The 138,334-nt window shown below is 39.8% G+C and overlaps 1 protein-coding gene across 1 annotated transcript; it reads left to right on the forward strand.

Moving 5' to 3' along the window:
• The first annotated feature begins 53,072 nt into the window (after nt 1–53,072).
• Nucleotides 53,073–121,622, forward strand: sertad2.L (SERTA domain containing 2 L homeolog). Its single transcript, XM_018262819.2, has 3 exons — nt 53,073–53,406; nt 105,252–105,372; nt 119,409–121,622. Exon 3 carries the CDS (start codon nt 119,413–119,415, stop codon nt 120,364–120,366), a length of 954 nt encoding a protein of 317 aa, XP_018118308.1. The 5' UTR covers nt 53,073–53,406; nt 105,252–105,372; nt 119,409–119,412; the 3' UTR covers nt 120,367–121,622.
• The last annotated feature ends 16,712 nt before the right edge of the window (nt 121,623–138,334 follow it).

A 138,334-nucleotide genomic window follows, 5' to 3' on the forward strand; every position in this document is an offset into this window, starting at 1 on the left:
ATCGAGTGTGTGAGTAGCTTTAGTGTGGGATGCCTCAAGGCTTTTTATTCAGCCCCCTGTTGTTTCTCCTGCACATTCTCTCATTGAGAAGTCTCATCCATTCGTTTAGCTTTAGCTATCAGATGTTTGCAATATTCCGATTTTTCTACCCCTTCGCTAATCCCGGGAATTCACATGCAGAGCTAATCTGTAATTGTCTCCTAGCTATCATTCCTGGACGAGTCAAAACCAAAGTCAAAGGGGCAGATTTACTTAAGGGCGAAGTGGCCATTGCTAGCGAAAATTCGCCGTAAATCCCATCTGCATGGAAATTGCCAATTTACTAACAGGCGTAGACGACTATTCACTAGCAAAAGAGACCGTCAATAGAGCAGTTATGCGCCCTATTGCCAGGTGCTTAGGTGAACAATCGTTACTCTGCAAATTCACTAAAGTGCGAATTTTACGCAATTTTACGCAATTTCGCCAGAGTTTCCTTCTCCAGATTATACCTGGCAAACTGATAAGATGAAGCTACATCCTCCTCAGTCTTATGTCAGTGACATCATATCCTGTATGCCGAAAATTTATTAAAACTATTTTCATATTTTTAAGCGGGATTGTCTTTAAAAGGACAATAGGATCTCTTTTGTATTTATTTTGCATCCTTGGACATTTTTAGCAAGTGGCCACTTCAAGCAATTTCCCCAACATCTCTAATAAAGACATATATATGACAGATATGTACCCGCCATATTCAAATTAAGACCTAACCACAAGTGTACTAATGAAGTTTCGCTAGGCAGAAACGAACGTTAGTGAAAGTTCACTATGAAATGCTTGTATTGGTGAATTAACACTAGCGAAACTTTGCCAATGTTCAGCTGCTGAGATGCAACTTCGCAATTTAGAAAAATTAGCGCAGTGGTAGCGAATATGCAAATTTACTTTTTGTCGTCAGTCTTTAACACATCTCCAATCCCGAAGGTCCTTTTGAGGATACAAAAAAATAAATACAATTAATTTAAGGTGTAGTTAAAAAAACTGCCCATTAATACATACTGTATACTTGCTATTAATTGTATTGCCCAATATAAAATCACAATCACAATAAAAACATTAAAAACAAACATTAGAATTGCCCCAAATATATACTCCTTGGCAAAAATTCCTGGATATAAAAGCCATAATCTCCCACGGTGTATTGCTTTTTATTTTTTTTTATGTTCTCCAGATAGTGACTGATGAGATATAATAAGTTTTAAAATACTGCAATTCACACACTAAGGGGGTTATTTATTAAACTTCGAATGCCAAACACCCGAAAAATCTGTGTTATTTTTCACTTTAAATTTTTTTATTATACCCTGAGGATGGAAAAAGTCAGAATCAGAAAAATCTGGTATCTCAGACCTGCGAGGTTGCATATAAGTCAATGAGAGAAGTCCCAAAGATGTCTTGATCTGCACTGGGTTTTGTGCAATAATCCGAAGATTTCATGGTTTTCGGGCAAAAATCAGCAAAATGTTATTGATTCGATTTGTTCACGATTTTTTGGGGTTTTTTCCCGGGAAAGTCTACTGATAAATAAGGGGAAAAAAACTGTGCGGATTTGGTCAGAGTCTATTTCAGAAAATTTTGAGATAAAGTCGGACTTTGATAAATGGGCCTCTAAGGACTTCTGCATTGAGAGTTTTTTAAGAGACTTTTATGAACTATGCTGCTGCTTTTAGTATGAAATAAGTGATGTTCCTATATATAAGCATTAACTATATATATATTAAGTATTCTGGCCGGCCAGTTTTTTTGTTTTTAATGTGATGAATTGTTTTTATATGGGGCAATAAAATTAATAGTGAGTATAAATCACATTATTATTTTCTTAACCCCCAAAGTCTTTCACTCCCCTCTTTGGAGCAAATTTACTAACCGCCAAAAATTCGGCAGCGATAGCTTCCCTCACATCGCAACACTTCAGCAGGCGAAAATTCACCAGGACAATGCTAATTCACTAAAATGCGAAGCTGCGTCCAGGGCGCGGAACGATGGCGAAGTTTCGCTAGCGTTAATTCGGAAAGCAAAGCGAAGTTGTGCTAGCGTTGGCTAATTTGCAGACGGCTGGGAGTTAAATTTCAATGGACGTATATATTGCAGGAAACACATTACATTACACAAGCCCCGGAAACCTTAATAAAATAAAGTTATATTGCCCTACACATGAGCCCAGTGTATAGTTTATGTGCCATATGTTAGGAAATGTAGGGGGGAAGCCGGGTACCCTAAAAAAATTTACGATCTTTTGCAGCCTATCACCCTGAAAAACGGAAAAGTCACCAGCGTTTTTTGGGGAATTCTTATCTACTCTATTGCACTACGAGTGGTCTGAGATGGCGAAGGTAAGTCTGGCGCAAGAGGTAACGTTCAGTAAAATCTGCATCTTAGTGAATTTGCATAGTTACGGCCATTCGCCAGAGCGAAAATTCGCCTGGCGTTAGAGTGTGAAGTAGCGCTAGATTCCATCTCCTTTGCTAGAGAATTTTTGCCAGCTTAAGTCACTTCGCCCTTTAGTAAATTTGCCCCTTTGTGTTTTGATATATTTCAGTATTTCTAGATATTCCTTTATTTCTCTCAAAGCCACTGTCTTTTCACACTATCCACGTTCACTGCTGTCTCTCCTACCTTAAACCTTGTTCTTTTATGGCACCTTAGCTCCTGGATTCTATCCATAAATGACTCCGTTAGGAACTCCCAGTCAAGCTCTTCAAAACCAAAGCCTTTCTCTTGGAGAACTGGCACATCATCTGAGACAGTTTTATACCTCAATGCCTCAAGCACTGGGAATGACAGCACTTATTGCACGCTGTCTGTATGTTACCCACCCACTTAACCTTTTGGGGTAGATTTATAAAGGTTGAAGTTCTCGAGGTTAAAAAAAACTTGAATTTTTCAAGTTTTTTTTAAAAACTCAGATTTTTCGAGATTTTTATACCCAGACAACTGGAAATAGCTCAAATACGAAAATACACCATCTAAAAACTGTTGAGGTCATGTAGAAGTCAATGACAGAGGTCCCTTGAACCATTTGAAGATGTCTGTAGCCTTCATGATGTTCAAGGTTCAACTGGAGCGATTCTATTTTCTTCTTCGCCGAAAACTCGATCCATTAGAGTTTTCGGGTTGTTAACCCTGAACTCACTGATTTGAGTTTTTTCCATAGTAGTTTTCTCTTAAAGGACCAGTAACATCAAAATAATTTTACAAAAAATTCGTTAGTATACAACGAAAAATAAACACCTTGACAAATTAAACTTGTAAATTGCAAAGCCTTTGTTTAGAAATAACTTACCGAAACTTCACTTCCTGTCCTCTTCAAAACAGGCGATACGGCGACCATCCATCCTGCAGTGCTCGACTTCTTCTCCCTGGCTATTCTAGTGACAGCTGTGAAGGAGGCTGCGGCTCCGCTCTCGAGTGCTGGCTGGTGGAGCAGGGTTTGTAGTGGGGTTCCCGATGTGCTCCGAGCCTGCCAGTGCCTGAGTGCACCTCACCTTCCCAGGCTAAAGACCACGATTTGTACTTTCGTGCTGCCTCACAATGAAGTCTGTGTTTTACAGTCGCTTCTTCATCCTCCTTCCTTGGGTCGGACGCGCAGCTCTCGTGAGACCCTGACCCAGTGATCCCAGCGCTAACCCGGGGCTGAACTCTGCCCCTCACAGGAGGAAGAACGAGACTGTGCTGCCCATGATCTATGCCATCACCCCCACCTACAGCCGCCCGGTGCATAAAGCAGAGCTCATCCGCCTGGCCAATACCTTCCGCCTGGTGCCGCGTTTACATTGGATTCTGGTGGAGGACTCTGTGCACCCGACCAGGCTGGTGAGCCACTTCTTGGCTGGGGCAGGAGTCAAAAGCAGTCACCTGTATGTGGTCTTTAGCAGAGGAGCAGTGCGGGAAGCAGGGCATCAGCAGCATCGGCAGCTCCCCATCCTTTTTTTCCACTGCCCACATCAAAGTCGGTCTTTTTGGGGAGCAGATGTAGGGCCCGCACAGAGTGCACAGAGTCCTCCACCAGAATCCAATGTAAACGCGGCTGTAGGTGGGGGTGATCGCATAGATCATGGGCAGCACAGTCTCGTTCTTCCTCCTGTGAGGGGCAGAGTTCAGCCCCGGGTTAGCGTTGGGACCACTGGGTCGGGGTCTCACGAGAGCTGCGCGTCCGACCCTCAGGTTCCAGTAGGGGTAATAGCGAGCGCTGGGGACTCTGCCTGAGCCCGGGGATCTCCTCATGTCACTGTCTATTATAATCACCACAATCAGCACCCAAGGAAGGAGGATGAAGAAGCGACTGTAAAACACAGACTTCATTGTGAGGCAGCACGAAAGTACAAATCGTGGTCTTTAGCCTGGGAAGGTGAGGTGCACTCAGGCACTGGCAGGCTCGGAGCACATCGGGAACCCCACTACAAACCCTGCTCCACCAGCCAGCACTCGAGAGCGGAGCCTCAGCCTCCTTCACAGCTGTCACTAGAATAGCCAGGGAGAAGATATCGAGCACTGCAGGATGGATGGTCGCCGTATTGCCTGTTTTGAAGAAGACAGGAAGTGAAGTTTCGGTAAGTTATTTCTAAACAAAGGCTTTGCAATTTACAAGTTTAATTTGTCAAGGTGTTTATTTTTAGTTGTATACTAACGAATTTTTTGTAAAAATTTTTTGATGTTACTGGTCCTTTAAATCAGAAACCATTCGAGTTGTGAGGTCCTTGAAGTTTTTTCGAGGTCTAAAAAAACTCTAAAATTCAACCTTTGATAAATAACCTATTATGGGGCAGATTCACTAAAAGGTAAAGTGGCCATCGCCATAAAGCTCATCCGCAGAGACATCGCCAATTCACTAACAGGCATAGAGAACAATTTGTTAGTGAATGAGACCATCGCTATCGTTTGTTCGCACCCTATTGCAAAACGACTTTTCGCAACCTAAGACCAGGCGAACTGATAAAATGAAGCTTCATCTTCCTCAATCTAATGTCAGTGACATTATATCTTGAAATGCATTAAAGTTGTAAAAAAACAATGTCGATTTTTCTTTTTTTAAAGCGGGATTGCCTTCAAAAGTCCAAACTATTAAAGATTTATGTGTGAACTATTTTTTACAACTAATTTGAGGGGCATGGCACATTTGTTTAAGGGTGGGCTCATGTCTAGGGCATTAGAGGATCTCTTCTGTCTTTATTATGGCTTATTGGACATGTGTTGAAAAAGTGGCCACTTCAAGCATTTGCAGCAACATTACTATTAAAGACGTCCATACGACTTTTAGGTACCCGCCCTATTCAAATTAACGTAAGCGCTAGAGTGCTAGTGAAGTTTTGCTAAGCAGAAATGAACGCTAACGAAAATTCGTTAGGAAAGGCTTGTTCAGCCTAAGTATCGCTAGTGTTCGGCTGCTGAGACGCAGTAACAAATTTGCGTCTGACGAAGTGGCACAGAGTATGGTGAAGCGGTCACTGGCGAAAATTCGCCCTTTAGTGAATTTGCCCCTATATGTCGTGTGTATATTTTATATGCTGTTTATATGTATTTCTCCCCCTGTCTGCTTTATTATTGTATTCTTTAAAGTGTACAGTGCTGCATATAAAAGTATCCCTAAAAAATATAATTGCACAGACAGAAATATATACAGACCAGTTACAGTCCAGTTTAAAAGGTTGAACTTAGTGGACATGTGTCTTTTCCACTAGGGATGTCGCGGACTGTTCGCCCGCGAACTAATTCGCGCGAACATCGGCTGTTCGCGTCCGCCGAATGTTCGCGAACGTCGCGCGACGTTCGCCAATTTGGGTTCGCCTTAGCTGGCGCTTATTTTTGACCTCTCACCCCAGACCAGCAGATACATGGCAGCCAATCAGGAAGCTCTCCCTCCTGGACCACCCCCACACCCCCTGGACCACTCCCCTTCCATATATAAACTGAAGCCCTGCAGCGTTTTTTCATTCTGCCTGTGTGTGCTTGGAAGAGCTAGTGTAGAGAGAGAGCTGTTTAGTGATTTGAGGGACAGTTGATGGCTAGTAATCTACTTGATACTGCTCTGTATTGTAGGGACAGAACTCTGCAGGGATTTGAGGGACATTTTAGGTTAGGTAGCTTTGCTGGCTAGTAATCTACCTTCTACTGCAGTGCTCTGTATGTAGCTGCTGTGGGCAGCTGTCCTGCTGCTGATCTCTCATCTGCTGACTGCTGCCTGTAACCCAATAGTCCTTGTAAGGACTGCTTTTATTTTCTTTTTTGTTTTTTTTACTTTGCTACTGTAAGAGCCCAGTGCTATTAGTCTAGCTGTGTTGGGGAGTGGGACTGGTGTGCTGCTCCTCCTAGTAGTTCACCACCACCAGCACCAACCAGAGTCAAAATTGTTACAAAGTATCTTATTTGCACCTGTTAGCTGTTCTGAGCTCTCTGCCAAAAGCTAATTAAGTTAGAAACTGTTTTTTTTCTGGCTGTTCAGTTCAGAGAAAAGAGGGACTGGTGTGCTGCTCCTCCTAGTAGTTCACCACTACCAGCACCAACCAGAGTCAAAATTGTTACAACTTATCTTATTTGCACCTGTTAGCTGTTCTGAGCTCTCTGCCAAAAGCTAATTAAGTTAGAAACTGTTTTTTTTCTGGCTGTTCAGTGCAGAGAAAAGAGGGACTTTCCAGTACAAAAGAGGGACAAGGGGTTGAGTGGTCAAAAGAGGGACAGTTGGGAGGTATGCAAGTGCCACCTAGCTGTGTGAGCTTTTTCACATTCTGTCATATAATAACAATAATAATTCCGTGTCCGTAAACATCACCTGAGTGATGTTTTTACAGCAGCAATAATATATTCCGTATCCACTACTGTATACGTTGCCCTTGCAGGCATTGTTTGCCCAGTCTTTAACCAAGTGCCACCTAGCTGTGTGAGCTTTTTCACATTCCGTGTCCAGAAACATCACCTGAGTGACGTAGTGTGATTTCTGCCCTTTACAGCACAAAACGCAGCGCTGTGTCAACAATGTATTTTTCAGATACATTTTTGCCCTTGACCCCCCTCTGGCATGCCACTGTCCAGGTCGTTGCACCCTTTAAACAACTTTAAAATCATTTTTCTGGCCAGAAATGTCTTTTCTAGCTTTTAAAATTCGCCTTCCCATTGAAGTCTATGGGGTTCGCGACGTTCGCGAACCGTTTGCATTTTTTCCGCCGTTCGCTACATCCCTATTTTCCACTTTTTCTATTATGTTACAGTTGACAAACAAGGAAAGAACACTGACTTGAGGGTTTTCATTCCAACAGTAGTAACAATGTTTTTCATTTGTGAATCCTTTGCTATGATAGACCTGCATATACTTCACAAAAGTGTATTTAATTCCTTCATTTAAAGGGGTTGTTCAACTATAAATGATCTTTTAGTATAACGTGGAGAGTGATAAACAATTTGCAATTGGTTTTCATTTTTTATTATTTATGATTTTTTAGTTATTTTGGTTTGTATTTCAGCTATCTGGTTACTACGGCCCAAGTTACCTTAGCCGCCATGCATTGATTTGAATAAGAGACTGGAATATGAATAGGAGAGGGTCTGAATAGAAAGATGAGCAATAAAAAGTAACAATAACAATACATTTGAAGCATTTGTTTTTAGATGGGGGCAGTGGCCCCCTTACGAAAGCAGGAAAAAGTCAGAAGAAGAAGAGAAATAATTCAAAAACTATTAAAAAAATAAAGAAAAAACCAAAGTCCATTTGAAAAGTTGCTCTATAAACTCACTAAACCAGCCTGACTGATGTGCTTAGAAATGAGTGGCTCAGTTACTTACCTGGTCCTAAGTGCAAAAAAATATAGAAATGCTTTCTACCCATAATTCAGAAATTTTCTCCAGAGTTGTAACTTGGTTGCCAACAAAGCTCTCTGTGACATGTGCTGCAACTTGCAGAAGTTTTAGAAATGAAGATACAAGCAGGGCTGCCATCAGGGGGGCACAGGTCGTACAACTCTACTGGGGGCCGGGCCTGAAGGGGGGCCCAGCTGTGCTACACTTTTCAAAAGAGCCAGGCCCCCCTTGACAGCGCCGTAACCATGCCACCCTTCTGAAGGCCTGAACCGCCGAAATGCTGAGGCGGCAAAAAGACCAGAAGTAACGAAAACAGACGAAATTGAAGTCTTGAAGCCACGAGTTCAATTCTACTTAACACCAATGTTTGTTTTTTTTATTTTTTTTAATCCCCTGGCCACCAATGTATTATTTTAATACTCTACAGGCCCCTGCCACCAATGTTTTTTTCACTGGGGCCCAGTTTTTTTTTAAATTTGTAAGGGGGGTCCTGGCATTAATATTTTTTTTTTAAAAAAAATATTTTCTGGGGCCCCAATTTTTTTAACTCCATTTGCTCTTTTACAAGTAAACCTTAGGGTACCCTTCTGATGTTGCAAGACAAGGAACATTCCCTATCTGGTCAAACCTGAGACCAGCCCTGCCAGTTTACCCTTTACTATGCTTAAATTCTCGCGGGAAACGTGTATAGGTATGGGATCCATTATCCGGAAATCCGTTATCCAGAAAGCTCCAGAAAGGTTGTCTCCCATAGACTCCATTTTATTTTTACATTTTTAAGGCATTAATTATACCTTAACTGGGATCAAGTATAAGGTACTGCTTTATTCTTACAGAGAAAAATGAAATAAATTTAAAAAAATGTGAATTATGTAAATTGGAGTCTATGGGAGATTGCCTTTGTGTTATTCTGGATAACAGGTTTTTCTATAGTGGATCCCAATTTGATGAACGAAAGTTTCACTACAAAAATGACACCCATAGTTATGGGTGAAAAAGATTGCACAACAAAAAAGATTTGATGCCCATTAGAGTTTAACGCATTTTTGCAAATTTTCGCCTTTTCATGAATTTTTGGTGAAACGGGTCAGATTCGTCCATCACTAGATCCCATATCTGTATTTACAAATCCTAGGTATGTGCAATTCTAATATATATCTCTAATGCTACATACACAGAGCAGCACACATTGTACAAATTTGTGTTCCATTTTGCAAAGTTTGTTGTATACAGTAACGGGCAGATTTACTAAGCTCAAGTGAATGTTCGAATTTCAAAAACTTCGAATTTCGAAGTAAATTTTTGAGTACTTCGACCATCGAATATGCTATATTCAACCATTTGACCTCGATTCGAAAGTTTCGAAGTAAAAAAAACGTTTGACTATCCGACCATTCGATAAGCGAAGTACTGTCTCTTCGACTTCATACTTCGCCAAATTAAAGCTACCGAAGTGCAATGTTAGCCTATGGGGACCTTCCACAGCACTTTTCTAAGTTTTTATTGGTCGAATAAAAATCCTTCGATAGTTCGCTAAAAATCGTTTGAATCGTTCGGTTCGAACGATTTAATCGTTCGACCGAACGATTTATATTCGACCGCAGGATTGCCAAATTTGTTGAAAATACTTTGAATTCGATATTTGAATTGAAGTTTTTAAATTGATGGTCGAATTTTGACGTTTTTTGAACTTCGAAAATCGACCCTTATTAAATCTGCCCCTTAATGTGATGCCCTGTCTTAAATGTATTGTGTGTATGTCAGATTGATCCTCAAATGCAAGATGAGCAATGCTTACCCAATGCACCTAGTTATTATTTAAAAGCCCAGTTTAATCTGATACAAACAAGTGTATTTAGGCATACTGCAGAGATATTTGTAGGCTTATATACCATATGCAAATATATACCCAAACAACGCTCAGATTTTCGACAGTATGACCTCTGGAAACATTACTTTTCAGGTGCTATTTGGAACTCGTATAATTTCCTATTTGTCTGCAGAAAAGTGAAAGCTTTACATGGCTCAGTCCGAGCTTATCAGATTACAAATTCCAGATATTTCTTTGCTGCCATATTTATTTTAAGAGCTATGATCTCATCATACTCTGGACATTGCAGTCTTCAGCAAGGCTACACATTCGATAGAGAAAGTTACAGAGAACACTGTAAGATCCTTTTTGCCCCAAATACTTACTTTGTTATACATGGTTTTTCTGGGAAAAGTCTGTGCATTCTAGAAGAAACGGAAATGTGTTACTGCCAGCGACAAAGCTATTAATACAATCATGCAATCACGTTAACCTGTGAATAAAGAATCTCCCAAAATGACATTATTATACAACACACCAGTTTATTGAATCAATACACCCCATATACAATCATATACAATCATCAGGATATTTTTTTTTGTTGTTGTCTGTTTAATGGTATGGGCGCTGGAAAATATAAGTAAATTTACGAAAAAAATTTTAGGGATTACAGGTATGGGATCTGTTATCTGGAACTCCGTTATCCAGAAAGCTCTGAATTACATGAAGACTCCATTTTATTTAAATAATCCTCATTTTTAAAAATTATTTTTTTTTTCTCTGTAATAATAAAACAGTACCTTGTACTTGAAACTAAGATACAATTAATCCTCATTAGAAGCAGAAATCATTCTATTGGATTTATGTAATGTTTAAATAGTTTTCTAGTAGAATTAAGGTGCGAACATCCACATTACGGAAAGATCCGTTATCCGGAAAACCCCAGGTCCCAAGCATTCTGGATATCAGGTCCTGTAACTGTACTAGTAATAGTAATAATAAAACAGTACCTTGTTCTTGATCCAAATGAAGATGAAGATCCAAATTATGGAAGGATCCCTTATCCGGAAAGCCCCAGGTCACAAGCATTCTTGATAACAGGTCCCGTACCTGTAATAGACTGTAACTCAAAGTGTTATGTCACCACCTGGCCGGTATTTTACCATCCTGCCCTGGTCTGTATAAATGAAACTTGATCCAATTGTTATTAATAGAGAAAATGCATAAAAATATAGGAAGGCTAGTATTTTTTCTATAAAAGGTAACAACCCTATTTGACACCCACCCACCAATACTCACCCTGTGTGCCATTTCCCTTTTGGATATGACTTTGAAACCGCTTCTACTTCAACCATTTTCTCTCACTTTTCCTATAGAACCTCCCATTCCAAATATCACAGAAATCAGTTCACCAGCTAAAACCTGGCAAAATCCTATTATTTCCTGTAGCAGGATGTGGAATGTCGGTTTGGCTAATGAAAAGAGTCATAAGCAGTTTAATATTGTAAGATAATATGGCCATAGTCATTTTAATGTCTTCACTTCCCTGAAAATGTTTGGCCATAAGGAATTTAATGTTGGTTTCCACTTTAGAACAATGTAATTTTTTTTATACATTTCTAGGGGGAAGGGGGTTGTTTGGATAGTAAGGATTGTTAACTATGGGGGGGGGGTTATTTATCAAAATCAGAAAAAAAATTTCCTCTTATTTAGCGATACATTTCCTGAGCTGGGAAAAACCACAATAAAATTGTGAAAAAAATTTGAATCATATGAATTTTCGGGTATGACAGCAGAAAACTCAAATTTTTTTTGAAAAAATCTTCGGATTATTGTACGAAACCCATCGCAGAACAGGATATTTTTGGGACTTCTCCCATTGACTTCTACATGAACTCGGAAGGTCAGAGTTGGAGTACTTTTTTACTTGGCTTTTAAATGAAAACTATACCCCCCAAACAATGTAAGTCTCTATTAAAAGATACTGAGTAAAACAGCTCATGTGTAAAACCCTGCTTCATGTAAATGAACCATTATCATAATAATATACTTTTTTAGTAGTATGTGCCATTGGGTAATCATAAATAGAAAACTGCCATTTTAAAAAATAAGGGCCGCCCCCTGGGATCGTAAGATTCACTGTGCACACATACAAACCACATGTAAGGTCACATGAGCCAATTAACAGACAGAGTTCTGCCTTTTGCTTCCTCACTTCTTCCTGTTACAGTTAGTGTTGTAGTATTTCTGGTCAGGTGATCTCTGAGGCAGCACAGATAGAGTCACGAAATGGTGGCTCAAGGCAAGAGATGTAAAAGGGCAATATTTATGTAAATATATATTCCAGTTTGGTAAGATTCTTTAATATGTCATTCAATTTGATATAAACTATCTGTTGCTTAAGTATTCATTTTGGGGGTATAGTTTTCCTTTAATAAATTCTAAGTTTTTTTTAACTAAAAATTTAGATCAATTTTTTTTGGCAAATAACACCCTTAGGGGGTTATGTATTAAAGGCACTACGTTTGCCCAGGAGCAGTAACCCATAGAAACCAATCAGAAGGCAGCATTTACTGGTTAAAAGCCAACATCTCATTGGTTGCTATGGATTATTGCGCCTGGGCAAATTTATTGCCTTTTATTACATATGGGGTTTAGTGTTTCAATGAGCAGAGAATTGCACAATTGAAATGCCATACATAACGCACTGTAGTTGCTACTGGTGCCAACGCGCTTGTTGTTCCCTGTATTTTTCATGAGGCTGAGTGCACAGCACTTGGCGGTGCAACAGTTAGTACCTTTGTACATAGATGCACATGCTAAATGTTGCACCATTACAATAACATACAAATGAATGTCCCATCTGTATAGCACCCAGTTTACTGCAGACACAAGTTGCACCTAATATGGGCCAATCGACTAACATGCGCAGTTTTCTTTGTCTCTGTTTTTGGATGCAGAAACTTATACTGTATTTCTAACCGTGCACTTTGATAAATGTGCCTCACTCTCTAATGGACTCAACTGGAATCTGCAAATGTTGAACACAAACAAGAAATCTGTTTGTGGTTTTGTTAAGAATAAATACTTGGCTACAACTTATCTAATGAATGGAAACTTTATACTGGAACTAGAATACTTTCTTACTCTTACAGGACCAACAATATAAAATTCTCTGTATCATCTATGTATTACGTAACTTAATTTAAATTTGTGGGGCACATTTACTAAGGGTCGAATATCGAGGGTTAATTAACCCCTAGAACAGGGATCCCCAACCTTTTGAACTCGTGAGCAACATTCAGAAGTAAAAGGAGTTGGGGAGCAACACTAGCATGAAAAAGGTTCTTGGGGTGCCAATAAGGGCTCTGATTGGCCATTTAGTAGCCCTTATGTGGATTGTCAACCTACATTGAGGCTTTGTTTGACAGTGCACCTGGTTTTTATACAACCAAAACTTGCCTCCAAGTCTGGAATTCAAAAATAAGCACCTGCTTTGAGGCCACTGAGAGCAACATCCAAAGGGTTGGAGAGCAACATGTTGCTCACGAGCTACTGGTTGGGGATCACTGCCCTAGAAAGCATATGGGGACCTTCCTCATAGGCTAACATTGGTGCTCGGTAGGTTTTAGGTGGTGAAGTAGGTGGTCGAAGTTTTTTTAAACAGACAGTACTTCGACTATCGAATGGTCCAATAGTCGATTTTTAGTTCGAATCGTTCGATTCGCAGCCTTATATTGTGACATTTCTATTCTATGTGTACTGTATATTGTGAGTGGGTCCCTAAGCTCAGTAAGTGACAGCAGCACAGAGCATGTGCAGTGAATCAGCAGAAAAGAAGATGGGGAGCTACTGGGGCATCTTTGGAGACACAGATCTTTACTGCTAAAGAGTTGTGGTTGCCTTGGGCTGGTAAAGGAGCCCAAAACATAATGTACAACATTTCTAGCTACTTCTTTAGTTAAGCCTGACTTCTCCTTTAAGGTAAGTTTCTGGTGTTATCTAGACTAGCCTAGTCTTGTCAGACCTATGTAGGGAATGTAAAGGAATTAACTGTTTCTACTGTGAGGAAGTATAACCTATTTGCTGTGTGGGTATTACCTTTTGGCCTAGGGGACTGTTCCCTAGTCTAGAAATGGTTCTGTCTCTTTAGTCTCCACCCGGTGCCATGGATGGATGTTCTACAAGGTTTGAGGCAAACAGCCTCAATAAGATGAAGTCATCAGTACCCTAGCATAGGCCTGATATCTTAAAGCAGGGATCCCCAACTTTGTTTACCCATGAGCCACATTCAAATGCAAAAAAGATTGCAGAGCAACACAAGCATGAAAAAAGTTCTTGGAGGTGATAATTATGGGCTACGATTAACTATTGGTAGTCCCTATGTGGAGTGTCAGCCTACAAGTCACTTGTACATCTGGTTTTTATACAGCCAAAACTTGCCTCCAAGCCTGGAATTCAAAAATAAGCATCTGCTTTGAGGCCACTGGGAGCAACATTGAAGGGGTTGGTGAGCTCATGAGCCACTGGTTGAAAATCACTGCCTTAAAGTAAGTGGGACGAGGGGACCCTGTGAATGAATTCAGCTTGTAAGAACAGCTTTGTGCTCCACCAAGGAGATTGTAGTGCAACACTCGTCAGACTGTAAAGAGTGGATCAGGGATTGAGAGTGAAATTCTTTGGAGGGCACATTCAGAAATCTGGTGGTGTGATAAATACTCATGTTGACTAGGTGATGTGACATGATGTGATTATTCTGCCATGAGCATTTTCTGTACAAAGAAGTTCTCTGGCACCCAAGATTATTTATAATACTTCAGTGAGGGCCCAGATTGTGTAGAGCAGTGCTGCTCTTGAGCACAGCTGGAAAGTAGGAACCCTGATATCTATAGTGATACACTTATTAATACATTTTTGGAGCCCACTGACATTTTAAAATTAACTTGTGCATTCACAAACTGACACTGCACTGAGTTGCATAGAGGTGGATCTGTTCACAGCATCCAATTTAGAGGAGGGGGCTGAAGCATTAACCTTGTGTTGGGTCACTTTATTGGCTTGCCTATTGTTACAAAACCCAAATCCTTCTCCATTAAAAATTGTTCCAACGTAGACCCATTTAACTGCTAGAATACATATTTAAAGACTATTTCAAATGGAAGAACATTGTTGAATATATATCCTGTAGGTAGTGTTACCTATAAGTGGTACGGGTCAAAGGTCTCTTGAGTTTCCACTCATCTTCTCACAGAAAGCTTTAATATTTGTCTGCCAAGATTTGGTTTCCATATATCCCTGCTAATTGGCAGATTTATTATTAACATGAGTATTAGATGTGATTAAAAGCACCTTTTACAATACACCAATCTCATATTTCAATGCCAGCTATCTTCTTAGTGAAACATCCTGGAACTCCAAGCACCTGCCTCCCATCTATATCAAAGCAATTGTGCACAGAGCAAATATTGCAAGACTTATAATTCATTGACCAGATACTGTATATTTCTAAAGCTGGCCACAGACGCAAAGATCCGATCGTACGAATCAATGTACGATTGGACTTTCCCATCTCCCGACCTGCCACTAACCATTCAGACAAAGTCTTACCATTCCGACAAAATAAAGTAGTAAAAGAACAGATCAGCCGATGTTCTGCCCCTGACAGCAATCGTACGATAGACAAAGCTAGTGACAGTCTCCCACTGAAAATCGTACGATCAGCAATACACGCAGAGATATTACCCGCAGCCGACAGAAATTTTCTAACCAGTCCGATCGACCAAACAAAAAATGTCGGGACTCTCCACACACGTTCCGAAAATCTTCCGAAACCTCGATTCGTACAATGAGATCTTTGCGTCTATGGCCAGCTTTAGGGATTACTTTGGTAGCCATTCTGAGCTTGAATATCCAAGTTTGCTTGTTTTGTGAGTGGGTTGATGGACACAGTTTCTCTCTCAGGTCCTCCTTGGTCTAGACTACTGGCACCCTTTACACTGGGTATCCTTGGATGACTCAGGTACTTGCCTAAGACACAGCAAAAAACCTATTACTTCAAAATGACATTGGTCTCCAGGTGAAGATGTAGTTGTAGGACTTCAGTGGTGTGGGTGCCTATCCATCAGTCTTCAAAGGTCCCCAAACAGCTTGCACAAATTGTCACAATATTTCATGGATTTGCACTAATACACCTGGCACAGTATTAGTTATGTCTGTAAATATCTTAGAAGGTTGTCAGTTCTACATCCTGCATAGGACCTGTAGACATATATCTGTGGCATCCCAACTGATTTTCTAGCACACTCATGCTCAAAACAACACTCATGATCTAACAATATGGGTTTTCAGTTCCATACCCTGGCTGCTTTCACAAGTCTCATCTGATATATAGCTGGGAAGGATGGGAGCTACAACAAGGAGCTGGTCACTGCTCCTGTATACCTATAACAAACAAGGGAAAGTTGTGCTCACCACTAATTTTTAAAACCATTAGGCGGGGGTGCAATGAGGCTGTGACCACAAAATTCACATAGACAAATACAAGAGTCGTCTGCACTCAACCCATTATCAATATATTTAAGACAGAGACATTTAAGACAGAGACATACTGCTACTGAAAAGTACCTTACCCTTTAAACAAAACAGGGATTGTTTGTCCATATATTGCAATATATTTAAACTGGCCAACTACGTCAGTCATCCCATATCTGGCCAGTCCTACACTCAAATTGCATCTGATTCATTAAGAATTCAATTGCTTCATTATACATTTTACAAAGTGACTAAGTTTTACCTGCAACTTACTTCAAAGTAAAACTCCCAAACTTGGTTGCCCTTTTATTAGCCACCAGTGGGATCACCTGACTATAGCTGGGAAGGTTGGGAGCTACAACATGGAGCTGGTCACTGCTCCTGTATAACTATAACAAACAAGGGAAAGTTGTGCTCACCACTACAGGATAGGACCTGTAGACATATATCTGTGACATCCCAGCTGATCTTCTAGCACACGCATGCTCAAAACAACACTCATGATCTAACAATATGGTTTTTCAGTTCCATACCGGGCCTAGCTGCTTTCACAAGTCTCATCTGTTCTTCTTGTGTGCATTGCTGTAATATCATGAGATAGATTAATTGACTGGTTGGTTGCCTTTGTGCCTTGCCTTCTCTTGCTTTATCTGCATTCTAGTTGCTGCGTTACCTCTATTTCACCTTTTACTTTAAAGAATGTGCAAAAGTTTATCTACAATATATTTCTTTCCTCTAAATGTCTCTTATCTTTCAATGCTTAGTTGTACTATCCATCTTTTTGCATTTTCTCATTCTGCGTAGACAACGAAAACAATATTGTCCCTTCTTTGTATTTACTGGGCTATTTTCTCTTCTGCTTACTTCTGTGCAAAACTCATTACTTTCTTCTGGAAAACCTGACATAGTTATTCTTCCTTCAAAGCTTCTCCTTATTCCCTTACAGCTGCATTTATTTATTATTCTTTTTCTTTATTACCTACATCTCTTGCAATTGCTGCACTTGCTTTTTTTTCATTGGAGGGATTTTTTTTTTAGAATGTTCTTGACAGCAGTTGTAAGTAAGAGGACAGTAGGCACAGCAGGTCAAGATGGAAACCACAGGGTTAGATCGCATTTAGTTTTATGGAAGACAAATATAAGGATAGGGTAAGCTAACTGTAGTACATTCAATGACCAACAACAATGTCTCACCAAAAGTAAACTGGACTGCAATTAAAAAGTAGATACTTTCTAGGGATGCACTGAATTCAGTATTTGGTTCATGAGTCGGCCAAGTCCAAGCACTATTTAATTTCCATTTTCTATTTTCCATTCCATTTCAGCCAACCCAAATGTGAACTCTATGGGGCAAATTCATTAAGCAGTGAAAATGCGCTAGCGATGCCTTCGCCACACTCCGCCGCACTTCGCCAGGTGTAGTTTCGCCAGTGCTATGCAAATTCAGGCAAGAAGGCAAGTCTGGCGCAAGAGTTAACGTTCATGAAAATCCGCAAGTTAGTGAATTAGCGTAGTTACGTCCCTTCGCCATAGCGCAACTTCGCCTGGTGTAAGGGTGCGAAGTAGTGCTAGAGTAGGTCCACTTCGCTAGCGAATTTACGCCAGCGCCCATTAGTAAATCGGCGAAGTAACAAAATGACGTCACACTGGCGAATTTGCACTAGCGTTAGCCACTTCGCGCTTTAGTGAATTTGCCCCTTAAACTCTTGTGACTTTAAAGCTCTGAAACAACTGATGTTTGGATTTGGTTCTTTTATTGTCCAAATTATTTGTGGATGACGTGGCATCCGGATAAATCCAAAAACAATGGATTCCTAACACTTTCAAAAATAGGGTCGGACTGGACCAGCGGGACACCGGGAAAAAACCTAGTGGGCCAGCTAGGCCCAGACCCCCTCCCCTGATCTGACGGGCCCCATTAAAAAACAATTTGCGACACCTCAGGCCCCCGTAGGTTTATAACCTGGCGGGCCCCCAATGTCCAATCAGGCCCTGTTCGGAGACATTAGGCATTAGAAAATAGTAATTTAATAGATTATCACTTGTGGGCCACTTTTCATGTTAGGGCTTGAACTCAGGCCGATAAAGATCAGTATTGATGAACAGTCAATGCCCATGTTCACGTAATGCAAACAACCTGCATCCCTTTATGTCATTACTTTTTAGCAAACAGAACTTGGAAAACAACAGGTAATTGAGGGACTAACAAAACCACTACAGTTAAATTTTTCATCACCTACACCATGAAGCAATTTTTAATATTGGCCAGGAATTCAGTATGAGTAGTTATACTTCATGGTTTAGGTCACTGCTTAGTTTATAACAAGGTTACAGATATAGAAAAATATTAGTGTATCCGTCATTCCGCCATACTTCTAAGAATATCTACTGTAGCTGCCATAGATAAAAAAAAGCCCAATACAGAAGTAGGAAAGCTGACTTCTAATGCAACTATTTCTTTAAATACAAAATGTATTAGATACATCTTTCAGGGGACTAAAATGGGCGCAGGTACCAGAGCAATGATTTTTTCTATGCTTGCTGGCTGCTCTATATATTCATGAAAAATGAACACCTTTATGTTAGGTCTTCAAATTTTATCATCCTAAAGTATACATGGTTTAATGGATCATTAAAGCCCAAATGATGCAATATGCCTTGAGGGTTGTGGCCAGCATTAAAGTACTGAGCATTCATTTTTTACCTTTGAAGCACTCTGTATATTAACATTCATTATTTATTAGAGTGGCTAATACACTTGTTAACACTTCACTGACAAGTGATTCTGCACTGAGTGATGCTTTTTCTGTCTTTTGGCTTGACTCATATCTCATGAATCTTCATTTGGGAATAGAAGTTATTAAAGGAGACATATTGTGTGAAAAACAAGAATGTGCCAGTCAGTGCATTATACTCTTAAAATAATAAAGAATGTACTTAAAATATATATAAAAAATATATATGTCTTTAAATATATAAGGAATGTACTTTGAAAATTTGTGTTTCAGGCTGTTTTAAAGAATTTTTTTGCAAAAACCCTACTAGTCCCATCGGTTGCACATCTTGCTTTCCTAGGCTGTGAAGGGGAGCTGCAGCCACTCAGCACACTGCTCTGTAGAATAGGAACCAATCAAAACCCAGGCCTTGATGGGGAACTGCAGACTATATTTGCCTGTGTGACTGTTGGGCTATCCCCTACTACTGTGCTTCTGGCAGGGACCGTCACAACCCCTTATTTGAAACAGGGACAGTGACTGTAGCCCAAAGTAAAACCAGTACCATATATTATTTAATATTGCCTACAATATTATGTGAGTTTTCACCAATTCTATTCTCCTTTAAGAACCACATTCTCCAAACCTTATTTATATAAGGTCAAATAGACCAATAATAAGACTATAGTAACTAATTCCTTATTTACCCTAGCAGCTATTGAATAGCAGAGGAAGTGACCTTTGTGAGATCCCCAGTGTCGGACTGGGATGCCAGAGGCCCAATAGAAAACCCAAGACCATGGGCCCACTTTACAAACTATTATTCCTCCTCTCCTTACTCAACCTCTTTTTTCTCCTAGGCTTTTATATCTACTAACTATATTCTTCCATTATTATGTAGTGTATTAGTATTTTTCCCATAAAGAAATAGGGAATGACCTTGAAATAGACTAAATGGTTAGAAGCAAGAGGCCCACTGACACCTGGGCCCACCGGGAGTTTTCCTGGTATCCCTGTTGGCCAGTGCGACACTGGAGATTCCCAATAAGGCTCCTACTCACATTGTGGGTTTTCTAGTTGGATAGTAGTTGGGCAGGCAGGAGGGTATTCTGCTGGTAATTGCAAGCTGTCTTTGCAGGCTATTTTGCACTTTAGTGGTTCATATTTTACTTTGCTGCTGATCTTGGATTTGCAAGAGTATGTACAAAGTGAGTAAGTCTTTTAAAACTTTGTAACTGGGGCTTCGGGATATGAAAGGTGCTGTAGTGATATCATTGGGTATCACCGCTGCTGTAGTGATATCATTGGTTATGATCAGTGCTGAATGATGTCACTGAAATGGGTGTAAAGTGGGTTCCTTGCTACACTTTTTTTTTTATATCAACCATTGTGGTAATTAACCAAGTGTGATGTAATAAAATATAGCACAAATAGAAGCTATGGCACATGATAAGAATGGTAGCAGGCAGCTAGACTATCATATAACAGCAATTCAGCCACACCTGACATACTTTTTTTGCTTTTGATGTTTGTATGTCCCTGTAGTGTCGAACTGGCCCGTCAGGACTCTGGGAGAAAACCAGGTGGGCCCCAGAGCTGTAGGGCTTGGGCACGTGGCCGAAAGGAGCAGCAGTCAAGTGCAAGAGGGGCCAGATTGGCCAGACAGAACTCATTGGTGGTGGCAACAGCATTACTCGGTGGTGGCGGCGTTGAAAGGGGGTGGGAAGGAGGTGCGCTGGAGGTGGGCCCCAGCTAACCCAGTCTGGCTCTGTGTCCCTTTAAACTAGTTCTGTTTTGTCTCTCTTGTGTTTCTCTTGTAGTGCCTAACTTAAGAGGTATTAAATCAAAGCTTTGGGAGAATATGCTACTACTATTCAAATCATGCCACAGCAATGTTAGCTTTCCTTGCATTTCCTTCCATTACACGAGGATCTGACGCAAGAATCTATGAATGATACACTCTGCTGTTAAAAAGACATTTCATGTCGGCTCAGCTGTGAGGGAATATTTCAGTCTCTTATAGCTGCAAGCATGTCAGAGAAGAAACCTGAGCCAGACCACATAATGCTCTGTTTAATCAAGGGTAGGCCACAGTATGGCCGGGATTATCAAATCCTAAATCAGAAGCAATCTCCATTACAGATCTAACCACGACCATCTCATAAAGGCAAGAGAATGCAGAACATGCTATGGTTACTATATTTCAGAAACATTGTGATACAGAAAATTGCATTGAAGGAAGATATTACACTTTGCAAGCTGATCAAGATTTATTTACAGCTTATTATAGGTTAGAGTAATAATATTAGATTGTAAAAATAGCATCAGTCATCAAATTATACCTATAAATATATATACAGTGTATATATATATATATATATATATATATATATATATATATATATATATATATATATATATACACACACACATATATATAAAGCGCTTTTATTGTATGTATTGTAACTTTTGGTTATTGGTACATAGCTTTAAAAGAGTGCAGCTTTCTTTATACAGGTATGGAACTTGTTATACAGCATGCACGGGACCTGGAGCATGCTGGCTAAGGGATTTTTCCATAATTTGTATCTCCATACCTTAAGACTATTTAAAAATTTAGATATTAAATAAACCACTAGGACTGTTTTGCATCCAGTAAAGATTAATTGTATCTTAGTTGGGATCAAGTACAAAGTACTGTTTTATTATTACAGAGAAAGAGGAAATCATTTTAAAAATGTGAGTTATTTGATCATAATTGTGTCTACGGGAAATGACCTTCCCGTAATTCAAAGCTTTCTGGATAATGGGTTTCTGGATGATGGATCCCATACCTGCAGAACCTTGTTCACTGTGGAGATAGTGAATCCTGTCTGGAAAAATGTAGGCAAAAGGGGATAGGCCTGCCAAGGCTGGGCAGGATCCTACAGTGCCTGAAAGCTCAACCAAGGAGGGTTTGGAGTTTGGATTTCCAGATTTGTATGTTCACACTATGGAGAGTGTTGAGAGCTGCAGTTCAGCAATGGATGTTGGGAGTGTTCACACTATAGACAGTGTTGGGAGCAAATCAGGGGCGTAACTACAGAGGAAGCAGACCCTGCGGCTGCAGGGGGCCCAGGAGGTACAGGGGGCCCCATGAGGCTCTCATTGATGAGCAATTTGAACATATATTGGTAAAACAGGACAAACACTGGATATGTTGGGGGCCCTAAAATTAATTTGCTGTGGGGCCCAGCAACATCTAGTTACGCCACTGGAGCAAATACCCGAAGGATTCAAGCCTTGTTATGTGCTCGACTGGGAGAGTCTGGAGCCTATAAAGAGATCGAAAGTCTAGTTAGTGGAACGGACCAGGTAGACGCAGAACTTTGCTGCAAAAAATCCTTTTATTGACACTACATGTTTCCAGCAGAAATGCCCTTTGTCAAGTGTGAAAGGGCATTTCTGCTCGAAACATGTAGTGTCAATAAAAGGATTTTTTGCAGCAAAGTTCTGCGTCTACCTGGTCTGTTACACTAACTAGACTTCCATTTGATTGCCAGTACCGAGGACGGGGTACAGGAACTGACCATAAAGGTTATAAAAATTGATGGGAGAAATACCACATCCAGTGGAAACAAGGAAGCCCCTATAAAGAGATTATCGCTGTGGATGCCTGTCAGCTCTGTGTGAGACTACCCATCTGTGTGACTCCTTTGGGTGAGTGTTACCGGAGGGAAGGGATAGGAAAGGATGAGGATCCAGCGATCTCCTGTTTTGGAGAAATTGGCTGTTTGTGTGCCTGCTACGTGGGAGCAAATACTTTCCATCGGGAAAGGTATTTGGCCAGGTAGCGCTACCTAGGACTGGTACTCTTTTGGGGACAAGGGATTGAGACTCTTGGGCTGCCAAAATGGAGTAGTGCGGGACTTTTTCTGGCAGGGAATTACCAGGACTGGACTGCTACAGGTTCCTAGGGTAGTGGTTTTTTATATTAATGTGAATGTAAAGTTTTACTTCCCCTTTAAATTTGCATAAAAGTTATATTTGTTATATAATAAAGTGTGTAATTGATTTGTTGTCCTAATGGGGCCACCGCAGGTGTATTCCCGGATCCCATTATGTGGAGGCACTGCCAGAGAAGCATTCCTAGTACCCTTTCATATTGCAAAGGGGACTCAGGACTCGAGTTGGTAAGCAGGTACGACCTTGGCACCAGGGGGGTTGGCCAAGTGGGGTTACACACCATTAAATTGCACATACATGAACTCCCGTGAGTGTTCCTTATCTTTCATGCTGATATTACTTTTTGGGGCAGCATGGGCTTTTTTGCCTTTTTTGGGGATGAGTGCTCTATATATATAAAGCCTTCAGAATGGACCCGCACTACAAAATCTGGTGTAGTGACAATCAATATTTTATTGGTTGTATTAAATTAAGCACAAGCACTTTATATTTATTGTCACAAGGTGTGAATTCTATATATAAGTGTTGATTGATTGGTGATTGAACTAAGTGGAAGAAGTTGGTTATTAAGCTAATTGATACACTGTCCATAGAAGTGAGGGTTAAATCTAACCTTTGAAGGAAATTCACAGTCACAAATAAGGTTCTTTTTCTCTTCTCTTCTCCTTTTTAAACACTCCAAAAAAATCTTGTGATCAAACAATTTTATTAAGCATCACTCGTGTATCCAACATTTCGGCCCACGTTGGGGCCTTTACAGAAACGTTGGATACATGAGTGATGCTCAATAAAATTGTTTGATCACAAGAATTTTTTGGAGTGCGGGTCCATTCTGAAGGCTTTATATTATATTTGACCACAGCACCCACTATTGATTTTTGAAGAAGAGTGTGGGTACTTTTAGAACAATAGGAGATCCTATAAAGGCATGGACAACTACTTTTATAGATTTCCTGCACACCGGGGGAAAAGGCTATTTACCTGATATGCTCTTTTAAAACCATTCTTGTGAGTAGTATTTTAATGAATAAAAATGTTTAAATGCTTTTATAATCGACACTATTGGTGCTCAGCATTTGTACTTTTGTTTACTTTTATAGGGCTGCTAAAGTGCAGGAACTCTTCAGTAAGTGCAGCATATAAAATCAAGCATTTCTAGCCTTATTCCTTATTTAGACTTCCTAGTTCTCCTTTACGAGAGTGAACTGAAAACTATGATCTTTTAATATTTTCTGTGTGAAAGAATTATGCCAGTCTATGTGGCCTTACAAAAACAGAAATTGCTTTCCTAAGGGTCAGTACTTTCGTTGTTTCAGAGTCTGTTTTTTATAACTGACTTCAAAAGGAGACAATACTGTTGACATTAGTACTTAAGTGTTTCATTATTTGAACATTTACAATGTTTTCTATTTTGTTAGAGAGCGCTAGACCATGGGTGGATTATCTGCTCTTGGTAAGTCATGCTCTATTATAGCAAATTTTAATATAAGATCCTCTTTTCTATTTCACATCTCCAGACAATAATTAAATTACAGGGATGGGATTCATTATCTGGAAACCATTATCCAGAAATTCTGAATTATGGGAAGCCCATCTCCCATAGGGGCAAATTTACTAAAGGGTGAAGTGAGTAACGTGGGCGAAAATTTGCCAACCTGACGTCATTTTGGTACTTTGCCGATTTACTAATGGTCGCCGGCGTAACTTCGCTAGCGAAGGAGATAGACTCTAGCCATACTTTGCTCCCTAATGCCTGGCAAATTTGTGCTCTGGCGAATTGACGTAATTACGCAAATTCAATAAGATGCAAATTTTACTGAACGTACCTCTAGCGTCAGACTTGCCTTCGCCAGCTCAGACCAGTAGATAGGAGTTCCAAAAAAAATAGTTGAAATTTTTTTTAAGTCCCAAATAACGCTGGCGTCTTTTCCTTTTTCAGGGTGATAGGCTGAAAAAGAGCCTAAATTTTGTTTGGGGTAACCGGCTTCCCCCCTACATTTCCTAACATATGGCACATAAACTATACACTGGGCTCATGTGTAGGGCAATATAACAACTTTATTTTATTTTATTACGTTTTTCCGGGCTTGTGTAGTGTAATGTATTTGCTGCAACATATACGTCCATTGAACTTGAACTTCCTGCTGTATGCAAATTAGTCAACGCTAGTGCAACTTCGCTTCGCTTGGCGCAGTAACGCTAGCGCAACTTTGCCAGTGTTTGGCGCCCTGGACGCAAATTCGGATTTAAGTGAATTAGCGTTGTCCTGGCGAATCTACGTATGGCGAAGTGTTGCACTGTGAGAGAAGCCGTCGCTGGCGAATTTTCGTAAGTTTGTGAATTTGCCCCATAGACTCCATTACAATAAAATAAATCACATTTTTAAGAATGATTTCCTTTTTATCTGTAATAATAAAACAGTACTTGGTCGCAATTAAGGTATCATTAATGTTTTTTGGAGGCAAAACAATCCTATTGAGTTTATTTAATCTTTAAATGATTGCTTAGTAGACTTAAGGTATTGAGATCCATATCAAAGAAAAATCCCTTATCCCAGCATTCTGGATAAGAGGTCCCATACTTGTACCATGTATATGCAATAGGAGCTGTATAATCCTGATACATTTTTAAAAATTTTAATATATTTTGTGTACACTAAGGATCATTATAAGAGCCCTAACAAATGTGTGAACCCGAAGCACTTGGGGACACTTCTGTATACCCAGGTTTGACTTTCTTTGCTCCTTGGACTAAAATAGTAAACCATATCTAGCTGGTTATGTATATGTAAGATTTTAAAATCTTTATGATTTACATGGCTTTTCTTGATGAGGGGTCTTTTAACAATAATATTATTATTTCGTAAGGTCAAGCAAGCATTCTACCATTTTCATTATGAATGGCTCCTTTCTCAACACAGTCTTTGAAGAATGCAACTTAAATCCTTATGCTTACAAAAGAGAGGGGCCTGATCAATGCACATTCCCTGTTCCCCTGTTTTAGTTCTATGTGCATGTATTTGCAAAAACAGGGTTTTTTAGTTACAAAATGATGATCATAAAATTGACAAGTTCCCCAAACCACATGAAGGTAACTAAAGTTTTGAAAATACACACATTCTTTCATAGATTCAATTACCTGTGAAACAAGGGACCAGGGAATGTGCTTAGTTCATTTGGCAAGATTAGTAGCACTTCCATTGTATTAAAATATATTTTATTTAGCCTTGGAGTGCTCCCACAATATAAAAGAGAGTTGTGACTATCAAATTATTCATACAGGTCTGGGATATGTTATCTGGAAACCTGATATTAGAGTCCTGCAGCGGGTTGGGACCCACGGGTTACCCACAAAATAAGCGTGTGGAATGAGGGGAGGATTTTCAGGTGTGGGTATACCCGCAGGTCTTCGGAGTTGTGGGTCTGCAGGCCGCGGGTCGGGTTGCGGGTCTCATCTAAATTTCTTATATTATGTAATATTGTCTATATTTTACTCCTTTTAAAGTTCTACAAAACTTGTTTCTGTCCCACCCACTTTTGATGATGTCACTTCCGTTTTGCAGCACCATTACATCCTGTTTGATGATTGTCGGCGGGTTGCGGGTCGGCTTGCGGATAAGGCAGTTGCGGGTCCAGGTTGGGTAGCGGATCAAAGTGGGTAAATATGCTGGTTACAGTTCAGACTGCGGGTTGCGGGGTCTTAGAAATTGGTTCCGTGCAGGACTCTGATAACCAGAAAGCTCTGAATTATGGAAATGCCATCTACAGTTACTCCATTTTACCAAAATAATCCAAATTTTAAAAATGATTCTTCTCTGTTATAATAAAACAGTACCTTGTACTTAATCCCAATTTAGATATAGTCAATCCTTATTGGAAAACAAGCCTATTGGGTTTATTTAATGTTTACATGATTTTCTAGTAGACCAAAGGTATGAAGATCCAAATTACAGAAAGATCCCTTATCCAGAAAACCCCAGGTCCCAAGCATTCTGGATAACAGGTTCCACACCTGAATCACATTAATATAAATATTGTGGTCACAGCCTCATTGCACCCCAGCTTAATGGTTTAAAAAAAAAAAGGTAATGGTAAAGGTAAATTTCCCTTTTTTGTTACAGTCCATACCTGAATCAAAGTTTCTTTTCGTCTAATCTGTTGGTGATCTAACATGTTGGTGGGGAAGATGATATATCTCGGGGTGCATTTCTTGGTGGCATTTAGTACTTGGTTTATTGAGGTAGGTGCAGGAAATGCACATATTTAACTACAGATGATTGGAAAAAATGCAACGGATTCTATATACAGATATGGGATTCGTTATCCGGAAACTCATTATCCGGAAAGCTCCAAATTACAGAAAGGCTTCTCCCATAGACCACATTTTATCAAATAATCCAAGTTTTAAAAAATTATTTCCTTTTTCTCTGTAATAATAAAACAGTAGCTTGTACTTGATCCCAACTAAGATATAATGAATCCTTATTGGAAGCAAAACCAGCCTATTGGGTTTATTTAATGTTTACATAATTTTCTAGTAGACTTGAGGTATGAAGATCCAAATTACAGAAAGATCCGCTATCCAGAAAACCCCAGGTCCAAAGCATTCTGGATAACAGGTCCCATACATGTACTATCTTGCATAGCCTTCTTTAAATCCTATATGCTTTCTAACACATACCTGCTCTGCTGTCATTCTGCTTGCATTATTTCTGTATTATTTACATTCTGTTTTTACAAAATCTCATCCATAACCTGCTTTCGTTGTTAAGGCATGAATCTAAATTGTTGCTCTTTAATTCTATAGATTTTCTCAGCAATGCTTGCTCTCACATGGCTGGAATTGCTCTCAATTTTTACACTATTTCTCACCCAAATGTAATCTTATACTACATGGTTTAGTATTTTGTCCTTTTCATACTCTCTCTCGCATATACCAGCTCACACTCTGCTGGTTTTGCTCTATAATTTACCTTTCATGCAACATTTTACCCATTCAACCCTCAGATCTACAGGGATTAGAACCCTTGTGGTTTGGTTATAGGTGGCCCTAGATGGGTAACTGCATTATAGGCTTGTAAGGGTTAAACAAGTGCTTAAAAGATGCTCAAAATAAAAGATGACCAGTCCTATAAAGCTCAGTACCAGGAGATGGAGATGTCCATGGGAAAGAAAAAAAAGAAGAGAACAAAACTGGATGTAGCATATTCAAAATATTATTCACAATTTTATCTCCACTTTGAATTTTATGTACATTTATCGCTTATAATACATACAGGGCTTCCTTTAGCCATTTTAATATCCCAGGTCAATCTTGAATCCTAAGGTCCTTGATATTAACAATCAGAAAACGGCACCTAGGAGGGTATTTACTAAAACACTACTTTTTCTCACTTTAATTTAAAAAAAAAAGAAATTTGACCAAACCGCCAAACCCGAATCCCCTTAATTTACCAATAATTCTTCTCAAAAAAGTTGGTGCCAAAAATTGTTGGAACTTTTTGGAATTGATGCCCTGAAAACTCGAATACCGAATGTTCACCATGACAACTTGAATTTATCGGACGGAAACTAGAGCAGATCACAATGTCAAAAGACAACTTCAGGGACACCTGCCATTGATTTCTACATGACCTCGACAGGTTTGAGATGGAGTATTTTTGGATTCAGACTTTTAGCAGCTTTGTGGTATAATAAATCACTAAAAATGTATGTTTTTGTTCCTTCGAAAAATTTGAGTTTTCCCCTTTAAATACTCAACCAGAAAAGATCCTATACCTGCACAACATTTATTATAGTATGATAAGATGCTGGGTGATATTTTATGGATACCAACTTAATAAGTATCACAAGACCCTCCACCGCCTTAATCAAAAGAGAGTGACCAAATGTATAAATCCGTGTGCTTAATTGGTAAATGCATGCTCGATACTGTGGTCTGCCAGAATGTTAAACTACCACTCCCACATCCCCTGATCACTGGCCTGGAATTCCATTGCCTGGTACTGTACATGTCACATTTGAATAAACATTTGTAAAAATATTGAGCGGTCTATCATTCTTTGCTGAGGTTTCATGTCCCATGGCATTTATTTGTGAGCCAAAGTAAACACCTTCATTTCAGTGGGGCGTTTTTTAAAAATGTTTTCCCTTTTGCCAAACAATTACGCAATTCCCCTAGGTGTTCACTTTATATTGGAGAGTAACCTTTGCAGTGAGGACGACAGCCCCCCAATAAACTGTGTGCTCTGGAGGTGCCACTGCTTCCATACTGTACATCAGGCTTGTGGCTTTTTAGGTGCCACATTTACCTGTGCTGCTTCATTGCTAAAAACCTGCTTCAACCTACAATGCTGGGGAACGTTTAATGTTACAGGTCTATCCGGCAGAAAATGTTCTAGACAAAATTTCTGTTTAGCCAATTGTCTCCGAAGCTAGTTGGATAACTGTCTTGAAACCCTTCAGTTTTGGGGCCAGGACTCTAAAATAAACAATAAGCAGGAGCGAGGCAGATGGGAATGCTGGGCTGGGGGGGCGAGGGAGGGAGAGAAGGACTGGCAGCACAGCTCAGAGAGAGAAAAGAGGCAGGGAAAACAAAAGGGTTGTGTGTAAAGAGGAGAAGTAAGAAAGTGTTACACAAGTGCCATAGATACAGCCACCCTGTGGCTCTCTAGCTGTTAGTAAGCTCCAGCTCCCAGCAATCACAGACAGCCAACAGCAGCTTCTAAAGGCAAAGTTCTTGGGCAAATTGCACATTTAAATGTAAATAACTACAGGCATCAGTCAGTTGCCTTGCAACATGCTGCACTTATTCTCCCAAGTGTACTTTGCTCCTTGCTGCGGTTTCAAGCTGCTTGCCATAAAATGTCCCCTTTGATTCTCTCCGAGGATCAGTCGTACAGGCTGATACATTAAAAAGCTTTAAAGGAGAAACAAACCCTAAAGTTAAAAAACCTCTACCCCCTCCCCTACATAGACTCCCCTCCCCCCAGCCCAGCTGCCCCCCCTCCCCCTGGGCAAATGCCCCATACTCTTTACTTACCCCTTCGTGCAGATTCTGTCCAGCGGAGTTCATGGATGCCATCTTCAACCGATTCGATAATCTTCGGAATGAGACGGTGCTTCAGCAAGTTTCGTGAGTTTCGGCGCATGTGCAGTTGTCACAAAACAGAAAATTGCTCCAGCTGTGCATGCGCTGCTCCATCGGTCTCATTCCGAAGAGAAGAAGATGGTGCCCATGAACTCCGCTGGACAGAATCTGCACGGAGGGGTAAGTAAAGAGTTAGGGGCATTTGCTCGGGGTAGCAGCTAGGCTGGGGGGGAGGAGGGAGGAGGGTCTATGTTGGGTAGGGGGTTAGGGTTTTTTTAACTTTAGGGTTTGTTTCTCCTTTAAGAAGGGGTTGGATGGCTTTTTAGCAAGTGAGGGAATATAGGGTTATGGAAGATAGCTCATAGTACAAGTTGATCCAGGGACTGGTCCGTTTGCCATCTTGGAGTCAGGAAGAAATTATTTCCCCCTCTGAGGCAAATTGGAGAGGCTTCAAATGGGGTTTTTGCCTTCCTCTGGATCAACTGGCAGGCAGATTATATATAGACTTAAAAGGTTGAACTTGATAGATGTGTGTCTTTTTTCAACCTAACTTACTATGTAACTATGTATATACCCTATATATATAGGCTGCTTTTGCTGGGAATGTTCGAACTGAGCTTGCTTGCTGCAGACTAATGCAGAAACTATGCAGGATGGGTGGTGCTTGCTTTCCAGCACTATATAACAGAGCGCTCAGTGTCCATCGCACATGTCCTGTGGATACATACTGTGCAGGGGCAGCATTTTCAATTGCTGTCAAATGTAATCATGCAACACAGCTTCTCAATACAACACATAATATAGTAGGCTTAGCGGTGAAGCTCCCATCCCATATCACTTCCCTCATAGGACCCAGCAGAGCAGCTATTTGACAGAGGCAAAGGGTAAAAGAAACGTATTTGGTCCCACAGATATATCGCTTTTCTAGGAAAAGTTGTAGGGCATTGTTATTCTCTGTTATGAAGGTAAGCGCAGTTTGTGAATGCAAATCAGAGTGATGGTATGTTTTTTTCCCTAGTTTAACACACAAAGCTGCAACAACAATAACTTTCTTGAATTTACAATTAGAAAAGTTGCAGTGATTTGTTTTTCCTCTGTGTTTTATGTGTTTTAATGGTGTGTGATTTGCACAACCCACTAAAAGAACCCTAAGATTATTAGAAGGTCCAGGTTGAAGGTAACTCCGGGGTTCTCTTGTATCCTTGTATACCTGGAGCAGGGTGTATTGGTGCTTTTTTTCAAGTTGTAAAGGAACATGTATGAAAACAATTACCTTTCTGAATAGCCTCAACCGATGCTCAATTTAGTGTTTATTTGTGCCCTTGGCCATTTGCACTTGCACTCATAAATGAGACGTAAGGTGGCCATACATGGTCAAATGAGTGGAACTCTGCCTGATTTGGTCACCCACATTCTGGTGGATTATACACAACACAAACAGTGTTGAACCCCAGCTGCAAAGCCCCTTCCAGCCCCAGAGCACGTACCTTTTTATTTCCACGAACGGGGCCTGGAGGGAGCTCCTTGTCTGACGGGGTTTAAAAATCTGTCCGATTGATATCTGGCCAATTAACAGAATAAAGGTGGCCTTCCACGGGCAGATTAAAGATGCCAATATCGGTCTTTTAGACTGATTCGGCAGCTTATCTGCCCATGTGTGGGGGCTCCCGACGGGTCCTGCCGATCTATATCAGGCCAAAAAATCGGCCAGATATCGATCGGTCAAGTTTGGGGTTTTTTTGTACGATCCAGGACTGCATCGGCTAGTTGATGTGGTCCTGCGTCCCAACGGAGTCAATACGTAGTATTGTAATCCGATCGTTTGGCCCCAGGCCTGAACGTTCGGATTCATACGATATTGCCCAGCCGTTAGTGGGCATATCGGGTTAAGATCCGCTCATTTGGCGACCCTGCCAAACGAGAGGATCTAATAATGTATGGCCACCTTAACATCAGTCAGGCAGACCCCTTGGTGGATCGCACACATGGCAGATAAGCTGCTGATTCCTTCTCAAGGGCCCAAATTGGCAACTTAAATCTGCCCATGTATGCCCAGTTTTAGAGAGTATAGAAAGGTGGCAAGATGATGTTAGTATGGCTTTATATACAAACTGTCAAACAAACATCCGCAAATGTTAATAAGCAGGCATTTTAGAGCTTAGTTCTCTATGGGGTTTATGTCAGGCCAAGAGGTTAGTAGTTGCTAGGTGTAATTGGCTAAAAATAGGATTCAATATGGGCAGAATACTTGAAACATCTCTCAAGTCAGCTTCATAAAGCAGCAGATAATATCTCTGTGTGGCATAGGCATAAACTAACAGCGAGTCAAAAACTGAGTGAAAGAAAGCGAAAATTAGAATATTGCTGGAAACACAATCCATAACAGAAAACATAGAAAAATTGTGTGTGGTGTAAGTAAACAGGGCAAAATAAAAAATATCACGACTTTTCTAGTTATAAAAACCTCGCTTCCATAATTGTTTCATCACAAAACCTTACTTGGCACCTGAGTTTAAACTTTCTCCAGAAGAGATCAGCATTATTAAAAGGATTTTTCACTCTTAAATAAACTTTTAGTATGATGTAGAGAGTGATATTGCAGTTGGCTTTCATTTTTTATTACTTGTGGGTTTAACGTTATTTAGCTTTTTATTCAGCAGCTCTCCAAGTTTCAGTTTCAGCAATCTGGTTCCTAGGGATCAGTGACCCCCATTCAGTGCCGGGCCAGGCCAGGCAGGCGCCCTAGGCAGCCTGTCTGTCCCCGGCGCCGGCTGAGAGCACGCAGGCGAATTGATGCTCGCGCACGCACATGCCCCTATTGGCGCTCGTGCGCGCATGCGCACAATGGAGCTCTCTTGTGCACGCAAACAGAACTAGCTCCTTCATGCGCACGAAAATGGACCGTGCGCATGCGCAGGAGCGCAATCTTTGAAGAAAATGGCAGCGGCAGTTGGGGAGAGAGGAGACTGGACATGGGGTAAGTGACAGAGAGGTACGTGCCTGGCGCCCCCCCAGCTTTGCGCCCTAGGCACGTGCCTACTCTGCCTACCCCTAGTTCCGGCCCTGCCCCCATTTAAAAGCTGGAGTTAGAACAGTGCTGTCCAACTGCACTCCTCCTTGTCTGGTCCCCCACATAAAAGTCGGCCTGCTGTGACTGCTTACATTGTGTAAGCTTTAAAAGGTATCAGTACAGCATTGTTTATAGCTCAAATTCAGACTCTAAAATCCTGCATTGTTCACACCTGTAACACCTCTATGGTGTTACACCTCAACTTCTAGGTTGTTTACAACCTAAAGCCCTGTACTGTTCACACCTCAGACCCAGACTGAAAGTGCCCATATTGTTCACCTGTTCACACCTGCTGGAGTGGCACCAACATTTTGTTACTGTATGTAGCACAGTATGAACTGTTCAGAGTGGTCCTGATAGGTTTCCCTATCTCCTGCTGTGCTCTGCCTTCCCTATGCTCCCTGTGTGTGCCATACTCTGCCTGCCCTATGCTCCCTGTGTGTGCCATACTTTGTATGCCCTATGCTCCCTGTGTGTGCCATACTCTGTATGCCCTATGCTCCCTGTGTGTGCAATACTGTGCCTGCCCTATGCTCGCTGTGTGCGTTATACTCTGCCTGTTCCATGCTCCTTCTGTGCCCTATGCTACTTGTGTGTGCCATACTCTCCATGCCCTAAGCAACCTATGGGACATGAGCCTGGTAGGTTTTGTTCTGGAGGTTTGTTAGCATTTGGAAATTGTTGTTAAGGACCCCTAAGGTGTTTAATTATGTGCTGTAGGGGGTGCTGTGCTATCCACAGAGGAGGAGGTATGTATGGTTTCCATTGTCCGTCTCCCATAGACTTTATTTTATCCAAATTTCCTTTTTCTCTGTAAGAATAAAACAGTACCTTGTATTTGATACAAACTAAGAAATAATTAATTCTCATTGGAAGCTAAATGAGACTATTGGGTTTAGTTAATGTTTACATGATTTTCTACTAAACTTAAGGCATGAAGATACAAATTACAGAAAGATCCGTTATCTAGCAAGCCCAAAGTCCCCAGCATTCTGGATAACAGATGACTATAATATGACTTAAATTTTTCACAAGAGTGATGAGCGATATCCCTGCAGTGAGCAGTGGTGTGCTACTACTATGAATGTGGATATGGTCTTAAAAGTTCTTGTGGTAACATGGGTGTGTTTTAAATTGGGTGTGGTTTAAAAGGGGGCATGGCCAACACTGACTTCCATTATCAGCCCTCCAACATGTAGGCCAGAAAAATGCCGACCTTAGGTACCACAGAAGTTGGACAGCATTGAGTTAGAAAAATATGGCAAATAATTCAAAAACAATAAAAAAAGAAAAATGAAGACCAATTGAAAAGTTGCTTAGAATTGGCCATTCTATAACATAATAAAAGTTAACTTAAAGGTGAAGCACCCCTTTGATGTTTGACTATATCCACAAACCCGTCCACCTCCCATGTCATTATGGATTCTCCATGTATCCAATATCTTTTATGTCATTCTCTCTTTCTTTCATCCCTCTGTCTACTCCTTCCAGTTCCCCATCTTTTTCCATTCAATCACTCTTCCAACTTTATCCTTCCTGCAATCCTCAGGGTCTAAACTTCTGTATTCCCAGTTTATTGTCTTTCCCTAATTCAAGATCTCCTCTTTAAGTTCATCCATGTTTCTTTCAGTTCATCTTCCATATCCCCCTACATTTACCCTCTACCTCTTCACTACTTTGCTCAATGTCTCCATGCTTTCTGCCAGTGTATCCATCTTTTGGTTTTACCATTTCATTTGTATGGGAATTGTAGAGAAGTTGAGGAATGTGTTTGGATCCTGCAGTCATAACATGTAGAGCATATGTTTTTGCTCCAATACTCTTTATACTCCACAAAAGTGGTACCCCAGCTTTTTGTGTATATCTTTTAAATTCTAACACAGCCAACTTGTAAGTTTGTTAATGACACAGAGCAGCTTGAAACTGTGAAGCAAATTTAATTGGCCTTTCTATGCTTTTACGCCAAAACTAATTGAGGCAGTCAGAAAATAAATTGGTCCTGCAGGGAATTAAAATATTGAATTATCTGTTTCCAAGGAAAAAAGATGTTTACACCATTTTTAGTGAAAAAAAGAAAATTTGCCAAGAAAACCCTTGGACCAAGATGCTTCTCGTTTGATACTGAATAGAGATGTCGCGAACTGTTCGCCGGCGAACTTGTTCGCGCGAACATCGGGTGTTCGCGCTCGCCGGAAGTTCGCGAACGTCGCGCGACGTTCGCCATTTTGGGTTCGCCATTGTTGGCGCTTTTTTTTGCCCTCTCACCCCAGACCAGCAGGTACATGGCAGCCAATCAGGAAGCTCTCCCCTGGACCACTCCCCTTCCCTATAAAAACCGAAGCCCTGCAGCGTTTTTTCACTCTGCCTGTGTGTGCTGAAGAGATAGTGTAGGGAGAGAGCTGCTGCCTGTTAGTGATTTCAGGGACAGTTGAAAGTTTGCTGGCTAGTAATCGTTTTGATACTGCTCTGTTATTGGAGGGACAGAAGTCTGCAGGGGTTTGAGGGACATTTAAGCTTAGGTAGCTTTGCTGGCTAGTAATCTACCTTCTACTGCAGTGCTCTGTATGTAGCTGCAGTGGGCAGCTGTCCTGCTTCTGATCTCATCTGCTGACTGCTGCAATAACAGTAGTCCTTGTAAGGACTGCTTTTATTTATTTTTTTGTTGTTTTACTACTACTACTACTACTACTACTATAAGAGCCCAGTGCTATTAGTCTAGCAGTGTTGGGGAGTGGGACTGGTGTGCTAATCTGCTGCTCCTAGTAGTTCAGCAGCACCAACTTTAATTTTTTTTTTTAATATTCATTTTTTTTTTATTTTACTTTTTTTATTTTACTACCGCTGTAGTAGTGTATAAGTTGACCTTTTAGGCATTATTTGCTCTGTAGGCATTATTTGCACACTGTTTTCTTCAACCCGCCATCGAGCTGTGTGACCTTGTTCACATTCTGTCTAAATATCCATAATATTACCGTCTCCAGAAAAAACACCGGAGTGACTTTTTTCAAGCAGCCATAATATATTTTACGTAATCCGTATCCACCGCTGTAGTAGTGTATACGTTGACCTTGTAGGCATTATTTGCACACTGTTTTCTTCAACCCGCCATCGAGCTGTGTGACCTTGTTCACATTCTGTCTAAATATCCATAATATTACCGTCTCCAGAAAAAACACCGGAGTGACTTTTTTCAAGCAGCCATAATATATTTTACGTAATCCGTATCCACCGCTGTAGTAGTGTATACGTTGACCTTGTAGGCATTGTTTGCCCAGTTTTTTTGGCCGCAGCCACTGAAGCACAGAGGCCAGAAAAAATATGCCATATAAATGCTGAAAATAGTAATTTTTTGCCATACGTTGACTCAACGTATATGGCAAAAAATGACTATTTTCAGCATTTATATGGCATATTTTTTCTGGCAACTGTGCTTCAGTGGCTGCGACCAAAAAAACTGGGCAAACAATGCCTACAAGGTCAACGTATGGCAAAAAATGACTATTTTCAGCATTTATATGGCATATTTTTTCTGGCAACTGTGCTTCAGTGGCTGCAACCAAAAAAACTGGGCAAACAATGTCTACAAGGTCAACGTATGGCGAAAAAATGACTATTTTCAGCATTTATATGGCATATTTTTTCTGGCAACTGTGCTTCAGTGGCTGCAACCAAAAAAACTGGGCAAACAATGTCTACAAGGTCAACGTATGGCGAAAAATGACTATTTTCAGCATTTATATGGCATATTTTTTCTGGCAACTGTGCTTCAGTGGCTGCGTCCAAAAAAACTGGGCAAACAATGCCTACAAGGTCAACGTATGGCAGTTGTTTAAAGAGAACAGTAGATTACTAGCCAGCAAAGCTACCTAAGCTAAAATGTCCCTCAAATCCCTGCAGACTTCTGTCCCTCCAATACAGAGCAGTATCAAGCAGATTACTAGCCAGCAAGCTTACTATCATCTGTCCCTGAAATCACTAACAGCTCTCCCCCTACACTATCTCTTCCAAGCACACACAGGCAGATTTTTCAGATACATTTTTGCCCTTGATCCCCCTCTGGCATGCCACTGTCCAGGTCGTTGCACCCTTTAAACAACTTTAAAATCATTTTTCTGGCCAGAAATGTCTTTTCTAGATGTTAAAGTTCGCCTTCCCATTGAAGTCTATGGGGTTCGCGAACCGTTCGCGAACCGCTCGCATTTTTGCGCAAGTTCGCGAATATGTTCGCGAACTTTTTTTCCGACATTCGCTACATCCCTAATACTGAATTGCCACAAAATGAGCAGTTTCTTAAAACACATTGGTGATAACAGTAAAAACTATACGAACGTCATTTGCAATTTTTACTATTAGTATTTTAATAAACACTTCCTAGAATTCACAAAAATATTTCCTTTGTTATTTTACATGCAATTTACGTATTATTCATGCCCATTTTTTCTTGTGTGAAAATGTTCATATATATGTTTTCCCATGGACACGGCAAATTTTTATATCAGTATTTTTGAAAATTTTGTAAAACTTATTAAAGTGTTCCATTTTGTGCTTACCTAGAGAAATATATACCAATGGTTAAGTCTCAGTGATGTAACTATAGAGGAATCAGACCTTGCTGAGGGGGGCAAGAAGTATAGGGGCCCAGTAGAGCACTGACTGATAAGCAGTTTTTTTATATATACGTATGAAAATGTATTATTCTTAAATTTTAAGGAGGTGGCACAAAAATTATATCACCCTCCGTGTTGACAACTTCTGTTCGCATCACTGGTGATTTTTCTCTACTATCCATACAAAAAAAAGCATTTTCTCAACAGTATGTTATCAACAGGTTAGGGCAGTGACACACAGAGCAATTTTTAGTGTTTAGCCACATGGGCATTTTGTAGCTGCTTGCACCAGGGACAAACCATTTGATATTTTCACTCCGTCCATAATAACGTCCTATCAAGAAAGTGGACAAAATGCATAATTCAATTTCAATCTTAAAAATCATGGGAATCGTCAAAAAGAGACAATTCTTGCTCGAATCAAATCTCATCAAATTTATGTTTTTTCTAATGTACAGGTATAGGATCCGTTAATCGGAAACCCGCTATCCAGGAAACTCTGAATTCTCGAAAGGCCGTCTCCCATACAGTCCATTATAATCAAATAATTCCGATTTTTAAAAATGATTTCCTTTTTCCTTGTAGTAATGAAAAAATACCTTGTACTTGATCCCTAGGAAGATATAATTAATCCTTATTGAAAGCAAACCCAATAATTGATGATTTAGTAGACTTAAGGAATGAAGATCCAAATTACAGAAAGATCCCTTATCTGGAAAACCCCAGGTCCCCAGCATTCTGGATAACAGGTCCCATACCTGTAATCAGGGCCGGGTCGCGCCGCACAGGCACCCAATGCAAGCCGGCGGACGCGGCGCCGGTTTAGGCCAAGTGCGCATGCGCAAGGTGGCGCTCGCGTAAGGTGGAGCTCGCGTGCGCATGCGCAAGAAAAGCGGTGGTTTTTCCTTCTTTTGCTCTTCTGCGCATGCGGAGAGAAATGTATTCACGCGCATGCGCAGGAGCTCAAGTATCCGTAAGAACCGCAAAGAGTCGGGCACTGGACTGGGGGTAGGCGACAGAAGAGGCGCGTGCCTGGCGCCCCCCCCAGCTTTGCGCCCTAGGCACGTGCCTACTCTGCCTACCCCTAGTTCCGGCCCTGCCTGTAATAATATCTATTAAGCGTATAACATTTTAAAAATGTGAATGTAAACATTCTAGGGATGCACAGAATCCACTATTTTGGATTCGGCTGAACCTCAGAATCCTTTACGAAAGATTCGGCCGAATACCGAACCGAATTTGCATGTGCAAATTAGGGGTGGAAAGGGGAAAACATTTTTTACTTTTAGTTACGCTAGCGTTACTGCGCCAAGTGAAGCAAAGTTGAGCTAGCGATGGGTAATTTGCATACGGCGGAAAGTTGAATGGATGTTTATGTTGCAGCAAATACACTACACAAGCCCAGGGAAACCTTAATAAAATAAAATAGAGTTGTTATAATGCCCTACACATGAGCCCAGTGTATAGTTTATGTGCCATATGGTAGGAAATGTATGGGGGAGCCCGGGTGCCCAAAAAAATTTTTATGGGCTTTTGCAGCCTATCACCCTGAAAAAACTGAAAGACGCCAGCGTTTTTTGGGACTTTTTCAACAAAAAATTGAAGAAGCCCTTATATGCTCCATTGCACTTCGCCTGGTCTGAGCTGGCAAAGGCAAGTCTGGCACAAGAGGTAACGTTCAGTAAAATCTGCATCTTAGTGAATTTGCAAAGTAACGCTCTTTCACCAGAGCGATACTTCGCCTGTCGTAACAGTTTGAAGTAGCGCTAGAGTCTATCTCCTTCGGTAGCGAAGTTACGCAGACGTCACGCTGGTGAATTTTCGCTAACGTTAGTCACTTCGAATTTTAGTAAATTTGCCCCATAGAATTCAACACAATTCTAACTTCAAGCACCTACAGTTAACTATTTCACACACTGATACAATTTTAGTACAAATTAATTCTAAAGTGTGAGTTTTTTTCATACTTTTCCTGTAATCAATACATCGTTCAATACATTTCCTAAATAGACAATGTTCTTATAAACATGTAGAAGTTTTAAACTATTTTCAGAATGTCAATTAAGTATTTATTGTTAACTCTATTTATTGTAAACTATGTCCATACTGTTTTTATGTTGGGAGCAGGCCTGGACTGCCAGTCGGTGGGTTCTGGCAAATGCCAGGGGGCTGCTAGAAAATGCCATAGAAAGTCACTATTGATCGGGCCTGTGGCAGCTGTTTGGGCCTCTGCAGGGTCGGGCTGGGCCAGTGGGACACCGGGAAAAAACCCAGTGGACTCCGCCTGGCCAAACCTGCTCCCCCGCTGGCCTGAAACTACCTGCGCTCCCTGGTCTATGGGGCATTGTGAAATTGTGGCTGACACGATTGGGCCCATGGAGTTGGTGGAGGGGGGTTGGGGGCCTGGGGGAGGTGTGTGTGCAGGCCCCTGTTGCTGCAGCCCCTGTGGGTCAGACACCCCCCCCCCCCCAGTCTGACACTGGTCCTTTCTGTATGTGAAATTCCAGAGCCCATTCATTTTAAAGGAACTGTTTAGTGTACAAATAAAAACTGGGTAAATAGATAGGCTGTGCAAAATAAAAAATGTATCTAATATAGTTAGTTAGGCAAAAATGTAATGTATAAAGGCTGGAGTGACTGGATGTCTAACATAATAGCCAGAACACTACTTCCTGCTTTGCAGCTCTTTTAATTTACACTGACTGGTTACCCGGCAGTAACCAATCACTGACTTTAGGGGAGTCACATGGGTCATATCTGTTGCTTTTGAATCTGAGCTGAATGCTGAGGATCAATTGCAAACTCACTGAACAGTTATGTCCCAAGTGGCCCCCCTTCAAGTCGCTGACTAACTCAAGAGTTAGAGAGCTGAAAAGCAGGAAGTAGTGTTCTGTTATGTTAGACATCCAGTCACTCCAGCCTTTATACATTACATTTTTGGCTAACTAACTTTATTAGAAACATTTTCTTATTTTGCACAGCCTATCTATTTACCCAGTTTTTATTTTCACACTGAACTGTTCCTTTGAATAACAAACTGGACCTGGTTGTCAGCGGTATGCTAAGAAAATCTGCAGTTTTTTACCATCCACTTTGAAATTTAAACTGCTCTCTAGGGCTTACTTTGTGTACCAACCACGCAGCAAGTGTGGAGTCAATATTGAAGGTGAAAAGGAGAGAAGAAAATAAGCAGAAATAGTTAAGAATAACCATAATAACATATCCTCCTGTATAATCTCTCTTTGGCCAGTGACCACAGATTTTCTATTGCAAGTTGAAGAAAGGCTGATTATTAAAAAAAATAAACACGTACTAGAAGCTACTAAAAATTGTAGCTATATATCTATGATATACTAAAAGGGAAGGTGAACTTCCCTTTTCAAAGACACTATATTGTAACCCCAGCCTAAAATTAGCAACGTGCTTCATTGTTACTTGTAATGCTGATTTGAAATTCAGTGCCTTATTGGATGACTATAACCATATCCGTGCTGCAAACTTGCCGAACCAGTTTTTACATTCTTTCTTAGACTCCAGTAGTGTGTGGCCCATTGATATCCCCACGGTTATCTCTATTCATTGGTCACAGGTCCGGACTGAGAATTAAAATAGGCCCTGGCATTTCAAGTACACAGAGGCCCAAACAGCTCCCACCAGCCCACTAAATACTGACTTTCTAATTTGGTCATACACCTGGGGCTATGTGGAGTCTAAGGGGGATAACAACTTTGATAAAATGACTCTCGGTCTGCATTTTACATTCTTCTCTGCATTAGAAATCAATTGTGTGTTATCACCCCGCAAATGGCAGAAAGTGAGTCTGAATAGCTTGGTAGATTGTAAGATTTTACTTGGGTATATACAGTGTAATATGGGGTAATATCTGATGATTAAATATCTTATTGCCTCAATGTGTTATCTGATTTCATAGCAGTAGAGTGCTAATATGGACTTACAGCATTGTTACCTTCAACAAAACAGGCTTCAAACATTTTTAGGAAATGAGGATGGGACAGAATGCTGACTTGGGTTCAAATAGCCAGAAATGAGCCAGGGTATTTGTCTGCTGTCTTTTTGAACAGAACAGGTAATATATTGGAATCCAAAAGCATAGAGATGCAAAATAAATGCAACGTGGCCTCCAATATTAACTATTTACTTGTACTGTAATATTTACTCACTGTTTACTTGTATAAATAAATAAATGGAGGAAAAGGAGCCACAACTATTTTTTATGATTAAGCTCAGTTTGCTGCACTTGTTTCAGTTTGTTGATGGGTTTCTCCATTGCTCTTTAAAGTTGGGCTAATTTACTAAGGGGCAGGTTTATCAAAGGTCGAGGTGAATTTTCGAATTGAAAAAATTTGAATTTCGAGCTATTTTTTGTGTACTTCGACTAGGGAATAGTCCAAATTCGATTCGAATTTGAAAAAAAAATAGAAAATTAAAATATTTATCATGTACTGTCTACTTCGACCATTCGCCATCTAAAACCTGCCGAATTGCTATTTTAGCCTATGGGGGACCTCCTAGAACCTATTTGGAGTCAATTGGTGGACTTTGAAAAATCGAATGCGCTATTACTACGATTCGTACGGTTCGAGTTTGGCTGAATACGGATGTATTGGATCAAAAACTGACCTATTCGGCCAAAAAAATAACTTCGACTTAATTTCGGTTGGTCTTTTTGAATTTCAAAGTTTTTCAAATTCAAAATTCGACCCTTGATAAATATGCCCCTAACAGATGACAAATTTATATATTTATAAACCAACGTGGTATTTAAAATTGGATGACCACTGCGCGCTGGTCTTATGGACACATCGCCTTATTTCCTCTTCAGATGGGATGAATAATGCTCCAAAAATAACACAGCAAATAAAGCTTCCTTCTATGAATAGTGGGCTTTATAATAATTCCAACAAACTGAGTATATGTGATTAAAGGCATAATAGAGAGCATAGACCGGGGTGCAAAACTAAAGAGCAAGGAGCATGTTTTATGCCCACAATGTACCTTACCCTTGTTCTCAGGTGCAAATCTGGTATTTGACTGGCAGGTGATTGGAACCTGGATATCCGTTTGGATGCCCCTAACCTGAACATCATTTAAAAGGTGCGTCTTTGGAGCCCCTGTGTTGAGCCCTGCATCCAGAGTATGGTGCGCTTAAGGCAGCAATATAGCCTTGTGCCAAATGGTTCATAAATGAGCCCTTGAAACCTTGTAATAGGAATATGTAATTACAAAGAAATTGCCAATCCCATTATCCACCCTGCAGTTTGCAGGACTGTATGGATTCACCTCCACACTCAATTTACTTTTTAGTAGTGTTTTTCTTTAGCTCTGAATACTTCTCGTGACCCTATAAAGGTCACGTGACAGCGGTAAAACCGAAACGCTCAGACTGTTGAGGAAGTGAGTCATGTCATGGTGAGTGCTCTCAATGCCTATAGAAGCAAACAATTAGACAATGGTTATTCACACAAATCACCAATAACCAGTTATTCACACAAATCACCAATAACCACAAAGCAGTTTGCTCTTCTGAATTGATTACACATATATTAGAAGGTAAGTGTGGAGAACAGATGTCAAAATTAGAATGGGAACTCTATGCCTGTATACAGCAGTGTCTGAAAGTTCCTGGGCATTAAAAAGAATGTATATACAGTATGAAAATATATTTATTTTTTAATGCACTTAGAATGCATTGGCACTGACGCCGCACTACATTCATATGGTATTATATTATCATTGGCTATATATTTTATGCATGTAAGAAAGTCTCCATTTGCATGTCACGAACTGTTTATGCTTTACACAAACCTCTAGGAACATATTTTGACACTTAGAATTTGAATCGTTCCAAACGAAGGAATAGCGGATTCGATCGAATTCGATTCAAAGTTTTTCCCAAAAAAAAGTCCACCAATTGACTCCACATAGGTTTTAGGAGGTCCCCCATAGGCTAAAACAGCAATTTGGCAGGTTTTAGATGCCGAATGGTCAAATTCGAATTTTTAAAGAGACAGTACATGATAAATTTCGATATTCAAATAGAATTTGGACTATTCCCTAGTCGAAGTACACAAAAAATAGCTTGAAATTTTAATTTTTTTCATTCGAAAATTCAACTCGACCTTTGATAAATCTGCCCCTTAATTAAATCCATGAAACAAGTAAACATGGAATTGTCAACTTTCTGTATGTAGCTGACCAATTAGTACAGATTTAATTTATGTGCAACAATGTAATAGTGTAAGTCGACGTTTCAGTCCTACACATAAATTAAGTCACGAGTGCTCCATGATCTTCATGCTGATACAGTATATATATATATATATATATATATATATATATATATATATATATATATATATATATATATATATATATATATATACAGAGTTCCTTTTTCTCTGTAATAATAAAACAGAACCTTGCAGTGTCGGACTGGGCTGGCGGGATGCTGGGAAAAAACCTGGTGGGCCCTCGCCGGCCAAGCACCCCGATCTACGCCCCCCAAATAAAGATTAATTGCTGCACCAGTGGCGCATGCACACACACGCCGTTGTGCGCCCAGACGTTCACGCAGGCGCGCACGGGGGGCCCGACCCGGTTGGCCCCCCTATGTCCAGTCCGACCCTGGTACCTTGTAATTGATCCCAAATAAGATATAATTGGAAGCAAACCCAGCCTGTTGGGTTTATTTAATGTTTACATGATTTTCTAATTGACAAGGTTCAAATGACAGAAAGATCCATTATCCGGAAAACCCCAGATGCCGAGCATTCTGGATAACAGGTCCCATACCTATACTATTCAGTGAAGGTATTTTATTAGTTTTTTTATTTTATGCCATGATACTTTTGCTGTCTTTACAAGAAGTATCTGTTGGACTAGGGGAGCAGCACTGATATTCCTGAATGATGTATGGTACCCAGTCATTATACTGCGTATATGTTCTCCCTTTGCCATGAATGCTGGTCTGGGGAATTTATTATAGAACTTGGAATTTGCTGCATTGAGCCAATGTTTCTATTCCAGCAGCACCTAAACGCATTGTTAAATTGAAGCTACTTCCTTATACAGGTATGAGACTTATTATCTTATATTATCTTATTTGCTTACTGCAGGAAATTGCGGGCAGCGCAAATGCACTTGCGAACGTAAATGAGCCCTGATATAAAACTAAGGAGCCTTTTTATCAACAATCTCATTGTCGTGGTTTTACTGGTTTTTGAAACCACAACTAAACTCACAAGCTCTAAAACGACGAATGTTGTGAGATTTATTAAAAAATCCGAATAAAAAAAATTCAAATGGAAAATTACACTGAACTCTGGGCTAAAAAATAAGAATGATTTGAAAACCTCTAAAAATTGTTTTTTCTGACAATTCCTAGCGAAAAAAAATATGAAAACCTCTAAAAGTCCGAATTGGTTTAGGACGGTCCAATAAGATCATCGCAGCTCCCACTGACTTCTATAGGACCTCGACAACTTTTACCTGGCGAAATTTTGTATTAGAGGTTCAAAGCCATCGATGGCGAATTTTCGCCGGTTAGTGAATTTGCCCCCATGACTTTTTCTTTTCAACTGGTGGTTGTTACGCTGACATTCCTATTCAATATATAGCCTAAGCATCAGAACATTCAGCCTCAAGATCAAAATATAAGGAATGCTCTAGCCTTGGTGCAGAACAGATGCTGGAACCCAATATTTATGATCCAGCATGAGGCCCTTTTCTGGGACTACACAGATTCTGGGAGTTATAGTTCAGTAATAACCAGTGGCTGCATGGTTGTTCTTTACATTCCCTTTACATGCAAGTGGAGCTCTACTTTAGCAGTCAAACCCCTTTAACTGTGGAATATGAGCCAGACTTTATCAGAATGATACATGTAACCACGGCAGAGCACTCCCACACAATTAGGCAATTTGCCCAATGTTTTCAGTCTTCCGTGTTTCTACATCTTGTCATATTTATGCACACAGTCCAAGCAACAGCCTGTCCTCTGCAGAAACCCCTGTCATTTTCATCACCCCCCTGCATGCAAATGGCATTCCTTGACATCAGCTTGCAATCATAGCGACAGTCCAAACCATTTGTAGTGTATCTGGGGGTCTGCAGAATTGCTATCTCACTTGCTATGCTGAATAGTGAGCTCTCAAACATCTTGCCTTGGCAGTGATACTATTTCTAAAGCCCCGGAGCTGTGCAATAGAGAAAGTGAAAAAGCACTTTTTAAGTCACTTTATTAATGCCATTGCCTGCAGTGAGGGCTTCTTTTATTTTATGACCGCTTCAAAGTCCAACTGAGTTCCCTGTACAAAGAGAGAATGTGAAAAACACCCGCTGCTATTGGTTTCAGAGCTGGGGATATGCAGTTTTGGGGAAGGCACTGTTCAGTTACTCCAACTTGTTGACCGGTCTCAAGTTGTTGAATAGCTCAAATACTTATCATATTTGTGGTTGCGCTCACAGTGGGCTAAGTCTGCTGTGCATTAAAAGGCAACTGGCTTTTGTCACTTTCTGCCTTTCCACTTACACTTCAGTGTACAAGAATATATCCCTGTATGCAGGTACAAAGCTATGTGCCTGTAACCCTTGACAGATACAATTTTGCACGTTACTTTGTAGATTTGTGCCTTTCTGAAGGGGAAAGAAAATTGTGAAATGATTAGCACACAAATAAATAGCACAGATACTACAGTAAAAGGTTAAACAAATAAACATTTTGCTTTGGTTGATGGCAAATATAGTTAATTCGTTTTGAAGGACCAATAACTGAAAATAAAACGATTCATTTGAACTGACTAAAGGTGGCCATACACGGGCCAATAAAAGCTGCCGACATACATAGTCGGCAGCTTATTGGCCAGTGTATGGGGCCCCCCGACGGGCTTCCCCGATCGAGATCTGGTCAGAAGTCGGAAGTCGGCCAGATCTCGATTGGATGGGACTAAAAATCCCGTCGGATCGCGGGCGCATCTGTTCGTTGATGCGGTCCCCCGATCCGACTGCCCGTAAAGCCACCGTTAGGATCCGATTTTTGGGCACTAGGGCCCACGATCGGATCAGCCCGATATTGCACACCTCAAGGTGGGCATATCGGGGAGAGATACGCTCGTTTCGCCAAACGTGCTGATCTCTCCGTGTTTGGCCACCTTTACTCTTTTTTCCTATCTAGTACATATTAGAGATGCACCGAATCCATGATTCGGTTCGGGATTCGGCCTTTTTCAGCAAGATTCGTCCAAATCCTTGTGCCTGGACGAATCAAATCCAAGCGAAGGGAAATCACGTGACTTTTTGTCACAAAACAAGGAATTAAAAAATTTGTTTTCCACTTTTTCCTTTCCTGGCCCTAATTTGCATATGAAAAAAAGTGTGTAGACATAATTTGCATATGCAAATTAGGATTCGGTTTGGTATTCGGCAGAATCTTTAGTAAGGATTTGGGGATTTGGCTGAAACCTAAATAGTGGATTCATCCAGTGGTTGCATCCCTAGTAGGAATGCACCAAATCCACTATTTTGGATTCAGCCGAACCCCCGAATTCTTCGTGAAAGATTTGGCCGATTATTGAACCTAATCTGAATCCTAATTTGCATATGCAAATTAAGGGTGGGAAGAGGACAGCGTTTTTTACTTCCTTGTATATGCAAATTCGGATTTGGTTTGGCCGGGCAGAAGGATTTGGCCGAAACTTTCTCCTGCTGAAAAAGGCAGAATCCTGGCTGAATCCATACAGAATCCTGGATTCGGTGCATCCCTAATCCCTAGTACATATAAACACAATTTTAAGTAGAAATTAGTGGGCAAACAATGGAGGTACTGTAGCATTCCCCGCAGACGCAGTTGAAGAGGGAGTCAGGATGATACCCATAAGGTTCTGGACAAAACCTATATTGTGAAACAAGATTGTCCTAGGTGTGTGGGGAGTGGGGTAGATAGGCAGGGGAAAATACAGGACTCATTGCTGGAGGAGCCAAGACAAGTGTTTAGACGTCTTTTATCCCTTGTTGAAAGAGAGCTCCTCCTTGCCTCCTATGCGTAATGGAGCCTTGGGCTAATGGCAGTCACTGCAGAAACGCCAGTTACTGCCTGATACTGATTCTGCCATCTGTCACCCAATTCAATTGCACCGGCAAACTATCACTACACACAAGGACTCATTTACAAAGTGCTAAAACGGATGCAAAACTGAGTGTGCACTGCAGAGTTCAGCCTGAGCGTGACCAATAATGCTTGATCCACAAGGATCACAGGAATAGTAGTCTGAACTGCACCCTGGCTGCACATGGCAGCACTAGAGTTTGAGGCATGCATTGAAATACACTGAATGTCAAATATGAACTAATAACAAAAAAGCATTTTATCTCATTAGATTTTACAGTATGTAGAATGAGGCTATGTAGCATCCTATAAAATGTCACACTGTTCTTGCATTGCAAGATTTTGTGGGGCAGACACATCTATCCAAAGCCTGACCTGTAGTTGTCTTCCCCATAGCCTGACATTGCTTGTGGGTGCTGGATTTGTGTAAAAAAAAACGAGACGCCGGCGCCGTTTCGCGAATTTTTCGGCGAAGTGAAACGGCGCAAATTCGCCCATCACTAATGTTTTCCCATGACAGTATCCCTTTTACACAAATCCAGCACCCACCGTTTTTTTTGATGCCGGCGCCCGTTTTTGAGGAAAAATGTTTTTTGACGCCGGCGAATTTTTGCCGCGAATTTTCGCGGGCGTTTCGCAAATTTATTCGCTGGCAGCGAATCGCGCAAATTCGGGCCTGGCGAATAAATTCGCCCATCACTAGAAAACATGTTTTTTTCAAAACGCATCAGTTAATAATGCTGCTCCAGCAGAATTCTGCACTGAAATCCAATTCTCAAAAGAGCAAACAGATTTTTTTATATTCAATTTTGAAATCTGTAATTTTCCCAGCTGCCCCAGTCATGTGACTTGTGCCTGCACTTTAGGATAGAACTACTTTCTGGCAGGCTGTTATTTCTCCTACTTAGGGCTAGTCCACACGGGGAGATAGCGACGCGTTTGCGGTCGCGGCGACAAAGCGCCGCGACAGTCGCCGCGACCGGCGCAGGCGACAGTTTTGTATGGGCGCCTATGTAAAAACGCCTGTGCTAACCACACGAGGCGATGCGCTTTTCAACAGTCGCCTGAAAAAGCCTGGCGAGGCATTTTCAGGCGACTGTTGAAAAGCGCATCGCCTCGTGTGGTTAGCACAGGCGTTTTTACATAGGCGCCCATACAAAACTGTCGCCTGCGCCGGTCGCGGCGACTGTCGCGGCGCTTTGTCGCCGCGACCGCAAACGCGTCGCTATCTCCCCGTGTGGAATAGCCCTTAATGTAACTGAATCAGTCTCAGTGGGACTTGGCTTTTACTTTTGAGTGCTGTTCTTAGATCTACCAGGGAGCTGTTATCTTGTGTTAGGGAGCTGTTATCTGGTTACCTTCCCATTGTTCTTTTGTTAGTCTGCTGGGGGAGAAAGGGAGGGGGTGATATCACTCAGTACAGCAGTTAAGAGTGATTGAAGTTTATCAGAGCACAAGTCACATGACTGGGGGCACCTGGGAAACTGACAATATGTCTAGTCCCATGTCAGATTTCAAAATTGAATATAAAAAAATCTGTTTGCTCTTTGGATTTCAGTGCATAATTCTGCTGGAGCAGCACTATTAACTGATGCATTTTGAAAAAAAACATGTTTTCCCATGACAGTATCCCTTTAAGTTGGCCATACACGTACAGATATTACCGTACAAAATGAATGGTGTATGGCAGGAGACAAGCCGACCAATAACTAGGGTTGCCACCTTTACTGAAAAATATTACCAGCCAGTGGGGGGCGGGCAACAAAAGGGGGCGGTCTGTGACACAAAAAAGGGGTGGAGCTATGTGACGTGCCGCAAAAGGAGTGGAGAAACATCGCAGCGATGTCCACAGCGCTGGAAAAAAGGTAAGTTCTGTTTGAATTGGGGGCAGGCCAGTGCTTTTTTTAAAGGGTATTACAAATTACCGGCAACTGCATTGCCGGTAAATTTGTAATACCGGCCCCGGCAGGTGTTTTACCGGCTAGGCCGGTAAAATACCGGCCGGGTGGCAACTCTACCAATAACATCAAAAGACTATTGGTCGGGTCATTGATCAGCTAATGCGAAACATTTTGACATCAGATGGGTGATACTGACGATACATGTATTACCACCCTAACACAGAGTAGGGTTTTACTGAAATTCTAGTATTAAAAAGGGGTAATTAGATTAGTATTAAAGGGGGTACCTTATGTTAATAAGGTGCTGCAATTTGCAATTAAATCTTAATTTGTTAGCCTTCTAGGTTTTGATTTGTTTTTGTTGACTTTAAACTGATTTTTGGTTACTAGGGCTTATTTCCCTTGTAAACAGACAGCAGACAGAAAGTCAGTATGTAAGATGAATACAAGAAGGGCTGAACAAGAAGATAAACAATACAAAATAAAACAAAACTATTATATCTTGATAATCAGTTTTTGGATGCCAAGATCTGTGATACTGACAACCATATAGTATTTTCAAAACAAAACTGACACCTTACTATGTCCCATTAAGATTTTCCTCTTGCTGATGCATAGTGACTATCTATGGCATCTTATAGCAGCCAACCTGGCAGTCCGGCCTGTCTTTATCTGTATAATTAACCACTAACTCCCCGTGTTTCAGAGCACAGGCAGCACAGAGAAATTGTCTTTTAATGCCATTATTGCACATACTTGCCTGATCTGAGAACAACCGAATTGAGTTTGTTTTTACTCTGTGAACATAGTTAAATGTAATAAAACATTGGACCATCTTCAAAAAACATGTTATATCTTCAATTGTCCAATGCTTTAAAATCACATGCATCCTGCAAAAAAACCAAATCATGGATGCCCAGCATTCCTAGTTGAGTTGGCTGTAAATTGCCAGTGTACTTATGTATAGTTCCAATTCCATCTGCTTTAGAGTGTGCCAAACTGTATGGCTGCCCCCTGAAAGGGGCCTGGACCAGTAGCTGAGGGTTCCCAGTCTAAAGGTATATCAGGGTGCAAAGAACGCCAATTTCTTCTTGTAGATATCATTGGGGGGCAGTTTTAAGGTCAGTAAGGTTGATATTTGGGGTGAGAATTTGCTGTCCCAAATATTCTTTGGGCTTCTGCTGAAGAGCTGATTCAGTACACAGATTCTTTGGAAAGCAGAGGGACTTTAAGTTCCAGAATCTATTCACTATGTGAATAGTACTGGTCCAGCAGACTTCTGCACTGAAATTCATTTTTCAAAAGAGCAAACAGATTTTTTATATTTAATTTTGAAATCTGGCATGGGGCTAGACATATTGTCAGTTTCCCAGGTGCCCCATGTCATGTAACTTGTGCTCTGATACACTTCCATCATCCTTTACTGCTTCACTGCAGGTTGGAGTGATATCACTCCCTCCCCCCCCCAGCAGCACAACAATGGGAAGGTAACCAGATAACAACTCCCTGCTACTTACAATAACAGCACTCAATACTACTCCTTTAGATATATTGAGTAGGAGAAACAACAGCCTGTCAGAAAGCAGTTCCATCCTAAAGTTCTGTCTCTTTCTGAAAGCACATGACCAGGCAAAATGACCTGAGATGGCTGTCTACACACCAATACTACAACTAAAAAAATATATACTTGTTGGTTCAGGAATTCAATTTTACATGGTAAAAGGGAATTATTCGCAGTGTAATTTAGAAATAAAAACGACACCATAAAAATCATGACAGAATCGCCCTAATATACACTATTTTTTACATTACGTTGTTCTCATACTGTCATTTTTTATGCATGCTGAGCACACAAAAAACAATTTTTTAATTTACTTTGCAGCTAAAAAACACAATGAAACATGAATGGAATAAAATGCAACTCTGAACATTCACAAGATGTGTAGGCACTATAAGTTGGCACATCCTGTGGGGGAAATACATTTTTATTGATAGGTGCCTTTTTAGTGGCCATACACATTGCTAACTAACCTGATGCCCTGAGCCGGACTATGTGGCCAAGGCACCCGCTCCACCTTCATGGCCCTGACCAACATGATACATTTATAGATGCAATTTTCATACATTCCATTTGACCGTGTCCATGGTTCAAAGATATCCATCTTGAACGTCTGCATGAATATTTACCAAAAATCGTAGAAAACATATTACCAGACATGACAGACAGCAGGACTGTACCTCACAGCCACCATACTATCCAGCAGCACATTGGCATTGATCACTTAAAAATGATATGTGTGATGCCTCCCTGCCGTTAGCATTATCTATTTCTTAGAGGGGTTGTTCTCCTTTCAATTGGTCTTCATTATTTCTTTTTTGTAGTTTTTAAGTTATTTGCCTTCTTCTTCTGACTCTTTCCAGCTTTCAAATGGGGGTCACTGACCCCATCAAAAGAAACAAATGCTTGGTAAGGCATCAAATGTTGTTATTACTAATTTTTATTACTCATTTTCTATTCAGGCCTCTCCTATTAATTTTCCAGAAAACCAGTTGTAAATTGTCTCAGAATATCACTCTCTACATCACACTAAAAGTTAACTCAAAGGTGAACAACCCCTTTAAAGCAGCTCAACTTGTCAACCTCTCCCTGTGTTGCTGAACTGCAACTACGATTCCCCCACCCACGACAATAAAAACGGCAGGTTTCACATAGGGTTGCCACCTGTTCTGTTTTGACCCGAACAGTTCGGTTTTTCGAAGGCCTGTTCGGGTCTGAACTTCAACCTTACGAACAGTAATCTGGCCAATACTGTACATGAAAAGCATTTAAATACTGAGATACTCACCGTTCTTATTATTACAGATCCAAAAAAATAAGCAAATCAATCAAAAATAAGAATGGTTTTTTTTTTCTAAATTAGCATTGCTTTATTTCAGAGCTTTCTGGATAACTGATTTCTGTATAAAAGGTCTCATACATGTCATTAAAGGATTGGGCAGAATATAGATAGAGATAGGGTTGCCACCTGTGTGGTTTTGAACTGGGCATCAACACTTTAAAACATTGTGGAAACGGGATAGAAATCCAGCCAGTTGCTTCTAAGTGATGCAATAACCTTTCCCTGGTGTCATAACATCAACTTTGACGTCATCATGCCTGTTCCTACGTCACTGCCTCACCCACAATGTTATCTGTCCTGCCCCCTGTTCAGGTTTAGCCATCAGCAAAGGTGGCATCCCTAGTTTCACTTCACATCCAGGGTGTATGTAGAGTAAACTATCTAACAATGGTCACACAATCCTCCCCCTAGGAGTACTTGAGAGACTGGTGGCCCTGTACAAATGATCCCCCTGCCACACTGTAGACACTTGGTGCGTGCCGTGAGCAGCTGCTCGGACCCTCCAGCGCTGTCTATGAGAGAGAGAGAGAGAGAGCAGGAAGGGGGAGGAGAGGGGGAAGGGAGAAAGCACTGAAGGAAAGAGGGAGGGAGGAAAGCGCTGCCATGGACAGGGGCGGAGCTTTGACGTTGAGCTACAGGGCTAGGAGCTTGCGAGAGCTTCTCGTCACGTCATTTGATTTCATGGCAAGTGCTGGGAGCACAGGCAGCCTCACAGTGGGGATTTTTTTTCTCTTCTCTCTCCCCACCTCCTTCATTGTATAATGCTTCTCCTTCCCGGCCAGGCACAGGCATTGGCTTAATCGCAGCAGCCGGACCGACATATGGAGCTGCTGCTGCTACACTAGGGGGAGGGGGATGCGTTAGACCTCAGGTGTAAGTGCATGGGGTAAGTTTTTTTTTTTTCTCTCTCTCTTGTCTTGTGTGTGTTTCCTCGTGTGTCCGGATACAAAGTCTTCTTGAGATGAATGGCAGGCTGACTGGTCCCTGGGCTGTCACTGCAGGAGAGGGAAAGTTCCTCTAGTCCATGCCCTGGCACCAGGGAACTGCCTGCTATTTGCACTGGGACCCAGGGCTTTATTATAGACAAGCTGCTTGTTCAGGGAACTTTCAAGTGTTGCCATATTAGCCTGACACTCTCTTCCTGGGCTCTTCATGGCAGTGTCAGGATGCTGGGATTTGTAGTTCATCTGGTGCCACTTGTGCTGTTAGACGTGAGTGTCAGCAGGTCTGTCGTGTGCGTGGGGGATTTAAACAACAACAAGGGTTTGTCACTGGGTTTGCTTCAAGTGACAGTCTTTGTACTCAACACAAGCCGCTGCCTGCATGCCCATGCCTCTTAGGGGCTCCCACACATATGCCAAAGGGGCACCCCGAGTTGCCCACAAATCGTTCCTGCAGGATTAAGCCTCTGTGACGGGCGCTGATGTCTAGTCTAGTCTAGTCGTTGCTTTCTCTTTTTCAGGCAGATGGAATGTGAAAGTTTCTTATCTATAACTTTGTGTGTGTAGTTGGCTCCTATAAACCCGTATAGGCTCCCAGGAAGGGTGTAAAGTATAGAAATCCATCTTATTTAAGATTCATCCTCCCATTCAAGTGTTTGCTGTTCTTATTCTCTATGTCCGCAAGGCTTTTCTGCTGCCAGTCACTCGATAGCCCAGCCACCCCGCAAAGGGCTTCTAAAGCCTTAAATGTCCTTGTCCATGAGCGCTCTAGTGTGTTACCTGAAGTCTGAGCGTTTGGACCCATTCTGCTGCCTCCCACGCAGAGGAAATTCCCTCACCCCGAGCAGTAAATGGAAGGAAAGCCCATACTGACTGGAGCCCTAGCACATGTTGGGAGATGCAGGGAGTAGGTATCTGTCGCTGGAGAGACAGATGGTCAGGAATCAACAATGTTTTCCTGGACCTTTGTCTCCAGAGAGTAGTCGTGTAGTCTTGGCTTGGCACCGTTACTGCAGCCCATTTACCCTTTCATAGGTCTTTGCCAAACACAAGATGCTGATGCTACATGAGTCAACTTTTTATTTTATTTTTTTTTTCATTTATTTTATCTGTGTGTATTGAACATTTATGTTTTTGCAGCTGTCGCATGATATTGCTGGAATTCTTATTATTATCATTGTTGTTATTTTGGCATACGAGCTGATGAGCTGCTGCTATTCTGTGTTTAACCTGCTTTGCACCAGATGGACTTGCAGTGGGATATAGGCCTTCCTGGCAGCAAAGAGGTTAAAAGCATACATTATTATTATATCATGCCATTATCTCGGTTTTATTTCATTCTAATTCTAATTTGGTATTTTTTATTGTAACTGACCTAAAGGTAAAGTTATTTATGTCCTTTGACTAGTTGGCAGTTAATAAATAAATATATCTATCTATCTATCTATCTATCTATATATATATATATATATATATATATATATATATATATATATATATATATATATATATATATATATATATATATATATATTCATTCAGTGGACTGATTGTGTTTTTTTCTGTTTACATTTGTCTGTTTCCATTTTACATCCATCAGCTACTAGCGCCTGACGCATTTCGAATCTGTTTCTATAAAAGAGTGGCATCTGAATTTATGATCCTTAGTATCCAGTCCTTTATTGCGCCTGAATGCAGCCTCATAGAGGAGTACAGCTGCTGTATTCAATTGTCTCTACCCAAATGACCTCCTCCCCCCCCCCCCCCACCTCGCCTGACCCACAGGCACCGAGAGGGGGGACTCTTTTATTGGCTGCTACTGTGAGTTGACGGGTAGACTTGAAAAGAGTTTGGGCTAGTAGAGAGCTAAGGATGGCGGATTCTGCATTCATGTAGATCCTCACAAGCGAAGGGGATTTGTGCATGCTGATACCTTATAAAAGATGAACGAAGAAATGAAGATACTTTTGAAGCTGCACAATCTTCTTCATAGGATATGATCCAGCAGCCTGAGATTTTAAGTTATTGAAAGAATAATGCACTTTCCCTCTAACACTGAACTCCCATCATATATAATTGTGCATGGTTGCACAGGAACCAGGGCTCCTCTGCTCTCTGAATTTTTCATAAGCACACTGCAATAACCAGTCACCTCTAGGTTAGAGGCAGTATACTACTGTGCAGTTTGTCTTATTAGAATATAGATTTCTTAACCGTGTGCTGGCCTATTGGGGGGGGGGGGTCTGAAACACCTCAGTCCAAAGGCTAATTAAGAGAGGTTTTGGGGGGTGGTGTTGTTTATATGCTGACCTGATGACTCCTGACTTATAGCAGATTGATTGCTATGACAGTGTTTTCATTTATAATTCATTTTTATTGGCAGAAGGGAGCCTGATCGTATGTTTTTATATATCTGTAACATTGTACTGGGAAAAAGGGGGCCTGACCAAATGCAAGACCTTTGAAGAACGATATAGCTTTTCAAAGTAATAGTGTTGCTTGATATCATTTAGACTGCTGTTGTAATATTGGAAACATTCTTTGACTTATAAAAAAATATTTGTGGGATCCATGTGCATAATATGCAAACAGACACCTGCTTTTTCCATTCAGCACTGGCATTTACTCCTTTTTTGAAATCTAGTAGCAAAACACCGCCCGATGATGTGGTTGAACTGTTATTAATCAAATAATTAATGCAACGCTTTCTGTAGACCTTTTTTATTGTGCGTGGATGCTACACAGGAGCTGTGTTACCAGTATATGGGGTTTGCAATAACTAAGGATGCACCGAATCCAGGATTCAGTTCTGGATTCGGCCGAATCCTTCTGCCTGGCCGAACCGAATCCTAATTGCATGTGCAAATTAGAGGTGGCGAGGGAAATTGTGTAACTTTTTGTCACAAAACAAGGAAGTAAAAAATGTTTCCCCTTCCCACCCCTAATTTGCATATGCAAATTAGAGTTCCGTATTCGGACGAATCTTTCACAAAGGATTCGGGGGTTCGGCCGAATCCAAAATAGTGGATTCGGTGCATCCCTAGCAATAACAGTAACAAAGTTTGCATTAGGTCGAACCTGTCTAAAGGCAACGCTCTGTTCTTATTTGTTGAAAACGTTTCCTAAATTACCCCATATCTGTTTTTTTTTTTTTGTTTTTTGTAAAAGTCCGAACTCGGAGGCTTTTGACAGATCAGTGAGTCATGAGTCAAGGTGAGAGAAGTTGATCGTATTCTCTGTGTAGTGTCCGTGTTTCTTATGATGGAAGAAGAGTATCGCTCACCTACAGCTGCTCTCATGTCTGCTCGTTTGACAAGGTCGTCCAAATTAATACATCTGGGCCAAATCTTTGATTAGGGATGGGCGAAATTTGACTCCTTTCCGCCGGCAAAAATTCATTAAAGTCTAAGGGGCGACCATTTTTTTTTTCTACCATTGGAGTCTATGGGCGTCATTTCCGCGGCAAAACTTGGTGAAAAAATTCAGTCATCCCTAATTATGATCCAAATGCTGGACTGCCTGCCGCGTAGGGGTCCTCTGGGACCCGGTGGGAGAAGACTGCATCTACTGCCCTCGTATTCCATGCCCTCTGGGATGTTCCAAGCTTTCCAATCGATATCTGACTTGATCAAATATCAGTTGAGGATGCAACAAATGAAACAGGCTCAGTAACATAAACGTTTATGGATAAAAGTGTGATATAAGTATCGGCATGCTCTACTGCTGCTAGAAAGTTCTGCAGCAACATATGCAGCTGGGCTTAAAGTGTTAATCTGAAAGTAGACCTGCTGTAGTTGTATTTGACTGATTGGCCCTGGGCTATATCTGGCAGACAGTGCAAAGCTAAGAGAAGGCATTAATGGGCAAAGTGTGGTGCCAGACTCTTGCTCTAAAGCTTGGTACGCCCATGCATGTGTCACTAACACAAGTACCTCAGCTCAGCAGCTGCCTGGTGGAGACCCCTTCACTGCAGGGCTTCTCTGATTTCTCACCAGAAAGTGAGGTTGTTTTTCTATTCCCTCTTTGTGTGCTGATAGAAAGGATAGTAAAGACTTCTCTGAGAGAATTCGGTAGTTCGCGATTGTTGTTGTTTTTTTTTTATGGAGGAAATAATTGCAACCTATAAGGTCTTACCCTGTTAAATAAACAGTTCAGTGTAAAAATAAAAACTGGGTAAATAGGCTGTGCAAAATAAAATCTGTTTCTAATATAGTTAGTTAGACAAAACTGTAATTAGGGATGCACCAAATCCACTATTTTGGATTTGACTGAACCCCCGAATCCTTTACGAAAGATTCAGGCCGAATACCGAACCGAATCCTAATTTGCATATACAAATTAGGGTGAGAAGGGGAAAACATTTTTTACTTCCTTGTAAAAAAAGTCATGAAATTTCCCTCCCCACCCCTTAATTTACATATGCAAATTTGGATTCGGCTGAAGTATTGGGCTGAATCCGAATCCTGGATTCAGTGCATCCTTAACTGTAATGTATAAAGGCTGGAGTGACTGGATGTCTAACATAACAGAACACTACTTCCTGCTTTTCAGCTCTCTAACTCTGAGTTAGTCAGCCACTTTAAGGGGGCCCACATGGGACATAACTGTTCAGTGAGTTTACAACTGATCTTCTGCATGCAGGTCAGTTTCAAAAGCAACAGTTATGACCCATGTGACCCTCCCTCGAGTCACTGATTGGTTACTGCCTGGTAACCAATCACTGGAAAGCAAGAGAGCTGAAAAGCAAGAAGTAGTGTTCTTTTATGTTGCACATCCAGTCACTCTAGCCTTTATACATTACATTTTTGTCTAACTATATTAGAATTTTTTTTTATTTTGCACAGCCTATCTATTTACCCAGTTTTTATTTTTACGCTGAACAATTCCTTTAAAAGGACAGGAATGCTAAGATACATATTTTACATTAACTTGAACAGTGTCTAACCTATCATAAATATCGCCAGTCCTTTTATATTTAAGAACAAGCCGTTTTTTTTATTTTTTTATTTATTTTACAGCAGTATTCATTTGCACTGCTGAATTCCTTGGCATGAAGACGTAGAAAAGCAGGACTACAAAATAATTGCCTCCCCAGTAGGCTCAGTTTATTTTTAATGCATTAGAGATTTTGGAGTTTGCTTTTAGGTGTAGTTCAGCACTAGCTGGAATTGCATAAGAGCCTCTTGGGCTACCCATGGTGTCCAGCAAGAAAGCCGTGTGCCAGCTAATTGGCTTTCATGGGTGAAGTAAGTTCTGTGATATGGCAGCGTGACCATTGTATAGAGATTCGTTGGCAGAGACTGTGGCGACAGAGGACTGGCAAACAAGGCCCCGCTGCAGATGTTCCAGACAGGTTTATAGCATATGTCTGCTTATATGTCTGCTTATAAACTGAGTTACAAGCAGATTATTGCATATGTGGCAGGATGCTTTCCTGGCTGTAGAAGGTAAAGCACATTGCCCTGCTGTTTCCTGCCAATAGATAGTGATGCCAGGATTTTATGTCCATACAGTTTGTAAATTCCTTGTGCATTGTATATTTGCTGACAATCACCTATACGACGATAGGTTTTTATCTTCAGCTACTTTTACAATTAAAAAAAAATCCTAACCTTTGAATTGTTGCTTTAATTTACACACGGGCACTCGCTAAATTGGGGGGAAAGGTTTTGGGTGTACTTGCTGAGCTGGAGTTATGTATTAACTGCTCACGTTTCCGTTGTGTTATTGTAGCCTTACTTCAGTTCATACATGTCTTTGCCTATATGCTTTATCTGCTCACAGTACAGAGAAATATCTTTTTAGCCCCAGAAATGCTTAAGGACAAGATATTACATTGGTTTGTGTGTATCTGCTTTATATGCTGTATCTGCTCGCAGTACAGAGAAATATCTTTTAGCCCCAGAAATGCTTTAGGGCAAGATATTTCATTGGTTTGTAATGCAGCTTCAGGAAGTTTGTTATAAGGACATAGAATAACAGGGACATGAGAGCTTTGCTTGCTGAATATTCTGATTACAGAGACATTGCAATCGGCTGCACTTCAGTAAATATGCAGAGCAGCTGGCTTACATGCTGCTTTGACTATGCATTTGCAAGTAATAATGTTCTAGACGGTTACTCAGTTGGAATGTCAGCTCTGAAAGCCAGTACAGTTAAATGCTGGTATTGGTCTATTTAATTACCTATTGCTAGAAGGAGGTGGCCTGTTTCCCCTCTATATAACAAGGATACATGCTTGTGGTACAGGTATGGGATCCGTTATCAGGAAACCCTTTATCAAAAAAGCTCTGAATTACAGAGAGGCCATCTCCCATAGACTCCATTTTATCAAAATAATCACATTTTTTTAAAAATTATTTCCTTTTTCTCTTTAATAATAAAACCGTACCCTGTACTGGATCCAAACTAAGATATAATTCATCCTTATTGGAACAAAACCAGCCTATTGGGTTTATTTAATGCAATGATTCCTTGTGAGCAACATGTTGTTCCCCAAACCCTTGGATGTTGCTCCCAGTGGCCTCAAAGCAGGGGATTATTTTTGAAAACTAGGATTGGAGGCAAGTTTCGGTTGCATAAAAACCAGATATGCTGCCAAACAGAGCCTCCAGTAAGCTACCAGTCCACATAGGTGCTACCAAATAGCCAATCACAGCCCTTATTTGGCACCCCAGGAACATGTTTCATGCTTGTGTTGCTCCCCAGCTCTTTTTTTTTACATCTGAATGTTGCTCACGGGTGAAAAAGGTTGGGGACCCCTGATCTAATGTTTACATGATATTCTAGTAGACTTGTGGGATGAAGATCCAAATTACAGAAAGATCCATTATCTAGAAAACCACAGGTCATGTGCATTCTGGATAACAGGTCCCATACCTGTACTTAGAAGTTGGGAGAATGTCACTTATGCAGCCTACTCCTAGTAGCTTCCAAAAAATGTATTTAGAAAGTCCTAAATGTAGTTGCACACTTTCAGTAAGCTATGCTACTGTATTTGCCACTGAAATGTAGAATATGCCAGTGTAGTGACTGTACCTTTGGGAGAGCGAACTAAATTCAGTTTCTCGAAGAGCAGATGAGTTTGTAATGAAATTCCTGGGCCCAGTTTAGGGCAGGGCAGATATGCAGTAATTTTAGGGAGATTCAGTGATGTAGCCCTCTAGTTGCTCTAACCAAATCACAGACAGTAGTTTCTATTTAACTGTAAAATATACTGGTATCTGGCCTAGCAACCAGCCTGAAATAAATCATCTACATTTTCCTTTATTTAAACCCCCTCCTATCCTGCAAATATTCCATTCCAGTCACCGACTGACTGCTGGTTGTACAGACCTTACCAACCACATTTCATTTTAGGGTCAGGGCACACGCTAGTATTCAGGGAGATTAGTCGCCTGGAGACAAATCTCCTCTTCTTCAGGGGGGCCACTAATCTCCCCAAACTGCCTCCCGCCGGCTAGAATGTAAATCGCCGGCAGGATGGCAATCGGTGCCTCACGTGGAAACTTCGGACGTCTTCGGTAAACGAATCGCTCCTAGTGCCAACCCAGAGATTTACATTCTAACCCTTAAAGTCAAAACCTGAAAGCTGTAGAAACAAAGTTTAAAAATTCAAAAAGGACTCATACAGTGGCCCATAACAAAATCTTAGAATTTGAATTGTCTATTTTTCAGACAGTCGCTTTTTAGGTTTATTGCATTTGCTGATTATCACTATCATCGGCTAGTATTAGCGACGCACCAAATCCAGGATTTGCTTCGGTATTTGGCCAGGATTCGGCCTTTTTCAGCAGGATTCGGCTGGATTCTTGTGCCTGGACGAACCGAATCTGAATCCTAAAAATTGTAACTTTTCATCACAAAACAAGGATAGGCCAAAAGATTTTCAACCGCGCACCAGGTGCGCAGTTCTCTCTTTACATCTCCCTTGCTGATTTGCATATACAAATTAGATTTCGGGTTCGGTATTTGACCAAATCTTTCATGAAGGATTCGGGGGATCTGCCAAATCCAAAATAGTGGATTTGGTGCATCTCTAGCTAGTATGCTAGATTCTTCCATTGCAAAGCTGGGTGTGGGGGTCAAGATAAACCCAAACTAAAATAACCCTCCAGATTTTGAGCTAGATTTTCAAGTATCTTTCTGCTTTTTACATCTGAATTTCGGAAATCATGCGTGGGCTTCACCATGACACCTTTCCTCTGAAGTAATTCGCACTAAAGGTGTCTTCCAGGCATTACATGGGATTGTAAAGGTTTACACCTCCTCCATTTACAAGGGTATGGGAGCAGAAAGCCGTGTGTGCAGAGCAGCATTCAGATGGCACTTTGCTAAGGCTGTGCTTATCTCCTCCAGCTAATGATGTGCTGAACATGCATGGTGACCCTGCGAGGCACATAAATAATGGCTGCAGTGATTTCTCTCCCCTCTGTCACAGCGCTCTATTCTGTGTGCTGAGCACAAGTGGCGATGGCTCCAACTGCAACAGTTCTTGGCAATGAAAAAATAGCAGAGGGATAGGAGAGAAGACTGGCTGATTATGAAGTCCAAAGATCAAGCACTGCCCTCATAATCCAAAGCAAGCACAAGAGGGCAAGGTCCATTTAAATGCAGACTGAATTCCCTGCTGTATACATAGTGTGTGGGACCTGCCCTAAGCCAACAGCTAGCGCTCGGCATTTCAGTGGAACTTTCCTCTGTGGATTTCATACGGTGTCGTTGAGATATTGCTAAAATGTTAAATTTTTAAATAATTGCTATGCTAATGAGTGACTTTCCCTTTAAAGGAACAGTTCAGTATAAAAATAAAAACTGGGTAAATAGGCTGTGCAAAATAAAAAATGTTTCTAATATAGGGTGTCTAAAATAATAGTAAGAACATTATTTCCTGCTTTGCAGCTTTCTTGGTCTCCACTGATTGGTTCCCAGGCAGTAACCAATCAGTGACTGGGGGGGGCACATGGGCCATAACTGTTGCTTTTGAAACTGAGCTGAATGCTAAAGGTGGCCATACACATAGAGATCCACTCTTTTGGTGATTTGGCCAAAAAAGAGCGGATCTCTACCCTATATGCCCACATTGAGGTGGGCGATATCGGGCCCTAGAGCCCTACAATCAGATCATAATATATGGCATACAGGTGGTCAGATCGCGGGACAGCATCAATGAACAGATGCGGTCTGTGATCCGACAGGCTGTTTACCCCTGCCCGATCTGGCAGACTTACGGGCAGATATCGATCGGGGAAGCCTGTCGGAGGGCCCCAAAAATGTAATGTAAAACATTTCTAGCTACTTCTTTAGTTAATTAAGCTTTAGTTCTCCTTTAATAGTTGTGTCTTGATACGGATAATTCTGATAGCCAGGCACTGCCTTTGTCCCTTTATGACCCATTTCTGCCAGGCAAGGACAATTCCAAGTGATATATATATATATATATATATATATACTGGGGGTCTGCATGCCAAATACAACCCTCTGAGGGACCCAAAGCTCTGTAGAATTCTGCATACGGCATCAGCATCTTGGTGCACTAATATATCATATAATTAGAGACAGGAGAGCAATGCACTGATGTGGCACTCCAAGGGTTAAAGCTTAAGGACTTTTATTGTTTGCTTTTTTTTGTTTTAAAAAACAAACACCAGAAATCTGATTGCTTTATTGAGCATAACTGGTTAATGAAAGTTATCGTTATTCATAGACACAAGGTGTTGTAGTTCAACTACACCAGACAAGTCTATGAGCACATGTCTACTTGCCATAGCCACAGAGATATTTAAAGGGGTGGTCCTCCTTTAAATGAACTTTTAGTATGTTTTAGAATTGCCAATTCTAAGCAACTTTTCAGTTGGCCTTCATTTTTTAATCTGTAGTTTTTTTGAATTATTTGCTTTCTTTTCCTGACACTTTCCAGCTTTCAAATGGGGGGGTGTCACTGACCCTGTCTTAAAAAAATGCTCTGTAAAGCTACAAATGTATTGTTATTGCTACTTTTTATTACTCATCTTTCTATTCAGTCCCTCTCCTATTCATATTCCAGTCTCTTATTCAACTCAGTGCATGGTTACTAAGGTAATTTTGACCCTAGCAACCACAATGCTGAAATTGCAAACTGAAGAGCTGCTGAATAAAAAACTAAATAACTCAAAAACTACAACTAATTAAAAATAAAAACCAATTGCAAATTGTCTCAGAATATCACTCTCTACATCATACTAAAAGTTAACTCAAATGTGAACAACCCCTTTAAGCAGTTGCTGCTAGAGGGGTTGCTGGGATTTGTAGTTGAGTAACACTTGCTGAGCCCTAGGTGGAGAACCTCTACTGTTGGCCACAGTCTCAGACATGTGCTTGTGTCTTGTGATCTCCATAGGGAGAGTCCACAGTGTAGCAAGCAGCAACTGCACGCATTGTACAGGCTTTATAAAAAGAAACATTACGTGTCATTGCAGGAGCAGCATTGCACTTGGCTGCGGCTCTAGAAGGAGCTTTTGCAGCACATGCAGAGACCCAGCTATAATACCACTTGTCTCTGAGTGAGGGAACTCTGCACCATTCATTACAGTTCCCAAGCCTTTTGGACTTACATTTACACCTTCTGTTCTCAGGGACCATCCTTTGCCCCAGCTCCCTTCTATGTTCATTTGGCATTTATAACATATACTCTGTGGTATACACAAAACAAACTTGGGCTGTTGTATTGAGCTAAATTGCACATTCTTTAAATAGCATTGATTTTTTTGTAAGGAAACCAAAATAAATTGAATCTTTAGAATCTGTTCTGTGCCTAATTTGAATTACTATTTTCTATTAAATAGAGACATTTTATATTGAGGGCTCTCTGGGACCCATTTTAAACTTCATTGTGACCCATGCACAAGTTGGGACTAGTAACGCACTGGCCATTTTTGTCGGCTACTGCCACCAAGCAGAAAACAGTGGTCTCTTTAAAGGGATTCTGTCATGATTTTTATGGTGTAGTTTTAATTTATAAATTGCACTGTTTTTACACTGCAAATAATTCATTCTGCCATGTAAAATGTAATTCCTAACAAAAAGTGTATATTTTTTTTTAGTTGTAATATTGGTGTGTAGGCAGCCATCTCAGGTCATTTTGCCTGGTCATGTGTTTTCAGAATGATGATGGATTTTCTTTCAGGCAGGATATTCTTTCTCCTACTCAATGTAACTGAGTCACAGTGGGACATGGATTTTTACTATTGAGTACAATTCTTACTAAATCTACCAGGCTACTGTTATTTGGTTACTTTCCCATTGTTCTGCTGATGGGCTGTTGGGGGGGGGTTGTTTTCATATCACTCCAAATTGCAATGCAGCAGTAAAGAGTGACTGAAGTTTATCAGAGCACAAGTTGCATGACTGAGGACACCTGGAAAACTGACAATATGTCTACTCCTAAATTAGATTTCAGAATTAATTGTAAAAAAAATCTGTTTGCTCCTTTGAAAAATGGATTTCAGTTCTGGAGGCTGCTGGAGCAGCACTGTTAACCAATGCGTTTTTGGGGAAAAAAAACAAACCATGTTTTTCCCATGACGGTATACATTTAAAAATAGCCAAAATGCCATGTTTGCAACTAGATTAAGAATCAAATAGCTTTCCTAAACAAATTTGTACCTGGGCAGTAACCCATAGCAACCAATCAGGGATCAGTTTTTTTAGCCAGCTGCTGGCTGAACACTGAAAGCAAAACTCTGGTTGCTATGGGTTACTGCCCAGGTGCAAATTTGCCCAGTGTTTATAAATTACCCCCACTGTGTAATACCATTTGATAAATGCATCTGTTTTAGGTGTTCAGTTGCCATTAAACTACCATAATTCTAAAAACTCCTAATGGCACATGGGTTGTTTCCCAGAGAAAAAGAAGATCCACTGTCTTCTGCTCCTTGTGTGTGTGTTCGCTGTCAAGCTGATCCTGTGCCTATCAGTGCACGCTCATATAAGGTGCAGAATTAGCAAGGCCTTTCCCACATGCTATAAGTCTCATGGCTACTGCTTTACAGAGGATGCCCACTTTATGTGGAGCCCAGTGAATTGGATCCCCCCATAAACAGGCCTGTAGCCATTTCTAATCAGGAAATACGTGGGCTCATTTACTAACACTGGGCAAATTTAGCATATAGCCTATGGCTTCCAATCATTCCCATAAAAAGGCCTACTTTACATGTGATAGTTACTTGTGACCAGGGCCGGATTTACATAGCGGACGCCCCTAGGCCCACTGCCATTTGTCGCCCCTGTCCCCTCCCCTTTATTCGTGCAAATTTTCATGGAGTTTGTATCTCCTGTGCATCCCCAGTGTTTTTGAACCAATGTGGGTGTGGTTGGGCAGCATGCCGCCCCCCTAAAATCCTGCTGCCCTAGGCCCGGGCCTAGGTGGCCTTCCCACAAATCCGGGCCTGCTTGTGACTTAATTTGAATTTTCTAATTTATGTGTCGAAATTTTTGATTTTTGTAAAGCCAGAGTACACAATGGGGCCCATTTTAAGATCGCTTTGTTGTGGTGTTCAGCACAAGCGATCTTTAATGAAACTCTGCGTGAGATTCCTAACTTGACATTTTGTGCCGAGAAAGCTCAGCAGTCTTCGTAAGTTCCCCAAATGGGCTTTTCTAAGTAAGAGAAACTTTGGCACCTAAAAGCTCCTCGAAGTTTTTCTTTGTTGAAAAAACCCATTCAGGGAAACTTAAGAAGATTGCAGAGCTTTTTCAGCATCAAACCTTGCGAAAGTCACGCAGGTTTTATTAAAGGTTATTCTTGCCGAAAAGCAAAAGCAATCTTCAATGAGCCTCTATAATTTGTCATTGGAAAATTGTACATTAGAAAAAGTTCCCAAAGCAGCACTGCTGTGCCATAAGTTAAACTGGTAAGAGGTAAAATAGCAATAATGGATGTAATAATGGGGTTTTCTGGATAATGGATCTTTCCGTAATTTGAATCTTCATACTTTAAGGTGAAGGAAAGGCTGAAATTAATCTTTATCAGAAAGGTCTACTGTATATAAATACACCAGTAAACCCTCAAAGTAATGTTGCTCTGAGTCCTCTGTCAAAATAAACACAGCATTTCTTTCCTTCTATTGTGTACACATGGGCTTCTGTATCAGACTTCCTGTTTTCAGCATAAACCTCCAGGACTAGGGCTTGAGCATGCTCAGTTTACTCCTCTCCCCCCTCCCTTTCCCCCCTCCCTGCTGTAATCTGAGCCCAGAGCTATGTGTGAGCAGGGAGAGACTCAGGAAGGAAGTGATGTCACAACAAGCTAATCTGGCAGCTGCTATCCTAAAAAACAGAGAGAGCTTCTAGAGTAGTTTACTCTGGTATGGTAAAGCATTCTGCAGAATAAATATAGCATTATATCTTGCACTATTGTGGCTAATCTATTGGCAATAAACTGCTTCGGTAGCTTTCTTTCTCCTTTAAGTCTACTAGAAAATAATGAAATAAACCCAAAAGGCTGGGTTGACTTCCAATAAGGATTAATTATATCTTATCTTGGATCAAGTACAAGCTACTGTTTTATTATTACAGAGATAAAGGTAATTTTTAAAAATTTGGATTATTTGTATAAAATGGAGTCTATGGGAGACAGCCTTTCCGTAATTTGCAGCTTTCTGGATTATGGATCCCATACCTGTATTTGGCTCATAGTTACTGAGCTGAACTAAAGGAGGCCATATATGATCCAATCACCTATGCTTTCTGACCGCTCAGCCCTTTCTGTTGCTCATAATTGTTTGTGCAAAGCACAAACTTTCTATCATTTTGGTTGTTTGTGCAATAGTGATGCACTTGTATGACGACCTCGAATGGCCACCTAAAAGGGGTTGTTCACCTTTAAATTAACTTTTAGTATGATCTAGACTGTTTTATTCTGAGGTAATTTGTAATTGCTAAATTGCAATTTTTTTATTAATTTATTGGTTTTTGAGTTACTTAGCTTTTTATTCAGCAGCTCTCCAGTTTGCAATTTCAGCAATCCAGCTGCTAGGGTCCACATTACCCTAGCAACTGGGGAATATGAATAGGAGAGGGTCTGAATAGAAAGATGAATAGGAGAGGGTCTGAATAGAAAGATGATTAATAAAAGTAACAATACATGTGTAGCCTTATAGAGCATTTGTTTTTTTAGATGGGGGTCAGTGACCACCATTTGAAAGCTGGAAAGAGTCAGAATAACTGTGAAAAATAAATATTGAAGACCAATTGAAAAGTTTCTTAGAATTGGCCATTCCATAACATGCTAAAAGTTTAACGTAATACGTAATTGTCATATGTATAATAATAATTCTCAGTGGGTTTCTTTCCGCATGGTTTGTAGACAAGCTTTGCCTTTCCATTGTGCCTTTTAATTTGGGCCTGAATTCTCTAACAAAACCATGTTCTAATGTAAAACTGCTATTGTTCAAATCCATAGTAGATCAGTAGCAGTTATGAGCCCTAAGAGAGAGCTGTGATCATTCGCAGAATTGGCTGCTCCGTCCCTAATATTTTCCGCTGTCAGTTGCCGTCTGAAGACTTTTTCTCTAGCCGAGTGAACTGCACCATAGGAAGGAACGCCCATAGCTGGAGGTAAACTCTGTAGATCATTGGGGGGTGGGAGCCGGAACCACTGAGTTGAGGACACTTTTTTTTTTTCTCCCTTCTTTTCCGAAAATGCACTGCATACTTGTCACAGCAGGTCTGACTAGTTTTAATTGCCTGCAGGAAGATATGCAAAAAGTAACTTGACTTCAATCTTCAGACCTATTCCATAAGGCTAATATGCCATCTCTCGGTGCTGCAAACGGCTTCATTTTCTCTAATTCTCTTTTAGTTTATGGAAAATAGGCTTTAGGGTGGACACCCTCTTTGGGGTTCAGTAAAAATCAAGGGGCCCTGTCTGTTCTCTATTAATTATTAACTGTTTCATTGCTGATGATGGATCTGTTGCACTAAAAAGGTATTCGACACAATTCACGAGGGTGAATTCACTAATGACATACCATAAAATAAGGGAGACACTGGCAAGTTCGCTTTATATTTAGCTAAAAGAGAATCTGTAGATTCAGAGGGGCTGCTGTAAGATGCCACAGACTGTCACTTCTTCTCCCTTAGAGTTCCATTTTTAGGGAAAGTTATAATTCTCTGTAATAATAAAACGGTACCTTGTACAGGTATAGGATCCGTTATCCAGAAACCCGTTACCCCGAATTAAGGAAAGGTTGTCTCCCATAGACTCCATTTTATCCAAATAATCCAAATTTTTAAAAGTGATTTCCTTTTTCTCTTTAATAATAATAAAACAGTAGCTTGTACTTGATCCCAACTAAGATACAATTAATCCTTATTGGAATCAAAACCAGCCTATTGAGTTTATTTAATGTTTGCGCGATTTTCTAATAGACTTAAGGTATGAAGATCCAAACTACGGAAAGTTGTTTCCCATAGACTCCATTTTATCCAAATAATCCAAATTTTTAAAAGTGATTTCCCTTTTCTCTGTAATAATAAAACAGTAGCTTGTACCTGATCACAACTAATATATAATTAATCCTTATTGGAAGCAAAACCAACCTATTGGGTTTATTTAATGTTTACATGATTTTTTTTAGTATACTTGGGGCATGAAGATCCTAATTATGGAAAGATCCCTTATCCGGAAAACCCCAGGTCCCGAGCATTTTGGATAACCGGTCCCATACCTGTACTTGATAGTAACTAAGCTGCATGAATCCATAACTGGAAAAACAATCCTATTGGGTTTGTATAATATTTCAGGGTATTATATATAGAGTAAATAATTTTTTTTAGGGTATGGTGATCCAAATTCAAATCTGGAAAACCCAGGTCCTAAGCATTCTGGATAATAGATCCTATTCCTGTAGAATAGTCTTTATTCCTGTTTTTCTCCAAAAAATCTCAGGATTTAAAAGGAGTTTCTAAAGATCCAATTCTTTAATGTAAAAGTCCATAATCGGCAAAAACTCAACCATTGCAGAAACCAGAGAGCAGACAATGTACTGTGCACAATAAGTGAAAGACAAAAAGTCAGTACTTAAAGTACGATTACATTTTCTGTTCTCTCAGTGTACCTCTGCTTTAAAGGCCACTTAATATGAATATCTCTTCTTGCAATGGATGTGGGGCCCCAAACAGCTGTTATCATACGAGCACATACGCTAGTTTAAAGGGACGTGAAACGGCAGAACAAAAAATTCCTTCCCTCCGCTCCCTGACACATGTGTTTGTCATTCTCTGCTGTTCTATTAAAGGGGAAAACAACCCTCTTTCTGATTACTGCTCAGCTTCTGTTCATTTGTTTCAATTAGACCAAGTATATAAAATAATGCACACATGTACATTATACGTAGAATATCCCATCTTGGATTATTTTCAGCTTAATGATTAGATGTTGTTCACTTTCTCTGTACAGTACATTAATTTTTTTAACACACTTTTGGAATACGGATATGAGACCTTTTATCCAGAATGCTGGAGTTTTCCGGATAGGGGATTTTTCTGTAATTTGGAGTCATACATTTTTTTTTTTAACATTAAATAAGACAAATAACAACATTGTTTTACCTCTGATAAGGGTTAATTATATCATAGTTGGTAGTAATTACAGGTATGGGACCTGCTATCCAGAATGCTCTGGACCTGGGGTTTTCCGAATAAGGGATCTTTTGGGGTATGTTGGAAAACAGATCTTTACGTAATTTGGATCTTCATATCTTAAGTCTACTAGAGAATCATGTAAACATTAAATAAACTCAATAGGCTGATTCTGCTTCCAATAAGGATTAATTATATTTTATATGAGATCAAGTACAAGGTACTGTTTTATTATAACAGAGAAAAAGGAAATCATTTTTAAAAATTTGGATTATTTGATTATAATGGAGTCTATGAGAGAAAGTCTTTCCATAATTCAGAGCCTTCTGGATAACGGGTTTCCGGACAACGGATCCCATGTCCGTACAAGGTAATGTTATTATTACAGAGAAAAAGGAAATTGATTGTAAAAATCTGAATTATTTGACTAAAACGGAGTCTATGGGAGATGGGCTTTCTGGATAACGCATTTCCAAATAAGGAATCTCATGCCCCTACTGTCTGAGATAATGTAATGTACGGTTGTGTATTTAGATCAGTTGTATAAAATTGCGGTTTAGTGTTTGGTCACAAGTCGATGACAGATCTGTGCATGAATTAACAGTCGAGTTTGAGGGCACATCTAACCAAAAAGCATCATTCTAGTAGTTATTTAAATGGCTGAGGCCTGGACATTGACATTGTGATAAGCACGGGAGCCATGGAGAGCCCCTAATGTGAGATGGTCTCTGTCTAGATGTAAGTGATTCATCATTCTGTATACTGAATAAATGGTGGTATGACTGTACATCTGGGGTTGGATCTTATCTATGCATGTATAGATACCTATATGTAAACATGAGCAGTGAATTTTTTCATATAATTAATAGTGGCGTTAAAAAACAAACTCTCTCTCTCTCTCTCTCTCTCTCTCTCTCTCTCTCTCTCTCTCTCTCTCTCTCTCTCTCTCTCTCTCTCTCTCTCTCTCTCTCTCTCTCTCTCTCTCTCTCTCTCTCTCTCAATAGTATCCATGCCTAAAATATACTGGTATTGGCAGAATTGCCCTAGGATACAGTGATATCCTAATTACCCTCCATATTTCTACCATGATGGCTCTGCTTCTTCTAGACAGCACTATGGTGATTATAACTGAAAAACAAGCAGCTCCTGTCCAAGACTGACAAGAGACCAGAACATATGATTTTCAGGGCACTGAGATAAGAAGTTTAGAATGATGTCCTTACTTTACACAGCAATCTGTATAACACATTTCTTGGTTATAATGTATAGAACCACATGTTCTGTAATTATTATACTTCAGATTTCCTGATACAATGCATTATTGGGAAGTATGCATGTACAGTAAGTTCACCTTGTATAGGCGGTTGTTATTTAAAACCAAAATATCATTGCTTTGTATTTTGTAACGAGTGGTATTGATGCATTATATTTACCAGCTTACTTTGTACTTGGAATTGCAGAAAAGAATTGTCTTATTTTCTTCCCACATGTGATTTGCATCGGGAAATATGGATTTGTATGGGTATTAGTGCTCAGCGTTGCTTCTGAGCTACACTGAACACTAATGACCCACACAAGAAATTAATGTGCTTGACTCAAAGCTGGTCAACTGAGACCCTATCAGTTTTGACATTTGGATAGATTTTAAACCGCATCCCTAACTTCTAGGGAAGGACAGTAAGGGCAGAGACACATAGTCAGATTCGGGGAGATTAGTCGTTCTGCGACAAATCTCCTCTTCTTCAGGGCGACTAATCTCCCCGAACTGCCTTCCCCTGTCATCCTGCCGGCTAGAATGTAAATCGCGGGCAGGATGGCACTCAGAGCGCTTTGTTTTCCAAAGTCGTCTGAAGTTTCCGCGTGAGGCAACTTCGGGCGACTTCAGAAAAGAAGAGCTCCAAGTGCCATCCCGCCGGCGATTTACATTCTAGCCGTCGGGATGGCAGGGGAAGGCAGTTCAGGGAGATAAGTCGCCCCGAAGACGAGGAGATTTGTCGCCAGTCATCTAATCACCCGAATCGGACCGAATGTCTCTGCCCTAAATGTGGCCATTCACAGACAGCTAAAAGCTGCCAAAAGACCAAGTCTGCAGCTTATTGGCCATAAAATGGGTCCCTCCGACAGGCTTCCCCGACCGATATATATATATATAACAGCCTGTTTAAATGGGTCATAAACCCTATTCGTTAAACTATATATTTTCCTCTTTAATACTGAAACGTGTCTTTTTTTGTTATCCTGAAAGGGCATTTTAACATAAGACTTCTTTGTTAATTTCTAGACTTTTTTCTACTGAAACACAAAAGTTTTATTTATCTGCTCCTTCATTTAAAAAACAAAACTCTTCTTACTATTCTGTATTATTAAAATAGCTTGCTTGTAAGTCATTAATATTTCTGCAGCTCTGCATGATTAATATGGGTGTTTCCTGGTTTGCAGATATTTAGGGAATCATGTGCACAACAGGTGAAGAAGGAACAGCTGAAGACATTGGTGCCTGCTATGAGCATTGTGGTGGGTGGGGGAGGTGGGCAACTGTAGGTGTCTGAGTTTAAATTTGTTATCCACAAACTAGAGTGATCTGAACACGTGTTGAGGAGAAAGTAGATGTAGTTTTATAAATACCAATGATCTTCCTTTTATTTTTCCCTTTAAACTGAATGCCTAGGGAGTACTTTGGTTGGTCACTGTACAGTTGAGGTTGGTCACCATGATTCCTTTTAATAAAGACAAAAAGTATTTGTGACATACCAATGTATTGGATCGGTAGGCAGTATTTATTTTTAAAGGGATTCTGTCATGATTTTTATGATGTCGTTTTTATTTCTAAATTACACTGTTTACACTGCAAATAATTCACTCTACAATATAAAATGTCATTCCTGAACCAGCAAGTGTATTTTTTTTTTAGTTGTTATATTGTTGAGTAGGCAGCCATCTCAGGTCATGTACTTTTAGAAAGAGCCAGCCTTTAGGATGGAACTGCTTTCTGGCAGGCTGTTGTTTCTCCTACTCAATGTAATTGAATGTGTCACAGTGGGACCTGGATTTTACTAATGAGTGCTGTTCTGCTGCTAGAGGGGTTGCTGGGATTTGTAGTTGAGTATCTCTACTGTTGAAAACAGAAATGTGCTTGTGTCTTGTGATCTCCACTGGGAGAGCACACAGTATAGCAAGCAGCAACTGCACGCATTGTACAGGCTTTATAAAAAAAAAAGAAACATTACGTGTCATTGCAGGAGCAGCATTGCACTTGGCTGCGGCTCTAGAAGGAGCTTTTGCAGCACATGCAGAGACCCAGCTATAATACCACTTGTCTCTGAGTGAGGGAATTCTGCACCATTTCATTAAAGTTCCCAAGCCTTTTGGACTTACATTTACACCTTCTGTTCTGCAGAATATATGCAGGGACCATCATTTGCCCCAGCTTCCTTCTATGTTCATTTGGCATTTATTACACTCTGTGGTATACACAAAACAAACTTGGGCTGTTGCACTGAGCTAAATTGCACATTCCTTTAAATACCATTGATTTTTATAAGGAATCCAAAATTAATCCCAAAAAGATAACCCAAAAGTTATCAAAAAGTGAATCTTAAGAATCTGTTCTGTACCTTATTTGAATTACTATTTTCTATTAAATAGAGACATTTTATATTGAGGGCTCTCTGGGACCCATTGTAAACCTCATTGTGACCCATGCACAAGTTGGGACTAGTAACGCGCTGGTCATTTTTGTCGGCTGCTGCCATCAAGCAGAAAACTGGTCTCTTTAAATGGATTCGGTCATGATTTTTATGGTGTAGTTTTAATTTCTAAATTACACTGTTTACACTGCAAAAAATTCGGTTGCCATTTAAAATGTAATTCCTAACCCAAAAGGTGTATAATTTTTTTAGTTGTATTGGTGTGTACACCGCCATCTCAGGTCATTTTGCCTGGTCATGTGCTTTCAGAAAGAGCCAGTGCTGCACTATGGAACTGTATTCTGAGTTCTGACAGGCTATTGTTTCTCATTGCTACTCAATGTAACTGAAGGTGTCACAGTGGGACATGGATTTTTACTAAGTACAGTTCTTATATCTTCCAGGCAGCTGTTATCTGGTTTCCTTCCCATTGTTCTGTTGTTAGGCTGCTGGGGGGAGGGAGGGTGTGATATCACTTGCAGTAAAGAGTGACTGAAGTTTATCAAAGCACAAGTCACATGACTGGGGCAGCTGGGAAACTGACAATATGTTATATAAATATATAAAAAATCTGTTTGCTCTTTTGAGAAATGGATTTCAGTGCTGGAGCACTGTATTTTTTGCCAGGAGATATCTCATTAGCTCTAAGGTAAGCTAAACTTTGTGTCATCAGGCTCACCCGAAGATTTTCAGGTCTGAAAAAGCCAGTCTAGTGTATCCTCCTTTGTATAGGCTTACAGTATGTACAAGATTAAAGGTGGCCATACACACACCAATAATATTGTACAAAACCAATTTTCGTACGATATCCGGTGTGTGTATGCGGGTGGCAAGGCGACCAATATCGGTCACTCGTCGATCGGGTGCCTTTGAAGGCCACTTTTAGTTCTATCTGTATAGCTGACGATTCAGCTCTACACTTGTGTATTGAAACGAAACGAACAATATTTCCTGGAATGATCTTTTCCAGGAAAGACGGTAATTGTTACATTTTTGGCCACCTTATGCGTTGTCCTTAGACGGCAATAGCAGAAGTAGCAAATTTATAGCTACTGTAATTGCATCTGTTGCAGCAATTCAAGCTTCTGCTGCTATGGGCAGCAAAAACCTCTTTCACGAATATGTATAAATGTTAGCAGTGTTCAATCCTTTTGGCATCAGGCTCAGACTTCATGCCAACAAACCCCCTTCCGTCTTGCTTCAGCCATGATGCAGCATAGAATATTGCAATTCCAGCTGTGCGTGTTCATATGTTTTGCACATGCCAAGGAATGGAACTTTGCCCTAAAAAGCCAAATGGTGTGAATGCTGCATAAAGGCTGGACTTAATAACATATGTGCTAAATTGCACCACTGCAGTTACCCATAGCAATCAATAAGATTTTAAGTTTTGATCAGACTATAGTCTAGATAAAAAGCTAATTGCTGATTGGTTGCTATTGGTATCTGCAATAGTTAATAATAAATAATAATAATCAAGTCCATGGGCTTTATGTTGCATGAAACAGCTCTACAAGCATATTCATTGATCGGTTATGTGAAAGATGCCTTTAGCAATATAAAAGGGCCACTACTATGCAAATTGTTAAATATAACATTTAAAAGCAGTTATATGAATGATTGATATTCTTTATCTATATATCAATATATTATCTATATATTGATATTCTATATATATATCTGAATGAAGGGGTGGCTCTTGTGTATGGAATCATCCAGTTTGCCATTAATTGTAGCCTTACAGCTCTTGCTTGGAAATCGGTCCATGCTTTTGGCTTATGGCTAATATCCATAAAAGGCATCTTTAAACCAAGACCATGCTGTACAGGGTACTAGTCATTAAATGGAAATACTGTAGCATTTTGTTAAACCACATCTGTTTTCAGTTTTTTTTACTAGTGTTTATTTCCCAATTCTTCTAATTTAGATATTCCCAAAAGAACTCATTTGACTATCTTGATATAAACATTGGCTATTCCTTAGAGATCATTTGGTTTTATATGACAGCGGTGTTCTCTTGGGCCAAATCAGAATGGTATTTCTATTACAAGTGGGAAGTGGATTCAAGTGATCAATTAATGGTAGTTTGGATCAAATGTATTCAATGGCAGGTGTTGTGTCCTGGTTAGAGTCCTGCAGAGGTTTGGTACCCCCCAGGTATTTTGCAGATTGGACTTGCAGGCATGGGTTGACTTTCAAGTCTCTATATAAAGGTGGCCACACATAGAGATAACTTGAAGTGGGCGATATCAGGCTGACCCAGGGTTACGGGCGGTCGGATTGTGGGGACGCATCAACAAACAGATGCGGTCCGCGATCCAACGGGATTTTTTCCCCCTGCCCGATCGACATCTGGTTGACAGATCGACGTCTGGTTGACACTCGACTAGATATCAATGGGGGAAGCCGTCAGAGGGCCCCATACACGGGACAATAAGCTGTTGACTCGGTCTTTCGGCAGCTTTATTGGCCCGTGTATGGCCACCTTTAGGGTAGTGGCAGACTGGGAGATTAGTCGCCCATCTTTAGTTTTGTCTGGGCGACTAATCTCCCCGAAATTCCTTCCCATTAACATGAACACGATTCGCCAGCAGGATGGCATACGAATCTCTTTGGATTTCCGAAGTCGCCCAAAGTTTCCTTGTGAAACAACTTCGGAAATATATGCCATCCCGCCGGTGATTCGTATTCTTGCCGGAGGGAAGGCATTTGGGGAGGTTAGTCGCCCGAAGTAGGAGAAGATTTGTCACTGGCCGACTAATCTCCCCATCTGCCACCACCCTAAATAGTTCTTTAGGAAACTTTGGTGTTTAATCTAGTGTAAAAAGCAAACAATGACTCCTTGTATGTGGCTGTATGAAGTTTAGTTAATCAGAGAGGGCACTGATAATTCCTAAGCCACTACAAACCTGCCCATAGAGAAAAATGTTAATGCAAATACATTTGTTTATTTTGTTGCTACTGGTTGTGTCAAGGTATTTACTATAATAATAATGATAATTATCCATTTCCTCTCGGAAGCAAAATCGTTACCATTTGCTTGAACTACTATTGGGCAGACAGATATTTAGCACTGGGCAATATTATGCAGACTCTTTGTCTAGATATCAGGGACTTTACACACAATAGCATTGCAGAGTGATTTATTACCCAGAATCCAATTGAATTGCTCTCTACTTTGCATCTGACTGGCTATTCAGTAATCTTAAATACTTGCCTATAGATGACCACTTAAAGGTGCATTTATACCCTTAAGTTTTCCTTCTAAATTGTGCTTAGAACAGGGGAATACCTATTGCAGAGAAACAAAAGTAATCTGAGAGCACTTCCTCTAGCCCCATGAGACTCCAGTCCTGAGACGCCACAAGGAATGAGACCAGTGAATAGAGCTGAAACTGTAAAATCATGGAAAGAGAGCCTGCACAGATTACTAGATAGGGGTTGACCACACTGATATGATATAAGGTAAGGCGTGGAAGAACATATTTGAATTGAATTTTTTGTCCTCTTGTTTTTTTATTTTTTTATTTTTTAGAATCTATCTACCCTAGAAAAATAATTTGTATAATTAATGGCATCAGGAAGAAAGGGAAGGAGAATTATGATCTGGGACTAAAGAACAGTCTGCATTCATTTCAGGATGGGTCTTTTGACATTATAGGCAATGTATGTGGAGTAAATGTGGCATTCCTGATCACTATCGGATTCGGTGGGGTCAACTATTGGGAAGGAAGTCAAATCCAGTCGTATGAGGACAGCATCAGGCCTGTTTGCCACCATGCAATCTGATTGCTGGTCAAGGGCCTAATTTGGCTTTCCACCGGAGTGGCCAAGTTATGCAATCATCAACTCTCTTGTTGCCATGTAAGCAGATGTTTCCATGTTTGGCTTCTTCAAGTCCTTTTGCAGATGGTGGACATGCAAGAAAAAAATGGGTTTCCTCCATCAGCAAATATATCCCAATTTCTTGTCTTTCTTATTTTACTAATTATCTCTGAATGCTACAATATTCTGTCATGTAGTAGCAATTTTTCATTGTAGCATGTTCTTTCCGCATCAGCAACATAATACAGGCAATACAGACCCGGTCGTAAGTACCACAGCGGCTCCAATCCTCTATTACCTTAGCAAAAAAATAAAAAATAAACAACAGAAATTTCTTTGGACAATGATTTTCTTCTTATCCCATCTGCACAAATGACTTCTCCTAACGAGGCTTGGGAAAAAGTGTGAAACCTGAGAATCTCAATCCTCTTAACCCAAGAGGGAGATGAAATACATCTATTTATTTCTCCTACAGCAAGGGATCTTTTAATAAACAACTACTGTACTGCCAAAGTCAATGGATACATTATGTTTAACTCATGCTTTGTATGTTTTCTGCACTGTAGGAAACCATAAAGCCAAATGGGATCCTTTGTGCATAGGCAATAAGTGGTTACTCTTATTCCTTTTCAGCTCTTGCCAAATAAAAAAAAAAAGACTCTATTTTTTGTTAAGGACTGATTGGCTCTTCATTATCAGATTTAAGTTGATTTGTTCGTATTAAGTAAAATGTTTACTAATCTCCTTGCTTGAATTCCCATGCCTTAAAAAGAACAGTTATCTTTTACATCAGAAATTCCATAGTCCAGTGATGTTTTCGTCGGCGGTCTCACCTAAACTGCAATTATAGTGATATGTGTCGTTAAATGAAAGTTTAATGTCCTGGCTATGCCTGGAACAATTGGGAGAGTGACCATTACATTAATGTATCTGTGAAGCTGGCAATATATTGTGAGATTGGTTTGCCAAATGAGCGGGTCTTTGACCAATTAGGCTACCCAGGTCCATGGCCAAGTGGGGCTTGGCGGCCAACAATCTGATCAACAAAGGTTGAACTCCCATGTAAACTTCTAGATCATAAATTCAGTGAAAATATTCTCCTGTTACCTTTAATATGGAGCTGTAGTATATGGGAACAGGGCACCATTTCCCCAATTTGGTTTCCTAAGCTGGTCATACATCTTAAAATCTGCTTGTTTGGCAGGGTTAAATCTTAATTTTTAATAAAATTATTTGCGTACCTTTTCCTGCTTTTAAAATGAGGTCATTGATATTGAAAGCCAAAAAACGATTGCCGTATAAGGCTGTTATTGATATTTTTTTAATTACTTCTCTTTCTATTCAGGCCCTCTCCTATTCATATTCAAGTCTCTCATTCCTGCCTGTTTTCTGTGCTAAATAGAAAGAAATGAAGACCAGTTGCAAATATTGCAGAATATAATTTTCTACACCCTAATAAAATTATTACTCCTCTTTCTATTTGTGCCCTCTCCTTTTCTTATTCTAGTCTCTCAATCAAATCCGTTTAAGGTTACTAGGGTAATTTGGAGAATAGCAACAAAATTGCAGAAATTGCAAACTGGAGAGCTGCCGAATAAAAAGCTAAATAACTCAAAAACCACAAATTATAAAATATGAAACCAATTGCAAATAGTCTCAGGATATCACTGCATCATACTCAAAATTAATTTAAAGGTGAACAACCCCTTTAAAGACAAACACTCTAAATCCTTGCAGTATGAGGAACCAATCCTCTACTCCTCTAAAATAATTATTTTATTTCTTTAAAATGGTGCTGCTGGAAAAGTCTATGGCGTTGATCCCTGTGTTTTGTTAGTTCTCTCGCTGCGTTTTCTTCCAGAGAGGCGAGGAGCAACGCTAGTGCCTGCCAGAATTAACACAGTACCTGCATGAGCCAAATAAAAATAGGAAATATCAATAGTTCTTTCTTCCTTAGGAATTTTGGAGAGTGAGGAAACAAGGCTACTTTGTATCATGGACTGGACCTAAAGTACATTTTAGCGAGAATTTCTTGCTTTATCAGTTTGAGAACAATGTCCATAAGCCAAACAGGCAAACCAAATTCAATAAACCTTGTATTTTGTTTGTTTGTATGGTTTCTTTTTTTTTTTTAATGTCTGCACTTTATTAAAGTGCACACTGCTCAATATATAAGACAGGAATAGGACATCATGTCAGTAACACTTCCTATACTGGCAATCTGGATGCCAGAAGTAAAGAATTGCCCCCACCTACTGCTGTAACTTTCTACCAAATTGGTTAATTCGAGGAAGGGACAAGGAGAGCCCCAGTGCAAATTTTAGGGATGCACTGAATCCAGGATTTAGGTCGGGATCCTGCCTTTTTCAGCAGGATTTGGATTTGGCTGAATCCTTCTGCCCGTCTGAACCGAATCCTAATTTGCATATGCAAATTAGGGGTGGGTAGGTAAAATCTAGTGACTTTTTGTCACAAAACAAGGAAGTAAAAATGTTTTCCCCTTCCAACCCTAATTTGCATATGCAAATTTGGGTTCGGTATTCAGCCGAATCTTTCACGAAGGATTCGGGGGTTCGGCATCAATAGCAAATTTGCACCCGAAGTTGGAAAAGCATGAAAAGAGAGTGCACACTAGCTGAGCCAGGTGGCACATAACCATAGTATCCATAGGTATGGGATCCATTATCCGGAAACCCATTATCCAGAAAGTTCCAAATTATGGAAAGAATGTCTCCCATAGACTCCATTATAATCAAATAATCAAAACTTTAGAAAATGATTTCCATTTTCTCTTTTTCTAATAATAAAACAGTCCCTTGTACTTGGTCCCAACTAATATATAATTATTCCTTATTGGAAGCCGAACCAGTGTTTACAAGATTTTCTAGTAGACTAAAGATATGAAGATCCAAATTACAGAAAGATCCGTTATCTGGAAAAACCCTGGTCCCGAGCATTCTGGATAACCGGTCCCATACCTGTTCACTTACTAGTGGGTTGAAGAGGAACACCCTTGCTTTAAGGCACATTTTCATCCAGATGACAGTCAGGCAGGCCTGGAAGGACTAAATTGGCAGATTTTATCAACCAGTGTAGGACTACCTAATTCTGTGCGTAATTCTTTTAGCAATATCTTAAAGAAGGAATATTCACACGTACCAGGCATACTACCCAAGTGAGCCGGAAAGGTGTATTTTGCTTAAAGGGGTGGTTCACCTTTAAATTCATTTTTAGTATGTTATAGAATATTCTCATCAACTTTTCCATTGGTTTTCATTACCCATTGTTTATAGTTTAATAATTATTCACATCTTCTTTTGAACTTTCAAATGGGGGTCACTGACCCCATCTAAAAAAAACAAATGCTCTGTAAAGCTACAAATGTAAAGCTCATGTTTCTATTCAGGCACTCTCCTATTCATATTCCAGTGTCTTATTTTAATGTATGGTAGCTAGAGTAATTTGGACTCTAGCATCCAGATTTGGAAATTACAAACTGAAGAGCTGCTGAATAAAAAGCTAAATAACTCAAAAACCACAAATAAAAAATTGTCAAATTGTCTCAGAATATCAATCTCTACATCATACGAAAAGTAAACGGAAAGGTAAACAACCCCTTTAAGCAGCTGGGATTACAGTGTGCATTTTTATGTTTACAAACCCATTTTCATTTTATGTAAAATAGGATCCAGTTACAAATATGGCCTTTGCAGGACAATGATAACTGGGAAAAATAAGCGTAGGGTGCTGGTAGTTAACATCGTAACTAGTTAGGTTGGAAAAAAGACACACGCCCATTAAGTTAACCTGTTAACTCTATTTCAACCTACCTAAATGCTAGTTGATCCAGAGGAAGGCAAAAACATATGAAGCATCTCCGATTTGCCTCAGAGGGGGAAAATTCCTTCCTGACTACAAAATGACAATCGGACTAGTCCCTGGATCAACTTGTACTATGAGCTTTATTCCATAATATTCCATGTTCCCTCACTTGCTAAAAAGCTATCCAATCTGTCTTAAGGGAAAACTATACCCCTCAAACAATGTAGGTCTCTATAAAAAGATATTGCATAAAACAGCTCATATATAAAACCCTGCTTCGTGTAATAAACCATTTTCATAATAATATACTTATTTAGTAGTAGTATGTGCCATTGGGTAATCATAAATAGAAAAAAATAAGGGCCGCGCCCTGGGATCGTATGATTCACGGTGCACTCAAACATACCAAACAAACTATACATGTTAGGTCACATGAGCCAATTAACAGACAGAGTTCTGTCTTTTGCTTCCACACTTCTTCCTGTTACAGTTAGAATTGTAGTATTTCTGGTCAGGTGATCTCTGAGGCAGCACACAGACCATAACAAAATGGGGGTTCAAGGCAAGAGGTGTAAAAGGGCAATATTTACTTAACTATATATTCCACTTTGGTAAGATTATTTAATATGTCACTTAATTTGATATAAACTCTCTGTTGCTCAAGTATTCATTTTGGGGGTAAAGTTTTCCTTTAAAGCAAACTAATCAGCCAGTACGATGGATTCAGGGAGAGAATTCCAAATCTTACTGTAAAAACCCCTTCCGAATATTTAGATGGATATTTTCCTCTAATCGGTATGACCTCGTGTCAGTTGGAAAGACCTACTGGTAAATAGAGCATTAGAGAGATTATTATATGATCCCCCAAATGTGGAATGTAACAAAAGAAAAAGAAACATCCTACCATTCTATTAATCTGTAGTGCACTTTGTACAGGGAAAGGGTTGTATCATTGACCTCGCGCGTCATTTCTGTTAAAGCAATAAGACGGGCTCTTATCAGGGGTGGAACTGGCACTAATTCAGCAGCTATACTGAACCGGCCGGCTGTCAAGAGCAAGAGGGAGATGCCATGTTGGAAGCAGCAGCAGTCAGTGGCAAAATGCAATAACTATGAATAATGTGTTTGCTATTTCAGTAGAGCTGTTTCACATGGGTGCTCGCTGTACAGTCAGGCAAATGGCATTTAAAGCAAGAGATCACCTGTTAAACAGGAAGCGATTGTTCATACATAGGAGTAAAAATAGCAGCTTTGCTCTGCCTACCAGCTTAGCTCTTAGGGTTACACGGATGGCTTTTTTTGTTTGCTAGCTGAATGCTGTATCTTCTTTGCACTACCAGGCTGTAGCTCTGTCTTTAGGACACAATTCTGATCTCTATTGTTATTTATTTTCCAGTCTTTTTTGCCCTTTGTAAAGCTGGCCATAGATGTTGAGATTTTTAAAAGATCCGATCATCATCGAACGATCGTACGATCGTATGAATTGTCCATCAACTAAAAAGACCAATTTGCCAGGAAAACAAAGGGGAGCTGCCTGCTTGGCCCTGCAAACATAGATAGATTGCACTGGGACCTACAAAGATTTTTTTAACCTGTTTGATCAATTTCCTGAGAGATGTCAGCCGAAAAATCGTAAGATGTTCGATCGTTCGGATCCCACTAACGATAATTTCGAAGGATTGGTCGGACTTCGCTAAAATCGGTCGTTCGGCAAGAGAAATCTTTGCGTCCAGGTCCGACTGTGAATTAAAATAGGCCCTGGCATTTCAGGTACACAGAGGCCCAATCAGCCCACACAGAGGCCCAAACAGCTCCCACCAGCCCACTAAATACTGACTTTCTATGGGACCTTATAGCAGCCCCTCTGGCATTTGCCAGAACCCACAGATTGGACCTTAATGGTTTATGCTTTGGGTAAAAATTCCCTGTCCAATGTGATGTTCTGGATTTTCCCACAACAAAGACCATAAAACCAGATACTTTGATAACATGAGCTGCTTTCTGGGCTTTACGTACAATTCCCCAATTAATTTATCTATTCTGTAGAAGGATGAAATCTTTTTTAAGTTTTGTACCGCTCCGAAATACAAGACCACAAAGTCCACTTTAAAGGAACAGTAACATCAAAAAATGAAAGTATTTTAAAATAATAAAAATATAATGCAGCATTGCCCTGCAATGGTAAAACTGCTGTCTTTGCTTCAGAAACACTACTATTGTTTATATAAAATGAGCTCCTGTGCCATTCAAATGAGAAAAAAAAGGCTCGGGTTACACAGCAGATAGTAGATAAGCTCTGTAGAACATAATGGTGTTATTGGTTAGCCACTATTTAACCTGAGCCATATAGCCTTTTTTAATTTCCGCCATTGCTGCACAGCAGCTTGTTTATATAAACTATAGTAGTGTTTCTCTAACAACCAGATCCTTTAACCAGTGTAGAACAACATTATGTGATATTTAAAACACATTAATTTTTTTGGTGTTACTGTTCCTTTAAGCAATTTTTTTTTATTGATTTCCTTTTTTCTGTAATAATAAAACTGTACCTTGTACTTGATTGTAACTAAGCTGCATAAATCCATATTGGTGACAAAACAATCCTTTTTTTTTTTTTTTTTAATGCTATTTAATAGGCTTAAGGCATAGAGATCCAACTTACGGAAAGGCCTCTTATCCAGAAAACCCCAGGTCCCAAGCATTCCAGATAATACCTTAATTGACATGCAGAACATTAGGGGTTGTTCATCTTTGAATTAACTTTTAGTATGATGTAGAGAGTGATATTCTGAGACAATTTCCAGTTGGTTTTCATTTTTTTATTTGTGGTTTTTGAGTTATTTAGCATTTTATTCAGCTGCTGTGCCATTTCAGCAATCTGATTGGTAGTTCAAGGTCCAAATGCCCCTAGCAACCATGCATTGATTTGAATAAGAGACTGGAATATGAATAGGAGAGGCCTGACTAGAAAATGAGTAATAAAAAGCAGCACTAACTTTTTGTAGTCTTACAGAGCATTTGTTTTTTTTTAGATGCGGTCAGTGACCCCCCCCCCCCCTATTTTAAAGCTGGAAAGAATCAGAATAAGGCAAATAATTAAAAAAAAAAAAAAAAACTATAAAAAAATAAATCATGAATTGATAAGTTGCTTAGAATTGACCATTCTACAACATAATACAAGTTAACTTAAAGGTAAACCACCCTTTTAAAATCGTTGCTAATATGCACTATTAGTGCTACATTGCTGTTTTCTTGACTTAGGTAAATGACATGAATGACATGAATAAGAATCAGTCAAGAGGCACTGGGCAACACTCTTGAGCCCATTAGTACTCTTGAACTTCTGGAAATTGGAAATTACCCCTTGTGTTTATAGAGCAGTGATCCCCAACCAGTAGCTCGTGAGCAACATGTTTCTCTCCAACCCTTTGGGTGTTGTTCTCAGGGTCCTCAAAGCAGCTGCTTATTTTTGAATTCCAGGCTTAGAAGCATGTTTTAATTGCATAAAAACTAAGTACAGCGCCAAGTAGAGCCTCTTGTAGATCACATTGGCATGTGCTGTGTTGCTCCCAACTCTCTCTATATTTGAATGTGGCTTACGGGTAAAAAAAAAGGTTGGGGACCCCTGTTATAGAGTAATGATTAAATCTAAGAACATACATGGGATCCATTATCTAGAAAACTTCAAATTTTAAAATGTAGGTCCTTTTTCTCTGTAATAATAAAGCAGTAGCTTGTACTTGATCCAAACTAAGATATAATTAATCCTAATTGGAGTCAAAACCATCTTATTGGGCTTAACGTTTAAATGATTTTTAAGTAGACTGGGAGGCACATTTATCAAGGGTTGAATTTCAAATTCATGTGAGTTTTTTTTTTAAACTCCCATAAATTCGAAATCCAACTAGTCGAAATTTATTAATAAAATCAAATTTGCAAACTCGAAAATATGTAAAAAAAAACCCCTGAGAACTCGAATCTAATTATTAAAACTATATTCGAATTTAGAAAACTTGATTCATTTTTTTTCTCAGAAAAAACTTGAATATCAGGAAGGCTATAAACATCACCAAATTGATCCCTAGACCCCTCCCACTGACTTATAGTCGAATTTGAGTTCTTAAAGGGCTAGAGTATGATAAATATCGAAAATTCTAATTAAAACTCGAATTGAGTTTGGATAATTCACAATCGAATTTGAGAGTTTTGACCAAAAAAAATTAAATTTTCAATTTTTGCTGAGGGGTGCATGCATGAAGCCAGAGTTAAATGACAAAACAAAGAAAAACTGTGCCATCCCAAAGAGCATTGTTGTGCCATTTCTGGCAAAGAAAAAAAAAAAGTACCCATTTGGAAAATGAGTGATTCTGATGGCAGAAAATAGTGTTTTGTCTCTCTGTAGCAAGGGGCTGGTCTTGTTTTCCCAATAGGTAACTTGTTTTTCCAAGCACATTTGAGAGTAGCAATGTGCAAGATTTAGACAAATGCCAAATAAGAACATAAGCAGAATTTTGTACCAGAAAGGTTTTGCTGCATTGTTTAGCCAATGCTAATTTACTGAATATTGTTACCCTGCTGTTAGCCATTACTTTCTGTACTGGCCAAGGTTGAACTGTACTGGCCAGAGTTGAACTGGCCCACTGGGGTACCAGGAAAAATCCCAGTGGGTCCTGATTTTCCAGCCATTGTAGGCATATAGTTTTAACATTTCCCCATTTGCACTGTTATGCTGCCATCTAAGTACACCTGCACCATACATACTTTTGCCCACTCATTTCCATTTTCTTAGACAGGCACCAGATCACATGATGCACATGAGCTCTCCCACTGGCTGGCTGCACAAGTCAAGAAGTCCAACATGTCACCAGCTGGCTGCATTCTTCACATGGTGGGACAAAAGTATAAGAGAACCCTGGCAGAACTGGCCCAGTCTAGTTGCTGCTAAAATACCCCATGCCAACTTTAAGGCAAATACTCTGTTACCTTATGATCTTGTGGACGAAGAAGTCCCAGGCTTTACCAATCTTTATCTAAATATGGCTCCTTTAAATATCTGGTCAAGTGTCAAATCCCTCTGGCCAAGAAACAGATATAGTCTCTGGCCAACAACTCTACATGGCATCCAAATATTGGCACAGTCACATTGGCTTAATTTGGCCCATTATTTGGGTATGCAAAATGTAACAATTTTATCTGGCCAGATGGACAACCCCTTATTTAAAGGGATTTGGTCACGTTTTTTTATGGTGTCGTTTTTATTTCTAAATTACACTGTTTACACTGCAAATAATTCACTCTACCATATAAAATTTGATTCGTGAATTAGCAAGTTTATTTATTTTTTTTTAATTTATAATATTGGTTTGTAGGTGCATCTCAGGTCACTTTGCCTGGTCATGTGCTTTCAGAAAGAGCCAGCACTTTAAAATGGAACTGCTTTCTGGCAGGCTGTTGTTTCTCCTACTCAATGTAACTGAGTGTCTCAGTGGGACCTGGATTTTTACTATTGAGTGCTGTTCTTAGATCTACCAGTCAGCTGTTATCTGGTTACTTTCCCATTGCTCTATTGTTAGGCTCCTGGGGGGGGGGGGGTAGATATCACTCCATCTTGCAGTAAAGTGTGACTAAAGTTTATCAGAGCACAAGTCACATGACTGGGGCAGCTGGGAAACTGTCAATATGTCTAGCCCATGTCAGATTTCAAAATGAAATGTAAAAAAAATCTGTTTGCTCTTTTCAGAAACTGATTTCAGTGCAGAAGTCTGCTGGATCAGCACTATTAACAGGTGCATTTTGGGAAAAAAACACTTTTCCCCATGACATTATCCCTTTAAGGTCTATCGAAAGTCATTTCATCTCCCATTTACCTTCAGGGTTCCTCTGGCTCATGATCTTTTTTTATCCTAGGCGAAGCATTGAGCTGCCCCAGGAGTTAGGGTAACAAAGCTGCTAATACCCTACCTCACTCAGCAAAGATACAGTGTACGGCCAGAGAAACCCAGAAAATAAATGGGTGTTGAAAGAGACACAGAGATGCTTGTTATATGACATTTAGTCGTGTTGCCCTTTGACTTTAGTCATGGTTTGAGAATTTTCAATTACAAGGGTTGAACTGGAAGGACATTTTATTTATTTTCAAACTCAACTGCTTTGTTACAAAAACATTTTCACGTTTGGGGTTTAGTGACTTTAAAAATCAAGTTGGAAGAAAGTCCTTGAAGTGAACTAGGTCTAACATGTATTTTGATTACAAATTACAGTCATGGCTGAGGTTATATCTGAACCTTCACCTATTTATGTTAGACTTGCACCCACATCAAAACTGCTTTCTGCATCTATTCCGCTGATCCTGCTATAACCAAAAAAAAAAAAATATATATATATATGTATATAAAAACTATTCCTCCCACACTAAATAAAACATACCGGCAGGCTCCTGATAATACTGTGTGAATATGATAGTCCTTAGATTGTAAGCTCCATTGGGGCAGGGACTGAGGAATAACCTCTGTAAAGCACTGTGCTATTGTGTTATTGCTATATAAATAAAGGCTAATAAGGAATCTGCATATTTTCATCCATTAACTTCTTGCATTATGACTTTGACGAATATGACCTTCCCTTTGTATATATCCCAGCACCCCTACCAGCCCTCTTCTCAATGAGCCAAACCTATTAAGAAGCTCAGTTTCTCACACTTTGTTCCTTAGCATTTGCAATTCATTTCAGTGAAAGCTTTTTGCCTAAATCTTTAAAAGATTTTCTGTAATCATTGAAGAGGAATCAAGGGTACGTTAAAGCCTACGGGAATATGGTGCATAGTGTTCTCTCACAGTCACTGCCTGTTACAGGTATACAGAATTAGTCATTTATAGCAATGTGCTGTTTATTTTTATACAATGCACATTTTGACCGTATTCCAGTGTAAAATTCTTCAAACTAATCTCTTACATTTGGAAGGTAATTCGGTCTTTAGTCCATGTCATTTTCAAGGGCAAATCCCTGCTGTTCTGCTGCATCTCTGCATATTTTTAGGCCTAATCCATGTGACTTGGCCCTTATTTAGAGGGGGCCTCTTCTTATTGTATCAATCAGTATTTGTATGTTTTTTGTATGTTCCCCTTCTACAGTGCAACACAATATGCTGGAGCTTTATAAATACATTAATTATATAAACGTTCCCATTTCTTGGATAAACCTTTTCAAAGGTTGTTCTATTTCACAAGAAAGGAATTTCAGACCACTGACTTTTTCTCTTGAGACTAATATCACATAAATGTGTACATACTAAGGAAAGTGCCTATAATGTTTTCAGGATTCGAAAATCAGAATTAGGTTACTAATCAAGCCATACACAGTTTGAGGCAAAAGTAATCCCTTTTTTTATAATTTGATATAACTGGGGCTCATTTATCAACACTGGGCAAATTTGCCCATGGGCAGTTACCTATAGAAACCAATCAGTGATTAGCTTTTTAAAGCCAGCTGCAAGTATAACAATGAATGCAGCAATCTGATTGGTTGCCATGGGTCACTGCCCATGGGCAAATTTGCCCAGTGTTGATAAATTACCCCCACTGACTCTATACTGAGTTTGAAAGTGACCATCCATTCGGCATGCTAGTTGCCTGGACTATATCCCACCTCTACAGCAATCAAAGTTATCTTTGTCACTCAAAGGTCCAAACTCATGCTTTGGCTTATGCTTTCTCTTTGCTAATAAAACAGTACCTTGAACTCGATCCTAACTAAGATATACTTAATCCTTATTGAATGAAAAGCAGTCCCATTGGGTTTTTTTTTTTTAATGTTTAAATAATTGTTTAGTAGACTTAAGGTATGGGGATCCAAATTATGAAAAGATCCCTTAAAGGGATACTGTCATGGGAAAAAAAAAAATTCCGAAATGAATCAGTTAATAGTGCTGCTCCAGCAGAATTCTGCACTGAAATCCATTTCTCAAAAGAGCAAACAGATTTTTTTATATTAAATTTTGAAATCTGACATGGGGCTAGACATATTGTCAATTTCCCAGCTGCCCCAAGTCATGTGACTTTAGTGCAAGTTGGAGTGATATCACCCCCCTCCCTCCCTCCCCCCCCCTCAGCAGCCAAACAAAAGAACAATGAGGAGGTAACCAGATAACAGCTCCCTTACACAAAATAACAGCTGCCTGGTAGACCTAGGAACAACACTCAATAGTAAAAACCCATGTCTCACTGAGACGCATTCAGTTACATTGAGAAGGAAAAACAGCAGCCTGCCAGAAAGCATTTCTCTCCTAAAGTGCAGGCACAAGTCACATGACCAGGGGCAGCTGGGAAAATTGACAAAATGTCTAGCCCCATGTCAGATTTCAAAATTGAATATAAAAAAAATCTGTTTGCTCTTTTGAGAAATGGATTTCAGTGCAGAGGTCTGCTGGAGTAGCACTACATGTTTTCCGATGACAGGATCCCTTTGACAATAAAACCCCAGCTCCCGAGTATTCTGGATGTCGGGTCTCATACCTGTATATAAAAAGCCATGCCTATTTAGAGAAATACACATAAACAGGCAGCCGTTACTCAGCCATATTTTGATATCCCCTTGAGCATTTAAAAATAAAATATTTTACATTAATATCTATATGGTGGTTAAAAACATAGAACAGATCAGAACCTGTACGGAGAATGTGCAATAAAGTCTCTGAGCTATAACCAGAAATCAGTTGCAGATCATGTGACGTTCTAAAATAAGGAGCTTAAAGCTAGCATTCTTAAGTGTTGTGCATGTGTTTGTGTGTTTGTGCCGGTAGAAATCTCTCCTGAAGCCTGTACACTCAGTGTAGGGTTAGTGCTCTGTTTATACTCTCTGGGGTTTGTTTTTCCTGTAAAGTACATGCTCTGCTGTAAATGGCAGAACTTCCTCATTCTGTGCAGAGGGAAAGTCACAGATAAGCAAGTTTCTTGTTGATCATCTGGAAGTTTAGTGGGTGTGTCATAGAAACAAAAACCGCGTAAATACAGTGTTTCCAAGTCTTAAGCTGGCCATACACAGGCCGATAAAAGCTGCCAACAGACCGAGACGGCAGCTTATTGGCCCGTGTGTAGGGCCCTCCGACGGGCTTCCCAGATCGAAATCTGGCCGAAAGTCGGCCATATGTTGATTGGGCAGGGTTAAAAATCCCGTGGGATCGCAGCTGCATCTATTCGTTGCCCATATAGGGCCCCTGATTAGATCAGCCCGATATCGCCCACCTCATCAAACAAGTGGATCTCTACGTGTATGGCCACCTTGAGGGCGCACGGGCGTACAGCCCCCTTCTTTCTACCAGCGTTTTTGTTCGGTAGATTCACTTCTATATGCTTTTGTTTGTAACAGTGACAGGGTCAGCCCAAAATGTATGCATTTGTGGGCCGATTATGTATTTTGTAGACAGAGAAGCCTCCTGTATGCCCGTGTTCCCCTCCCCCTTAGCAAGGGACGGGGCTTCTCTTAAAGTTACAGTATAAAGGGCCACACTGGTGTATAAAAGAGTGTGTGTGTCTCATCATTACATAGTTCTCCCTGCACCACAAGGTGGTCATCGGCAACTTGAACTCCATTGCATTTCCCATTAGAGGTATCCTAAAGATCAATGCATACCTAACAACATTTTTGAAATAGAAAGAGGGACAAGAAGATTTGCCGGGTGTATTGTGGTGAAAATCTTTTGACCACTCCTGTTTTTCTGGCAACACCCCCTAATTGCCATGCTCGTTTTACAAAATTTGGCAGGTTATGAAAGTTTGAATATATTTCTGTGGTTTTAATGTTAAAGGAGAATTCCCATTTAAGCTGCTAGTCTCAGTTTCCCCAAGAGATCTGCTTATCTTAAATTGTTACAAAAGTATCCAAGTGCACCTGATGGCTGTTCTGGGCTCTCTGCCAAAAGCCAAGTAAGTTAGAAATGTTGTATCTTTTTCTGGTTGTTCAGTGCATGAAATCAAAGAGAAAGTCAGGACATTTTTTTTGTAACAAGCTGGGACTGCGGGTTATGCTGTCAAAATCGGGACTGTCCAGCTCAAAACAGGACAGCTGGGAGGTATGTCAACGTATTTGTTTTCAGGCCAGCATATACATATATATGTATGTATCTGGTGGAGGTAAAGCTGCCTATGCTTCCCTAAAGCTGCTAGTTTTGTTGTTATTGAATAGATAGGCCTAACGTTGCATTCTGGGAGTTGTAGTCAAGCAACAACTGAAGGACCACAGGATAGATAGTCAAGTTACACAGGACTGTGCATAGCCAGGTATCTGTATACCCCAACAAACACTTCCCTTTAAAACCCGATTTATTTTTGACTTATAAGAAGAAAGACATTAAGAGCCTTCGGAGAGTTGTAAATAAGCGTCTTGGTGCAGGTTTGCTTTGCATGCTGAAGAATCAAACGGGTGAAGATTATTCTATAAACCACTGGGCCTATTAACCCCTATTGAGCAGTGCAATCCACACGTCCTTCCACACCTTATAAAATGAAAATGTAGGAGTGGGTGAGAAGCGCCTACACAGACAGACAGACAGGAAGGAGTTGGTGGGTGATCAATGTACGTTACAGACTAAACCCAGTGTCTGAACATTAATAAACAGCCAGAGATCTCTCTGCTCTCCAAATAGTATAGCATGCAGCTAGGGAGAGCGCCTCGCTCAAGGATGGAAACAGTAGTATCAGATTACAGTTCAAAATATCGCTGGAACACATTAGCTGGCTCTACACTATTAACTTGCCTTATAATTACATAGCTTATTTGTTAAAGAAGGTTTTGTCTTTCTTTCCAATTAACATGGATGTTACTGCTGGGACCGAGCTACCCAGAAACATGTGGTGCTGGGTTAGACGCTGATCATTATAATCAGCTCCTAAAACTTGTTTTTTTTCCCTCTCTAGTCATACCTATTTTTTTTATTCAATGCAAGGAATTGCTGCGGTTTTACAGTCCGAAATTGGACTTCCTGAAGGATTACAATTAGTTCATGTATTCTACATCAAAACAGCTTCAAAGAGGAGCTACCAAACATGTTTTCAAGACCTTTGGCTCACCCCCATATCAGCAGCAAGACTATAATGCTGTCAGCAAAGTTTGTCCTGGCCCTGTAACCCGTAGCAACCCGTCAGCAGTTCGCTTTTACAGGTTTATTGTAGTTACAGTAATTGAGGGAAATATCTGATTGGCTGCTATGGGATAATGTACTGGAGCAAATGTTGCTTCATATACCCCAAAAATGTTGTGAAATTAGGAATGGATTTTTTTCCCGATGTTTTAAAACTGTACCTGCAACACTTTCAACTGGCATAGGTGCCAGACACTGTCTTGCATGTATCAAAGTCAAGCTTAAAATATGGCCAAAGTTGAGCCTAAAAAACATTAGGGATCTTACCAATGACATTAGCAATATTATCCAACATGGACTTCATAAAAAATATCCCTTTTACAAACAGGCAATACACCAATTGACCAATACAGAGAAAGACAACCCCTTAGGTTCACTTTGCCACACAGCTGGGAAAAAAACTTGACAAATCAATACAGATCAATTATCAATACAGATGATCCCAGCACCAATTTTACCAGATGGATGACCCATGAAGATGGGAATACCATCCTCCAGTACCATTCCGCCATTATTTGTGGTACTGGAGGGTGGTATTTACCAGCAATCAAATTAAAAGAGATGTCTTTACAAATCTTAAACCACTAGTATCTCACCTCACTTAAAAGGTACCATATAGGCACGGCCTCCTCAGATAAATGCTTGAAATACCGCAGCCCTAGGGCAGATCTTATGGATCTTCTGGAAACCTCCCACCAGAATTATTGAATTTTTATGCATAATACAGGATCCGTTATCCAGAAAGCTCATAATTAAGGAAAGCCTGTCTCCCATAGACTCCATAATAACCAAATAATCCAAATTTTTACAAACGATTTCCTTTTTATAATAAAACAGTACCTTGTACTTGACCAAACTGAGGTATAATTAATGGTTATTGGAAGCAGAATCAGCTTATTTGGTTTATTTAATGTTTACATGATTTCTAGTAGATTTAAGGTATAAAGATCCAAATTAAGGAAAGATCCGTTATCTGGAAAATGGAGCATTCTGGATAACGGGTCCTATACCTGTACAACAAAAACAATTCTGATCGGTGGTTTCCAGATATTGGGAAACGTTTATCAAGAAATATTGAATATCACAGCAGCTTGGCCCATTTTTCGCAAGTCGTCCCTGAACACATACGTAACACATCCAGAGAAAGATCTGACTGAATGACTGGCAGCAGCAACCAAAAAAGGCTATCTATCACCAATGGCTCTCTCAAATCCCACACCTATAGTCTTGCTACAACACAAACTTCACTACATCTTTCACATGAGTCCGATAGAAACTTTAACAAACTAAGAAAAAATCACTGAAAAATTATTTAAAGGAGTGGTTCACCTTTAAGTTATATTAATGGCTATTTCAATTGGTTTTTATTTTTTTTATAGTTTTTTAGATCAATAACAAACCATTTGGAACAGATGCTGTTATGCCAGAGAGGGCCTTAACAGAAGCATGATTAATAAAAAGTAGCAATAACTATAAATTTGTAGCCTTGCAGAGCATTTGTTTTGTTTTTTTAGATGGGGTCAGTGACCCCCATTTAAAAACTTTAACAAACTAAGAACAAATCGTTAAAAAAGGAGTGGTTCACCTTTAAGTTATGGTACAGAATGGCTAATTCCTACCAACGTTTCAGTTGATTTTCATTTATTTTTTTTATAGTTTTTTAGATTTATAAACCATTTTGTTTTGTTTTTTTAGATGGGGTCAGTGACCCCCATTTAAAAACTTTAACAAACTAAGAACAAATTGTTAAAAAAGGAGTGGTTCACCTTTAAGTTATGGTACAGAATGGCTAATTCCTACCAACGTTTCAGTTGATTTTCATTTATTTTTTTTATAGTTTTTTAGATTTATAAACCATTTTGTTTTTTTTTTTAGATGGGGTCAGTGACCCCCATTTAAAAACTTTAACAAACTAAGAACAACAATTGTTAAAAAAGAAGTGGTTCACCTTTAAGTTATGGTACAGAATGGCTAATTCCTACCAACGTTTCAGTTGGTTTTCATTTATTTTTTTTTTATAGTTTTTTAGATTTCTAAACCATTTGGAACGGATGCTGTGATACCAGAACCTAAAAAACAACCTTGCAAATATAGTTACCTTTCACTGACTATTCTTATTTTCAATCACCATCTGTGATGATCCATGGCACTGCGTGACAAACATCATCCCATCATTTGTCACCTACATTTTACACTTTTCTTTACCATACTTAAATGTATTGTTTGTTTGCATGTAAAACTCAAATATATTATAGAAAAATATGTCCAAAACGGAGACAAGGACCACTGACCCAAAAAATAAAATCCAAACTATCTGAGGCAAATATCCTTCATAATCCCCCTTGTTGAGTTGTCAGCAGCCAACAACTGCTGGTTTTGGAAGATCTCTCTCCACTAGTGATGTGCGGGCCGACCCGATACCCGCAGGTAAGTCGGGTTTGGGTCGACCTCGCAGTGTTCCTCGCGGGTGGCGACCTTCAAATGCCGGAATCCGACTTCCGTTTCCGGTTTTTTAGTCTCGCGTCTGCTCACCCCGCCCCTTTTGTGACATCATTGTGATGTCATCGGCAAGGACAGGTCAGGTCGGCACGGGTCTATAAAAGGACCCCCGGAAGCGGGTGCGGGCTGGTGTGGGTCATAGCAGGGAGGGTTAGGGTCCGGTGCGGGTCAGGGAAACCCTGACCCGCACATCACTACTCTCCACTATCCTGGGCAAATTCCATAAAGGGGTTGTTTACCTTTGAGTTAATTGTTAGTATGATGTAGAGACTGATGTTCTGAGACAATTTGTAAAAGGTTTTCATTTTTTATTCTTTGTGGTTTTTCAGTTATTTCAGCAGCTCTCCAGTTTGCAATGTCAGCTATCTGGCTGCTATGATCCAAATTACCCTAGCAACCATGCATTGATTTGAGTGAGACTGGAATATGAATAGGCGAGGGCCTTAACAGAAGCATGATTAATAAAAAGTAGCAATAACTATAAATTTGTAGCCTTGCAGAGAATTTGTGTGTTTTTTTTAGATGCTGGAAAGAGTCGGAAGAAGAAGCCGCATAATTCAAAAATGTATAAAACAAATTAAAAAAATAATGAAGACCAATTAAAAAGTTGCTTAGAATGAGCCATTCTATAACATACTAAAAGTTAACTCAGAGGTGATTGCCCCTTTAAGCTATTCTGTTCCATATAGAATGGAGAGTATCTTGATGCATATGTGTCTCAGCTATAGGAACGTCTCTGAAGGTTCCTTCCCATGTGGAGTCCATCCCACCATCCTGTCGGCAATCACTTTTGTGGAAACAGCTTCACCTTTACCCTGCAAAATGGTGGGAAGCAGAGGGAGGGGAAGCTGCTGGGTGCAAAGATATTTGTGCGGTGAGAGAACACTTGACAGAGGCAGCAGGTCACTTAAGGATCCGTCTACTAAAAGGATTTTTTTTTTCGGGAGGGGGTTCACAGTCTTCTTTATGTCATTTCTGAATATGGCGTGTGCATATTTTCTTTTTGCTTGCGAAAGACTGAGAGACCTGTGCTGGGCAATGTGCTAATGTTTTTGGAAGCTTTTTCAACATCAGCTGACTGTAACAACGTGACAAACACATATAGAACCTTTTAGCTTCTGTTTTTGTTCAGGCTCCTTTAAAAGGGGGTTTCCACCTTGGAGTTTAACTTTTAGTATGATGTAGAGAGTGACATTCTGAAACAATTTGCTATTGGCTTTCATTTTTTATTATTTGTGGTTTCCTTTTATTCAGCAGCTCTCCAGTTTGCAATTTTCAGAAAAACTATAAAAAATGAAGACCAGTTGAAAAGTTGCTTAGAATTGGCTATTCTACAACAAACTAAAAGTTAACTTCAAGCTGAACCACCTCTTTAAGGCACATTGATTTCATATGGATACTGTCAATGTAAGAAACATGGAGATTGAAACAATACAGCTGCTCAAAGTTTTCTTTTCACTTTAAAAACAAAGGCTGTGTAAAAAACTACGAATCACAATTCCACCTGCCTGCAGAAATAATTCTTCAAATGTGATGTTCAATTACATGAAATTATAGCCAGCCCATAATAGATACAAAATTGTATAATATAAGCCCTTCTATATAGGTGAAAATGAGAGTACTAGTTAAAGGGGCGGTTCACCTTCAAGTTGACTTTTAGTATGTTATAGAATGGCCAATTCTAAGCAATTTTTCAAATGGTCTTCCTTATTTATTTATTATAGTTTTTGAATTATTTGCCTTCTTCTTATGACTCTTTCCAAATTTCAAATGGGGGTCACTGACCCCATCTAAAAAACAAAGCCTGCAAAAAACTACAAATATATTGTTATTGCTACTTTTTATTACTCATCTTTCTATTCATTCCCTCTTCTATCCATATTCCAGTCTCTTATTTAAATTAATGCATAATTGCTAGGGTAATTTGGACCCTAGCAACCAGATTGCTGAAATTGCAAACTAGAGAGCTGCTGAATAACTCAAAAACCACAAATAATAATAAAAAAGAAAACCAATTGCAAATCTTCTCAGAATATAACTCTCTGTATCATATCACTAAAAGTTAACTTAAAGGTGAACCACCCCTTTAAGCTTGTCATTTATGTAGGAAGCCACTTGTCCTCACCCAAGTGCTGAGCTGAATTCTCTGACTTTGGGGGTCAAGAGTCTGATCATATAGGGGCCCATGTCAATATGATGGAAGAGATTTTCCAGCCTTCCCTGTCGATTTCTAATCAGCCATCAGATTTACAAATTGGGAAGACTTGCATTTTGGGGTCAATAAATTGCTCAGGATTAGCTACAGATGGTATTGGCCAATGTTTGGTCTGTTCTACACTCATGACAAATCTGTCAAAATATTTGCATTTTCTATAATGGTCTCATCTAATGAATTATGCCTATAATCTTGAGAAACCCTGCTCTAATTACCCAATGTAAAATGTGTGCCGTATGATTCACCCATCTTGGCTGGTAATGAGCATTTGCCATGACGTGTAGGTAGAAACGCCCATGTTCTGTATTACTAACCACCCACCTATGCCAGGGCTTGCAGCTTAGAACTGCTGTCTTTCAGCTTCTAATTTCACCTTCTTTGCACTAATATAATTATATCTAATAATAGAAAAAATATCTGATATACTTCTCTAAAACTATGAACTTTAGTCATGGCACACAAAATATATGTATGCAGAATTGTATATACCCTATACCCCACTGTCAGTAGATGACAGAAATACCAGGTAAGTCTGTACTTTTTATTCAGCCTACAAGAAAGTGTTATTTTCAGCCATCAGGAGCCTCTGTTGTTTTAAAGGGGAAGGAAAGTAGTTTAGCACTTGCCAAATACTAGGCACCTCCAAGTGAATGAATTTACTTACCTGAAACTCTAGGCCGGTGCTCCTATCAGCAGAAAACTTCACCGGCCCGGGGTTATACCAGCGAGCACCAATGAGCGATCCTCTTCCGGCTTCTTCTTTCTTCGCGCCGCTGCGCATGTGCATTAGAGTGAAAATCCAAACTAAAAAGACGGCTACTTCATTCTACTGCGCATGAGTCTGCCCCAGGAAATTTGAAAAAAGAAGAACCCGGAAGAGGATTCCCGGGCAGTTTTCTGCTGGTAGGAGCACTGGAGTTTCAGGTGAGTAAATACAATCACTTGGGGGTGCCTAACATTTGGCACCCCCAAGTGCTAAACGACTTTCCAACTCCTTTAAAGGGACGGTTCACCTTTAAGTTAACTTTCAGTATGTTATAGAATGGCCAACTTTTCAACTGGCCTTTGCTGTTTTATAGTTTTTTTAATTATTTGCCTTATTCGTTTTTCGACTTTTTCCAGCATTCAAATGGGGGTCACTGACCACATTAAAAAAAAAAAAATCGGTGCGTGGTAGCTATGGTAATTTGGACCATAGCAAACTGATTGCTGAAATTGCAAACTGAAGAGCTGCTGAAAAAAAATCTAAAAACAAAAACACAGATATTAAAAAATGAAAACCAATTGAAAATTGTCTCAGAATCTTTCCCTCTACAAGGTGGACAGTGAGTGAAGGGCAACTACAGGTGATTAACAGGAGGCTTTAACCAAGCTCAGCCTTTCTTAGGTAGGAAAAAAGGTAGGTTTTGATAAAACAGCAGCTATAGGGCTATTGATTAGATGCTCCTTCTTCAATAAATAATGGGGCGCCATGACACAACCAAAGACATCGCTGTATATAAGTGTGCAATTCATACAGTGTGTCATTTTTCATTTATACAACTTCCCCTTCCGCACAATGCAAATGGTTACCCAAATAAACAAAGGCATTTCTTACATCTGTTGCTAATTTTCTGACGCTCTGCACAATTTCGAGAAGCGGAGAATAAAAATAGTGAAAAATGAGATTGCCCCAAGGTAAAAGAAACCAAATGGAGAATCACAGAAGGCAAGGCATTTAGAATATTCTGGTAATAAAAATGTTCTGAAACGTTTGCTTGATTTTTCTAGAAAATTTTAATTCTGTTTGTTTTGGCCAACATTTGCTTCAATAAATGCAATTATGAGCCAAAAGTATATGGACTAGCATGACCAATCAGAAACTGGTTCTCAGCTGGTTCCATTGGGAGCGCTGGCCTCTTTTGGATTCTGTTATGTGCAGACATCAAGCAGCTTTGGTAGAAACTGACATTATCTACTCCGTGTCCTTGGATGTCTATACTATGCAAGCGAAACCTTTAAATTCATGGCTTAAGCAGCATTTGGGGGGGGGGGGGGGTGATCTATTTGGAAAACTCAAACTTGTGCCCTGGGTTATACTCAGGCTTTTTTTAAAAAAAAAATAAAATAAAAAACACTGTATCGTATTAGACCAAACAGATGAATTGCCTGATGGATATCTGGCTGACAATCGTCCTCATGTCTTAACGGGTAGGTTAAAATTTGTATGGTGAGGACCTAATTCCTGCCAACCCAACTATATAACTATGTAACTAGAACTTGCCTCCGCAATCTCCTGTTTTATACGTAGAAAACCGTAATTATGCACTGGATGGGCCAAACTAATGCTTTCTTGAAAAGATTGGTATAGGGGGCCCTCCCGCTGATTAAACTCACTTATGAGACCAGTGGGTCAACTGATAAATTTAAGAGGGTCTAGGGAGCCTGGTGCAAACAAAACTCATGTAACTGTGAACCTTGGACATATTTAGGAAAAAACCCCAACCCCAGGGAATGATATTCTGAGAAAATTTGCAATTCGTTTTCATGTTCTATTGTTTGTGGTTTTTGAGGTTTTTTTTAGCTTTTTTTCTGGCAGCCCTCCAGTTTACAATTTCTAAAATCTGGAAGCTAGGGTCCAAATTACCTAGCAACCATGCATTGATTTGAATAAGAGACTAGAATATGAATAGGGGAGCAGGCCACCAAGGCCCATGCCTGGGACGGCAGGTTTTTAGCATGCTGCCCAATTACAACCACATTGGTTCAGAAACATTGGGGATGACGCAGGAGATACAATGGTTTTTTAGATTTTCTGTGTGCGCCAATACCCATTAATCTAGTCCCTATGTTGAAAATTTGAGCGAATAAAAGGGAGGGGTCAGGGGTGTGAACGACAGCGCACCTAGGGGTTCCCTCTATGTAAATCCTGCCCTGTAGGAGAGGGCCTGAATAGAAAGATGAGTAATAAAAATTAGCAATAACTTAATTTTGTAATGTACTAAAAGTTAATTTAAAGGTGAACCACCCCTTTAGGTCTTATCGCTGCATTAATTTAAAGCACTGTGTAGGTTGTTTAACAGGAATTTCATGATGGCGTTGGTTTGGGTTGTTTATTTGTTTTGGGGGTTAGACTAGCACGTGATGTGTAAAGGAAACCTTGTCTCCTTCAGAATGAAGTTTGCCGTTACTAGTTGAATAGTACAGGTCATAACTTAGCAGTGCATTTGTTCCATGCAAAGCTCTCTGCCTAATACACTGTGCACTCAAGATCATAGATACTGTAGAGTAGGTGTCAGGTTAAGTTAACTACAGCCTGGGCTCATTAAAAATAAATCCCTCGGTTATATATAAATGTGATTGTTTTGTGTTAAAACGCACATTATTAACCACAGGGATGAAAAAACCAGTGGCACAATCAAACTGCCTTTGACCTTCCTTTTTTTCCACCCGACACGTTGAACTCTTAATATTTTATTTCTCTGCAGCCAGTGAAACTCCGTTGACTTCATAACAACATTAGCGTAAAACAATCAAATCGAATTATCAGACGAGTTATGCGAGTGCGTCCATCTTGATAGCGGCACAATGTTGTGCATATTACGCCGTATTTATATTCCGTTTTTCACAGTGGGTGAGGGATGAATGTGGCCGTTAACAGTTTAAACAAAACTGTGTGTGTGTTTATGCGAGCAGCTACAGGTGCACTATTCTTTTGCACAGTGTATGGACATATTAACTAGGGATTCACCGATTCGGTTTGGGATTCAGCCTTCTTAAGCAGGATTCGGATTTGACCAAATCCAAGATCCTGGCCAAACCAAATCCGAATCCAAGAAATCATATGACTTTTCGTCACAAACAAGGAATTCAAAAATCTTGTAACTGTGCAGTTCTCTTTTCCCCTAAATTACATATACAAATTAGGATTCGGTTCGGTATTCAGCCGAATCTTTCACAAAGTATTCAGGATTAGACCCAAGCCTAAAATAGTGGATTTTGTGCATCCCTAATATGGACTTTGCAGGACTAGTGTTTGCAGAGACACCAAGCCAGTAGTTTTGTATGTAGGGTATGTTTTGATCATGCCCAGTCCCTATCTGGCTGAGCAATGTCTTCTTTATTAAAGGGTGAATATTATTCCATTGATCATTTGGGACATCGACCAGACCCGCTAATCCACCATTACTTCAGTCCCCAATCCTAACCTTTTTCCTCTGAGGATTCTTACTGCAGGTATGGGATCTTCTATCCAGAATTCTCCGGACCTGAGGTTTTCCGAATAACGGATCTTTCTGTAATTTGGATCTTCATACTTTGTCTACTAAAAAATTGTTTAAAAGTACTGTTTTATTATTACAGAGAAAAGGGAAATTATTTTTTAAAATTTGAATTATTTGGATAGAATTGAGTCTATGGGAGGAGGCCTTCCCATAATTTGGAGCTATCTGGCTAACGGATTTTCGGATAACTGATCCAATACCTGTACAAGAGACTGAATTCAAATCAGTGGTGGTTTCCTATTTAGTCCGTTTGCTATGCTGCATTCATTGAATGTGTATATAATGCACACACATATATGTGCCTCTATGCTCCTCTTTACACTGGAATTATCACCAATGAAACATTAAAAAACTCCTATACAAGTGTATATATATTGAATGTAAGTTCTTGTACAGGTATGGGATCTGTTATCCGGAAACATGGTATCCAGAAAGCTCTGAATTATGAAATGCCCGTCTCCCATAGACTCCATTTTATCCAAATAATTGAATTTTAATGATTTCCTTTTTTCTCTATAATAATAAAACAGTACCTTGTTCTTGACCCAAACAAAGATACAATCATTATTGGAGGCAAAACCAGCCTATTTGGTTTATTTAATGGTTCCATGATTTTTTAGTAGACTTAAAGGACCAGTAACATCAATTTTTTAAAAAAATAAATAAAATTCGTTAGTATACAACGAAAAAAAACCCACAAAGACAAATTAAACTTTGAAGTCTTTATTAAAAAATAACTTACCAAAACTCTGCTTGTGCTCCTCTTCAGAAAAGGCGATCCATCATGCGTGGCTCGATTTCTCCTCCCTGCCTTCCTTATAAAAGATAGCCAGGGAGGAGAAATCAAGTGCCGCACGATAGATCGTCGCCTTTTCTGAAGAGAAGTGCAAGCGGAGTTTCGGTAAGTTATTTCTTAATAAACACTTAGCGATTTCAAAGTTTCATTTGTCTGATTTTTTTTGATATATACTAACGAATTTTTTTTTTAAAAAAAAATTTGATGTTACTGGTCCTTTAAGGAATGAAGATCCAAATTATGGAAAGATCCGTTATCTGGAAAACTACAGGTCCCCAGCATTCTGGATAACAGGTCCCATACCTGTACCTTTTGTGCAAGTCTATATTAGATGTGTTTTAGTAAAAGTGTGTGTTTTTCCAGTGCTTGAGAGTAGGAGGGCTTTACACATCCATAAGAGCAAAATGTTCTTGGAAAATAACAATTTTAAGAGTTTTCCAGAAAAAGGGAAAAACGACCTATTTACCCATATGTGGTTATGAATAGCCTCTTGTGCCGTAGCCTGGAACAACACTACACACAGAGTTCTCTCAAGAAAAAAGTTTGAACAAAAGGGAGAATAAATGTGCAGAATACAGAATGGTGTCACACAGCAGCTATGTGTACAGCTGCTCGGCTAGTGCCGTTGAAGTAAGATGCCAAAAATACACCGGTTGTGTGTGGAGCAACGAATTTGCCTTCTAAAATCTTGAGTCTGCCCAAAGTGGGTGAATATCCAAATCACTCTGAATTTCACCTTTCTGCGTGTTTGGAGGGATAGGGGAACTGCTTATGAATACTCCCATTGTCATAAAGGATCTGTGATGTTTGTGTAATAGGTTTCGTTTATTTGGATTGCTTGTTATAAATCTTCCCAATCTCATCAACTGATCAACATTTGTTTTTTATTTTGCACAGTGATCACATACAGGGTTTAGAAGGACATTCAGCAGCATTTATAGCAATGCCTAGGATTGTACGGGCAATTAAATCTGCAGTTAGTCAACTTGACTTGTGCAGTGGCAAATTGCACGCCATTTAATTGTGACGCTAGACGTATGTCTGCATTGCATTCTGTATGAGTAGGCATTTATTTATATTTCATTTTATATATTTATTTTAATTTAATATTTTAATTACATTTTATTTTATTTATATATAATATTTAATTTTATATATTTATATTTTGTATGAGTAGGCATTTATTTATTGCATTCTGTAAGAGTAGGCATTTATTTATATGTATTTATATTTCATTTTATATATATTTTAATTTAATATTTTAATAATTAATATTTTAATTACATTTTATTTATATATAATATTTAATTTTATATATTTATATTCTGTATGAGTAGGCATTTATGTATTGCATTCTATATGAGTAGGCATTTATTTATAGGCAAAATCTGCCATACTGCTTGCCTTCTAGCAATTATCATCTCTTCATAGTCTACGATTGTACAGGTTTGGGACCTGTTATCCAGAATGCTCGGGACCTGGGGTTTTCCAGATAAGGGATCTTTCTGTAATTTGGATAGTCATACCTTAAAGGAGTGATTCACCTTTAAGTTAACTTTTAGTATGTTTTAGAATGACCAATTCTAAGCAACTTTTCAGTTGGTCTTCATTATTTATTTTTTATAGTTTTTTAATTATTTGCTGTTTTTTTAAAAAAAAAAAAAACAACTTTTTGGCTTCCAAATGGGACCCATCTAACAAAAACTGATACTCCGTAAGGCTACAGATTTATTATTGCTACTTTTCATTACTTATCTTTCTGTTCAGACCATCTCCTATCCATATTCCAGCCTATTGTTAAAATCAATGCATGGCTGCTAGGCTAATTTGGACCCTAGCAACTAATTGCTGAAATTGCAATCTGGAGAGCTGCTTAAATACAAAGCTAAATTACTCAAAAACCACAAATACTAAAAAATAAATGCCAATTGCAAATTATCTCCGAATATCACTCTCTTCATCATACTATAAGTTATCTCAAAGGTGAAACAACCCCTTTAAAGGAGAAGGAAAGGTTAAAACTAAGTAAGCCTTATCAGAAAGGTCCATCTAAATATACCAGTAAACCCTCAAAGTAGTGCTGCTCTGAGTCCCCTGTCAAAAGAAACACTGCATTTCTTTCCTTCTATTGTGTACTCATGGGCTTCTGTATCAGACTTCCTGCCTTCAGCTTAAACCTCATTGCCCTGGGCAAGAGCATGCTCAGTTTGTTCCTCTCCCCCACCCCCCTCCCTTCTCTACTGTAATCTGAGCCCAGAGTAGGGAGAGACTCAGGCAGGAAGTGATGTCACACCACATTAATTCTGCAGCTGCCATCCTAAACAAACAGAGAGTTTCTAGAGCTTTTTACTCAGGTATGGTAAAACATTCTACAGAATAAATATAGCATTCTAGCTTGCACTATTGCAGCTAATCTATTGGCAATACAATGCCTCAGTAGCTTTCCTTCTCCTTTAAGTCGACTAGAAAATCTTAAATAAACCCAATAGGCTGTTTCTGCCTCCAATAATGATTAATTATATCTTCCCTTGGATCAAGAACAAGCTACTGTTTTATTATTACAGAGAAAAAGGAAATTATTTAAAATTTGGATAAAATTAAATCTACGGGAGACATCCTTTCTGTAATTCGGAGCTTTCTGGATAATGGTTTTCTGGATAACGGATTCCATACCTGTGCTATGCATTTATGACCATTTGGGTTGCTGTTGTTATGTACATTGACAATGCTGTGTGTGTGTGTTATCTACTGTTAGAGTTGCCACCATTTTTGGATAAAAATACCGACCTTCCAACATATGTTGTTTTGTTGAATATTGGAATGAGATTGGTAATATACTGGCCAGGTGGGAACCCTATTTACAGTGATTCAATTAAATCTTTTTTTAATTTGACCTCCTCCACTATTCTTACCAATATAAATATTTTCCAGGTTCCAGGGTTGTACTGCAAGAGGAGACTTTCGCACAGAGGATCCCCGCATCTTGCCTGGCTCGTTCTCTGTTATACAGAGAGTTAGAATCCCATGACTGGAAGTAAGAAGATAGGCACACGTATGTACCAGGAAATATGCTCCTATAAACTGTATATAAACTTGACATGTTTAATTTCTGGGGCAGGGTTATTAAAGTTATGGGGAGGCAAAAGTCTTTCATTGCACATATCTTTGATCAATGGAAAAAAAAAAACTGGTCGGGAAAAAAAATGGCAAAGGTTAGATTTTTTTTTTTTTTAATTTAAATTGTCGGGAAATGTTCCCGTTTTTATAATTTTTTCCTAGTTTAATTTTGCAGAGTAGCAGCACTTTTCCATAGATGTGCATTGTGATCAGTTTCCCACAATGTGGATAACGTTTTTTTCACCGTATTCAAATGATTTGTAGCAGAACTTTTTTCTCTGGCTGATAAAATACAATCCAAGGCTGGTGACGGTATTACAGATTTACCTGCTATGTATTTGCCGGTAAGGGTGTGGCAGATTTGGGGAGATTAGTTGCCCCAGCGACAAATCTCATCTTCTTCGGGGCGACAATCTTCCCGAACTGCCTTCCCCCTGCCCTCCACCAGCTAAAATGAAAATCGCCTGGGTGAAGGCAAACACGGCGCTTAGTTTTTCGAAGACGCCCGCAGTTTCCACTTGGGGCGACTTCAGAAAATGAAGCACCCCGTGTGCCATCCCCCAGGCGATTTTTATTTTAGCCGACAGAGGGCAGGGGGAAGGCAGTTTGGGGAGATTGTTGCCCCGAAGAAGAGGAGATTTGTCCCTGGGGCGACTAATCTCCCCGAATCTGCTCGTGCAGACTGACCCTAAATGTGTAATTACCTGTAGTTCTACCCCGATTCCCGCTCCCAGGTTATCCCAGTTTTCTCCTGCTTCCCTCTTCCCAGGCTAGTACGGTGGGTGAAATACCAATACCACTTAAAGGAACGGTAACACCAAAAAATGCAAGAGTTTGAAAGGCATGACAATATAATGTACTGATGCCCTGCACTGGTAAAACTGGTGTGTTTGCTTCAGAAACACAACTATAGTTTATTCAAACAAGCTGCTGTGTAGCCATGGGGGCAGCCATTGTAGCACAAGACACTTGGTCGATAACAGATAAGTTCTGAAGAATCCCTTTGTATACTACAGGGCTTATCTGTTATCTGCTGCATATCCTGTGCCTTTTCAGTTTGAAAGGCTGCCCCCATGGATACACATCAGCTTGTTTATATAAACTACAGTAGAATTTCTGAATAAAAAACACCAGTTTTTCCCATGCAGAGCAACAGAACATTATATTTTAATTACTTTAATACACTTGGATTTTTTTTGGTGTTACTGTTCCTTTGAAAGGGTCTGGGTGATGACGCATGGGAGGGATGTTGGACCGTTATGTAAAAGGAGTGGAGCTATGACATCAATGTTGTGCATTGGTTATAGGGGAAGAGCAAGATTGGCAGGGAATTGGGGGGGGGGGCTGGAACTAGTAGAGATTTCATTGCTGTTAAATTTGTAATATCGACCACATTCTTTACTGGTTCAGTATTTTACCATCTAGGCCGGAGAAATACCGGCCAGGTGGCGACTATGCTCCTGGCCCAACAACCCAGACGTCTGCTGTATTGGGCCTGTTGTATCCCACGCCCCCCTTTTTTGCATTATAACTCTGCCACACAGACCTTCTCCCCTTGCCAGAATTTACCTCTAAAAAGGTGCCCCCATAGCTGTCCCATAGGATAGAATGATTTTTATCTGATCAAAGCTAAAGATTCCTTTGTGGAGGAAAAATAAAGTGGGGGAAATGCTTTATTATGTTATCCAGGTTGGCGAAATGTTGTCCTCAGTTTCAGATTGTTGGGGAAAAGCTTTATTAATGAGAAATATAGGATATTTTTTTAGACAGTCTGAATTGTTTCACTGGTGATAAAATGCAAAAAGAAATCTCTGCTTCTAATCCCATTAAAACAATCTTTGATTATCGATTATAATATAAAAGCAGCGCCATTTTATAAAACTGGTGAGGGGGGGCACACACACACAGAGAAGGAATATTCTGCACTTACATTGAAACAAATGAATGAGACATAAGGAAATAATTTGCTTGTTTCATTTTACATAGAAACCCGGACATGGATGAAAGATGACTGGAGAGTTCAGCGATATTTATAGTAACTAATAGTAGACACACCTATGGAATCATTTATTTTGCACACACCCCGATCCTTCCTGTGTCCTGTCGGGACAAAGGCAAACACAGATTTATGGAGCTCTTTTTCATTGCCCTTGTACATAATTGTCATAAAAGAAAGCGGCCAGCTTAGTGCCGGGCATTGGCACCCGAGGACTCCACCATGTACTTTACCACGTGCTGCCAGGACCGCCTTCAGAAATCACAGGGACCCATACGACTAAATTTCCTGGGCCCACTGCAAGCCCCACCTACAGGTCCGCCCTCCCCACCCCACAGGTCCGCCCCCCACCACACAGTAAAAAAACAAAAAATATTGGTGGCTAGGGTTCCCACATGTTAATAAAAAATAAAAAGATATTGGTGGTCAGGGCCCCCCATAAAAAAACATTTGTGGCCAGGGCCTCTCCCATTAAAAAATATTGGTGGCTAGGACCCCCACATGAGAAAAAAAATTGGTGGCCAAAATTGGTGGCCAGGGTCCCCCCCCCCCCACATTATAAGAAAATTGGTGGCCAGGGCCCCTTAAACGTCCATGCCTTCCCGAAGTCAGAAGTTCTCAGAAAGATGGGGGGCCCGGCTAATCAAGTAAGTGTGGCAGGGCCCCCCTTACCCTCGGGGCCCCCTACAACTCTCCCCCTGTCCCCCCCTGATGGCTGCCCTGCGTGCTGCTATTCCATTATTTGTCACATTCTCTCTTCAATTACACAAGTAGGGTTTTTAGTAAACAAAGGATCAACGTGATTTCTAGAGGTAGCTATGCTTTACAGAAAAAAAACTCATGGATCATAGCCTATTTAATAACTATATAAAATATAACTAGGGATGCAACGAATCCATGAATCGGTTCGGGATTCTCCCCTTTTTCAGCAGGATTTTTTGGCCAAATCCTTGTGCCTGGCTAAACGGAACAGGAAGGGAAATCACCCGACTTTTCATCACGAAACAAGGAAGTAAAAAAAAAATTCCCACTTTTTCCTTTCCCGTCTCTGATTTGCATATGTAAATTCTGATTCCCCAGGCTCAAGGATTCGGCCAAATGTTTCACAAGGGATTTGCTTGAATCCCAAATAGTGGATTCAGTGCATCCCTAATTATGACTGAGCCTTCTACATTCTAGAGATGCACCAAACTCAGGATTCGGCCTTTTTCAGCAGGATTTGGCCGAATCCTTCTGCCCGGCCGAACCAAATCCTGATTTGCATATGCAAATTAGGGACAGGAAGGGAAATCACCCGACTTTTCATCACAAAACAAGGAAGTCAAAACATTTTCCACACTTTTTCCTTTCCCGCCTCTGATTTGCTTATGCAAATTCAGATTCGTCAGGCTCAAAGATTCAGCCAAATCTTTTACAAAGGATTTGCCTGAATCTCAAATAGTGAATTTGGTACATCCCTTATTATAACGAAGCCTTGTACATTCTAGGGATGCACTGAATCCAGGATTCTGCATTTTTCTGCAGGATTTGGATTCGGACCGGCCGAACCGAATCTGAATTCTAATTTGCATATGCAAATTAGGGGCGGGGAGGGAAATCGTGTGACTTTTTGTCACAAGACAAGGAAGTAAAAAATGTTTTCTCCTTCCCACCCATAATTTGCATATGCATATGATATTCGACCCGAATCTTTCATGAAGGATTCGGGGGTGCGGCCAAATACAAAATAGTGGATTCAGTGCATCCCTAGTACATTCCTTGCCCCTCACCCTCCATTAGTGGTATGGTCTGCTTCCCTAGTATTTGTACCCATCAGTTGCTGTGGTATCAGAGTTGTTTTCTTTTGCTTGTCAGGCTTAGTTTAGTGAGACCTTGTATGGTGCAACTTAAAAATCAGAGACCAGAGCAGAGACCTTTATATAATGTACATGGGTGAGTGTATATTACAGTATGATAGGGGCAGGGTTGTTTGCCATATGATCAAGGGGAACTTTAGTGAAGATAAAAACTTTACACTGAAATGGGAAACATTATAAATATTATTTGTCCCCTCTCAGTATCTGTCTTTCTTCAGTCAGGAGTTGGAGTCAGATTTTGATTGAAATCTTAGCTAAATATAGTTTTGATAAGTCAAGTTTGACTGGTGGACAATGTTAATGTCCTGTATTTGGTACCATTTCTACTGTGGTTCAGCTGGAAGCAGAGAATGACTAGAATGATGCACAAGTCTGTTTGGTAGATGAGAGCAGACGCAGAGCCTGTGTGCAGGGAGAGGGAGCTAGGCCCCTTGCCATACTGCAGAGGTCAAATGTTTTGTGAATGTGAGACAGCAGAGCCATTGTGGAAACATTACTCCACCCATGTTTTAGCTTTCGTTTGTGAGCTGGCACACTCGCACATGTTGTGTTATTCTCTCTCGAGCAAGCACTTCTCACTGTGAGGAACTTCAGCTGGAAGGGATGAAAGGAAAGACAACAGAGAGGCTTCTTCACAGGACTGAGATTCATTTTGTGAAAGAGCAGATAAGGGGAAGCAAACCCAAGTCCTCTCTGCACCTCTGGCCAAAATACTAAAGTTGTTTGTCCTGAATAATATTCACCCACTCCTTTTTGAAACTTTGAAGTTCCTCTTTTTGACTTTGTGAGGGAAATTTTATTTTATGCAGTAGAATTGTCAATTCTGTAGTAGTACCTTCCACCAGAAAAACTTAACCCGCTGTCTACTGAGACCATAGCTTAGCTGGTTAAATAGGTCAGCCTTTACTCTTCTATAGACTCTTTGGGGGATTAGTGCTATTAAAAGGCCAACAAGGCCAGGTTTAGAGGTGACCCTCCTTGTGGCTGTATAACAAAGACTTTACCTTAGCTTTGAGTAGCATATCAGGGCAAGACAAGGCACTCATAACAGATGCCATAGCCATATAACTCATACATGTATTTTTGGCTTTTCACTGTCAGACAAACACTTTTAATGGGCCAACACAGCTGCCTGGTTATATTGTGCAGTGAGCTTTTATCGACCCAATTGCTGTGTACTAACCAGACATTTCTGAACCACAGCTTCAACTTTTCCCTAGTATAGTCGAACCTTGAGCTATTGGGCTGGTCGGGGCTGTTAGGGCTTCTGTGTACCTGAAATTCCAGGGCCTATTTTGAATCTCAGTCCAGACCTGTTTAAGCTCCCAAAAATGTATGCTGTGCATGCAAGTACCTTAAACATTTGACTTTTTGCATACATTTGCCACTGTTTTGGTCACCCTCCGTACCAAGCATTGCAGCCCTGGAATCTATCTGTCAGTTCACACTAGTATTGCACCGAATTCAGGATTCAGTTTGGGATTTGGCCTTTTTCAGCAGGGTTCGGATTCGGGCGATTCCTTCATGCCCGGCCGAACCAAATCCTAATTTGCATATGCAAATTATGGGCGGGAGGGGAAATAGCATGATTGTGACAAAACAAGGAAGTAAAAAATGTTTTCCTCTTCCCACCCCTAATTTACATATGCGAATTAGGATTCGGTTCGGTATTCGGCCAAATCTTTTGCGAAGGATTGAGTAGTTCGGCCAAATCTAAAATAGAAGATTCGGTGCATCCCTAGTTTACACACAGACCAGATTTCAAAAAGAAAATGCGCGTACGCACTAACAGCCAGATTTTTATGCCATCGAACTAGGGATGCACTGAATCCACTATTTTGGATTTGGCTGAACCCCCGAATCCTTCACGGAAGATTCGGCCGAATACCAAATCTGAACCCTAATTTGCATATGCAAATTAGGGGTAGGGAGGGGAAAACATTTTTTACTTGTTTTGTAACAAAAAGTCACGCGATTTCCCTCCCTGTCCCTAATTTGCATATGCAAATTAGGATTCGGATTCCGTTCGGTCAGGCAGAAGGATTCGAACCAATCTGAATCCTGATGAAAAAGGCAGAATCCAGAACCGAATCCTGGATTCCGTACATCCCTACATCGAACAAAACTCATTATCTGCCATAAGCATTATTATTAAATTGGTGTTTTTCCCCCCACCAGCTAATAAAGCACGTGATTTACTCTCATGCAGTAATGTGCTCTCTTGACTACCCACCACTCTTTTCAAAAATATTCATAATTGAAGACACACACACACACGTATTGTACCTCAAACAGATGGACTTTTAGTTCCTACTTGTTCTCCTGTGTATTACAGGTAGGTGTAGTCTTGTGTTGCTAAAGCAGCTGATGTGATGCACCCAAGTGCCCATCAGTATTGTTAGATAAGACTGATGGCTGCTGCCTTGCTATTATTGTCTGTCAGTAAGGGCCCAGTGCTGTGCTCTGCTGCTCTCCCATGCGTGGGCTATTGACTAGGAGAGGTTAAGTGCACTGAGTGAAGCACAATCCATAACGTACATCTCCGCAGTTCTGTGTCTGACATAGAGCTAAATCAGCAGAATATTTTTACGTCCTGTTACACGGAGCCACAAAATATCTACAAAGCGGCTTTATAAACTAGATTCTGTATGTAGTGATGCAAATCTTGTCCAGACCAAAAGAGTGTGGTTGCCAGTAAAATAATTTACTCATTAAATATCAAAATACATATAATTTGGAGCTTTGGGATAGATATAGCAAGAGCACATTTTATTATCCGTATTCTAGTGACAATGCTTCAGTTCCATTCGTCACATATCAAGGGCACAGATACAATGTTGCCTTGAAAAGGGTCATATATATCATACATATGTGTGTTAGACTTAATCATGCTAAGGCATTACTAGTAGTTGTTTTATTTGTGTCTAAGCCATTTATAGCTTACTATATTATATTTATGCTCACAGGCCTGCTGTATTACATTTATGTACATAATTGTCGGTGGAGCATATGCACTTGTATATACAGCATTTGACCTGCTTTATGTCTGTCCCGCGTATCACTCTGCACGAGTAAAGTCAAGAACCATGTAGTGGACACACACTATATTTACCTTTTAGATAGTAACACACTCCTGTTATTTGTTTTCTGCAGCAGAGGTCATAACAAATTCCCATAGGCAATCGGCTGTATCTTATCATTTCCTGTAAACGACTGACGGCAAGAGAAGAGAAACAACATCTCCTGTTCCTGACTAATAGCTGTATTTGTCATTTATAACCAGTATTATTAACTTCATGCAGATCACACACATCATTTCTGGTGAAGCCACCTTTAAAAACACATTTACTGTAGTATCATCTGCCCCTGGCACCTCTTCCCTTAGCTATACAATTCCACTCCGTCTTTCAATTAAGGGCAACTTTGTGTACATGTAGTAAAAATCATAATACATGCAGCTGTGTTATTACGATAAATTGGGGGTGTCTATACAGCATTGGGTGTCATCTAGGGTTGTGGCAGGGGGCGGGCCAATGACGTAGGGGGGGTGGGCGGGTGAGGTCAGGGGCGGGACTGATGACATGGAGATTGGATGGTCTCCATGTCATTCACTTCAATGTCCTGTCCAGATTTCCTAATTTTCACCAGGGCAGTCTTTCCAAAAAGTAGGCTGTCCAGGTGAAATCCAGGCAACCCTCTAGATATAAGACTTATCCAAATAAAAATCTTAGAAAGGATTTAGTGGAACCATAGATTGTGCCTTACCTACTTAAGTACAGGCAGTTGCGATGCTGATGTCTGACGCAATAAAAACTGACAAAGGAATAGAATTGTAATTCTACAGAATTATTTTTTTTTTCTCTAAAAGGACTGTTTGTACCATAATGATTTCAAGGAACTCGTTGGGTAATTGAAACCTTAGCTTCCATGTCTTAGTCAGAAACTGGTTCTTCTAGCTTCAGTCATGTTTGCATTTCTACCTTTGTCAGTATACAGAGAGAGAGCACTTAAGTGCACTGACAGGACTAATGTACTTTGGTCTTGGTGAATTGATTCTTGTCCTTATCAGAAACTGGTCTTCAGCAGCATCTCAGAAAACCAATATGGATGACTTTAGGCATTAACATGAGTCTGTGTAGAAAGGGAGACAAGAAATGTAAGTAAGTTTTTGGTGTGGAGTGTTTAGAAAATATACAAGCCAACATGCAGTGCCGTGACCGAAAGGGGTTGTCTGAATCATAACGGGTGAATCAAAGATTAAGCATCACATTATAATTAAGCAGCAGGAAGAAAAAATATTATGCTAATTGACCCGGTACCTCGTAAAATGTGTGCTGCACATACTTGAACATCAGTGATATATAAACAATGGGACCATGGCTCCTGGTGACATTTGTACAAAACACTTGACCTTATCTCTTGACCATTGTGATGTCGGCTGGACCTTCTGTGCCATTCTCAGCATGGTTATGTGCACACGCATTCATCCGTTACTCACATCAGCCGAACGAGGAAGATGGAATTCTTATTTGTACTGTAGGTTACACATCTTGGGAGTGACACGAGCAAACATTTGTCCACTTGTGTGACATCTTTATTACATTTCTAGTCGCTTCTACCAAAACGGAAAAAGGATCTGATTTTATATTACCGGCCGCTGGAACATAATGAGTATTTGGGCAGTCTAAATGTACTATTCTTCCTCAGATACATCACACTTATTAGAGGCCTTCTTTCAGCACATTCTATCCTGCTTGCAATACCGTCCATCTGATTTTAAGTTTTTCTAAAAAGTTTCAGGTTTTAAAGGAAACCATATCACTGCACACTGTGGGTCCCATAAACAGAGCACATGAAACGGTATATATGTAAAGCATTTTTGCATATAAATATCTTTTTCTAAAGCAATATTCTATTGGATTATCCCAAAGTGAGACACTGCCATTTTAAGTCTGATAGTCCATCCTTCTGGCATACATGGTAGGTTACATCAGCCAATGAATGAATTCTTCCTGTTACAGCTTATTTTCCTGTTTACTTGCCAGAACATGAAATGGTGGCTTATTTATTAATATGTATTCGGCAGTTTGATATGGACATGTGGGCACATATTGAGATATAAATTATATGTTGGCTTGTTTTTGTTATTTTATAGATCCCTCTTAGATTTGCTGGGCTCAAAGGCAATCTGGATGGATGTCTGTTCATTAGAATAATGTGGGGCAGGGTATAAAGCAGAATATCCTGAATTGTCTATAATACATGATAGTGTACCAGCTGGGTGTGAAAGTAGAGGCAACTGAAAGGGATGCGGCAGGGGGGCGCTGACTGCAGAACAGTTGGTGTTTGGACTGCTTATGGTACCAAACTGTTACACTCACTTCTTTTGGTCTCATTTGGTCATTTTCCCTAACCATGACCTTACACCAACAGAAAGTATATAGTGCTAGAGCAGAGGTCCCCAACCTTTTTTACCCATGAGCCACACTTAAATGTAAAAAGATTTGGGGAGCAATACAAGCTTGAACAATGTCCCTCGGGATGCCAAATAAGGGTTTTGATGGGATATTTTGTAGGCCCTATGTGTACTGGCAGCCTACAAGAGGCTCTGTTTGGCAGTACATCTGGTTTTTATGCAACTAAAACTTGCCTCCAAGCCAGGAATTCAAAAATAAGAACCTGCTTTGAGGCCAATGGGAGCAACATCCAAGGGGTTGGAGAGCAACATGTTGCTGACGAGCTACTGGTTGGGGATCACTGTGTTAGAGTAAGTCATATTGAAGCTCGCACTGCAAATTCCCCAGACATGCAGCCTATGGAGGCAATTTAAACCAAGGAACAGCAGGCAGTTGCACATAGGATTTATGAGTTGCTTCTGGTCTTTGATTCACAGAACCCAGCACCAGTCATCTGAATTACGTTGCCTATATAAACTGCTCTGAAGCAGTAGAAATAGTTATTTCCTTATTTAATGTGGATGAGCTAGTTATTATCATCCCTAACTGCCCTTTTGGCTCTTCAGCCATGACAACGTGCGATACTGCAGTGTCCGTGCACTACAGGTTTTGGTTTTGATTTTATTGTGTATTCTAGTTGCAAGAAAAAAGGTTTGGTTAAAAAAAAAAGAATAATGTCAGGGAGACTGTAGAACTGTGCTTTGGAAACGTACAAAAAATTATCTTTTATTTATATTCTATCAGGAAGGCGGCCAGCACATCAAGTTCAGAACGAGCTGCTGCCTAGGAAAATAACTTTTCTCTTTTCCACGCAAAGTGGGCCCAGATGAAGAGAGCGGCCCGTGTGAAAAATAGACAGCCACGTGCACAGGAAATTGAGTCATATCTGGCAAGATGAACAAGGCTTCCTGGAAACTTACGGGCAAATACCGTCTAATACGTACAGTCACATGGTACCGGGGGGAATTCTTCATTGAAAGTGCTTACATTGCCCATTCGTGTAGCAATGATTAACTGTAGAGAAACAAGGGTGCAGAGCTTGCACCTAGCCAGACATTTTTGCTTCATATGCCTAAATATATTGGGATATTTAGCTGTGCAGCACGTGCACTTTAATCAGTTCTTTCTGTTATGGGTATTGTGCAGTAGGTAAAGGCAATGGATGAACCCAAAAAAAAAGTCAGTGCTCGCTCAATTTTGGGGGAGCTGGGATGTTTGTTCAGTAAGAAAGCTTGTGGTGCAAGTGGTGTGCGGGTAACTATTGATCCATAATGGGTCCACGTTTCTGCTGATTCCTCCCATTTAGGCATATAGGAGGTCACTGGCTTAAAGGACCAGCAAAAACAAGAAAAAATATACATTCAAAAAGTTATTTGTATTCGGTACAGAAAGAACACCTACAGCAGTGCCATTTACCTAGCCCAGGATTGGTCCAAGGATCCTTGGATATTCGCGTTGAGTGCATTATTAGCTGTGCAGAGAATTTTTACTTCATTTTGTTACTGATAGATTACGTATAATCGCTAGAATAATTCCATTGCTTGTTACCTTCTGTTTAAAGGAACATTTCAGTGTAAAAATAAAAACTGGGTAAATAGACTGTACAAAAGAAATGTTTTTAATATAGTTAATCAAAAATTTAATGTACAAAGACTGGAGTGACTGGATGTCTAACATAATAGCCAGAACACTACTTCCTACTCGGATTTAGTCAGCAACTTGAAGGGGGGCCACATGGGACATAACTGTTCAGCAAGTTTGCAATTGATCCTAAGCATTCAGCTCAGATTCAAAAGCAACAGATATGACCCATGTGCCCTCCCCTCAAGTCACTGATTGGTTGCTGCCTGGTAACCAATCAGTGGAAACCAAGAGAGCTGTAAAGCAGGAAGTAGTGTTCTGGCTATTATGTTACACATCCAATCACTCCAGCCTTTAAACATAACATTTCTGCCAAACTAACTATATTAGAAACATTTTTTATTTTGCACAGCCTATCTATTTACCCAGTTTTTATTTTTACACTGAACAATTCCTTTAATTCTTTGGCTAAAATCTGTGTTTCAAATAAAACCCTTTTTTTCACACTTCAAGGATGCGGGAACTATTCTCAGCACCAGCAATCTCTCGCTTGACACTGAAGCACCCTGATATCACTGTTGTGTGAATGTGACAAGCGTGCCGCTCCGTCTGTTTGTGGGTGGTGAGCCCCCTGGCTGTGCCGTGTTAACACTACATTTCTTACAAACCACTTTTTCTCTGCTCCTTTCATATAAATACAAACCAAAAAACAAATAATAACTGCTCGCCATTCAATATTTACCGTTGTTGAAATGTTGGGAAACTTTAGGAAGATTTAATATGTTGGGATGCACCGAATCCAGGATTCGGTTCGGGATTCGGCCAGGATTCTGCCTTTTTCCGCAGGATTCGGATTCGGCCGAATCCTTCTGCCTGTCAGAACCGAATCCTAATTTGAATATGCAAATTAGGGGCAGGGAGGGAAATCACGCAACTTTTTATCACAAAACAAGGAAGTAAAAACTGTTTTCCCCTTCCCACCCTTATTTTACATTTGCAAATTGGGATTCGGTATTCAGCCGAATCTTTCGCGAAGGATTCAGGGGTTCGTCCGAATCTAAAATGGTGGATTCGGCGCTATTAATATGAGCAATTTTTTAGCTTATTGTGCACCATCTCTATCTCCTTTTTTTTATTCTACATTCATGTTATTAAAATTGGGAGATTGGCAAACCCAATTTCCATGCCAACTGCTGCCAGTTTTGGGGAACATAAGCGTGTCTAAACTGCACTAATGGAACTGATCTAATTCCACACAGACACACACTAAGACCTGGGCAGTATACAGTATAATAGGATTATATTGTGTGACGGGCATCTAGCTATAACTCTATCCACACCTGTGTTTACCCTGCCCTAGATAATTTCAACTGTCTGGAATGGAACAATGTATGGTATGGTCTAATGCTATACAGGGATGAGACTTGTTATCTGGAAAGTTCCGAATTATGGAAAGGCCGTCTCCCATAGACTCCATTATAATCAATAAATCCAAATTTTTCAAAATGATTTCCTTTTTCTCTAATAAAACTGTACCTTGTACTTGATCCAAACTAAGATATAATTAAGATATAATTAATCCTTATTGGAAGCAAAACCAGACTATTGTTTTATTTAATGTTTACATGATATTCTAGTAGATTTACAGGATGAAAATCCAAATTACGGAAATATCTGTTATCTGGGGAAAAAGGTCCCATACCTGTACCAGGAAATCTGTTTTGCAGAAATATGGGCCTTTGGAGACCTTTATATGAAAAATGATGCGATAAACATCGGAGCTCACCCAGTATCGCTGTGTCTTCCTGGTCGCGGCCCGTGTGAGACGCCGGCTACTTCCCGCCGGCATTCAATGTAGAGCAGTAGTTAGTCTCATCAAATTCGGCGCTGTCCCAGGACACGAAAAGCAGACTACAGCTTCGGTGCAAAAGGTAGGCTTTATTTCAACACACACATGGTCAGGGTGTACAGCGGTGGGTGTGCAGTCTAACAGCCCTGCACACCCACCGCTGTACACCCTGACCATGTGTGTGTTGAAATAAAGCCTACCTTTTGCACCGAAGCTGTAGTCTGCTTTTCGTGTCCTGGGACAGCGCCGAATTTGATGAGACTAACTACTGCTCTACTTTGGAGACCTTTAGCAGCCACTGGGTCTGCCATGTTTAGTATCCGGCAGATTCTCCCACCAGAGACAATTCTGCCTCTGACTGTGAAATGTAGCCGTGTATAGGTGTATATAAGCACATTTAAGTACATCCTCTCTCATGTCTGCAAAACTTCCCAGGAGTGGTAGGAGACAAAGCTCATGAGCAAACATTATATATCCATGTGTAGAACTTGTTCTGGCTTGTACTGCAGATTCTTGTGTATTTGTAAAATAAACAGCTGGGGGGGGGAGAGAAGCTGTGTATGGATGTTGCTCTTTACCTCTGTATATAAATAAATATAAAAATATTGCACTATAAGTTTCTCTATGGGTTGCAGCACCAGCCACCACCTTAATTAGGGACACACAAAAATCTGCAAAAGACAGAGGCTGCATAGATTTCAAAGCAGCACCATTTTCTTGTAAACATATTTTTATAGTACTGCATTTTAGGGGGGGGGGGGGAGTCTTGAATATGTACTGGATGGGACCCAAACGCAACACATGAATGCTAAACTCACTGCTACCTGCCTATGGCTCCATATACATGCCAACGGCTGTTATAAGGCAGACGTTTTTTCTCTTAGGTCAGTCAGTACTGGATCAGCATTTGATTGGTTCACATGGTAGTAACAATACAATTAGATCTGAATTACTGTATTGTATGAAAGAAACGTTCCATGTGTCAGTGATTTACAGAGCAAGTATCCAGCAAAATGTGCCAATGGCCTTTCTAGGATATGAAGGTCATGCCTCCATTCCATTACAAAGATGGCAGCCATAGTATTTCTAGTGTGTTGCTTTCAGTTACATTGCTAGGCTCCCGCATGCTTCGTATTGATCCAAAATACAATTGATACTTTTAAAAACTATATTGACACATAAGTACTTTACATGACATGTAATGATTTTTCTTTTTCTCCATTCTGCCTTTAGATATATGTTGGCTAAAGCAGGAAAGCGAAAGTTTGACGAGCATGAAGACGGGATGGAAGGCAAAGTGGTGTCCCCAACAGACGGACCATCCAAAGTGTCCTACACCCTACAGCGCCAGACTATTTTCAACATTTCTCTTATGAAACTCTATAACCACAGGCCGCTGACTGAGCCAAGCTTACAAAGAACAGTTTTAATTAACAACATGTTGAGGCGAATACAGGATGAAATGAAGCAAGAAGGTAGTTTGAGGCCTGTGTTTATCGGCACTCCTCAGTCTACAGACCCTCTTGGTGACACCTATCAGGAGGCACAACCTGCATTCAGCCATCTTGCCCCTCCTCTGGTTCAACCTAATGACTTACTAAGCACTACACCACTAGAGTCTTGCCTCACCCCAGCATCTTTGCTTGAGGATGACACGTTTTGCACTTCTCAGACAACTCAGCAGAATGGTTCCAGCAGCAAACTACCACCACCAACATCTCCTCCGCCTCCTATCCAGCCAGTAAAGGACAGTTTCTCTTCAGCTTTGGATGAGATTGAGGAATTATGCCCAACATCTACCTCTACAGAGGCAGCTGCAACAGAAGAAGTGACGGCACATGTCGATTATGACAATGCTGCATCCAGTAACCACAAGCCGGAGGGAACACAAGAGAGCCGAACAAGTGAGCCAAAACTAATGGATTCCCTTCCAGGGAATTTTGAATTAACGACATCCACTGGCTTTCTTACTGACTTAACCTTGGATGATATTCTCTTTTCTGATATTGATACATCCATGTATGATTTTGATCCTTGCACATCCAATGCTGGAACAGCCTCTAAGATGGCTCCAGATGAGCTTCTGAAAACGTTATCTCCTTATAGCAGCCAACCAGTAGCCCCAAGTCAGCCTTTTAAAATTGACCTCACAGAATTAGATCATATTATGGAGGTTCTGGTTGGCTCTTAAACAAGGTGACTTTTTTTATGTCCTGTAACCCCACAGATTCACAGCACTGTGCATGCATTCTCTCTTGCCTTTGACGAAAACAATAAGGATCATGGTACATTTTGCATTACGCTGTATTGGAGTGCCTTCTGTATACTACTTTGGAGAAATTTTAGATGTGATTCTCCAAGGATCTTACCACAGTCCGCTGATGATTGCGTATTACAAACCGTTTACCGACGGCAAAGACATCAGTTTCAATTGCAAATGTTAAGCACACGAATTATGTTGGGGAACGCTGTAAATTGCATGTGCATAATTGTCTATTTTTTCAATAAGTTTTATTGCAAAAAGGTAAATTTTATTATTTAGATAATCAGAGTCCCATTTTGGCATTTTATTCATTCTTAGGTTGGAAAATAGTTTAAAAAAAAATGGAGGCATTAATTATGGCTTTTACAGTTAAATGGCATATACATGGCTGCTTAGATACCGCCGCCCGAATGTTTTTATATTTTTGTACAGATTCTGTCATTCATTATATTGTTTTTCTAGAAAATGTAAAAAAAAAAAAAAACCTGTGTTTCTACAAACACACACAAAATTATTTTGATGAGGTCTCAAGATATAGCCCTTCCTATTTCTAACATGCAAGTTAGACCTGTGCTTTTGTAATCCTTTCAATTGGTTTCTAGATTTTATAGTGCAAAAAAAAAATGTTCATGGATCAAAGAGAGCCTGCAATAATTTCCAAACGGGGGGGCTACGTTGGAGTGAATCGGGAGTAAATGATGAATTTTCATGGAGATATATCCCTTGTTTTTAGCTTGTAAAAGTCTAGGGTTTTTTTTTTTCTACAGCCTCCTCCATGGGTCGTATAGACGCCCAAAAGTGTCTTTCCTTAGGCAAAACATTTTCTTATTTTGGGTCTCACTTCCTGGTCAGCTGACTGTATTCTTAGCGCCACTGTGGTTAAAAAAACAAGGAAGCAGCAACCAATCTGCTGCACGTTTTACAGCCCTTACGTGTAAGTCGTGGGGGGATGGCTCTTCCCAGCCTGCATAAAAAACAGCACATGCATTGCCTTATCTTCTATGAAGTGTGTTGGTTTCTATATAAACCTCTAAATATTCAACTATAGCAATGTACTAATGTTGGGATCTCTGGCGATTGATAATCCCATTGAAGCTTTTATTGAATTTCAGGGGGTTATTTACTAAACCACAAATGTATATGGTCGGGCTTTTTGGGGCAAAAACTCTTTTAATTTTTTGTGAGAAAAAAAAAACGTATTTGAGATTTATTATACCCTGATGCTGCAAAAAGCCTGAATCCATAAAGCCGAAAACTCCGACCTGTCAAGGTCCTGTATAAGTCAATGAGAGATGTCCCTATCCCAATTAGAAGGTATCATGGTTTGTGCTGGGTTTAACCCAATAATCCAAAAAAAATTGTGTTTTTTGGGGAAAAATAGAGCGATTCAGGGAAAAAAGTCAGAAAAAATCAGATGATTCGGTTTTCGCACGATTTTGTTTGGTTTTTTTCCTGATCCGATTAATCCAAGTTGTTTAATTCATACATAAGGTCAAATCAGGGATTTTTTATCAATATAATGAGATAAATTCGGATTTTAGTAAATAACCCCGTAAATGTTAAAGGTATCCGTAAATGGTGGTTTCCATAGTTACACAACTCCACTTCTGTGAATTCCTCTATCAGTCACATTGGACCATAGGGATGTAGAGCCTGAACTTACGCTATTTGTCAGTCCCTATAAATTAGAGTGATTCCTATCCAAATGTCACAGCTCAAAGGACTTGGTGATGAATCTGCCTTGTGATCAGATTAATGCCACTATTCCATCTGATTACAGGCTTGGGCTCTTTTATTAATGCCAGCCATTAAACTTCTTTACGTTTGTCACTCTCTAAATGGTATTTGGCTGCTTTAAGGCAAATCAGTTGGACGCAGAGCCAGAAACCTATCCTGCCATTCAGTTACTGTCCATAAATCAGTAAATCTGTACCTGGTTTTCTACTTTTCCGCTGCAATCGGCATATCTAGTAAAGATGACTTACAGATTTTCATTTTCTCACCAATATAATGATATAATGAAAGTGAAACCTTTAGAATAAATCAAAGCCGTTTCCTAGAATATTTTGATTCTGAACTTTGCATTCAGCAGTGTTAATCATATTATCCACAGTTATTTTATATATATATATATATATATATATATATATATATATATATATATATATATATATATATATATATATATATATATCTGTCTGGATGCCAGTACAACTCATGTAGAGGTGTAAGTTGCCTGGGTGCAAATAAAGCTCAAAAAGATAAGTATATACCAGAAGGATGCTTGCACTCACAGGTCTTACAAAGAAATAACGGTATTTATTAGTCAAAAATAATAGTTCTTATTTTTGACTAATAAACACTGTTATTTCTTTGCAAGACATGTTAGTGTGAGCCTCCTTCTGGTATATATATAGATATAGATATATATAGCAAGCAGAATGGAACGCACTCCCATAATAGTGAAAAAACCTGGGTGCTAGTCCGTAGGTCAAAAATGCAATAGTTGACAGCACTCCAAGGAAAATACAAGATACTTGAATAATCAAAATAGTGAGCCGAAACGTTGGATTTCAATAAAACCTCCACTATTTTGATTATTCAAGTATCTTGTATTTTCCTTGGAGTGCTGTCAACTATTGCATTTTGTGTATATATATGTATATGTATGTATATATGAATTGCATGTGCAGTTTTTGTGCAAGCTGGCCGGAGCTGTTTCCTTGGGTTCCATGTTGTACAGTACATTACAGCTCTCTGATGGATAAAGAGCACATATAGTTTTAATCAGTCTTCATCTTCTTATGGTTTCGTGTGTGGAAACCTTTAAATATTCATAACGATAAATTCTCCAGTATTTTATATTAGGAACTTTTTTGGGGGGAAGGGATATATTCCCAGAACTACAACTCTCAGCATCCTGGTGTGTGTAAAGCTGTAACTTTTAAGATGAAATCTGGATTGTGTGGCTCTCGCCGATGTAGAACTCCGAGTTCTTCGTCTATTGAAATAGAAAATTGGTCCTATCTAAAAGATATCCTGCTATGCATGTTAATATTTCCCACTCTCTCTAGCACCATTGTATTATTTGCTGGCCAGTTTAGCCTAGGTGCATTTGTATACTATGAAATCCCAACACAGGAGGCTGTATTGCTGCATCATACCATGCAAGATAACTATGTAATAACATGCAGAACGCTTGCTGCAGTTCTACTAACCCATACTGACCAATCAGCATTTTTGAAAGCAAACATAAGCATGGTTGCTATGGGTCACCAGACCTGGAGTAAACTTTGCTCCAGTTATTTGTAGTCCAATACCTTCTGGACGACTATGTTTCCCATCCTGGACCTGTTTGGATTAAGTCTATACAAAGAACAGGGGCGCAAAGTTGTAGTTCCAGGCAAATCCAATGATTATCTTCATGTTCATATAAAAGATTTATGTATTTATTATTTGGGGGAGGGGGTCCTTTTGTTTTGTTTCCTGCAGATACTTTTCTTATATTACTGACTGATATTGTGAAACCAGGTTCATGTCTTCTGTTAAAGCAAGTTACTTGATATATGGAAGGACGTGTTACATCTTTTCAATTTCTCCCTTTCCAGTGTTCTGGGTTTTTTGTGGGAGCCTTGTTTGAAATGCGCTGTACCAGGGATGTTAGATTTGTGATCCTTCAGTGGCTTTACTGCGGGAGGTTGATGAGTCTGGCAAGCCTGGAATATCTTCTCTTAAATAGACAAAACCCTATGTGAGCTAATGACCTCCTTCTAGGGCAAGAGTTCATTTAGACAAACCCTCTTATTTTATATCAATATATTACAAATATTTATATTTTTTGTGAAGGTGACCTATTGCTTTTAAGGTTTGTTGGAGCTTTCAGCTGGATTCCCACAAAGACCTGGCAATTCCATCATGTTCATAAATGGTTACCGCTGCTCCATATCTTGGAATCAGAAGATTATTATTATTGATACCTATCCATCATAATGCTACAGCTCTCAAGGCAAAGTCCCTGTACTCTTCTCTCACCTGAGACCGTCGGACTCTCATCATCTCCTTAGGGAGGAATGAACGAGCCAACGAAACATCTTCACCTTTATGAACTTGGTCATTTTTCCAAAATCTGTGAGCTCTTTCTTGGCTTTCTCTATGGTACTCTGGCTGTTAAGTACAACCTTACACTTGTTTAAACCGTGTATGGCTTCTTTAGGAATTACTCTTCTATTAATTTATTTAAGAAATTTTAAATTATGTTTTTAATTCATTTTTTTTTGGCAATAATCAAGCAATATCTGCTCACTTCTTGGCATGGATCAGATTGGGTCAGTATGGCACTTTATGGCCACCTTTCGGAATCTACCATCTCCAAACGGGGTGGAAAGCTTATATGGATGCACGTCCAGGGACAGTTATGGTAGAGGCGAAGTATGAGGTTGCAGTATGAGTGACTATATATATATATATATATAATGATAAATGTGAAATATTTCAGTTAGCCTTCATGTATTTATTTGACAGTGGATAGTATTTACAGAATATGGCTTTTGGGAGATGGTTTTAATAGACAGGCCTTGCCCTCAAAATGTTGAAATCTGTAAATAATTCTTTTTAAGGAGATGATATAATTTATTCTGACATAACTGAGCATATACAATTCTCTTTGGTATTTATATGTTTCCTTTCTTTATGCCAGGAGGCAGCTATTCTGGCCAGCAGCCACAGGGAATGAATGTTCAACGGTAATCCAGCTTTATTCTAATTCGTTCAATTTCTTGCTTATACAAAGTATATGAGAATCTTATCCTTCTTTAATCATTATACAGGTATGGGACCTGTTATCCAGAATGCTCTGATACCTGGGGTTTTCCGTATAATGGATCTTTATACCTTAAGTCTACTAGAAATCATGTAAATATTAAATAAAGCCAATAGTTTGGCTGATTTTGACTGTACTATCATCTGGGCATATATGGCCGTCGGGGAGCTGTTTTAATGGAGAATCCTGTGATGGTTGTGAATCAAGGTGGAACATTTCCATTGGTCAGCTGAAAGGAAGTGAAGTCAATGCCCCATCCTGAATTGACAAATCACAGTAGCCCGTCTGTGACACTATGTCTGATATTACCACTTTTGACTAGAGCCATTTAATATTGACTTTGTCCAACTACAGTTTTTAAGGGTGTTATCCCACTACAGAACAAGTGCCCCTTAATGCCACCTAAAGGCACAGTCCAGCATGATGTAGTCTGATGTGTGCTCCAAAATTGCCACCAGTCTCATCTCTAATAGACTTGAGAAAATCTAAAACAAGTACTGTAGTGGTTTCCTGGAATGCAAGATGGCTGCCTCCTGGTTAAATGCATAAAAATGAATTGCCATTAATCTTGATTCCTGTGTTTTGCTGTATATTTCTTGCTTTAATGTACCTGTGTTCATGATCACTCGGAAGCATCAATAAGTATTATGATATTCATCATCCGATTTCATCCTATATATGCAAATTCATTGTACTGGTGAGGGTCGGCGGGATACGGGCAGGCAGCATAGGACTCCTTATCTAGTATTGCCAGTCGCTACTAATGATCATCATCATTTATTATGCAGACTTAGGAGACCTAGACGTGCAATGAAATGTCAAGAACTGAGCAGAACCAATGAGCTTTGATTTTGAAGTGATTATTATTATTATTTTCAATAATTTTTTTTTTTCCCTAAGTTATTTATTCCTTTTATTTTTTTTTTCTTTTGTAAATATATTTATTTTATTGTGAAGCTAACTTCTGGATTGTAACATGTACAGAATGTACGGTAGGAATGTACGTCCATTTCAAAAGCGAGTGGGAGGCAAAGAAAAGGGTCTGTAATGAGGGGCGGGCGGCCCTTATATGCGCAATTCACACAATTTTTTGGATGGCTTTCCAGTATTCTTAATGAAATAATGAGCTATGTTTCTGTATTGGGGAAAATCATTTTTGATTTTATAAAAAGACTCAAACTCAAAAATGTATCCATTGCCAATAACCTGTGCGAGAACATTTATTGGTAACGGATGAATGTTTTGACTTTGAGTCTTTTTATAAAATATAAAATCAGTTTCGCCAATACAGAAAGATCTGTAAGTAGAGAATATTTCCATTTCCCCTATAAAGAGCAACTGTCATAGCTATAAACTGGCACCCCTACAGCAGTGGTAGTAATAAATCTATATGCCAATAACCTTTATTTATAATTCTTGAGATTTCATATTCCGTCAGACTAACCTTTCCTCTGCTGCAAGCAACCCAGCCATGCTGTTTGGTGATCATACATGGCAGATCCACTCATTTTAAGAGGTGGCCAAACGAGCAGATCTTGCCTCAATATGCCCACATGTCGGGCTGATCTGATCTTGGGTCCCAGAGCCCAACAATCAGATCACAATAGCAAGAATGCCGGTGGTCAGCGCAAGGCCGATTTTTGGCTAATATTATTCGATCAGAATGATTGCCTTCCTTTTACGTGCCAATAGTATTCAAGCTTAGCTTATGGTGTGCACGGAACATTCCTCCTATGTATGCTTGCCTTGCAGTATGTCAACACACTTTTTCACCTAAATTTAGAGAAGAAATAGCGCAGAGCTTGGTTGTCATAGACCACAACTTGGATTTACCGGCTGGATAAATTGAGAGAAATTTCAAGGATAATCCTAACTTAAGTTTCCAAGTACAAACTTCTTGTAAATCTTACTATATAAAAAGATCTTGCACCCCACCCCCTATTTTTTTTAGCGTGTGGCATGTTACATATCATTGGTTGTTCTGGAGCCATTTACTTATGGCACTCAGGTCTATGTTCTCGTAAGTATAACTTAACCGCCTCTGTTCTATGCCCTGCATTGTCCTTAATGGTTTACTCTTCTCAACCAGTTTATAGCTATTCAGTTGTTTCCTTTGGCGTCACCAAAAAAAGATGAAAGAAGAATCTATTGGGTTCATGTTTCATGGAAAATTCCCAAAAATGCCTTAATATTTCCATACCTACAACTAAAAGGGTGCATAAAAGTGGTTGGGCATCTAGTGTGTGTGAGAACCTGTTGCACCAATGGTAGTTCAGCTTGTGGCTTCTACACTTTAGCCCCATTGTGTTTTGTCCAGCCAATCAGTTAGCTCATCCTTGAGCAGATCTAGCTCCCAAAGACTTGCAAGCCATGCCTCTCTGAGTGCGATGTGAATACTGGAACACCAAACTTGATGATAAACTGGAACGGGCGAGATGCTGTAGTCAATTGTGTGAATTGGGTAGTGCCTGAAAGTTTCATTGGCTAAACAAAGTGTGTAGTTCCCTCCCACAGACCTTAGAGCTGTGCCTTTTCTATGCAATATTACAGACACGTCTACCAGATTACTGTATTCACATGTAAGTTTGGGCTGCGAGCAAAAAACAATTGGTAAATGTACATGGAAACCGGCAGTCTCTTTTTGTAGTTTTATATTCTACAATAAACATTTAAATGAAACTTGTGTACATTTTTATTTTGTGTCTGCAAACTTGATGGATTGTGCTTACCACCTATTGTACCAACCTAACAAAGTATATTCACCTGTATAAGGACCTTCCAGGAATATTTCTTCTGACCCCATACTTCCCATCATCAATTCCCCAAAATGGGACAATTTAGGCCAGATCCCAGTCTGTCCCAGCCATACCCAGCTATGATCTTGATCCACTTGAAATCCTTCTCATCCAATTGTGGTCCAATGACTGCTTAAGGAGGTGAGCGATACCATTGTTCTCTCTGTAGTCTTCTAATTCTCCTCCTAGATAAAGTGGTTTCCAGACTTTGAAACAATGATGTTTACAAATGTCATAGTTTTAATATTAATAATCAGCAAATTACTGTTCACCCTTAACTTATGCTTACTAGAAAAGTATATTATTATGAAAATGGTTTATTTACATGAAGCAGGATTTTACATATGAGCTGTTTTATGCAATATCTTTTTATAGAGACCTACATTGTTTGGGGGGTATAGTTTTCCTTTAACGCTTATGCTGAGCTTTCAAGCGTATGAAATGGACAGTAAAGGAAGAATGAGTATTTTCTCCTTTACGCTAGGGCCCAAGTAGGAAAATGTCTCAGCAATATGGGAACCACTGCTCTTTACTTCCACTCCCACTTCTTACCTTATTTCCTTTTACCCAGCAGGTGTGACATTAGCTCAGATGTACATTTTCCATCTCAAACCATTAGCCTAATCAGTCATTCTACTTCTTGTTGTAGGGCTATTAACTGTATACCCACCACCTTTTTTCTAATCTCATCTTTCCTTGTGCCATTAACTGCAATTTTTCAACAATCCTTCCCCACCTGTTCTTCCCTCACTTACCCAAGCCCCTTACCCAAAAATCCCTTGGATACAGGATAAATACAAGCATCCTTTGTAAAGTAGTAGACCTATCTTTAAAGGTAAACTTAACCCTAAAAATGAATATGGTTAAAAATGCCATATTTTACTTACTGAACTGCTTGAACCAGCCTAAAGTTTCAGCTTGTCAATAGCAGCAATGATCCAGGACTTCTAACTTGTCACAGGGGGTCACCATCTTGGAAAGTGTCTGCGACACTGTTGAGAAGCTAAGCTTAGGGGTTATCAAGCAGAAAATGAGGTTGTCCTGTAATATAAGCTGATGCTACAGGGCTGATTATTAAATTCTGATGCTAGTTGCACTGGTTTCTGTGCTGCCATGTAGTAATTATCTGTATTAATTACTAATCAGCCTTATATTGTGACATTTCTATTCTATGTGTACTGTATATTGTGAGTGGGTCCCTAAGCTCAGTAAGTGACAACAGCACAGAGCATGTGCAGTGAATCAGCAGAAAAGAAGATGGGGAGCTACTGGGGCATCTTTGGAGACAGATCTTTACTGCCAATGTACTGTGGTTGCCTTGGGCAACATAATGTACAATATTTCTAGCCTACTTTTTTAGTTAGGCTTTAATTCTCCTTTAAAGAATTTAAATAGAGGTAACCATGTTAAAACCCAAATGGGAACAGTTGTCTTAAATGAATTGAACTATAGAAAAGTGACTATTTCAGCCCACAGGCTGATCACTAGGCTACCATATGGGACAATATATGCATGGATTACTTTAGGCCCAGCCAAAACTAACGACTGCCCCCAGCAGGACCTTCATTTGTATCTCTTGGGATTTCTTTTGGTGTCTCGGTGTGCGTCAGGACCATTGCCTATGAGCACTTCAGTGGTGTACAAATGTTACATAGAGTCAACCATTGAACTGTAGATCTACCAGAATTGCTTTTGTTGTCTTAACTTGCAGTTAACTGATCAAATCTAACTGCTGACTGGTTGCTATGGGTTACTGCACTGGTGCAACTATTTCTCAAGACAAACATGAAGCAGGCTCTGTACTGGGTTGTTAGTCTGATGCCCTTGTAATCTGTGTTAAGCATTAAAGGAACAAGAAGGTATTGAGACAATGATACATATATAGAGTCCATTGTATAATATAATGCAAGGTTGTACTGTCCTGGGAGTTATACTGTATATGTGGCCTCCTGCTGGAGCCGAGGTTTATTTTCGAGCTGCAGCACACTGAAGTAGAAATTCCAAATCCAAGAGAAGCCCCCACCTTCTCCGTGCCTTGACATGCCTCACATAGTATCTCAGCGATAGTGCTCTGGCTGGCATTACTGGAATTGCAACCAGCTCGAGCAGGACACTGCATTTAGAAGCTCCCAGCACTGTGCCACACCAGCTGCCCATAACATTGTAGCTGTTGCTCAGCACTGGGAACAAATGGCTGGAGAAATGTAGGACACAGATTGTATGAAAGCAGAATGTGATGGTGATGCTGGAACAGATGATCTGCTAGTTCACAAGGCGATGGCCCCTTATTTCTTCCCTTGTTCTTTCTATAATAATTTTTCGTTTTTCCTTGTTTCATTTTATTTATTATTCAGATCTAATTAACTATTGATAACCCTGGTGGATTCACCCGCATTTGTACAACCCCCCACCCTCAATAATGCCCTTGTCTACGCAACTGCTGCAAAAACCCTCTGAGCCCCTCATCTTTATTCTTTTTTTTAGTTGGTTTTGTGTATGTTCAACATGAAAAGAAACAGAATATATCATTCTGTTAGTATTGGTAAGAATCGCCTGATCAAGCCTAATTAATAGGCGCCAAGCCTAGAGTCCTGATAGACTTTGCATTAATAAGAGTCAAGCCTAGAGTCCTGATAGACTTTGCATTAATAGGCGTCAAGCCTAGAGTCCTGATCTAGACTTTGCATTAATAGGAGTCAAGCCTAGATTCCTGATAGACTTTGTATTAATAGGCGTCAGCAAACCCAAACCTAGAGTCATATTAAGTAGTGCATCCTGGTGGGTTGAAATGTGCCACTTAAAGGAAAACTATACCCCCAAAATGAATACTTGAGCAACAGTTTATATCAAATTAAGTGGCATATTAAAGAATCTTATCAAACTGGAATATATATTTAAGTATATATTTAAGTAAATATTGCCCCTTTATATCTCTTACGTTGAGCCACCATTTTGTGATGGTCTGTGTGCTGCAGCTCTAACTGTAACATGAAGAAGTGTGGAAGCAAAATACAGAAATAGAAATCTGTCTGTTAAAGGGGATGTATTATCAAAAATGACCCCCCCCCCCTTTGCCTTTGGGGAATGAATCAGACATTTTCAAATTGCAATTAATTATTTTTTATTAACCGGTTTTGAGTTGTGTTTCAGTTTTGAGTTGACCGCAATCAATTCCCCCACATACCTGCTCTCGTGCAAAACCTTCACGGCCCGTGGTCATCTCTGCTGCTTGGCCCGCCTGCCTCTTCTGCTTGTCCCGTCCGCCATCCAATGAAAAACGAGTAGGGATGCAGCGAATCCACTATTTTGGATCCGGCCAAACCCCCTAATCATTCGTGAAAGATTTGGAATACCGAACCGAATCTGAACCCTAATTTGCATATGCATATTAGGGGTGGGAAGGGGAAAATATTTTTTACTTCCTTGTTTTGTGACAAAAAGTCACACAATTTCCCTTCCTGCCCCTAATTCAGATTCAGTTCGGCTTGGCAGAAGGATTCAGCCGAATACAAATCCTGCTGAAAAAGGCCGAATCCCGAACTGAATCCTGGATTCGGTGTATCCCTAAAAACGAGTAGGCAGACGCCTGCTTGATGTGCCTCACCGTCACTCCCACCGTTGCTTGACTGCCTACTCGTTTTTCATTGGCAATTTGAAAAAGGCTTCTATGCATTCCCCAAAGGCAAAGGGGGATTTTAATTTTTGACCACATCCCCTTTAATTGGCTCATGTGACCTAAAAAGTATAGTTTGTTTGGTATGTTTGTGTGCACCGTGAATCATACAATCCCAGGGGGCGGCCCTTATTTTTTCTATAGTTTTCTATTTAGGATTACCCAATTGCACATACTACTGAACAAGTATATTATTATGAAAATGGTTTATTTACATGAAGCAGGATTTTACATATAAGCTGTTGTATGCAATATCTTTTTATATAGACCTACATTGTTTGAGGGATATAGTGTTCCTTTAAGAAATACTGCCTGAAGATTCCCACTATTGCAAAGCATGGCTTAATTCACACTGGGTCAGTATATGCCCCAAGGTCATTGAATCTTATCAAGTGCAAGCAGTGGTTTGTATTAGTGATGTCACTAACCTGCCCCTAACCTGCCTTAAAGGGGACCTGTCACCCAAAAAAAAATATTCATAATCATTTATCATAATTCATTATCACATCAGTCAAGCAAAATGAACTTTAATTACACTATATAAATTATTTGAATGTTGTTTCCTTCAGTCTGGGATTTCATAATTATAACAAGCAGACAGGAACCATTTTCTGGACACTGTTATTAAGGCAAGCCTTGTATCATCTCAGAATCTTGTTTGTGCACCAGAATGGGGGACCTGATGTCCATCCTCATGCCCTGGCGCCACAATTAAACTGTGAAGAGAACGGGGGGAATGTGGGGAGAGCAGCAATTTCTAGTAAGTGCTGAATGGAAAATGAAAGTAATTGTCTGCCCCGCCTCTATGCCCAGGGCAGACAATATTTGATTGACAGCTGAGAAGTTTAAATGAGTTTACTACAGCTATGAATGCTTTAATAAAAAATAGAAAATGGATTTCATGTTTAATTTGAAAAGGACTTTTATTATACAGCTTTTTGTGTCTGGGAGACAGGTCCACTTTAAGTGAACCCAACCCAGCCCGCCATGCTGCGTCAATTTATATACCTCTTTATTTTCATTGGAGGTGGCAGTGTGAGTACGAGTATATGGAGCAATATCACCATCACTTGTGGGACTGGGTATAGTATAAAGAGGTTGTGGGAGTGGCCTGGTGGCGGCATATTTGGCTCACGACCTGCCTCTGCTTGTAAAATGTGCCACGCTGCTGCTTAATTTTCTCTTAAAGGTGCACTATACACCCATGTTTGTTGTAATTGATAATTAGATTAGAAGTGTACAACCCCTTTTCTCTCCCTTTTTTTGTGACTGTTTTGTTAAAAGTGATCCAGCTCTTTAACAAGATAGTAAAACCCCAGTAGATACAGGCAGGTGTTCACTCATTATTTCACTGTACCCCAAAGCTTTTGTCATCTGTTGAGGCTCTATAGGGATTCTACATTCCTCTGTGAAAGCATCAAGCCTGACTATGATCTTGGCTGCGGATCTGCTGGCCTCTGAGCAGGAATTTATTTTGCTTTTTTCTTGGAAGAAAGAACTAAATGACAGAGCGCAGGCGCCAATGATTAAACCTGATAAATCTGAAAACTCCTTGCGGCCAAATTCACCCCATGCCAAAAAACATATCATAAATCTCGAAGCAGAGGCAGCGCAAACCATCCTAATCTTCTAAATAGAATGTAATGGTTAACCAGGGAGCCCCGGCTTCCAGATGTAAATGTTTACAGATAATATATAGACGACGTGTGGAAATGACTTGGCGTTACTATAAAATTGGGATATACCGAATACACTATTTGGGATTCGGCAGAATCCCTGAATCCTTCGTGAAAGATTTGGCCTAATACCGAACCGAATCCAAATCCTAATTTACATATGCAAATTTTGAGCTGGAAAGGAAAAAGGGGGGAAAATGTTTTTACTTCCTTGTTTTGTGCTGAAAAGTCATATAATTTCCCTTCCTGTCCCTAATTTACATATGCAAATTAGGATTCCGTTTGGTCAATCACAAGAATTCAGGCGAATCTGAATCCTGCTGAAAAAGGTCGAATCTCGAACCGAATCCTGGAATCGGAAATCGCGTGACTTTTTGTCACAAAACAAGGAAATTAAAGATGTTTTCCCCTTCCCACCCCTAATTTGCATTTGCAAATTAAGATTCGAGTTCAATATTCGGCCGAATCTTTCCTGAAGGATTCAGGTTCGGCCGAATCCAAAATAGTGGATTCGGTGCATCCCTAATATGAATACAGAGCTAAGGAGCCTCAACAAAGTGACAACAATGCTGAAGTTGACTATAAATACAAAATATATCCCTTAAACTACACCCCCCCTCCCATGCTGGTTATAACCCCATCAGTGATCACTTTATGGCATTACAGGCAATTTTACATAACAGCATTCAATATGTGATACCCCTTTTACCCTTTAAAAGATTTCATAGAGACTGGCTCATTTCAGATGTACAGTAAGTCTCCCGTGTCCGAGTTCTAACATGTTCCAGAGGCATCCGATTGGCCATTTGGATAAGCTGAAATTCCTTCCTATTGTTAAAGCAGCCGGCTAATGACAGCGGGATAATAAGTGTTTGCACAAACACACTTCAGTCATCTCGTGTGACAGTTTCATGGTTACAGGAATGTTGCACTGTTAGGGCTGTGCCACAAATACTACAAGGTGTGGTCTCATCTCGTCTGCTAAAGAACATTTCCTGCATGGCTGAAGGTCCAACATAAGAAAACTGTTTGATATGTAATTACTCACAACATACCCACACCCTAAAACTCTGCTCTAGAGCTCACGAGAGCTTAAAGGGCAACTAATCCCAAACAAAGGGGGATAGATATACTGTACAGTAGTGATGTTACACAATAGGGTTTAATATACCAAGCCAGAGATACGCTACCAATAAAGGACTTAAAGGCTGTTCCTAATAACTCCCCAGCTTTCTGATCTTGGTCAGCCTCTAATGAGATATAGTAATATGCAGGGTATCCGTTATCTGGAAACCCGGTATCCAGAAAGCACAAAGGATTCAGTTTGGGATTCGACCGTCCTTTTTCAGCATGATTTGGCCCGAATCCTTGTGCCTGGCTGAACCAAATCCGAATCCCAATTTGCATATGTAAATTAGGGGTGGGGAAGGAAATCACTTTCATCACAACACAAGGAAGTAAAAATCTTTTTTCCATTTTTCTGCCTTGGATTTAAATTAGGATTCGGATTTGGTTCGGCCAGGCACAAGGATTCGGCCATCAGAACAGAATCCTGGATTTGGTTCAGTATTTGGCCAAATCCAAAATAAGATTATGGGAAGGTCATCACTCATACACTCCATTTTAATCAAATAATTCAGAATTGTAAGACCTATTTTATTTTTCTCTGTAAAAATAAAACATTAGCTTGTACTTGATCTCAACTAAGATACAATTCATCCTTATTGGAAGCAAAACAATCTTCTTGGGTTTAAGTCTGAGCATTCTGGATAACAGATCCCATACCTGCATGTAGATATATAATGTAAATAGTTAATTGTAGTTCCCTACTATGGCAGTAGGTGTCAGCAACCCCTAAGATGTGACCTTGGTTGGGTCTATCCCACAGGAAGTTCCTATAAAAGGGGAGGGCCAAAGGCTAACAGCCTATATAAGGGAACAGGAAGAGCCTCTTTGGCCTCCCTAGTATTGGTTTTTCATGGGTATCTGCAGTAAGGCAACTAGTGAAGAAAGAATTATCTGAAATTACATAAATAAATTTAATGAAACACACTGAAGCAAAGGGTCAGCACTAATCCATTTCTAATCTGGATCACTAGTTACATCAAAACAGCAACAAAACAAGTTCTAAGCACCCAGCAGACTACACTGATTTCTATGCCGCCATGGAATGCATATCTGAATTTACTACTAATAAGCTCTGCAGCATGTGCATTTTAAAATGGTGCTGCATAAAGGGTGTTGATTCTGTATGTGTAAATCACTGGCTTGACCTCTCATGGTAAATATTGTTATTTTTCTTAATGTTATAGTGGCAACCATTAAACAAAGCTTTAGAGAGATTGTTTGATACCCCCAGAGCTTACAATCTAAGTTCCCTGTCACATTTAGCCTGAATCAACCTGCCTGTCTGATTAATGAATGTGCAAAGAAAGTAGGGAACCCTTAGCAAAGTGCCGGCTAAAAGTAAATCCAAATCCAACTTCTCTTTGCAGCAGTGAGAATATCATATTTAAATATTAGATAAGTCCACTGCCCCCTCAAAATAAATTGTGTTTTTAATTACTTATAGGAGTTATGTTCATTTGTGAGTATCAAGTTTAGAAATACAGGTATGGGATCCGTTATCCTGAAAATCGTTATCCAGAAAGCTCCGAATTATGGGAAGGCAGTCTCTCATAAATTCCATTATAATCAAATAATCCAAATTTTTAAAAATGATTTCCTTTGTCTCTATAACAATAAAACAGCACCTTCTTCTTTGTCCCAACTAAGAAATAATTAATCCTCAAAATAATCTTATTGGGTTTAATTAGGGGCATATTTATCAAGGGTCGAATTTCGAATTCAAAAAACTTGGAGATTCGAATTCAAACAGACCAACTGAAATTAAGTCGAAGGTTTTTTTGGTGGAATAGGTCGGTTTTTGATCGAATCGTATGAATCAAAGGAATATCGAATTCGATTCGAAGATTTTAAAGATTCGAACCTTAGATTTTTCATAGTCCACTAATTGACTCCAAACAGGTTTTAGGAGGTCCCCCCTAAAACAGCAATTCGGCAGGTTTTAGATGGTGAATGGTCGAAGTCGAATCTTTAAAGAGACAGAATTTTTTTCAAATGTAAATCGAATTTTGAATTCGATTTTTTTTTTTTCATTTGAAAATTCACCTCGACCTTTGATAAATCTGCCCCTTAATGTTCAAATGATTTTTTAGTAGACTTAAGGGATCTTTCTGTAAATTGGTTCTCCATGTCTTATCAGGAAAAACTTCTTTTACTTTTTATTTTATTTCATTGTAAATTTCTTTTTCTGACTTACTATTTATTGTTTTGTTACTTATCTTACAAAAAGTTTACATTGCTTATATTAGCAGATTTATGTAGTAAGATCACACAAATATGTATTGTTTATATAGGATTTATTGTGGTTTCATACAGTATAAACAGCAATAAAACGTTTTAAAATAAAATGAAAAGGGAAGTGCCTGCTGCAGGTTATATTGAATAGAGAGAGAGAGAGAGAGAGAGAGAGAGAGATAGAGAGAGAGCGATTATATATAGAAATACACTAGAATGCAGCTCATCCCTTTTTATTGGGTGCACGTAGGTATGGCTTGATATACAAATTCCATAATTTAACCCCACTACTCCAATATATAGCCCCCAGGGAAAACTTATTTTTGCACAACTTAAAGGTAACATTTAGTAAAAAGAGACACTAGGGGGCAGATTTATCAAGGGTTGAATTTCGAAGTACAAAAAACTTCGAAATTCGACCATCGAATTAAAAAACTTCGAATTTGAATATCGAATTCGAAGTTTTTTCAACAAATTTGGCAATCCTGCGGTCGAATAAAAATAGTTCGTCCGAACGATTAAATTTGTCATATCGAACGATTTTAGTGAACGATCGCAGGATTTTTATTCGATGTGTAAAAATGTTGTAGAAGGTCCCCATAGGCTAACATAGCACTTCGGCAGGTTTAATTTGGCGAAGTATTGAAATCAAAGTTTTTTTTAAAGAGACAGTACTTCGATTATCGAGTGGTCGAATATTCGAACGATTTTTACTTCGAATCAAAGTCGAAGTAAATTCGAAGTCGTAGTATCCTATTTAATGGTCGAAGTATCCAAAATATTACTTCGAATTTTGTTTTTTTTTACTTCCAAAATTCCCTCTAATTCACTTCGACCCTTAGTAAATCTGCCCCTTATAGTTACAAAGTTTGTACAAAGTATGCATAAGCTGACGCGCCCGTCAAGGCAGTGTTCATGCGTCAGTCCTATCCTAAATGAAAAAAGGGATTATCTTTGGGGGGAGAAAATCCATACCTGCTTTTCTCTTTATTTAGCATGATCTCTTCCAAAGACACCATTAGGTGTCTCTTTTTACTAAATGTTACCTTTAAGTTGTGCAAAAATAAGTTTTCCCTGGGGGCTATATATTGGAGTGCTGGGGTTAAGTTGTGCAGTATATATATAAAGCCATACTCATGTGCATCCAATTAGTGATGGGTGAATAAATTTGGCAGGCACAAATTTGAGGTGAATTTCCACATTTCGCCATTGGCGAATAAATTTGTGAAACTGGCACGAAAATTCAACAGCGGAAAATCCCGCTCATCAAAAAAATTTCACGCATAAACATTGTCGAGTGTCAAAATTATTTGGACGCCCATTGTCTTTAATGCATTTAGCCAAAATAGGCGCGTGTATAACAAATGGCGCGAGAGTATAATCCTATTAACTTTAATGAGTTTCACATATTTTTCGCTGTTTCACGGGAAATTCGCAAATTTTTCGGCAAAACTGGATAAATTCGCCCATCACTACTCCCAATAAAAAGGGATGAACTGTATTTCAGTGTGTTTCTTTTGTATTATGGAGAGGTGGCTCTCTCCTCAATGCTCGCTCGCCCAACCCGCCTAAT

This window comes from Xenopus laevis, chromosome 5L (genome assembly GCF_017654675.1).
Source record: "Xenopus laevis strain J_2021 chromosome 5L, Xenopus_laevis_v10.1, whole genome shotgun sequence".
NCBI lineage: Eukaryota > Metazoa > Chordata > Amphibia > Anura > Pipidae > Xenopus > Xenopus laevis.

What these genes read in the sequence shown, in the direction of transcription:
- sertad2.L (XM_018262819.2), top strand. Translation starts at nt 119,413, where the DNA reads ATGTTGGCTAAAGCAGGAAAGCGAAAGTTTGACGAGCATGAAGACGGG.